General features: G+C 46.2%; 1 protein-coding gene across 1 annotated transcript; it reads right to left on the bottom strand.

The window, feature by feature from the left end:
• Positions 1–5,264: 5,264 nt before the first annotated feature.
• On the bottom strand, positions 5,265–83,225 carry SLC25A53 (solute carrier family 25 member 53). The gene is made up of 2 exons (XM_069206266.1): positions 83,014–83,225; positions 5,265–6,307 (listed from the first exon to the last, which is right to left on the bottom strand). Exon 2 carries the CDS (start codon positions 6,287–6,289, stop codon positions 5,399–5,401), a length of 891 nt encoding a protein of 296 aa, XP_069062367.1. The 5' UTR covers positions 6,290–6,307; positions 83,014–83,225; the 3' UTR covers positions 5,265–5,398.
• Between the last annotated feature and the right edge of the window lie 60,954 nt (positions 83,226–144,179).

A 144,179-nucleotide genomic window follows, 5' to 3' on the forward strand; every position in this document is an offset into this window, starting at 1 on the left:
TTCTACTGAGGGGCATATGATACTGACAGCATCCTCTTTACCTCTTTAGGAACTCCCTTTGCACTTTCATTGTTTAATTTGGTAGGGCTAGTTTCTTTATGGAAACTCGGTTTGGGCAATTTGCATTCTTTACTTCATAATACTTAATTTCAGCATGCATGAGCACCTCAACATTTTTCGTGTAATGATATATGTCATTAATCATTTTCAACTTTGTGACTGTGATGAACAAATAATTTGAAAATTAACCTTTTATGGTTGTACATTATCCTCTCTGTCGTCATTGTGGATTTGTATTGGTTCCACTGAACCGTAAACAAATTCTAAATACTATCTCTCCCTTAGGCTGACTACCAAAGGTCCATATGACCAGTAGGCCATTCTGTTTGATGACTGTTGAGATTGAGGTTCAAGACCCTACTCCATCAACCTCTTTCTGATCATGCCATTTCCCCTATGCTAAACATTTTTTCACTGAATGCAGGTGTAAAAACAAAAACGATAAACATTTAGGCATTTTCATATAGCCAGAAGTTTTTTTTATATTCTGCATACTCTTAGTGGCAGTTATTGATATTTTGTTAATCATTACCCATTTGATCAGTCTATCTTTACATTGATTGTTCATGTGATTTTAGCTTACTAGCACTCTCTATTACCATGACATCATTTTTCTACAAGGCTAGAAGGAGAATATGACTAAAACAATCTGTGAAAAGGAGCACATACAAGGCATATAATAGTTATTTCATGAAAATCTATATAACAAGGAATGCATGCTAAAATGCAAATAACATTTGTTATAAAGTCTTAGACATGTATTATTATTTTGTAATAAAAAATAAGTTCAAAATGAGAAGCCAAAAATCCTTATTGTGCTTCAGGTATCCTTAGTATATTACCCTGAGTTTTATTAGTGCATTTAAAACTTGTCAGTGTCTCTAAAATAAATAGGAATGCAAATATTACTTGTACACAAAACTCAAACATTTAAGAACACTTATATTGGAAGATTTCGGAAGTTCTCGGCATTGACCATAAAGCTGAATCAATCATTTTGGACTAGCTGTCAGCATAATGGTTGCTATTTGTAGTCCTTATGGATTTCTTTCTTTGATTCTTGTGCGAAGAGCCACTTGTTACCATTGCACCCACTGTGGGGCACAAGGGCGGTATACATAGATGAGAATAGGTAGAAAATGATGACAGCACATGTAGGACACAGAGAAAACATTGCTGAATTGATTGCGAAGCATTTTCATTAACTGGATATAAGTTACATGATTTCTCTTCAAGACAAATTTAAACCTATTGCCAAAGGAATTTTGGAGTATATAAAGTAGTACTCCACTATCACTCTTTTAGGTACTCTTATAGGTCCCCAACACATGTAAAATGGGAATGAAATTGAAATATTCAGGGAAGATTCATACACAATGACTTTGATACGTTTGCATTTATACTAATAGGGAGTTGAACATTTTGGGCCCGCTTCGCTAAGGCATGTGAGAGTACGTAAGAGTGCTACGGCAGTACTACTTACCATACTCATAAATGCTTTTAAGATTTGGCCTCATTGCCTTATGTGAAATCTTTAGCAATTGTATTTGGGTAATGTACTCAATCTCCAAAGTTGTTCTAATTAGAAACCTGAGCCTTGTGTGAAATATGTCAAAATCTTTCTTCCTAAGTTTTCAGATTTTGGAATTTATCTGGCAGTTTTAATGAGAGTGACCATTAAAGAATGAATGTTGCTACTTGGGGCCTGATTTATGAAAAGGTAACACCGAATTACATTATTTTTATTGATGCAAAAGTGGCCCAAACTTACAAAATATTATTATATTTTGTAAGTTTGTGTCGTTTTTGCGTCAAAAAATTACGTAAAGGCAGCGTTAACTTTCCACAAATCATGCCCTTAATAAGTTGGGCTGATTCACAAGATTTTGCTTTGATTTACTATTGTAGTAATCCTGGCATTCAGAAGTAAGCCAAGTGTTGATCAGACCAATATCTTTAGATAGTAAAATGATGCTTAGCAGCAAATTTCATGTTGCTTAGTGTGACAGTGCAGTCTTGTACTTGTCTGCAAACTATTATATTGTTATCTAATTGTAATTTTATTTCTCCATGAGAAACATTTCAATCTCTTTTGGTTTTCTGACAGTATTTTGCTAACATAGGCCCAGATTTATACTCTGTTTGTGCTGAAATAGGGTCATTTTTTTACGCTAATTCAGCACAAACTTAACTCCATATTTATATTTTGACGTTAGACTAGTCTAGCTCCAAAATATTGGAGTTAAAGTCATGTTTTGGATGCGTGAAACCACGTTGCGTCAATGAGATTCAAGGTGGCTGTTCCCATCCAAAAAATTACACTAAAGCCCTAGCGCCTTATTGATCCTCCCATGCAAAAATGGTGCATGGGAGGGAGGCGGGCCTAAATAATGGCACTAAGGGGGTTATTCCAACTTTGGAGGAGGTGGTAATCCGTCCCAAAAGTGACGGTAAAGTGACGGATTTACCACCAGCCGTATTACGAGTCCATTATATCCTTTAGAACTTGTAATACGGCTGGTGGTATAACCGTCACTTTACCGCCACTTTTGGGACAGATTACCACATCCTCCAAAGTTGGAATAACCCCCTAAGCCTGCTTAGTGCCATTATTTAACGCCTGGGTCTGGGCACGCGTTAGGGGACCTGTGGACCCATTTCCATGGTCAAACACCATGGAAAGAGCTCACAGGTGCCCTCCCCAAGCTCCAGGAACACCACCACCCACACCAGAGGGACACCACAGTCAAGTGTAAGTATAGGTAAATATTTTGAAAACATTTTAAAGTGCCATTGGGTGCCCTGAAATGGGCCCCCCTGCATGGCACTGGGTGCCATGGCCATGCCCAGGGGAACCTTGTCCCCTGTGCTGGCCACTTGGGTGACAGGTATGACTGCTGTCTTTTATAAGACAGGTGTCATGTGGTATGGACGGTTTTGCATCAAGTAATGATGCTAGGCTGGTTAGAGTCATCTTTTTTTACTCTAACCAGCCTAACGTCACTTTTTGGTGCAAAACCCCCTTCTCCCATACCGCCACCCCCAAACAGCTAATGCCATTTTGTTTACGCTAGCGCACCCTTTGCGCTGGACTGTGCCATTCCATAAATTTGGTGCCAAGCTGGCGCTAAACTTTTTGATGCAAAACTGAGCAAACTGCGGCAAAAAGTATAAATATGGGCTAAGTCTCCTATATGCAAGTGCTTTATGGGAGAAACATGTTGTCACCAATAGTAAAGCTAGCTGACATTGAGTGCAAAATGTCTCAATGGTGTCTCAATGCCAACCATGATGTAACAGATAGGGAACTGTCAGTTGGCATTGGATTCTGCCTGGCAGGTTCTTCTCACCCTCAAAAAGTCATATCTTTGGTTAATGCAAGGGGTTTGCTGCTTGTTGGATGCAGCTGCATTGGACCCCTGAGCTGTAATGTGGGACCTGTCTGGCCTACGCCACTTCTCAATTCAGTCTTGACACCAGTATGCACCACCTCACTGGTTGCCTGTCCATCTCAGTTGCATTAGGTGGTTGGCATGTCTTAAACGCAGCCTGCAACAGTCTCAGTCCCGATGGTAAATTTGATGTTAGGCCCCAAATGCAAAAGCTTGTGATAGGGCTGAGGTGCAGGAGACCAAGTGCTAATACGCAGAATTCATTAAAGCCACCTGAGAAACATACAAAGATCCAGGTCAGAATTGGCAATGGCATCAGGATATATTTTTGCTGGACCTCCTACAGTGTAGGGAATGTAGGGGCCCACACTGAAGCGAAACAAACAGTCCATATTTTTGTAAGCATACTTTGGGATTGTGTTCTATTGTGCGTTTTTTTTTCTCTAAGTATTCTTTCCAAAAACATAAATTGGCCTCAAAGTTTTCTCAGTACTGCTACTTAGTTTTGAGATATGTTTCAAGAGATTCTCCCTCTCTTGTCCACCTGACTTTCAGAGTTTCTTAAAAAGGAAGCCGACTTTATGAAAGTAAATGTACTTTACAGTCCCTTATGGCATGCATCATATATATATGGAATACAGTTTTCAAACACCATTGTATTTATATTTGATGGATTTTTTTTTTATTTCACAAAACACCCCATTTATGATCATTTTTGTGAATTTAATTAGTTAAGAATGCAAAACTGCTCCTTTTAACATAAATGTGTCCTGTCTTTCATATTTAATAAATTACCATGTTTTAAAATGCACCTTTTTGTATGATTTTGTATATTTTACTTTAAAATCAACTTTCTGCTGTGACCTATCTCCCACCTCCTCAAGTCTTGCTTTGTGAGGCTGCCCACGCTGATGGTCCTACAGTGTGAGCTCTCCACAACCAGTCGTGGCTCGCTGCATGGTAAAGAGGCGGGCAGTGCGTGACGGCGGCATTGTGGAAATCCTGACCCTGATTAACATCAAAGGCACTCACAGATTGGGAGGGGGGGCAAAAACATGTGCCGCTCCTCTTTCCTGGTCACTGCAGGAAGGCACATGCTCCCAGCCTTCCCTGTGGCCAACCCTGAGACTGCTCAGCGCAGCGTTATGAATGGCTGGAGTGCCCATCCAGGGTGCTACCAGGTAGACTGGGAGCCTGTGCCTGCTCTCTTCGGAGGGAGCACAGTGCGCATGTGTGTTTGGCCAGCCCGAGATGGCTGGCCAAACACACATGAGCACTGAGGGGAGTGCACAGTGCACTCCCCGTCATCTCCCTTGGTCCCACCCCTTTAACAATTAAACAATAATAAACAGTTTATCATTGTTTTGTTGTTAAAGGATTGCAGCTGTTGCTGCTCGCTAGTGGGGTTGACGCTCCTCTGCGTAGCGAAGGGGCCACCACTGTCCACAACCATACTGTAAAATATGAAAAATAAGACCACAGGTTGAGAATGCAATGTTGAGTTTTAAATAAAATATAATTTAGATGTTACAATTTGGTTTCTCAGTTGACAAATAAGATTTCATATGTGTTTGAATTGCATCATTGCTCATCCACTGACCTTCATAATCAATACTGTGGTCAGGAATGGGAAACAGTCTGAAGCAGTAGGTCAAACTATGCAGAGTAACTGCTAAAAACAATATTGTTGTCCCACATGGGATGAAATGCAAAGTTTGTTGGTTAAAGTGTAAATTAATGTCAGCTTTAGTCTATTATTTACCACATATCAGTTTGAGAAGTGTAATTATGAATTAAATATCTGCAACTGTGGGCATGTGAAATCCCAAAAGATTTATTGAAGTGATATTTCAAAAGTCGATACGCCTGATGTTTGACCACTGACCACAAATTCGATTCAACATAGGATCATAATAGTTCATGAAACACTGAAGTGACAATATCCCTCACTGTTTCGTATTCTTTTGATCTTTGTTTGCTATAAGAACGTCATGAATAGCTGTTGTAAGACCCCATGTCACACATGATCTCAGGATTATGAGAGAACCACCCTGGTAAACAAGCGATATCCTCCTTCCTCTTGACTCCCAAATGGTTTTCATACATTGGAGCAGGCTGACGGAATGAGGCCCAGTCTGTGATTGCATGTTGGCAATGAGGACACTGAGAGGATATAGCATCAAACATGTCACCATACCATTAATGCTGCCAGACACAAATGCAGGCAGCCAGATAGGTAAGCCCGTCTCTGTCAGGCTATCACGCAATGGGTCCTTGAATGAGAAATACAGGGCACTTCCCAGACTATTTCTTATAAGAATCGGAAATAACCCACGGTAGTAGCCCATGGTCAGACTTTCTTTCAGACCATAGGAATTGAATTCTCGTAATATGCTGTAGATATTTGGAAAACTGGTAACCTTCCTTCCATCCTGCATAATATTCTGGACTCGTTCAAATGGACTGAGGACAAATGCCTCAACAGATCCAGAAAAGAAGCCTGCGGTCCAGTGGTCCTTTAGTCTGTAAGGCCCAGAGAGATTTCCTGAGAACAAGTGAAGAAAGCTGTCATGTGTGCCAAACAGCAATGTCCCTTGGATTGTTTTTGCCACTAGTGGTGGGTATACACCCCTGTAGAAATTGCGAAGGCCTTCCTGACGGAGCTGTCGCATGGCCGCTCTCATGGAAAATGCATGAATCTGCTGTCGAAAGATGGTTTTGTAGATGGGAAAGGTCACAATAGTTGAGAGGAAGCTGGAGGCAGCTCCAATAGTGTAGCTCGTTTTGTTCCATATCAAATTCGTCCTGTTGCCGTTATCATTTACATCTGCCTTCATTGTTTAAACACCCCGAGTCTGAAATTAAAAAAAATACGAATGTATAAAATACACAGTTTCTAACTTTAAAAAAATATATTTTAACTAATTAGGCACACAATTTTAGACTATCGAAAAATTTTCACTTTCACATTTATAGATATTTCAGTTATGGAAACAGTCCACTGTTCAAACAGAAAAACAACTTAAAAATAAATGATAGTAACAGTTTGGGCCTGCGGTCGTTCACTCTTAAGAAGGTCTGGAGTCAGTAGATTTCTTTTCACTTACTTCTTTAAAACAAATGTGAAGACGACAGGGTTCCTAAAATCTCATCAAGCAACCGATGTGGAATAATCATTTAGAGCTCTAGTCCAAAAGCCATTTCCTCTGTAAATCTTACTTACATGGGCAAAAGGCGTGATTAAGTTGCAATAAAGACACACTTGTAAAGCCTTTAACTCACAAGTAAGTAACATTACTCCACTATAGTGTATTATGAATGTAAGAAACTGAGTTACTGGTTGAATTATTGGATCAGGGAGTCGAAGCCCCACACAGGCAACAGGATGAACCACAGACGTCACTAAATTAACCTGTGCTTAACCCTCTGGTCCCTTCCCACAAAGCAGTCAGGCTTAAAATAGAGGCAATTTTTAAAGTATTCACGTAGCACACACAGAATGTCTGTGAAAACACACTCAAGATAAATCCCAAGTAAACTTTAATATATTAAATGCTACCAGAATGTCAAAATCCAACGAGAAGAAGCGGAGATATTCAGTTTCAAAGCTTTTAGTAAAAATAGTGACTGAAAGCACAATGTACTCTTACATTTATCTGGTCGTGCTAGAGCTGGGATAAGCCACAAGTTCAGGCCACCCTCACCAGAACGTGGTTTGGATACAAGGGCCAGGATAGTCCTGCTGAACAGTTACCTTCAAAGTCTGGCTGGAAGAGTTCTGTTCACGTTGGAGGAGACTCTAGGCAGGCTGAGCGCCATGGACAGTGGTCGCTGTAGCGAGAAAAGTAGGTAGGGTGTTGCATATGGTTGTCACTGTAGTGCGTAGAGCCGGTCTGACGTTGTGGACAAGTCTGTCACCGCAGAAGTCATCAGTCATCAGTGGACCTTCGCTTTGGCAGTCATTGTAAGCAGCAGATTCTTGGCCCAAACTGGCCTGTTTGGTTTGCAAGGAACCCAAACTTCAGGTTTTTCACCTTTTCTTTAGGACGAGTACACTCTGATGCCAGCTATGGGTCCAGGATCTAGGGAAGAACCTCTTGGGGATCTGGGACTCACTCCAGCAGAGGCCAGCACAGGTAAGGCAGGTCCAGTTGCAGGTTCAGACAGGTCTGTTGCAGCAGGTCAGCTGGGCAGTTACAAGGAGGCCCATGAAACTTGTGTCTATGTAACTTACACAGAAGGTCAGCCAACTGACCCTTGTAGTCACGCTGGTTAGCATGGGATGAGGGCAAAAAGGTCCAGTCCTCCATCTCAGAAAGTAAGGCAGTCCTTCAAACGGTAGGGCAGTCCTTAGACTCCAGAACACTCCTTCGTCTATAACATACGTTCAGGAGTGTTCTCATGAGTGGCTCTGGAGCTCCAATATTTGTACCTGGTGCCAGCCTTTGTGTGTAAGGGGGCTCCATGTCCTACCCCAACATCTCGTTCTGCAAAGATCTTCCCCTTACCCCCGAAAGACTCCAGACTGTCTGGGGTGACAAAATGTATGGCAGGTTAGGTGTCAGATTCCTTTTCGTGTGCAGGAGGCAAAGCTCCTTAAAGTACAAGTGGGGGAGGCAAAGACCCTTGAAGTACAAGTGAGGCTGGGTATATCGCTTTGAGAATTATCCTACCAGAATGGGCCATTGTGTCCACACCTCAGCCCACTTTGCATTACTGCCTGGAAGCAATACGCAAACCTCACCAGCAGAGTCATTTACAGTCATGTGTCCTATGACACTGGCAAAAGGCACAACTGGTTGAGAAAAGAAAATGCCAACTTTCTGAAAGTTTTTAGAAATCTAACTTAATATCTAATTTTACCATTAAAAAGGATTTTAAATTACAATTTATTTAAGTAAACAGCATATCTCTCCCTGCTCCCAATCCCAAATTCAAGAGCAATACAGTAATTTAGTGTAAGTCAAGAGGAGAGATAGGCCTTTCAAAAGTGAAAAGTCACTTTGATAGTTTGTTACTGCCAGGATATGTAAGACATATGTAAACATATCCTACTTTTTAAATACAATGTACTCTGCCCCATGAGCCTTTAGAGTGTAGCTTAGGAGTGACTTATAAGTATTACAAAGGAACATTAAGGCCTGGAAAAAGGTTTAGTTTGGCTGCTCAAAATGACAGTTTAAAACTGCACTACAGGCTGCAGTGTAAGGCCTGAGACTTGTTTTAATAGGCTATTTTAGAGGGAGGCACAATAGGTGCTGCAGGCCTGGACCACTGACACCATACCATGGTAAACAATATTGTTGATATACATATTGTGTCAAAAATATTGTTTACCACAATATCGTTAACCCATACTTTTAATGGTAAGCACAAAAATATTGTAAAAAATAGCACTGACACTAACATCTTTAAAAAATATTAATATACAACAAAATATTGATTTGTTAATATAAATGCAATTTAAAGTAGTAGATGTTAAATATTGTAATATATACATTTGATATAAACTAAAATAAGTAAATTCCACTAATATTTAGTACTATAAAAAATATATAGGCAAATTTAAACACACAAATACATATCTACATATGTGTCTCTGTTTATATGAAAATGGCACTTTTTGTGGAATTATCCACAAACATTTTGCCTCTGACCTCCTGTTTTTGACTCTGTGTTGTATTTTCTTTTTGCTGGCTTTAGGACTCTGGGAACTTTAGCACTGCTGACCAGTGCTAAAGTGCAATTTCTGTCTGTCTAAATTGTATTGGTGATTGGGATATTCATGATTGGCATATTTGATTTACTATTAAGTCCCTAGTATAGGGCAAAACCCGTGTGCCTAGGTCCTGTAAATCAAATGGTACTAGTGGGACTGCAGCACTGATTGTGCAACCCAAACAAGTAGCCGTGTACACCTGTCCCAGACCTGCCACTGCAGTGTCCCTGTGTGCAATTTTAATCTGCGATTTCGACCTGGGAAGTGCACCCACTTGCCAGGACCAAACCTTCTCTTTACTACATGTAAGTCACCCCTAAGATAGGCCCAAGGCAGCCCCATGGGCAGCATGCAGTGTATTTAAAAGGTAGGACATGTACTGGTGTGTTGCACATGTCCCCAAAGTGAGATACAGCTAAATTTGTTTTTCGCTATTCCAAGGATGATCTCTCAGAGGGTAACACGGGGATTGCCTTGAAATATCTTTTAAGTGTAATTTTCCATTGGGTGCAGATATAGGTCTGGAGTTTGGGTTCTCTGAACTCACAAATTCAAAATACATCTTTTGGTGAAGTTCTTTTTTAAGTAGTAAGTTTTAAAATGCCACTTTTAGAAAATGGCCGTGTTCTTGCTTAACCATAATGTGCCTTTCCCTGCCTGTGGAATACACGTCTGGGTCAGGATGACAGTTGGGAGTTTTGTGAATTCACTATAGACAGTCACACAAAGGGAGCTGAGATGTGCCCTGCATATCCTGGTGGGTCTTCCTGAGCTAGAGTGGTGGAAGGAGCTGACACTTGCACCTGAATAGGGCTATGCCTGTCCTTACACAAAGCAGTCTCCAACCGCCTGGAGTGTGTCCGGTGCAAGGGCAGGAAAGACAGGTTCTTGTATGCTTCAAAGACTTTTCTTTGAAGTTTGATTACTTCAAAGGCAGATATGTACTGGAACTCTGACCCCACATAGTTAGAACACTTCTGGAATGAGGACATTCTGCCACAAGAAGAGCTGGATGCTGTAGGAGGTACGGCCACTCTGCCTGTTGATTTGTTGTGCTGACGTGCTGCTTGCTGCTTCTATCCTGGGAGTAAAAGGACTGGACTTTGCTTTCTACATCCTGCTTTCCGAGGTTCTTCAAGGGCTTCAACTGAGCTTATCGCCTCTTGAGAAGTCGCAGGAACATCAAACACTTTGAGGAACCAGGAAAGATAGAATCCCCACCCGGGGTCTCCTTCCCAGCGGTGGAGGGACACCCTAGTCCTCAGGGTCCGTTTAGCAGAGAGTACAAAAATCAAGCGGAGTCACCAACTGGAGGAATAAAGAGAAGTTTATTACATGGATTATAGCTCGAGCTAATAGAGTCCCAGGACAGTCAAGTGACTATCCTACGGAGGCTGCCCCTTCACTCTGGGGCACCCAACCTTATATACACAAAAAACTGCTTAGTCAGAGGACAACTCCACCCCTAGCGTATTCAAGGTCCTCTGCGGCCTTCAGAATATTTCAGGGATACATGTGTGGTGGGAGAAAGTACAGATGCAGCTGGCAGGAGGTGGCACCGACCCGTACGAAACTGTTCTGGCAGTTACTGATTAAGCACAAAAATTCTCGGAACTACGGTTAGAACAAGTAAATTACAGCGATAAGCAGATTGCAGCCCAAAGCTGCGAACACAAGGTCAATTATCAAAGTTCAGGAGGTTTGTCGAGCACATGGCAACATAATAAAGATAAACAGATGCCTAGCAGCTATGGTGTATGATTAAGTTTATGTACATTTTCTCAACTTCATCTGCCAATACCTGGGCTATTCTGCTGAGAGTCCTGACTTGCCAAGTGGTGCCAACTCCAGTAGCTGGGCCCTTGGAAGTGTAAGCTGGTGACTTGAAGGAGGAAATGAAACGCACCGATGCACAGTAGCTAAAAAAGTGATGCAGCGCCTGTCCCACAGCTGGAGATTCAACGCAGTGCCTGTCTTGTGGCTGCAGACTCGATGCAGTGCCTGTTTCACAGCAGTTCCAACATCATAGCGTGTCTGAATTTTCCACACATTGTCCCTGGGCATCAATTTCTCATCCATCCCCCATCGCAATAAGGATCAGAGGCTGTGTGTCCAGAACTCAATGCATTGACTTTCCTGCCAGGAAAGAATCAATGCATTACTTTCCCTGCCAGTTTGGAATCAATGCATCACCTCACCTGCTAGGAAAGAATCAACACATCACCTCCCCTGCACAGTAAGGAACTGATGCATCATTTTGCTTATTGAGAAACCTCACCTCCCCTGCGGCCCATATCTCTTTGTTTTTGACACATCCCAGATACTTTGTACTAAAAAGATACAGCCATTGTTTTCTGTGGACTAAGACTCACATAAACCTTTGAAAAGTGAAATCTTTACTTGTGTATGCTGGATTTTTGTTGTTTTGCTCTGGTTCTAGTCAGATAAATATTGACTATTTTCTGAACTGATATGGAGTACTTTTGTGGTGTTTTCACTGTGTTACTGTGTGTGTGTGTGTGTGTGTGTGTGTGTACCAATTATTTACGCATTGCCTCTGAGATAAGCCAGACTGCTCGTGCCAAGCTACCAAGGGAGTGAGCAAGAGTTATCTTAGCTGTGTGAGTCCTTTACCCCGACTAGAGTGAGGGTCCCTACTTGGACAGGGAGCAAACAACTGCCAACTAGAGACCCCATTTCTATCTAACTATACATATATATATATATATATATATATATATATATATATATATGTGTAGATATAAATATATAGATAGATAGATAGATAGATAGATAGATAGATAGATAGATAGATAGATAGATAGATATATTGAAACAAATGTTCATAAATCAGACGCGATGCACTCAAGCTGTCAGTGCTAGTGGTTGAAGGTAGACCAATCCTTCTGAAATTATGATTCCAAAACAAGAAAAACTACTGCACTCCGTTTCTGCTGTTAACCGCCAACAAATACCTACGTGTTTCAACTCCGAAGAGTCTTGTTCACGGTTGGGGAGTCCTTCTTCAATATGCAGTAAATACTAGTTCACAGTCAGCTCAAAATGTAGCATTCTGGGACACGTAGTTCGATTTAAGAAAAGTAAAAATGGAGATTCAAAAAAGTTAAAATTAAATACCACAGTGAACCAAACTGAGATATCTTTATCACTCAACAGGATATGCCAGTGTCTTCAGAAAATCTGTTTAATGTAATTGCTTTCCTTACTGTAAGTAGTTACCATCCTTAATACGTCTGAGTTATCCTACGTCAATGGTAATTTATCCATCAAAATATCTGTATGTGATAAACTGTTGGCTCTGGTTGCTCCCTGCTCAACAAATCTTGCTGGATATCCTCACCTATAGAATCTTTGTTTAACCTCTTCAAACTGAAGATCCACATCAGTTGCCAAGGAGCAATTCCTTTTGCTACAAATTAATTCACCATATGGAATATTCTTAATTAGAGCTCTAGGGTGTAAGCTTGAGCCATGTAAGACACTATGGCCCTCATTACAACGCTGGTGGTCGGTGTTAAGGCGGCGGTAATACCGCCAACAGGCCGGCAGTACCAAAAATGGAATCACGACCACGGCGGAAACCGCCAACACAGACAGCCACTTTAACACTCCAACCGCCATGGCGGTAGCAAAAAACACCGCGCCGGTAACCGCCAACAGCCAGGTGGAAGACAATGTACTGCCCACAGAATTACAACCCGCCCATCCGCCAGCTTTTCCGGGGCGGTACCAACGCCATCAAAAGCACGGCAGAAACAGTACTTTGAAGGGAAACCACTCACGTCTCAGCCCTCAAGGAAGAACCAGGATGCCATGGATCCTGAGCTGCAGGTCCTCCCCATGCTGGTGTATCTGCTCATATACCAGGAGCACCAACGCCAGCGACGACGACCACGTGAGTACTGCACCTAGCACACAAGGGAGAGGGGAGGAAAAAGAGAGTGAGACACACATGCAACACGCAACACCCCCACCCTCACCCCCAACACCATACACACAAACACATGCAAAAACATTACATATATTCCCTGTAACCCTCAGGAATAACACAAGGACAAAAGGAATGGAGTCAAATTTGTGTAATATTAGAAATCCTCAGATATACGTACATAAATAAATTAACAGTATGTACAATATATACAATATATACAAAATGAGGCACAATGTCCACACAAAAATAGTCCGTGGCCCACTGGGCTATAACACATAGGCCAAGCCCACACTTGACTCCTGCCTCAAAATGTGCAGATGGTGTGTTTGGCAGACCAGTACATCTCCCATGTGAATGCCAGGTATCCTGGCTCTGTGCATGATGCCTTCATCTTGAGGAATAGCAGCATTCCATATGTGATGTCTCAACTCCAGAGGCATTGGGTGTGGCTAATAGGTGAGCCCATGGTCTCCACCCATTTGATGTAGGAATATGGGTGTGGTGTTGTCCGTAAGGGTGAGTGTATGTCTAACAGGTATCCCTAGAATATTTGCAGGTGACTCTGGTTACCCTAACCTCTCATGGCTACTGACCCCAGTGAGGAATGCCAGGACAAGGGCAGAGGAACGTTACAATGAGACACATGGGAGAACAAGGAGGATAATTAAAAGAAGCTTTGGCCTCCTGAAGGCCAGGTTCCAGTGCCTCCATCTGACAGGTGGATCCCTGTACTACTCACCCAAGAAGGTATGCCAGATCATCGTTGCATGTTGCATGTGGCACAACCTGGCCTTGAGACGACAGGTACCTTTTCTGCAGGAAGATGAGCCTGGAGATGGTCTTGTGGCAGCGGTGGAACCTGTGGACAGTGAGGAAGAGGAGGCAGAGGAAGAAGATGTGGAAAACAGAAGATCACTCATACAACAGTACTTCCAGTGACACACGGGTAAGACACTGTAACTTCACTTTCCATTGCAGTTTTGTGTTGGACATTGTACATGGCAGCCTGATTTTCCATATTGTATGGCCACTTACTGTACCCTTTGGCATATCTATTTTCAGATCTATGTGCCCCACTCTGGCTCCTGGCGTGTTCCCTGCTACAGTTCATACCTATGTATATATAACTGTACATATGAATTGCAATATTTACAGCGTGTTAAATACATATTTGAATCAATTGACAGACTCCATACTTTTATTAGTTCCAAGGGTGTTTATTTTGTGCAAATAAGTGGAGGGGGTATTGCAATGGGCTGGGTTGCTGATCGAGGTACGTCCAGGGTAGAGTCCAGTCTATTGGTATCACAGGTGCATTGTTCAAAGGGGCATAGGAAGGGGAGCAATAGCAGTTCAAGGTGGACAGGGGTATAGAGTGGGACAGAAGGGTGAGGAGAGTCTTATTTCCTGACAGGGGTCTTGGCAATGTTCTCTGGCTTCTGCCTGGATCGCAGGGACTGTTTGTGGGCTGGTTCTCCTTCAGCAGGTGGTGGGGTGCTGGTGGCTGGTTGGTCCTGTGGTCGTTCCTCCTGTCTACTAGCGCCGGCGGAGGTGGATGGCTGTTCATCGGTGTGGCTAGTGTCAGGGGCCCCTTGGTGTGCCAATGCCTCTCTCATGGTGTTGGCCATGTCAGCCAGCACCCCTTCAATGGTGACCAGGATGGTGTGGATGCGTTTGAGGTCCTCCCTGATCCGCAGGTCCTGTCCCTCCTGCATCGGCTGGGTCTCCTGCAACTTGTACACTATCTAGCCCAAGGTCTCCTGGGAATGTTAGTATGCTCCCAGGATCCCTGCAAGTGCCTCATGGAGAGTAGGTTCCCTGGGCCTGTCCCCCCCTCGTTGCCCAGCAGTGTCAGGAATAAGGCCATGTGTGGTCCAGGTCCCGCCCGAAACTCCGCTGCACGGCTGTGCAGCGCTTTCGGCACACCACTTGTCATCTCCTCTTGCTCCAAAGGTGGCCATCAGCGTCGTCTGTTATGTGGCAAAGCTCATAGATTTGCAGGTTCAGAACATTGGTGGACAAGAAGCACTTAGTGCTATTCCATGAAGGGACTACAAATCCCATGTGTTTAGAGGCAGCAGCCATCTTGGGGTGAGGCAGGCCTATAAAGTCCAGCCACACCCAAGCACGTTGCTCACTATTTTGAAGACTTGTTTCCATGGTGAATTAAAAAACGAGTAGGTCGTACTCGTAGCGGTAAGACCTTGATGACTTCAATTTAGGAGGAAGTCATTACTTCCAGAAGTAAAGTGCCCCTTAGCACAACGAGCAAAGCGTTTTCAGTTTCCAAAGTACAGCAGCCTTGGCATGAAGATCAAAGGCGTTTCAGAGCACCGGTGTAAAGTGCTCTTTGCACGAGAATTCAAGTGCTTCAGTTCACAGATGTGAAGCGCTCTAGGCATGGCAATTCAAGCGTTTCAGTCCACAGGTGTAAAGCGTTCTTGGCACGGCAATTCAAGCGCTTCAGTCCACAGGTGTAAAGCGCTCTTGGCATGACAATTCAAGCGCTTCAGTCCACAGGTGTAAAGTGCTCCTGGCACGGCAAATCAAGCGCTCCAATCCACAGGAGTAAATGGCTCTTGGCACAACAATCAAAGTGATTCACGCCACATGAGTAAAGCGCCCCCTTAGCATATCGAGCGTCACGCTTCAGGCAAGACAAGTAAAAGCGCTTCCTGGTATTATAAGTAAAACGCTTCAAGTTCAATGAGTAAAAACTTTTCGGCCTTTATAGTTGTGAATGTGAAAGTATTTTTGGAGATAAGCAAGTCATAGTTTTCATTGTTTTTTGGAAAGCATAATGTGTGGAAAGCATATTTAATTTGTTGAGATTTTCTAGGTCATGATCAAATGTTTATGTTATGAATGCATAGATGGTACAGGATTGATATTCTGAGTATAATCATAGTCCAAAGCTCTTGCCATCTCTTGGTTTTGAGGTTGTAGTTTATTCTTGTTCCATGATGATCATAGTCCAAAGCTCTTGCCATCTCTTGGTTCTGAGGTCGTAGTTCATTCTTGTTCCATGGCTTAAAGAAGGGGCTTTGCCCTCATTTCAAAAGGGGTCTCCATCTGATATCGGAGACGCATTTAGTCAAGAGTCTATTGATGCGTTATATTTCTATGAATGAGTAAATGCATATTTGTTCTAACCTTTTCTTTTCAGATCTCTCTCCCTGCTGTTCCCTACGTTAATTCCCTTCCAGACGACTGGCTTCATCATAACTCTGTGCTATAATAGCTTTCTGAGTTGGTGACGCCGGAAGGTGAGCCTTTTGTTCAGCAACGTGCAGATCCCAAGGAAAGGACACTGTGACAAGCAGTCCTCCCAGTGTCCCCGTAGTCCTGTGCCTCTGTCCTCTGAATCGTGTGCCCACTGCCACTGACCCCAGGTCACTGATTGTGCTGTGTTTGTGGGGTTGCCTGGGGTCCCTGTAGTGGTGGACACACTGCTGACTGACGAGTCCTGGGGATAGGGGTATGGGCCCGCAGAGTGGGTGCTGTGCTGGTGTTTTCTGAGGGGGGAGGCTCTGTGGTGGTATGGGACTGTGGCAGGGTAACCGACTGTCCAGAGGTCCCTGATGGGCCAGGTTGGTCATCATGATCCAGGCGTGCATAGCTTCTGTCATCACTGTGGGCCTCTTCTGGGGGGGACTGGATGTTGGTGGCACCTCCTCTCCGGTGACGTTGAGTGGGGGGTCCTGTGGGGATGTAAATGCAGTGTTATTGTATCTGCATGTGCCATCTTGTGCATGGGTGTGTTTCCCTGTATGGCTGTGATTGCCCTGTCAGCTTTGCCTTGTGTGAGTGGTGATTTGGTGGGCCAGGTGATTCTCTCTAATGTGCATGCTTTAGTGATGGGTGTCCATGCAGGTCTGTGATGGGTGTCCATGCATTGGTGTAGCATGCAGGGCTTGGTTTTGGGATGAGTGGGTTGTGATAATGGGGTATATGTGAGGTGGTGGAGTGATGGGGGTGAGGGAAGGGGTAGGAGTTTGTGATGGCATGCAGGTAGGGTGAGGGATATGATAGTCAGGTTTTGACTTACCAGAGTCCAGTTCTCCTGCTACTCCTGTGAGGCCCTTAGAATGCATTATTGCCAAGACTTGCTCCTCCCATGTTGTTAGTTGTGGGGGAGGAGGTGGGGGTCCACTCCCAGTCTATGGCTACCTGGTGACTTGCAACCACGGAACGCACCTTCCCCAGTAGGTCATTCCACCACTTCCTGATGTCATCCCTTGTTCTGGGGTGCTTTCCCACAGCATTGACCCTGTCCACGACTCTCCGCCATAGCTCCATCTTCCTAGCAATGGACGTCTGCTGCAGCTGTGATCCGAATAGCTGTGGCTATACCCGGATGATGTCCTCCACCAAGACCCTTAGCTCCTCCTCTGAAAACCTGGGGTGTCTTTGGGGTGCCATGGATCTGGTGTGAGTGGTATGTGTGAGGGTGTGTGGGGTGATGTGTTGTGGTGTGTGCTGTGAGGTGTGTGGATGGTGTATGGGTGGTGGTGTTCTGTGGCTCAGATTGAGTGGGTCTTCCTGGCTTGTCTCTCTCTCAGTTAACGATCTTTTTTTTTGTTGAAAGGGTTGTTGGTAATGTGGGTGTGTGTTTTATAGTGGTCTAAGTGTGAGGGTGTGGTGTGTGTATGTGTGTGTGTCAGGGGTGTGTATTTTGCATTGTCCAATTTAGTGTTGTTTTGTTAGTGTGTGTGTATTTTGAGTGCGGCTGTGTGTACCGCCAATGGTTTACCGCGGTTGAAAGACCACTGCGGTGATTCCTGTGTAGTGATACTGTGGGCATATTTCTGTTGGCGTAACGGTGTTTATCACTGACCTTTGGGCTGGCGGACTTGTGTGGGTGTCTGTATAGTGGCGGATTTCTCTGTGTTGGTCATAATACCTGTAGCGGTATACTGCCACGGTCATGGTATGTTGGCGGCCATCAGCAAGGGGGTAAGCAGCATTTACCGCCAGGGTTGTAATGAGGGCCTGTTTGTAGCTGTTGGCTTTCTATATAGTGTTGTTTCAAGTTTGTTGTTATGTACAGACACACGAGTGCCCAAAAAGTCAGTTTGTTGCTTGTTAATATTATATGTGAATTTCAAACCACAATCATTCACGTTGATGTCTTCTTCAAAATATGCCACAAAAATATCTTGTGTACCCTTCCAAATTAGGAATAAGTCGTCAATGTACCTCAACCAAAGGATGATGTTGGACAAATACCCATTGTATTTTTCTTGCCAAGTTACTTCCCTCTCCCACCAACCCATTATCGGATTAGCGTAGCTGGGGGAAAAGGAAATCGCGATTGCAGTCCCACACATCTGCTGATATACTTTGCAGTTGAACAAAAAGACATTACTACACAGACATATCTCAGTCATCTCCAATAACATGTCTGAATGTTTGGACTCTTAATTTTCTCTGTCTCAAAAAAGTAATTGATAGCATTAAGACCAATGTCATGTCTGATAGATGAATACAAAGACACCACATCAATCGTAACCAACATGAAATCGTCTTGCCATTCAATATCAGAAATGCTTCTTAGAAAATCACCAGAATCTTGAATATAAGATGATAGCATTCGAACCATTGGAGAAATATAGTGATCAACATATTTAGACAGATTTTCAAAGACTGAACTACACCCTGACACAATAGGTCGATCCGGAGGCTTGTATAATGTTTTATGGATTTTGGCAGGAAATAAATGGTTGGCATCACTGGTTGTGTGACAGTAAGGAATTGTAATTCATCCTCATTCAGTAATTGTTGATCATGCTAGTCTCTAAATTTCTTACTGAGATTCTCCGTGATTAACTTCATGGGATTATACAGTAGGGTCTTATAATGTTTCCTGTCCTTAAGTTGTCTATAAGCTTCATCTAGATAGTCTGATTTTTTTGAATAACAATATTGCCACCCTTATCGGCTGGTTTGAATATGAGTTATTAGACATAAGATTATTGAGAGCCTCTCTTTCCAGTTTCATCAGATTTTCATTGGTTTCCCCATTGTATTTGTTAGGCATCCTGTCCAAGTCCCTTATAACAGCCTCATAAAAGACTTCCACTTTGTTACCTGGTGGTAAAACGGAACAAAATCTGGACTTTGGCTTGAATGTACTATATTCATGATCATTGGTATCAAAACCTAGATGTTGTATTATTTGTGACTCTGACAGTTCATCATCATCTACTTTATGCATGAGGTCAAACATTGTTTTGAGATCTTTCTTCTGTTCTATATTTAACTGGCGTACCATGTCAGTGCTGGCCGTAGTTCTGCTGAAAGTTTTTGCTGTTGTACTGGCAAAGCTTTACTTTTCTTATAAACTTGTAGATGTAAATTTTTGTTTTCACCATGTTATGATGTTGTTGAGGACAAAAAGATAATCCTTTTTTCAGTGCCGTTAATTCCATGTTTGTCAATGGTTGATCAGATAGATTAACCTCCAAATTGTTCTTCAAACATGATGCTTCTACTTCATCACCAGTCTGTTGCCTAGAGGATTGTGCTCTTTTCCCACGCCCTCTCCTACATCTCCCTCTATTCCTCCGGAGCCTTATGGTGTTGCATGGCCTCTGCCCATATTGCGTCCTCGGCCCCTGGTTTTTGATGTTTGCTGGTCCAAATACATTAGTTGCATTTCTTCCATCTCGTGATTTGTTGATTCATCTCTGATATTTTCCCCTTCGCTTACATCCGTATCCGATTTGCTGATATGTTCTGACACTATGGGGAACTTGATCCTAGATTCTGTAGTGTATTGTTTTTTCAAAGCGTCAAAACGTCTTGAAAAAGTGTTTACTGTGCCATTTTGATAGTCCTATGCATCTCTAATGAATTTACGCTGTTTCCTGCTTTCAATATCTGATTCATGGTTCTCTAACTTTAATTCAATTTTTTTCCTCAATTTGTTCACACTCATCCTTATGGGAATGTGTTTCTAATTTTTCTTCAATTTCTTGAATATTTGTTATAGCTTCTTCACACTTTGTTTTGCGTAATTGATCAAAATCAACATCATGTTTTTAGAACACATCATATAATTTTCGCTCCATTCTATGAGCATTTGTGATGGTGCATCAGGATGATTTGGCATGCCGAGGATACGTAATCCACGAGGTACCCTTCCTACCTTAATGTATTTTTCCAAGGTGATTAATTCCCAACTCTTTGTGATTTCCCTATGATAGAGTTTCTCAACTTGAAAAAATAATTGTTGTAAGTTAGAGGTTGCACTAGATGTCTGTGAATTACTTCTGTTGCTACCATTACCATATTCAGATGAAAAAAGTGTTTTCGCTTTCAAAACTCTCTTAGCAATTCTTGCCTCCATTTTTAGCAATAGGAACACTAACAATTTGTTGCCAATATAGTGGGATCTCAGCTGTACGAAGGAGAAACGGCCAGCCAATCCTTAAATTGCGGGCTGCATTGACCAATACCAATTATCAGGGAATCATTTTATTAGATTCAACATCCTGATTTATATGGTTACCATATATTTTGTGCTACCCAAAACACAACATTAATTACGACATCAATAATGTGAAAGGGTCATGTTCAAAATTAATTCATAGAATGTATTTCAAATCTGCCTGCAAGTGAGAAAAAGACATAGGCAACTATTTGTGAAGCTGGCATTCATTTCATCCACTCCACACATTGGAAATGCCAAACAGATTGAAATTTCATACAGGCCACTTTGAATTTGTATTCTGAGTGACTTTAAAAATCCACACATTAATGAGTTGCAGGAAGTGTTTTGAATTACTGGAGCATAATAATAATCCCAAGACCAATTACACAGTGCTCTTCTGTTCATAGGTCAATGGTAATAGCAGTTCAAATAATATTGCTTCGTTGCTAGGAGAGATATAATCATTTAATTTCAAGTCAAGTGTATTTGGATTTAAGTTGCTCTTATCAACGCTAACAACAGAAAAGGATGCTTAGATGATGTGAATGATATATATTAAACACATATAAATGGCTTATTCATGTTTTGATGGATAATGCAAACCTTCCTTCTTTTGATCCGAGAATGTATTGCGCTTTTGTTCAATTAGATTGCATAGTACAAAAGATTCTGCCATCAAAAGTGTACATGTTTTCATTTACAACATATGGATAATTCACTGTGGTATTTAATTTTAACTTTCTTGAGTCTCCATTTTTTCTATTCTTAAATTGAACTATGTGTCCCAGAATGCTTCCTTATGAGCTGACTGTGAACTAGTATCTAATGCATATTCAATAAGGACTCACCAACCGTCAACAAGACTCTTCAAAGCTGAAACATGTAGGTGTGGATTAAACACTGTTAATTTTCAAGAGAAAAGAGTGCAGTGTTTTTTCTTATTTTTGAATTATATATATATATATATATATATATATATATATATATATATATATATATATAATTTCAATATATAAACAAAATTGTCCCGTAAGGGCGTGTTCCGGCGCACTTTGTTTTACGGTGGTGCGGTTTTAACGGCAGGACACCTGTTTATTTCAATTGAATAGTTTGTTTTTCTTTAGATAGGTATATAAACACTGAAAAGGGCCAAAAACTGCAACACCTGTGATCAAGGTCATGCTGACCGAAACGCGTCGGGTGCTTTTGTTTGCTTTTGTCTGCAAACGATCTGAAAAGCCCAGCATTAAAGCTTTTGGAAATTTTACACCTTTATAGTGCGGTTCTTTCCTTGTGAAGAGAAGGAATTTGTTCTCATATATACATATATATATATATATATATATAAATATAAAACAGGTGCTCTTATCGTGAAGGATGGCTGTCACTTAATAAATCCAACAACAATGCTCCCAAAGGAACTTCTAGCACTCAATGGGTTTCCAAATTACAATTTATTCATTCCCAGGCAGACTCGTTTTGGCAGGAACTGCCTTTCTCAATGCCGGTTTTCAAATAAAAAGAATCTTCCTTGATGATCTCTTTTGAATGGCTTTCATTTCCTCCCGTGATGCACAGATCGCTATCAGTGAAAAAGGACGGTTTGTTTTTCTTAAGTCCCTTATCAACTTGCCACCATCTTATCATGATTAAAAGATGTAAGTCATTCTCTGCACCTGTGGGCATTATTATAGCTACAGTAGATATTTTTCTGAAAGTTAGTACAAGCCACGCTGTGCATATCATCCAAAACATGCGGCTTATAAATTCAACTCAGTAAACATCACAGGAGCAATTTAGTTATAGACTGACCTTGCAAGAAGGGACACCTAACTGCACAAAAACAATCAAAGGTTGCAGAATGCAGCACACATAGAAAGTTATTTCTCCTCATTATGCCTCTCCTGGGGAGGGGCACAGTTTTGATGCATTCCCAGGTTTACAGATTCCTGTAAATCAGGGCAGGTGTCAAACCCCATAGGTGTTGCGTAGGAAAACCCACTGAAACGCCCATGGAACATCTCCTTGATGTAGAGTAAGGCAACACAGGGATTTGCGCTGCCTTGCCTTACTCCATAGCTATGAGGTCAAAGCCCGGCAGAGTGGCTTTGCATCATCTCACTGATATGATTGAAAGGCCTGTGCCACTGGAGCCTCATAAAAAGTGGTGCTCCCACAGTGAAGACCTCCTGTAAATGAGGGCCAAGGTCTATTCCTGCAACGCATGTCTGCTGTCACAGTTACTATTTACAGTCTAAACAGCGCAACAGTAGGAAAAGTGTTGGACTTCGGAGGGGTAAAATGTACTATTTGCACTCCAGTCTACGCAATGGCAGGAAGGCATTGGATTTCGGATGGGATAAATTTACTGTTTCCGTTCCATTGTGTACAACAGTAAGGAAAGTGTTGGACTTCAGAGGGGTTAAGATTACTATTCCCACTCCAGTCCATGCAACAGTAGGGAAAGAATTAGACTTCAGAGGGATAAACTTATTCTCATCCACTCTTTGCAACAATAGGGAAAGCTTTGGATTTCAGAGGGGTGAAATTTACTATTTCCACAACAGCGCAACAGTAGGGAAAGTATTGAACTATGAAGAGGTTAATTTCTCTATTCTTACTGCAGTCTAAACAACAGTAGGGAAAGTACTTCGCTTCAAACACATTACATACAGAAGCAACACCATGAAAGTAGAAAAGCATTAAACTCTTAATATGAAAGTGATTACAAAATGATTAGTTAACATGAACTATATATATATATATATCTATGTATGTATATATATATATATATATTTAAGAAGCTAAACACAGTTACACAACGTACATAATTACTATTCAATATAATAATTATCAATGAATAAGTAATTGATGCTTAATTAATAATGACTTGACATCCCACCCTTTATCTGTACAAACCTAGCAACCGTCACCAAAAATAACTAAAAAATAAGTATTCTATAATTTATATATTTAAATCAATTAATAATTGTTTATTAATTCTTATTTCATTAAGTTCTCAGCCTGGACCCCTACAAAGGTAGCAGACCGCAACTAAAATATAAACAAAAAGAAATAAGTATTTCATAATTTTCATATTTAAAATTCAATGTATTATTTTATACATGATGGTTAATATCTAAATATTACATAATTAACTTTCCACTGATTGCTTCTACAAATCTAGCATTCAGCAACTAAAATATAAGTAAAATTCAGTTTTACATATTTTACATAATTAAATATCAACTAAACAACTAATTAGCAATTATTAATAAATTGGTAGTTAATTATTACTTAATTACCTTCCCACACTACACCTCTACAAATGAAGTAGTCTGCAACTATAATATAATAAAAAAATAAGTATTCCATAAACTACATAATTAAAAAACAATTAAATATTTAACAAATAATAATAAATTATTACATAATTAACTTCCCATCCTATACCCCTACAAACCTAACAGCTCCCAAATAACATATAACAGAAATAAATCAGTATTACTTAATTTACATAATAAATTAAAATAATATTTATTAAATAATTCAGAATTACTTATTATTTACCCCATCCCCACCCAACCCAACAACCCCTCTATTACTGTTAAATCTTTATTTAAAAACAAGCTCAAAACTTAAAATTACAAACTATATATTTTTTTTAATTAATAACATTCATATAACAATAGTAAGACATATATCAACTATAACACATTCACATTTAAAAAAACATATTTTAACCATTATAATAATAAAAACAAGATTAAAAACATTGATATTATATAAAACAAGTTTACCTACATCAAAAAACAATATTATTGCCAACGATATTTGTGCATCATGATGTTTGTGTGCCACCATACTTAATTTCCAATGTTTCTGTCTCCTGATATTCTATTTACTAGGGACTTAAAAGTAAAACAAATGTGTCATTTGTGTGCAAGTCAATGTGACTGTGTTTTAAGGGGAGAGCACACGCACTGTAGCACTGGTTAGCAAAGGAAAATGACAGTGAGTCCTAAGGCAAACAAAAACAAATTCAGCAAAACAGGAGAGGTGAAGGGAAAAGGTTTGGAGGTACACCATCCCAAGGATGCCTAACACTCCCCCCACCCCCCGGCTGAAAGCAGAGGGAACTACTCACTCTCATGGAGTTTGCTATGGCAGAAGAACCTGGAACGACCATCATCATTGGCATGGTCAATTCTAGGCAATTCTACCATAAAGTCCATTCCCTTTAGGAAAATGGACAACCTCAACAGTTTGGGATTCTCACTTCTCATCTGCATTAGCCATTTGAGATGTCTGTTGTCTATATGAACCTGGACATGAGTCCCAAACAGATATGGTCTCAACTTCTTTAGTGCCCAGACCAGTGCAAAGACTTCTCATTCTATAGCACTTAACCTCTGTTCCCATGGAAGTAACCTCTGGATGATGAAGGCTACAAGTTAGTCTAGGCTCTCTTCATTCAGCTGTAAAATCATAGCCTGTTTGCCATCCTCTGATGTGTCCATCTTGACAAAGAATTCCTTAGAGAAGTCAGTGGCCTTGACTATTAGTGCAGTACACATGGCCTCCTTCAAAGAGGATTCAGAATTAACCACAGCACCGAAATAGCACTCATCACGGCCACCAACGACATTCAAAACATCCTGGACGAAGGAGAAAGAGTCGCCCTCATCTTGCTCAACCTCTCCGCGGCCTTCAAAACTACTCCCACAACACCCTCATCAGAAGGGTCCATGAGATTGGCACACAAGGATCAGCTCTCAAATTGAACTGTTCCTTCCTCATGGGAAGAAATCAAAGAGTCAGGCTGCCACCCTTCACATCAGAGGTGAAGAAATGGTGTCCCACAGGAATCTTCCCTCAGCCCCACCCTTTTCAACATATACATGACACTGCTTGCCAACATCATCCGACCACTAAACATCACCATTATCTCCTATGAAAATGACACCCAACTCATCCTTGCCCTGATGGACAAGACAAACACCATCAGAACCAACTTCACCAACTGCATGACCTTGGTAGCTGAATGGATGCAAACCAAGTGCCTGAAGCTTAACTCTGACAAGAGGGAAGTACTGGTCTTCGGTAACAAGACCTCCCCATGGGATTCTACCTTGTGGCTGTCAGAGCTAGGACCAACACCCACAGACCATGCAAGAAATTTAGGGATCATCCTAGATTACAAGCTCAACATGATGGCTCAAGTCATAGCAGTGTGCATCTCCAGAATTCACATCCTACGCATGCTACAAAAGATCTTAAAATGGTTGCCTCAGAACACCAGACATACAATCACACAATCACTTATCTCCAGCAGGCTGGACTATGGAAACTCCTACACAAACTCCAGACCATTCAGAACACTGCTGCAAACTTCATAGTCAATCTCCCATGCTGCACCCATATCACACCCCACCTCAGGAAGCTTCACTAGCTCTCCATTCAAAAGCACCACCTCAGGAAGCTTCACTAGCTCTCCATTCAAAAGCACAGCCTATTCAAACTTCGCACACACATACAAAGTCCTGCACAACACAGGACCAGAATACCTGAACAACCGCAGACACTTTCACCAACCACCCAGACACCTATGCTCTGCCTCACTCACACACACTCCCCACAGCTACAAAAGCAAAACTAGAGGTCACTCATTCTCCTACATCATATCCAAGACATGGAATGACCTCCCTCAACAAATCAGAGCCTCCTCTTAACTTCTTGAATGCCACAAGAAGTTGAAGACTTGATTCTTCATATAAGCACCTTGAGACCATACACCTATACACTTTGTTTTAGTGCCTGGATAGCCTTTCCGGTGGTTAGTGCACTATGCAATTCAACATAACATAAGATAAGACCTCAGTTTGGGTCTTGGGGGGGTTCTTAAGCCATGATCGTCTGAATTTTGGCCTAGCTGCACCTTGCCTCCACTGACCTGACAGCCCAAGTAGACCACAGATCCTTGTCCTACAGGACCTGAAGGACTTCCTGGAGGTGGAACAGGTATTCTCTGCTGCCAGAGCTGAAGACTCAATTGTCATCTAGACAGGCAGCACTGAAAACCTTCATCCAGGCCCCAATTGACCAAGCTCCGGAAGGTGGCAGGAGCATTTCTTCAAACTGGAAGTGGCCCTATAGGTACGGAATGCAGACCTCTCCTTAGCCCTCTTAGTTAAGGTGATCTGCCAGTACCCAGATGTTAGGTCAAATGTGTTCAGGAACTTGGCAGCTCCTAACTGGTCAATGAGCTCACCCGATCTGAGGGTAGAGTGAGCATGAATCCTTGTGACTGATTTGTGGCCTGTATAGTCCATACAGAACCGGAGTTCTGGTGTGGAACCAGGTGGGGTAGTCTTCAGTTCAGACCCACTGAATGGGATTAAGAGCTGTTGGCGGGCACAATACCACTAACTCAGGCATCTTGGAGACCTTGTCTTTGATGCTGGTTCTTACTTTGTCAGACAGTCAGTAAATCTTGTTTTGAGAAGCATGCTGCCCCTTCTGTCAATAACATGATTGCACCAAGTGGTGAGCCCTGGGGTAAGTGAGAATAGTGAGGAACACTGCCCCAGCAATGGTGAGAGTCCCTATGTTCTTCAGGGGTCAAGTACGGGAGAAAACAACTATTTCCACAGACCTATTGTGAGAAGAGGCCTCTTTTTGACATGGTTAGCCCCCACTTTTTGCCTAATATATGATGTCGCGTATAAGTTGTAGTGCCAAGGGCCCCTGCTAACAAGGTTCCCTGGGTCAGAGCTCTTTACCTAAACTGTTGTGACGCATTGGCACAATTGGCAATACCTTTAGCTGCCACTATTAGCCCCTAGTAAATGGTACCTGGGAACTCAGGGCATGAGGTACTAAAGGTAGGCCCCTGAGGGCAGCAGCACTGATTGTGCCACCCTCTAGGGTCATGCTTTCAGTTGTACCCACTCATACCATTGTAGACTGAGTACTCTGGTGCAACTAAAAACACAAACTCAACATGGCACACTGCCTGTGTGCCCTGTCTACCACACACTGCATGCACTATAGGTAAGGCATCCCTCTGGCAGTCCTTCCAGCCCTAAGGCAGGGTGTAACATACTGCATGTGAGGCCATAGCTGCATGAGCAATGCACCCACTGTATCCTTGCCAAACTTGGGACATAGTGAGTGAACAGAGCAGCCAGTTTAATACATGTGCTGGGCGCTGGTTACTACAAGTTTCACAGCTACATGGGTTGTTTGGTATCAAACAACTCAGAATGATAAATCCAAACTGGTACCAGTGTTGGATTTATGGCAAAATGTAGGATCACCTTAGAGGTGCCCCCTGCTGACTGGTCCTAACCCACCTACCACTTCCAGACATAAGCCTGTACCCCTGGGGTGAGAGCTTTAGCCCTCTGGGATACAAGACAAAGCCCTTCCTGGGTGTAGGTGTTAACACCCCCTCCCTAAGGAATGTGCACTGCCCTGCAGGCAAGCTTCAAAGGGCCCAGGGCCTTTGAAACTCAACCTCCAGCCCTGCTGCTAGCAGCAGAGGGTTGCCCTGTTGCTAACCCCCACGTTTGGCAGGAGCAACAGCAGGAAATTCAAACCTAGGACAGGATGAGTGGCCCTACCTAGCATGCACATGCACCACCCCCAAGGTGTTGCATGCAAAGTGGACTCTCCATTTCATTTTTCCTCCAACTTAGATGGAAGACAAATAGCCAATCAGATGTAGGGATGTGACCTCTGCCCACCAGAAGTGGTCACTTAGTGGGTGTAGCCACCCTAAAATAGATGACCCATTGGTCCTTCCAGGTTCCCCCTAAAATCCCCACTAAATACAGTATTTAGTGGGCAGTCCTAGACCAAGAACGCAGTTTCAATGGACAAAAGAAAGCAGCACCAAGAAGATCTGAGGCATGAGAACTGTGGACCTGCTTTAACAAAGAAAAGGTGTTAACCAGTGCCTGCTGCACACAGGGCCCGGCAATCGCCGGTGAGGAAGCGCTGGACAACTGGACAACACTACAAAAACCCCAAAAGACCTCCAGGCTTTACAAAGCACCAGAGACCTCACTCCAGAGTGGAGGCACCACTTTTAAAGTCTCAAGAAACCATAAAGCCAGTGAGGTTCACTTCACTGACCATCAGCTATCTCCAGAACCAGACACCACAGCTGGACCAAACTGCACACCAATGACCACTAGGGAAACCCCTGTCAGTGTGCCAAGTTTGGTGGCACTACAACCTCCAGCGGCCAAACCATGCCAATACCCGTAGTAATGGTCAGCCCACATCAGACATCAGGAAGGACAGCCCGTCCAGGGCTGAAAAAGCACCAGGGGGTAGCCCTAGTCAAAGGATTTTAGAAACAATCTGGACCACCCTCCAGAGTGCCCTAATGTCCTGCAAACGAGCCTTGAACCAACTTACCTCCTGCTCCTAAGGGCATCCTTGTGCACAGCTCCGGGATCACCAACTTACTATGCACCAGGTCGCCCTGTGCCCTGAACTGAAGAACCTGCTATGCCCTAAGGGTTCCCCACCCCTTGCAACCTCAACACTCCAAGGGGACTCCCAGGATTCACCTTTAAACTTACCTGTGCCGTGCTTTTCTAAATGGTCCCTCACAGTGGCCCTGCACTAGCTCCAGAGACCTTTTCCCACTGCTCCACCAGAACCAGGAGCCGTCTGAACTTCTCCAGCTGGCACAACCAACCTGCAAAACAAAAACTTGGTAAACCCACTGTGCGATTTTATATGTATTTTTAAATGTTATCCACCATTGATTCCTATTGTGCCTAATTATGCACAGAGACTATTTTTATTAAACTTCAAAAATTAATATCTTGAAAAGTACTTTCCCAATTCTGATGAACTCGGTCTTAAAATTTATATAAAAATCTAAAGTATGTTTATAAATTAGTTATTCTTTTGAGCGTGTGAGTTGCAAGATTGATGTTGTGAGTTTTGCAAATGTTTTGCACTTCCCCAGGATTGGCGTAACTGCTCGACCAAGCTACCATAAAAATTAGACCATTAGGTGGTCTACTTTTTACCACTATAAACTAACGTGTGGTTGACTGGACTCCCTGCACAGTGTGCCTAGCTTTGCACAAAACATAGAGAGCCAGCCTCCTACACCCATCCCTATTCCTTGGGCAATAGATGGTTGGTGAAAGGTTCACTCTCCTCTTCCACTCCATCATCCATCACCAGAAGCATGGGGGTATGTATCTCAGGCCTCATGAAGTGGGGTTTGAGGTGGTTGACATGCAGGATCCTCAAGGGGTTCCTAGGGGTTTTAGGATCTACGAAGTAGATGACCTCCTCCTTGTGCTCCTTTACCTCATAGTGCCTAGTCCAACAGTTTTGCAAGGCCTAGGACTCCACTGGCTACATCATCCATACTTTCTGACCAGGCTTAAACTCTATCAAAGTGGCCCTCTGATCATACCTGAGATTTATAACTTCCTGGATAGTTTCCATGTTCTCAATGGTGGTTTTCCAGAACCACTTCATCTGAGTCCCGAGAGTCAACATGCAGCAGACTACATCCTGCTGAAGTTTCTTGGGAGCTTGCTCCTACCCTTCCTTCACAAGGCTGAGATGCCCTCTGACAGGGTGGTCATACAAAAGTTAAAAAGGACTGAACCCTACTCAATTCGAAGGCACCTCCTTTTAAACAAAAAACAGGCTAAGCAAGAGGGTTTCCCACTTCTGCCTCAAGGGCTCTGACAAGCCCATGATCATATCTATTGAACTTTTCAACATGCCGATTAGTCTAGGGATGATAGGGTGTGGAGAACTTGTAAGTTTCTCCACACTCATCCCACATAGACTTCATGTATACTGACATGAAACTGGTGCTTAGATCAGACCCACCTCCTTGGGGAAACCCACTTGGGAAAAGATCCCAATCAGTGTCCTGACCACAACGGGTACGTCACTGTCCTTATTTGACTCTGAGTACTGGGTGGCATGGTCCACCAAGACCAGAGTAAATCTGCTGCTCTGAGGTGTTCTGGGCATGGGGCCCCACAATGTCAATGCACTCCCACTCAAAGGGGAGGGGCCTATGACAGGATGCAGTACCAGGGGAGCCTTTAACTTCCCCCCTGCCTTCCCACTGGCCTGGACGGTAGAACATAATCTGCAGAATGCATCTGAGGTTAATCTCATCCAGGGCTAATAAAAGTGGATGACAAGCTCAGCAGGGTCCCCCTAGGCTTGCCAGTTGACCAGCTTGGGTAGCTCTTCCATGGCAGGAATGACCCTCTCTCTAAGTTCTGGGGCATCACCCTCAGGTTCAGTCTACCCTTGACAGTGGGATTTTCAGGGGCGGGTTTCCCACACACCCTTCTCCTCTTCCTCTTTTTGGCAGGTACCTCAACCAGGTTCTTTTAACTCCCCTCTCCGGTTGCTAAGGACAGAGTTCTCAAGCACTCACACTCAGGGAACCCTAACATTTCCAGGTGGAACTGGATCTCCGCCTTCTTCCAGATGTTCTGCTCTATGTATTTGCCAATCAGGCAATCCACAGACATGGCTGGACTCACAGCTACCCTTCAGAAACCTGAAACCCCTTACCCATTGAAAGGGGTGATGAATGACTCTTGTGGTTGTCAGCTGCTAGAATCTTGTGGAATATGTTGGTAATTATCCGCTCTGAAGACACCAAAAAACACTTCACAGTAGTCATTCTATCTGCTGCCCATTGATGATGAACCACTGCCTATATTTTTAGTAGTGTTAGACATGTGAGCCGTTGGTACCATTTCCCCATCACCCAGGGACACTAGGATAACCTCTGCACTTCCCTCTTTGCTTTGCCTGTACCTGTAGTACATGTAGCATTTAGGGGAACAAATGTCCTGAGGATTTCTTATCGGGATAACCACTTTTCTTCTGGTCACATTAGGACTGGGAATCCTTCCCCTGTGAACTGCTGTGGGGGCCTTTTGAGAACTTTTTTCATTTTTGTCTCCCCACCTGTTTCTTCTGGTGGGGACACTATACAACCGTTTGGTGATTCCCCCAGGTGCCTTTGTGGACACTCTGGTGCTGATCTACAGGTCCTTTGCAAGCTCTCTGGGTGAAGTGAAGTGAACTTGCTATCAATGAGGTGTTGGTGCAGCTCTGTAAAGATAGTACTAAACATGTGCTCTCTCAAAATTAGAACATACAGCCCATCACAATCATTCACTTTACTGCCCTTTACGTAACCACTAAGGGCCTCATTTACAAGCCCCTTGCACCACCCCTGCATTTCTTTTTACATTGCACTGGCTCTGGCAGCGCACTAAACTGCTCCATATTTACAAACTGATGCATTGGACTCAATGTGTCAATTTCTAAAGCCCTGCTTCACATTATACTTTCTCCAGGTATAATGTATGCAGGGTAGGCATCCACAGGCAAAAAGCCTACCAGAACTGACACAGTGAAATTTACAATATTTCCCTCTGTCATTCTGCGACTTCACTGCATCTAAATTTTACTGCCTGCTCAGACCAGGCGTAAAATTGACAGAGGACCTTTTCCAATGGGTCTCTCCTCGCATTGCTGGAGGTGCATCCGTTTAACAATGCAACTCCAGCAATGTGTCACTTTAGCGCCAACAGATGTGCCAGAATTTCTGATGCATCTGTCAAAATGCAGGCCATGGAGTTCTCTACTGTAAATATAGTGCATCCATGGCGTCCTTAGGGGTTGTGCGGCAGGTGCAAGAAATCTGATGCACCAATGAAGATGTGTCACTTTCTTGTAAATGAGGCCCTAAGTGCCTTACCAAAGTTGTAGCAGGTCAGATTTGTTTGCCAATGATCGCCCCAAGAGTCCAAACTCCAAATGAAGTTGAACTTTTCTAACTGAGCATGGTGATCCATTGCCAAGAGACGCATTGAGACTGCATGTTAGTGATGGCAGATATTTAACATTTAGCACTCTAAAGAGAGTGATGTTAAGAAGGGGCCTGTAATATGGTGTTTTTTTTTTAGCAGAAATCTAATCCCTGCTGCTCTGGTGGCGAGTGATAGCATTTTTTTTTTTGTGGTGGCCTGAAACCAAACCCCAATTCCATCTTGTACTTGTATGGATTTTTGCTAATAATGGTCTATGGCCTCATTTTCAATGTTTTTCTAGGACTGTTTTGATTCCTTGAGAAAATTATAACATTTGTTTTGTTGTCTAAACATTGACTTCCAGGTTATTATAATTACAATAGCATTCAATATTGTCCATTGTGTGTTGTAGGCCCATGACGGAGTGATCAAGTAAGACAATATCATTGGTAAAGTGTGGGACAAACAGTGGCTGTCTATTTAGTTTTGGTGGACATGCTCTGTAATTTTTAATTGTTGCTTCTATATCAGCAACAAACAGGTTAAACGAAGTGGAGGCCAACATCCATCCCTGCTTCAAACCTTTATTAATAAACACCTTTTTTGGACAGGGTTCTGAATGCTTCTAACTTGACTTGTTAACAATTGTTTGAAAAGAGGGCTATAATTCCATTTAGTGGTTTGAGGTGGACCCCCCATTTGCTCAGTTTGGACCATAGGTGCTTCCTGCTAATGCTGTCAAGTGCTTTCTTGAAATCAATGAAGTATGCGAGGAGGGGACATTTCAGTGGGGACAGGCAGAGCAAGAGCCACAATGTTTTCATTGGTTATGCAAAATTTAACTTTTCCACCCATTCTCTCACATCTTCCAAAATTAGGGGGGCAAGTTGCTTGGCCTCAACACCCAGGAGGACAAAGAGCCTATGGTTTGATTGATTATTCCTTTCCCTTTTTTGTGTAGGAATAAATATAGGATCCCTTCTAGAAAGAAGGTATTATACAAGAAAGCTAGCAGTTTCCAAAGACATTAATTAGCAGATTTAACAAGAAGGTCGGATGTGTCTTGAGGAAGATTGCTGGAATTCCCTTTAGCTCTCGTACACCGTTATTCTGACTTTTCTCAATTAACCATGCAGGATCTTCTTACAGGCCCAATTTGGGGATTTTATTTATGGCTTAGCTGGCAGATTTGTTGCACATTGTTCCTTATTGCCATTCTTTTCAGTTGTTATTGCTGTCAAACTGTGGGGTCCCTGATATGTTTTTTTTAAAGAGAGACAAATTTGATGACAGTATTCCCTTTGTGGTTGTAGGAAAGTACCCTCCTTTTGGGATGTTACCCCCCAATTTCTGCCTGATGTTAGTGTGTTTGACTGTGTCACTGGGATCCTGCTAACACCATTTTACGCATGAACTAAACATAGGTCAATACCTATGTCCAGCTTCACAATGGTAACTCCGAATATGGCCATTTAAGGTGTCTAACATCTTTGAATTATACCCCAATGCTGATTCTAGCTTTGGTTGTATAACTCCATGCACTTTGGGGGCTCCACAGTGGACCCCCAGTACTGCCATACCAGCCTTCTGAGGTTTTCCAGGCAACCCCAGCTCCTGCCACCTCACAGACAGGTTTCTGCCCTCCTGTTTCTCAAGCAGTTCGAGCCCAGGAAGGCAGAACATAGCATTTCCTTTGGAAGAGGGATGTCACACCCTCTCCATTTGGAAATAGGTGTTACAGCCATGGAAAGGGAAGCCTCCCAGAGTCTCTGGAAATGCTCTGAAGGGCACAGATGGTGCCCTCCTTGCATAATCCAGTCTACACTGGTTCAGGGACCCCCAGTCCAGGCTCTGGCATGAAACTGGACAAAGGAAAGGGGAGTGACAACTCCCTTGTCCATCACCACCCCAGGGGTGGTGCCCAGAGCTCCTCCAGAGTGTCCCTGTGTTTTGCCATGTTGGATTCCAAGGTGGTGGGGCACTCTGGGAGCATCTGAGTGACGTTAGAGCCCTCCCTTGATAGGTGCTTAACTGTGTAGCTGACCAATGCCCCTTTCAGGGCTATTTAGGGGCTCTCCTCTGGGTGTTTCCTCAGATCCAGATTGCAAGGCTTCAGTAGGAATCCTCTGCATCCTTTACTTCACCTTCTACCGACAAAACTGCATCTGGACCCTCCACTAACTCTACAAACTGCAACAAAGAAGCAAAGACGACTTCTGCAAAATTGTATCTTCAGCTCCTGCCAGCAACTGCATCTGTTTTCAGGTTGTGCATCCTCCGAGGACTGCCTGTCTTCAGCCTGCACCAGAAGAACGAAGGAATCTCCCTTGAAGTGAAGGAGTCACTTCCCTGCTTCAGCAGGCACCCCTCTGCAGCAACAACCAGTGGCTTGGGTCCCCTTTCCTAAAGAAGTGCGTGTATCCAGCAACATGGGTGCTGGACTGAAGTGGTTCGGACGGTCCTGAAGTCCTACTGTCCAACTTTGGTGGAGGTAAGAGCTTGCCTCCCCACGCAAGACAGTACCCCCATGCACTGCATGTTTTGCATTTGCCAGGGCTTGTTGGCATCCTTCCATGAAGTTCTTCATGCACTGTGCATCCTGGCCCCCAGCACTCTATCCTGCGACGCACAGCTTCCTGAGTAGTTCTCCAGGGGCGTGGGATCCCTTTGTGTAGTGATGCATGGGCCTCTTTTTGCACCATCTTTGTCCCTATGCTGTGGGACTCCTGTGTGTGCTGCCTGGTCTTCTGAGGCCTCTGAGTTGCTGAGAGCCCCCTCTGTCTTCCCATCCTAGGTAGAGGCCACCAGGTTCCTCCTGGGCCCAGGCATTGCCAATTTCCTCTAACCGCATGCTTTGCATGTGCTAAGGCTTGTTGGCGGAATCCAGTAATGCAAACCAGACTTCAATCATCCATTCGGTGTGGGACATCATCTGCACCAACCAGGAACCCGCATCCATCTTCTTGGGTGCAGTACTGACTGTCCTTCACCAGTGGTTCTTCTATTGCACCTTCCTCCGGGTTAGCAGGGGCTCCTGTTCTCCCTGGACTCTTCAGTGCTTCTTGGACGTGTTCCCCTTCTTCCACAGATCTTCAGGTCCAGGAATCCATCATTGGTGCCTTGCAGTCTCTTCTGGTTCTTGCAAAATCTTCTATCACGTGTTCTTGTGCGTTCTAGGAAACTTACTGTGATATACTCCTGCTTTCCTGGGCTCTGGGGTGGATTCTATTACTTACCTTTAGTGTTTTCTTACACTCCCAGCACCCCTCTACACACTACAAATGCTGAGGTGGGGAACTGACGTTTGCATTCCACTATTTTAGTATATGGTTTGTGTTCCCCCAGGCCCATTTCTAACTATTGTTATTTTCACTATTTGCACTGTTTTCCAACAGTTTTTTTTACAGCTAATTCTGCATTCTAGTGTATAAACTGTGTATATTATTTACCTTCTAAGGGAGTAAAGTCTCTAAGGTATTTTTGGCATTTGTGTCACCAAAATAAAGTACCTTTATTTTTGCAACACTGAGTACTTTCTTTTGTGTGTGACTACTGTGTGACTACAGTGGTATTGCATGAGCTTTGCATGTCTCCTAGTTAGGCCTTGGCTGCTCATCCACACTACCCCTACAGAGCCTGGCTTCTAGACACTGTCTACATTTCACTATTAAGGGATAACTGGATCTGGTATAAGGTGTAAGTACCTTTGGTACCCACTACAAACCAGGCCAGCCTCTTACAGTGGTTTTGTTTGTTGTATACAAGGTGTTACAGCTCCATATTTCCCTCAGGCACGGCAATAACTGCGTACAGGAGAACAGTTGGTTGGTGGCTACATTTTTTAATTGGTTGGAGTGGATTTATTTATTTCATGCCTTGGGTTATCCTTGGATAATAGGATGCCTAATTGCCTCATTGCTTCCTCCAATATGATGTAGCTGTAGAGGTAGCAGTCTGAGGAGACTGTGGTTAAAGAAAGTGTACTTGATAAAGTGCCCTGGGAACATGCACTTCTATTATTCTTCCACCTTTGATGACAATTCAACTTGCTTTGCCTTGGGGGCCAACGTTCCCTTCCCTATAACTCTCTATCTCAGTAGATTGAATCAGTTGACGGCAAGAACTGCCTTCTGTGGAAAGTGATCACTTTCCAGGCAATGTGCAATTTTAAAATCCTTTAGATGGCTTTTGAGATGAAGGGAGATTATAGTGTAGCCCAGCACAGCATTGCGTTTGGGGGGTGAAGGTTGCTAGTTAGATTTATTGCACCTAGCCCCCTGGAATGGAGGACTTCAATGTCTGCCTGTCAAAAGAGGCTAGTCTCTGTGGGTAGTAGCAAGGTGTACAATTTGCCAGACTTTGGAACTCATTATGACCCTGGGGAATTGACAGAAAATAATTCAGACCACATTTAAGGTTATCGATAATGGCTTCCAAACACTATCAAAAACAGTGTACACCATTTACACTAAAATTTCATCAGCTTTCAATCTAGTTAAAGAAGACAGAGGTGTTTGACAACAAGGACAGGTTCATATGAGAGCTATAGCACAATACAATTAGGCATTATGCAATTCGAAAGCTAATAAAGAGCCATGACAACTTATAATTGAAAGTGCCTTGTTCGACCCTTACAGATTAACCTCGAAGAGAAAAAAACAATGGCTAGAAAAGAGGCATTGTGAACCATCTTAAGTGTATGTGAAATGGAAAGCATCCCCTTTTCTGTGTCAGAAGATGGAAGATGGACTCCTAGATAGAGTAATCTTCTTGCCGATGACTGCCTTTTATTTGTGTGACTGACAGAAACATACATTCTTAGGTTGGTAGGAAAACATCTACTGTGCTTTCCTTTATCTTGAATAGAAGATTCCATTTGAATTCCATTGTTGGACAAAAGATAAGCCAGCATTCAGAATCTTCAGTTGGTTGAATCTGTCTGCTGTGGAACCAGTATCAATAGAAGCTGTGCACAAGCTGTGCAGGGTCACGTGTGATGCTTTGGAGAGGCAGCATGACTCCTCAGTGACAGCCTGAAGAAACCATGGCAAAGGTGAACTAAGTCAAGAATTACCAGGGCTCAGGCCTCTTGACATTGCTACTGCTGTGCTATATTCATTGCCAGAGTGTGAGACTGCTGCTTCCAACACCCACAGCCTACCAGGCAGATGGACCAAGGGCCTTCAGCAGCTGGAGCTGTGTTACAAAAACAGGCGAGTGCACCTGGAGCTCCCTCTTCAACTGCACCTGGAGCCCCTCCTTCGCCTGCATCTCAAGCCCTCCCTTCACCTGCCAGCCTGCTAGTTCACGAGTCGACAGCCTCAGAAAGCAAATCTGAGTGCACCTAAGCACACCCCATTGCACACCATTCAATAAGGCAAAGGAGACCTGGCAGTGTGAGGGGAGCTTGGGGTGAGAACACGAACAACAACAGTAGCTAATGGCTAGGGAGTGTATCCCACTCCACAAAGCTACTGCATCCTACAGCCACCTACGTGGAGCACTGAGGCATGGAAAAGCTGGAAGCTGGAGCGCAGACCTTCCAGTGTGCCATAGGTGCTGACAGCGCTGCACACCACCATCTGCAACCATGAAACAGGTAAGCCTTGGAAGTGGAAGGGTTTGTGTGTGCCCCTGTGTGGTTAGCCATGGTCCCACCCCCACACTGACCCTTGCACTTTGGCTACCCACTACCCCACATGCCCCTAGAGGAAGGAATTGTGTACCTGGCGCCTAGGAGTCAGGGGCGTGCAGGGGTTTGTGGGTGTGTGGTGCTCATGTGTGCCTATAAGTAAAGGAAGCCATGGTGTGGCTTGCGGCTTGGTCATTTCAGCCCCAAAATCCTGATAATTGCTGCTTCTTGTCTCCACAGGATTAGCCACAATGACCGCAATGAGTCAGGAAAGTCTGCTTCAACTCCAAACATGCCAGTTCATTTTTTTTAACCACTTCAGCTCTTAGGCAGGAGAGTAAAATTCTCAAAACCACAAGGAATCCCAGGTGAGACCAAGCTCCATTGGGCTGATATGTAGACATAAAACCCACTATAATTGCTTTATGATCCTCAAGCCCCCAACCTTCGCTGTAATTTGCAGAAAGAAACAGAGCTACTAAACAAATGCTGCTTTCCTCAAAGGGGTAGCCAAGATAATTCATATAAGCAGAAAATGCCTGCCAGAACAATAAATCATATAATCAGTGGAATCCTATTCCAACCCTGTCCTTTGCACAAGGAATTTACTGACTGCTAAGGCTAGCTGCAGAGGTCCAAGAGCATGACTGAGCAGCCAAAACCGATGAGCAACCATCCCACACAAAAAAAAAATTCAAGAAGAAAACCAACTGGTGTGAAGCAGAAGACACACTAAACATTCCATCTATAACTGAGTGCATGCACCAAAGTTTCAGATTCTCTATAAGCCAAGGTGCCATGCACTCGATCGCGCAACAGATTTAAACCCACCAAATAAGAACCTGAGAATTCCACCTCATTCACCATTAGATTCAACAATAATTGTCTACATTATCTGAACTCGATCAGCCCCAATCCCAATCTGAACATATTGCGCACTACAAAAACAATTTGTGATGAGGAAACAACCTAAAATAAGGAGCAAGAGGAGCAGTTTAACTTGCAGGGGTTCACTCAGGATGATGATCAGAGTGGCTACCAGACACCTGACAAGGATCTTTTAGAATCCAGTATCCTTTGTATCTGGCAAACACTAGGTGAGAGGATTCCTTGCAAAATGAAAAAAAAAAGTTTTTAAAAAAATCACCTAACCCCAGTTTTAAAAATGGAAGGATCAATAGGATCAATGGAAATGAGCCTCGAAAACCTGAACCCACTCATCTCTTGAGCATAAAAAGACAATGCTATGTTGTCTGCTACCTCTCCATGCTCAATAATATCTAAACGTATGTTCCAGTCACTTTCCTGTCCTTATTACACAACTTTAGAGGCAGCACTCCAATCAATGAAAATAATTTGCCCTGTCTCATTGATAAACTGATGAGTAACTCAACATAGACAAGGGTAATATTGTTTACGCCGGACATCCACGGTAAACCACTGAAAACATCACCATCAGTAGCTAGCAAGGCAGTCATAGCTGAGAACCAACTTCTACTAACTTTAGATCAGTCAGAGGGACAGCAAACAACAATACCTCACAGCTGGAAGAGTTGAAGAAATAAGCACACCAAGCTGTCATGACCCCCTAACTTTTCATTTCTCCAGTACACCAGACCTAGAGGCCACGATGCAAGTTTCATCAATACTGTTCTTTTTTCAAACTCAAAGCAAGACACACACCTCGGAAGATCCAGTACCCAGAAGCATCACAGAAAGAGCATTGCCAAAGGACAAAAACATAAATTCAGAGAGCAGACATTTCCCAGGTAATAGCAACAGTAAGGATAAGTTTGTTCCCTTCATTTCCAGGAAAAAAACACAACAGGCTAAAAAAATTGAATAAACAAAACAGAGCGGCCGGCCTCACAAATGAACAGCACACAGGGCCAAATGAACTGCTCAAGCCCAAATCATAACCCTGTTCTTTTCAAAAGCCACCAAAATTCTTTAAATTTCTTATCAACCATCCACAAACCCTCCATAATGAAGGAAGGCAAAATCCGATTTTCACTTCCAAATTTTCTCAGCCATCAATTTCAATGAACACCACCTCATATGAGAATAGAATAACTACTCTAGTTGTCTCTCCAAACATGTCTTAAATATCCTCATTGGAGCAAGACACAACATCGGATGCCCCCATAGTCAACTTCCAAGTAAAACATTTTAAAAATTAAAGAACAGTAATCCAGAGTAACTTGGCTGCAGCAACAAACAGTTCATATTCATCTGATCAAAGTGGCATATTTTTTATGGTAAGCTCTCTCTACAGTGCCTAACCAACCCATCATGGGGAAAGCTCACTGATAAAAATAATTACAATATAATCAACTTGACCAATACATTGGGACAACTCTCCACTCTTGGTAGAGACTACACTAAACAACTTTTATCAATCCCAATTGAGGAAAAGGGTGACTGTGAAGCACACAACAAATCGTAAATCCTAGCTTAATCTCTCCAAGCGAGTTTTGTGAAATCCAGGGAAAACTATCTGAAACACCAATAGACCGGCATGCTACCAAAGCACAAAGAGATATCAACAAAACAACATGATTCATCCTAAGGGCCAATAACAAACTTGAATCTATCATCTCCTAGAAACAAAATTTCAATCATTGGGGAAAACAAATTTCCATGCTAGAGCCTGAACACTTTCCAACTATTTTCAAGACCTTGTCCCAATAATTAAATACAGAGTTCCAGATTTAATGGAAATGTGGCAACTCCACCGATCCACAAGTCCTGGTGTGGCTGCAACTAATCCACATAGATTTAACTGCAACTAATTCACATGGATTTAGCGCCTTGCAGGGAGGATCTGTCATAACCAATACTCCCATAAACCCACCAGAATATTTCTCCTATTTCCAGGAGGCTAATCCAAGTACAACAGTGGAACAGGATTTTCAGGCTAAAAAAGGTGGGTCAATTGCTCCAGAAGTGATCTTGTGTACTATAAGCATTATCCAAGAACAGCGTCCCTCATATAAGTAACAGGTTTGCAAACTAACATTCCTAACCACAACTCCATACAAGGGAACGGGGTTTCACAACCATCAAATCAAGGAGATGTAAATATGCTTGTGGAACATAACAGGATTGAATAAACTTACTATTTTAGAGGAAGCAGTCAAGTAACTGACTCTATTTGACATCGTATGCCTTCACGTATTATAGATAAAATAAGCACCACCTCTTACAAGCAACAACGTCCATCATAATTATTCCCTAGAAGTATTAAAAAAAGGAAAGCCATCCTCAACTTTCAAACACAAAGGGCCTGATTTAGATATTGGCGTATCAATTTCTCTGTCACAACGGTGACAGATATCCTGTCCACCAATATCTCAATTCCATGGGATATAATGGGATTTAGAAATTGGTGGACTGGATATCCGTGACCTTTGTGACGGAGTATTTAATCTGCCAATATCTAAATCAGACCCAAAATCTCCACACTGGAAAACCATGGCACTTAGCTGTCAAATTAGGACTTAAATCCCTCAGCCCAAAGGTGGATCACCTGTAGAAAAACTGGATTTGTGCAAAGCAAACTCAAACTCAGCAAACTCAAACTTACAATACATAATAAACATTAATCTGTTATATTCCAACTCTGATGCCGAAGCAACTCGACAGCAAGACATAGGTCCTCATTACGAGATTGGCAGGCGGCAGATGCTGCACGCCAAACTTGTATACCATCATGCCACCTGTGCGGCCAGAATACCGCTGGCCCTATTAGGAGTTCACCGCAGGGCTGGTGGGCAGAACAGAGTTCCACCCACTGGCCCTGCGGTGAAAAGGGCCTTAACATTGACACCGGCTCGTAATAAAGCCGGCACCAATGTGGCGGTGCGGCGGGTGCTCTTCTTTAATAATGGCATATATTAAAATGGACACAAATTGTTTACTATTTATAGGATGTGGGCCCAGGTGCTAAGGGATCAGCAGTTTTAGAAAGAAATCTGTTCATACGCATACCAGTATCTTTTGTCAATAACCCAATTCCATTGCAAATTAATTGTAGTCAATTTTTAGGTACAGTTTTGAATCATATCATCAAGTTCTGCATCTGTAATACTTTCTTTCCATTTGCAATTTAGGAATTTATGTCAAATTTTCTTTGGCTATGGATAGAGTCTTTGGATCTCTAGTAGATGCAAACCTCATACAAGTAGTCTGCTAAGCCAAGTTGTTCAAAAGTATAATTCCCCTACGAATCATGCATGCACTACATATGGCTTCTGTGCCTCTCGTTTGCCAAAAACGGTTACCCAAATACTCTTTTTATTTATACTTTCTTTCCAATATTAATAACCTTGTACACCAAGCAATTCAATAAATTGTGCAGAGGGTAAGATCTATGAGTAGAGGTCAGAATCTTTTTGTTTTTTTGGGCATAATTAAAGGCAGATGGTTTTCAGGGACAATTTTCTATGAATGTAATGATGTCCAAAGTGATGAAAACAAAACAGCTCTTGATGATTTTTAGCATTCAATTAGGGACGTTCATTATTTAGTGTAGCATACAAAGACAAAACATATATAAATATTTTAACAACTTTTTTGTCCCATGATTTTGCAGTGAGAAGTTTCTCAGGTGATACTGAAACATTCTCCATCAGAGTACTACAGAAATGATCTGTCCATTCTGGGAGTAGTCAGCCCCTCATTATAAACTACATGTGTGTAGCTTGAGGTGCTCAGAACAACCCTAATTACTAGGTTTGTTTTAATATCTCAGGTCGGCAAATATGTAGGGCCTGATTTAGAGTTTGGCGTAGGAGTTACTCCATAACAAATGTGACGCATATCCCGTCCACCGTATTAAAAGTTCCATAGGTGATAATTAAATTGTAATATGGATGGATTGGCTATCCATCATGTTTGTAATGGAGTAACCCCTCCACCAAACTCTAAATCAGGCCCATGTTCTCTAACATGTTGGTATGTGTTTTTGTCCAATGTTTTTCAGAAAATTTGGGAGTGGTAAAATTGTAAAACGGCTTTACATGGTCAGCATAATGTGGCAAATAAGCCCTGAAGTTCAGAAATCTTATCAGGGTTTCAACTTTCTCAATGTGTTTGGAGGTTTTAAAGTAGCACGCTTCTATATAAAGTCAAGTGCCAATTCTTTACTCTCATTGGATAGCACATACCCAAGAAAAATCACATTCAAATATGGCATTTTAGAGTTCTAAAATTGATTCTATACCCATGTCGGGTCAATAGACTCACCATTTTGTTCACCCTAACCAGGTGTTCAGTCAGATTATCGTCTGTAACATATATATCATCAAAATATGATAGCGTCTCAGGATATTCTTGTGAAATATCCATAATTCTTGCAGAAAAGAGCCCTGAACTATTCTTATACCCAATAGGCAATCATGTATAAGCATAATGACAACTGAAGTAAAATGTGGTTATTTACTGAGATTCGGCTCTCTATTTTGTCCAAAGAATCCACTGGATATGTCTGAAGTTGTTTCATATTGTTTATTACAAGGTTCATCATTAGTCCAGAAATGCTACCATCCAAGTCCCATTCAACAGACGTATCCAGTGTTTGCAGGGCATTATTTTTTGTGTAGACCAGTCACTTTATTTTTCCTAAAGGGAGTCTTTGGGTCTGAACCTTTCTCTTCCTTCTTTACACTAGCCTCAGTTTCATGTCCTGGTCCACCTTTCTGTTTGATATACTCATTGTTTCTATGATAAAGATAGACCAATTTCTCAAGGTTTCATGCAACACAGCAAGACACCTTGCTATTCTAGGCTGCTTGAAAGGGAAAAGTCATTAATGTGCCATTTTTAACATTATATGCACAATATGCTGCCTTGCACCAACGCAGGCACCCTTATGCTACGATAGAAGGGTTCCTGGATTGTAGGCAGGGGTGTATTCCTGCACAAAAACATTTTTTAAAGATATTTCTCCTTGCTGCACCTCCCCTGGGAAGATGGAGGATTAGGGTGCATTCCCATGTTTATCAATCCAGGAAAAACCTGGGAAAGTGCCAAAATCCATTGGTGAATTCTAGTAACACCCACGCTCCATGCATGGAACACCTTCCTAGGGAAAAGCAGCACAAGACAGTGACTTGCTCTGCCTTGCTTTACTCCTAGCCATGCAGGGCCATGCAAGGTGCCCTTGGATGGGTTGGAAAATCTTATTATAGGATTTGCATCACCGCCTTACGTGGTGCAAGGGTGATGTAAAACATTGATAAATACGGGCCTAATTCTGTCCACTTTTTTCTGCCCTTTTACTGTCCACAGAGTCTTAAAAATAAATGAAGGAATGGCTATCAGGGTACTGCAACCAAAGGGCTTTTTCACTTTTCATCACCTCTCAAATGATATTCACCCCTACTAGCCTCCTGCACTGAGGGAGAGCCAGTTCTTGTTTTTTTTTGCTTTCTGCTTCTTTTTAGTCTCTTGTATGACTTTCTCCTTCCTGGGAACCCTCATTCTCTTTTTTTACTTTGAGATTCTGGCTAATAGCCCCTGAACCTAACGTATAAAAGCCTACAGTGGTGTAAACTTCTGAAATAGTTCTTGAAAGTTCCTGTTCATGATCCTGAAGAGCAAATGGTTGCCTATCACTGGTGTTCTTCTTTCAGAACTGTAGCTGCCCAGCAAACATTTCTCAGAACTATGAAGGAGAATGTCTCAAAATTGCCAATCAATTTAATTCCTAAATCAAGAGCAGGTGCAGCTCCATGCTCATTTGGTACCTGTTTCAACAGCTCTGGTAGCACCTCCAGTGAGCTTGTGCCATGCATAGCAATATAAATATGCAAAAATCCACTGGCACCTGTGTTGCAATCTTCTACCCAAGGGGAAGAAACATGGGTAGGATTCTATGCTGATCCTAGGTTGTCATATGAATGTATTTCTATTCTGATTGATTGGTTTTGGGAGCAATCCAGAATGGAATTTCATCTTGCTTTGTGGGCGCTTTACCCATGATAGTTCTAATAGTCTTTGGACTGACTGCCTGTAATGTGTCATGCACGTATTGTGTGGGTCAAGGAGCAACTGCTCCCATAGCAGTCGTTTGTAAGAGATATGCTGAAGTTGTCTACAAAGAGCCATCACCTGTGTTAGTAACTTACTTCTGCAAGTGGCAAGTTCATTTTATCATGGTATGGTGTATACCGAGCCAATACAGGTCAGGTGAACCCTTCATCACTTATGGGACCCATTCTAATGTCCTGCGCTACATGGGGTACTTTACCACCAAAATGCTTGGTGTTCTTGGTATTCTATTGGGACTTCTAAGGCATGATATGATTTATAATTAACTGTTATTGTGCAGGTCTGTATGTATGAAAATTCCCAACATTGGGATCTACAGCATCAAACTTCACCAATTAATAAAATATTTCAAAGGGGTAGGCAGCATGTGAATTTACAACACATGTTACCCCACCTCAGTTTTAGGGACACCCCTATCAAGGAGATGTTGTGTGACTGGTGCCCTGGCGTTTTTACCCTTATCAGAACAAGAGGAATATTTTTTTTTATAAGTCAAGCACCTGACAAACCTACAGCATATGTGTGCACTGCATCCAGGCACCAATTTGTATGGTTTCTAGATCACCCTAGAACACAGAATTTGGTCTTCTAGACTCGCTGGCACTAAGGACAAAAAATATTTGAGTGAGTTGTCTTTCAGGTAACTGTCAATCTCATGAGATAGTACAAGGATAGTTGAATATTATACTCTAGAACACTAGAAAATGTGGAATACATTTTAAAGTTGTATTTTCAAAACCCTATTTTAGTGCACACAATATCAATTACAACCACAACTAAGACAAAATGGCAGCAGCAATGTAACTAAAACATGAATAAACTGAAAACCCCAATATAATTGCAGGATAATTTAGTAGCAGTTTTACCCTCATCCTGCTACTCCTATGCACTAAACTAATTCTAGTACAGCAGAAAATACAAAGAAAAAAAAGCTAATTCGAGTTTCAGAGACAGTTCACACCCAGTGAGTGGTGCTCACTTTAATAGTACAACCTGATGTTCTTTTTGCACACAAGCAGATGAGCTTGATAAGCACAGCAATCAAAAGCCAGCTGCCCTCTTCCCCGGCAGTCTTCAATTAAATTGGGTGATATATTTCTGCACGGCCAGTCACATGGCACCCAGTGAGGAAGATTTGTCTCTAACACCTCACTCTTTCTGCTCAGCTTTTATAACATTATTTCACTGTTGTTGAATCTTCCAGAATAAACAATTAGCAGAGAGTGGCCTGATGCTCTTTTACTTATTTTCATTCTCTGAGACTGTGTTCTGTTGAACTATAATGATAAATGATACACATAATTATCAACCTTCAAAAATGTGTCTAAAATCAAATGACTCATTGGGGTCATTACGACCCTGGCTATCTTCAAACCGCCAGGGTCGCAGTGGCAGTCTAACTGCAGCGATTGTCGGACCGCCAGCGCTGACAGTTTTCCTCCACAGAAGGGACTGGCAGTCCTAATCTGCCAGGGGATTACGACCCCCCTTTCCACCAGCTTTTACATGGGGGTAGCACCGCCATGTAAAGGCTGGTGGAGACAGGGTTCAGGGGGCCCTAGGGGGGCCAATGCACTTGGCATGTGCAGTGCAGGGGCCCCCAGGGCCAGCCCCGTCGCGCTGCGTTGCAGACAGTGAACTGGCATCAATGTTGTAGGCTGTTCCCCGCTGGCCCAGCGGGTGGGAATACTGTTTCTGCCTGCTGACCCAGCTGGAAACTCCTAATGGGGCCCGTGGGACGGTGGGCACAGGGGCGGCAACCTGACCGCGGGAGTTTGGCAGATAGCCTTTTCCGTCTGCCAAACTCATAAGGATCCCCATAATTTGGATCATAACAGTCAGCTTTTAGATTAAGTATTGTGACTATATTCAAACAAACCTAATTATCATGTCGCACAAAGAAATAACATAAACTAAATATACATTCTGTACTAACCATACATATTCACGTTTGATTGACTAACACTTTCACTCAAAAACAGGAATACCCAGAAGACAAAAGTCACAATACTCATGACAGCTGGAATGCCAGAGGTGATGGGAGTTGTGGGGGGAACTCTAGTTTTCCTCTTGGGCCACAAAATATGTATGCTGTCCTTTAATCCACATACCCTCACACTCTAGGCCATAAGCCCAGCATTCTATGCGAGCCCTAAAGTAGGGAGATGCCATGAGATCTGTTGCTAATGCAGGTGCACACGCCTGAATGACACAGCAAGTGCTGAAGCTTACTTGTGAGTATTTGGTCCAGGTCAGCTGGACTGACTCTTCTTTCAGTCAATTCTCCTTCCAGCTTAAAGTCCCAGCCAAGACACTGCTGTTCTCTTCAGGTTGTGGGTAATACTATAGCAGCAGGTTCACTTCTATTCTTCCTGCATAGCACTGCAGTTCACCTTCTTCAGGTACTGGTCCCAACCTTGAGAAGAACAGCAATAGAGGTCCAGCAGACCTGCACCTATTCATCTTTCAGGGCACTACAGGCAAAGTTCCTCAGGCCAGTGCTGACCTTGAGTGTGGGAACTGTGCGGTCACACAAGTCCCAAAAACTTAGGAGGTCCGAAAATGTCTCAGAAAAGTTCACAGAAATGTAGCATCGAGGTCAGAGTGCCTACCTCTCAATGCCGATGCTCTCATCGACCAGCACTCTCAGCTGAAGAAGAGCAGGGCACAGTCAGCTTTGGAGGCAACAAAAGAACAATGGGGTGAGGAGGCGGAAGGGAGTGTGAGAGCCTCATAAGCCCTATAAACTGACACATTCCACAGAAAGTGGGAGGCTTTTTATGGTGTCTGTAAACACTGGCTATGCCACTGCTTGCTCCTAGATGGCAGAACAGTAGCAGGTAATGTAAGAGCTGAGTGCCTCCTTGGATTACTATCCGAATGTGCACTGCTTATAACATAATTGTCATAATCTGCTGCACCGCAAGAATGTCTCCCCTACATCGCCCTGTGTGGGTTTTCAAATGTGCACAGCAGAAAAAAAATCCGCTGTTTGTGCGATACATTGTGTCTGGTGCCCTACCACGGGGCAGAGAGATTTATGAATGCATTTCTCAATTCATTCATATCCCTTACATACATTTTGCCATTATCTGCAATGTGAGAAGTTCAACTAACTTGTTTTAACATGCATTAATGATGACACAGATCTTGTTGTTTTAGCTTGTAGTCCAGGGTGTCACTCATTTGTAAGCGCAGGCCACCATAAATTAAGAGCTCAAGCTGTTGAATGTGGTGTAGGATTTACCAGTCCTCTTCTGCAGAGCACTGTAGATTATGCCCTGCCACCTTTCCAAGGGTAACATTTAATGAAAGATATGAGTTTGTGCACCAAGGTATATCCGATAAACTCTTATAAGCAGGAGAGATAAAGAAAAAGTGCCAAGATGCAGCTACATGTTTTGAAGACGACATTGCAGGGGGCGACCTCATCACAGAAATTAAATGCTTTAGGAGTCTGTACAAGAAAAAGACATCATGATACAGATGCAGCATGTACCACGTCTGCTCTCTCCGTTCTCAAATACATGTATGACAACCCCTTGAACTTTATCCCAACTTAAAAATCATTTTTAGAATGTTTTTGACAGTTCCTGTCACAATAGCACCTGGGGAATGATCCTTCTCAAAGTTGAGAATTATTAAGAATTACTCATGCTCTTCAGTGGCCCTGGACCGACTGATTGGCTTGGCACTGATATTAGTTGATCCTGAAGTTGAACGAACTCTCGACTACAGTGAATTAACAAATTAATTTGCAGGACAGAAAGCAAGGAAAGGTCCCTTTTTGAAAGGAGGAAGCATTTTATACTATTCTATTACAGGTGTACATGTATAGTTACATTTTAATTGTACTTGTTAACAATCTACAAAAATAAAATTATTAGGAATGAAAAAAAATGTGACTGGTGTCATGGGTGGCCCGTACGGTATACTCTGCACAGTGCCGTAAATGTCCTAAGGGTGGCACTGCTCAGGCTTGTGCGGAATGTGCTAGAATCCAGGTTCTTCAGGTTTTTTGCAGACTTTAGAATTCAGGTTATGACAAGACCTCTCAGCTGAAAAGCAAATTCTGTTCTAAATGAGTACAAATATTGTTTTTGGCGGGTCAATGCTGGTCCAATACTGGTCACAACAAATACAAAATCTGATTCTTAAATATCTGTACTTATCTACTACTGGCAGAAAGCAGAGAAAAACAATTACTAATACTGGGTTTGGAGGGTCAGCAGGAAGCCATGTCCCAACAAGTACTTGTCCCACATTTAAACTTAAAAGAGGCAGTGAATCAGAGCAGGGTTACCTTTGCAGTCTTCTTCTGGCTCTTTCCATTTTGGCAGGAGTGAGGGACACCCTATGTATCTGCAAAACAAGTGAGAAGGTCTCTGTGCTGGGCTGGTCCGGGCTTAGTTACACCTCCCATGCTGGGGCCCACTACACAGACATTGTCCATTATAACCATGTGCTAGAAATCTGATAAGGTGAACTAACCAATACCCAATAGGCATTTTATAAACCATATCCACTCTCAAAAAAGTAATGTTATCATTAGCACACAGGAACTGCACTCCTCTCTCTATCCTGCAGATGTGATGACAGCAGGAGCCACAGCACACTACTGTGTTTTGTCCTAAAGCCGGCAGCTAGCACTATCAAAGGTCAGGGTGCCAAATACCAAGGCCTGATAGCCTTGATTCCACCTCATGCTTTGTTAATCCACCTCCAGCCACTACCTTTTTCGTTATCTAAGTGTTGCAGGTTCTTTTTCATCCGTGCTTTCTCAGTCACTCTTTTAATCATCTTTGTCTTCCTCCTTCTTTCCCTCTTCTGTATTTTTCGTTCTCTTGCACTGAATGAAAGTATGCTGATGCCCATACGAGTGTCGATGGGCCCCACCTTCCACAACCAGGTCAAATCAAGAACTGATACTACCAATGTAAGGGGAATGTATTAACATATATATCACGCCAGATTAATGATGTGAGAAGAATCCAATGCAATTAAATCAAAAACGGACCCTCAGATAACAAAGATCTTGGAAAGTAGAGGAAGGCGATGTCAAATGAAATAAAGATTATCCATATTCCTTGGATAAGGGACACAGGTGAATCAAAAACATACATTTATCATCGGAAAGACCAACAGGTCTGATTTAAATTAAAAGTGCCTCTGCACATATTGGCAAGGTGTGTGCACTTTGTGAGTAGGCAGGTCCATCAATGGAAGAGTGGCCCAATAGGTAGATGAGTTAATACATGAGTGCAAGACTGAGTGACCGACTACATTGAGGTATGGATGACTAAGAACAATGAAGAGGTACTTTCAGTTAGAAGGCCAACCTATTGCCTTTGCTAGTGAGTCAGTGGGAAATCCATGTTTGTTCATTAAGATGAGGGTCCCGGAGGAGTGTGCACCGTTTTACAAAAGTACGGGTAGCATGTGACAAGCAAAAATTGTATCAAGCATAAGCAAATGCTAAAAAATATGCATTACGTGTCTTTATTTTTATTCTAGATTTTGAGCATAGTTATTAAATAGCAGGGATTGTTTGGAATCATAAAACATATGTGTACAGAACATATGCTGCTAAAGATGTGAAACCACTCTGCCCCCGAAAGCACAATGTCTACTGACACAGCCTTTGTAAATGACCCACCATGACATCCCACTGCTAGCAGAGTTATTGAATTGGCTTTTCCAGTTTGGTAAGAACATACTGTACAGTTCTGTTTTACATTCATATCTATTAAAGCACAGACCAAGTTTATCTCAGATCAGAATTAAAGCTTTACACTTTGGCAGGAACGGAGAGAAGGGGGAACACCACAGTGTAGTTAACCTCACTTATAATTTTAGGTCCTGCCAAACCATACCCCTACATAGACAAATATCTTGCACAGTGGACCATTCTAAACAAAACCTGGATGTTTACCAGGTAAACTGTCCTCAGATTTCAATCACAAAAGAGTTTTAATTAGAACATTCAGTTTTAATAAAAACGTGTTTAGAGAATGTATTTTTCCTATTCCACAAACAGAGGCAGAGAATATAAGTTTACCCATTCACTTGGAGTTTTTACATAAAAGGAAATGCTGTTTTTATAAAGGTTTCAGTGTCTTCCTCTGGTTTCATTATTACTGCACGCAGCGTATACTATGCTGAACACTTTATTAAATAGTACCTGTTCAAGCAAAGGCACTGGGGACATCCGTCACAGAACGTGCGTATTCGCTCCTGTTCTTTGTAAACAAATATTAGTTTGATGAATTCGCAGTCTTTTACAATACTGTCCAGCAAACCATCGATTACGATTAAAGTGAGAATAAAAACTCTAGATAAGACTTAAAACGATAATAGTTCCGTCTTGCAAGTCCACAGAGACCCCCTTCACAGAGGTATCAACAACAGCCTCAAGAATCACTGCTCCCAAGTTTCTCACCACAAGAAATGTGTGGAGGTCAAATCCTCTTTACAAATACTTCTGCTGGAGCTCCAAGACATGCTTCTTTCTTGGTACCATATATTTCTATGCACAAGCTGTGCTTCTACAGCTCCCCATCCCATGGCTGCCATGTGCCTAGGCCACAATAAACAGTGGGGCTGAAGGCCCAAGCGACAAGTTGTCATTGACAGTGGTGCACTCATACACTCTCTCTCTGTCTATCTTTCTCTCTCTTACTTTCTCTCTCACACACATGCACACACACACAACACACACACACAGAGGTGCAGACACTTCAGGGCTGGGTTCTTCAGTGGTATAGGAGCACCTTACAACAAAATGAAGCCACTAGCTCAGCCCCTGCTCACCCCAGTCCAAGGTTTTGCCTTTGGATATAGACAAGGGAAGCCTCAACCCCTTGCCTGCTCCTGTGGTTGTAGAAAAAATGACTAAGTCCCACTTTTCTCCAGCTAGTAGGAACATTTGTGCTGGCAAGTACTGGTGCCCTCAGGTCAGGGTTCTAGGCAACAGTTATCTATATAGGCAGGGAGCCTTCAGGTTTCAGTCATCTGCAGTAAGCTTGGCTCCTTGTTATGCGTACATCTGCTTTTAGTGTCGTTGAAGCAGGCAATCAGGATGTCAACCAGGTGGCGTCCAGTGCGACAATGTTTGTAGGTACCACCTCAATGACCACCTCCACCATGGATTCTCACACTACTACCCTTTAAAAGAGCCACTCCGGTCTCCATAACCACTCTCTCTCAGATACATTTAATTTGTTTAGGAAATGTTACATAAGACAGAGGACTACAAGGTGTAGGAGTCACGGTCATCCATACTGGTAGGCAGTATAGTTTATGAGTGCTTGTCCTGGAGAAGCACAAACTCAGAATTTAAAATGTAACACTATGGTTGCGGGTTCTCTTTAATAATAATTGATTTCTACCCAAATGAACCCGTTTTGCAACATTAGGATAAAGAAGGATTGGGGGGAAAAATCATATTGCTTTAATCTATACCTTCATATCTCCATGCAGCTCTTTGATGAGTTAATAGCTTACTGTTCTATATTAGATTTATAACTTGCAAGTGACATAAGGATCTCTTTGACAAAAGCAGTAACAGTCTGAATTTTTTTACTTTATTAGGTTTCACCTGCACAGCGCTTGTGAAATCTATTGTACTTAATATAACTCTTAACAGGGGCTCACATCCCGTCCCTTTGCTTTCCTTGCTTTTAATTGGTTCCTGTGCTTGCCACTTACTTTTCCTCCGTTTCTATTGGCTGTTGCACTATTTCCTGCATCTTCCAATGCTTGTTCCTCATGTGTTTATTCTTATCAGTTTCCCATCGCTCAAGAACTGTTTTCATTCGCTTTGGTGGGTGGAACTTCATTGCTTGCCCCGCGTTTTTTGTTTAAATTTACCTAATCACTCTCTGCCAGCATGGATTTGAAGCCTGCTTGTCATCGCCATGGTTTTCTATTTCTCCTTTTAACTTAAACTTTTAGTGTTAGCACGCTTTTCAAGCGTGCTTGCGAGCCGACACAGAGACTCAAACCCAGCCCACTGGCCAAATCAGTCCTATGTTGCCTCTCTGTACGCAGATATACCACTTCATTGGGAGTTATCATAATAACCTTTTTCCCCGTGACCAATCCCGCCTATTGACATCCTATTTCTTTGGCCTGGATTAGGTCGCCCCACATCCTCTTGAGTTGGCATTCTAGGTGTGTACAAATGATCTCAGCTTCAGGTTAAGCGTGATCCATGCCAACCTGATTGATGCAGGTGCCGGGTGGTAGAAGCTTTGCTCCCCGGTAGTTCTCACTGCAACTCTCCCACTTGCCTCTTTGATTTCATAATAGCATTGGCCTCATTCTTAACCACTTCTCCATTTGTTACCACCTAGTGCCAAGGGCTTAAGTCAGTGCCAGGTACATCAGGGGGGCCATGATTGCTGTGTGTTATTCTTGTTTATTATTATTACTTGCCTCTTCAAAGAAGTAAATGTAATTTGTATGTTAATCTGGCCTCGCCCTAAAAATATAGTGCAGCTAACAAAGTTCACTTATTGAAATTACAAGCAGCCTCTTAAGACTGCATTTCAATGTTTTTAATGCTGGAGAGACAGGCGTAGATACATCTCAGTTACAGGCAAACAGGAGTTTCACATAATGACACACGGAACCATGCAGGAAGCCCTGTTAAGCAAAACATTTTATGTTACACTATGCTACTTGTGAAGGCATGCTGTGGTCCTGAGGGAGTGTGAGTCAATCTAGCTCTTCTCTTATGTTGTTAATCTCCAGGTATGTCGTTTTTCACACAAAATGGCATCTCAAGGAACTGAGGTAAGGCATGTCACACAGAAACACATATATTTAATCAATTCAATTATATCATACATAGTTATACCTAAAATTTAATATGATGTTGTGAAATTTGTGAGGGGATGTGTCATGCTAACTGAGCAACACCACAGATCATATACAGCACATATTTGTGAACAGGTGTCTGGGGTTGCATTTACAGGTGTAGCTTGTCCTGTGGCTTAGCAAAGGTGTCATGATCCCTATTGCAAGCATGGAAACTACAGCACCAGCTGCTGTTTGGTTGGTAAACTACATCAATACCCTGCGTTCAGTGGTCCCCTCAATCTACTTGGCCTTGGCACCACTGCACTTGCTGCCCATCGATTGCTACGCCTCTGGCTCTAAGATAACTGTAATGGACATCAGAACTAATCCTGCCTTCTGTGTTTGTGTATGGATGGCTAGCCAAAACATTTTAAGAAGTGCACAGAAAAAAAGAAACTCACCTGTACAATGCTATGTGAACCCCCACAGTCGATGTACCCTTCATGTCCTAAGAAAGTTGCATGGACCTAGAGAGCCGGTCAATTTTTACTATCAATATTTTTGTCACGCTTCTATTTATTAATGCCTTGCCTTTGTTAGCAGCATCATTCGTTTGATTATACATCTCTGGTGGCTGACTGTGGTAATGGACACAAAACCTGCTGGAGTCAGAACTCCATTGCAGAAAATGTTGTGAGTGACTTAGGTTATTGAAACTCAAAGCATGAATATAATTTTATATTTTTCCTCAAATGCTGTATGGGTAGTATGCCATTTGTTTGTGATCCATGTTTTTTTAGCTGAATTAACATTTCAAATCATAATTGCTCTCTTAGAATGCAAGCCATGCTAACCCTGGAGTCGAAATATTCAATTATGAATATTGCAGTTTTTTGTTCACTGCTTCAAGGTGGCGGGTGCCTGTCTGGAAGCTGTAGTTTTCTATTTTTGTTTTGTTCTCTAGTCCATTCTGACATTAGTTGGTGACATCATGTGGTTTCACCCAACCTCCTACCCATTAACTCGACCCGCAGGTATTGGATAGCATAACTTACATAACACAAAGACACATTTGTTTGTTCTCTTTTTTAAAGCACTGGGGAGATTATGTGATTTTCCCAGGATCACAGGGTGATGAGCCGATTCAGAGACTTGAACCTGGTTCCCCAAGTCGGCAGCTATTTCCGTTACACCACATCTTTGCATCTTTATAGTCCCAACACTTGTAATGTGCTTACTTTGTACCAGTGCATATATCCACAGTCCTCTCCATGGGTCCACAGTCCTCTTATGCACTCCTGCCTGCTCCTGTGGTTTCAACCATATCCATCGTTTTTGCTCTCCTCGACTCAAAGGTATTGGAGCTCTTTATATGTGCACCGGTTGCATTGCACAAAGACACATTTGTTTGTTTGTTTGTTTCATTTTTTAAGGCACTGGGGAGATTATGTGATTTGCCAAGCATCACAGGATGTTGACCGAATGACGAGAGTAACTTTGCGCTTTGCTTTACTATTCTGCCATAGCCAGCACAGAAGCAGACTTCCCACCCAGACTCAGAACACCCTGACAGCAGCACTACAGGGAGTGAACATGCAATTTAATTCTCAACAAGCCTTTGAAAAGACAATACGTTTTGCTTCTGCCCTATGCAATATCTAGCACCTTTGTCAATGTTGTTTCTTAACTGTTACACAGCAACATGAGCTGCTGTCCAACATGGCTTTAAGTAATGAAAGCAAAAGCTTACTGCATCATAGCATCTTTTTTTTTTAACTTTAAGCTGTTTTGAAATGCAACTCGTGCTGCCGTGCAAAGTGCAAAAAAAAAACAAAAAAAAACACATTGACAAAGCCAATAGACACAGACGAAACCTATTGGCTTTGCCGAAGCTTGCATGCACTTTGTGATCTGCCTGGCACATGTTCTTTGGAAGAGACATAGTAACCTTCTTCAGTACCTTACGACAGAGTCGAACCTTCCACTAGAGAGAACTCCAATAGCTCTCCAGAAAGAATCTTAATCACAATGTTATCTTGACATTTTTATTGTTGCCTGAAAATACCTGGCGGCAAGGAACGCCAGCAGCAGGTGCTTTTAAAACTCTAGTATACATGCAAACACAGCGACTCAGGTTGAAATCAGCACCCAGTTCAGTGGCACTGGTCGCACCGCCCTAGAGCCGGCCCTGGCTCATCAACTAGAGTTTCGGTCCTTGGGTGCCAGGAAGAGTCAGGAGTCCTTCAGTCCTTTGCTTCAGGTAGTGCCACCTGCTTTAGTCCGTCAAAAAACACTCTTGCAGTGCTCCCAAGACATCTCCCTTCTTTTCTTCCTGACGTCTGTGTTTGCCACTTTTTAACCTTAAAGCACAGACATCTTACAGGAAGAGTTTGATTAGATTGGGCCTGAAGTGGTTGCCCATACAGAAATGTGAAACATCCACGAAAAGGGTAGAGTGTGTTGGTGTACACATTCCTGGGTGTAAGGCAAGGGTCGCATCTATAGAGGACACAGAGATTTGAGGACGGTCTAATCTGTGCATTAAAACGACACATACACACATTAGACTCTGCGGTACCTACACACCCGCAAACACATTAACTTTGTGTGTAAAACTGTGTATTGGGGAAATATGATCCGTGACTTACATATGGAGAATAACCCCATCCATATACAGCCAGACATATGACAAGGGTGTATCTGTCTTTGCGGTTAGTTACTTCTTTGAACCTATTCCAGTGTGTCTGTTATAAACTGATGGATGTGTCTTTCAGTCATGCACAAATACAGATCTCTGCTCCACACACAAAAAGACAGAGACATCAGAGCACCCTCCACTGACAAATTGCAAGCATGCACAGGAGACTGGTGTGACATTTCCAAAGAAACAATGGCAAAGCCAATAGTACTGGTCTTTGCAGGCATGCAATGTGATTCTTCTTGGCAAACACAAGCAATATATATAAAGGGAAATATATAAAACATATAAAACTAGATGAGTGGCCCAGCAGCCTAGGCAAACCATAGAAGCACACTCCTTTTTAAGTGGCAGGTAAAATGCTGTCAATTACAATGCAAGGCACACTAAGGATAGACTGGGCTGACAAATTACCCCAGGCTGTATGATATAGTAGTTGGAATGTGAATAATCCCGAAAGAGACTAATGCAGTGGTTCCCAAACTGGGAGCCGGGGCTCCCTGGTGCGCCATCAAAACTAGCCAGGGGCGCTACACACAGTTTGGAAACCACAGAGCTATTTCCAGTTTGGACACAATAAAACTACAGCCAGTGGTTCCCAAACTGTGTGTGGCACCCCTAGCTAGTTTTGATGGCGCACCAAGAGATCTGATCTGAAACCCTGGAATGTCTATACATATGTATGTATTTTTACTATGTGCTTTTTTAAACGAGGCCAGACCTAAAAATAGATGCATTTGCTCATCAATGTTATGTCATTAATATGTGTTTCACATGAAAACAAGCATGCCCCTGAGCTACAGCTCCATCAATATAGTGTATGTATGAATGTGTGTGTGTTTGTGTCCACTACCAATGGTGGTAATTACATTGCATGCATTTTACATGCATTTTGGGTGATCTCAATTCTAAGAACATCGTAATAATGTAGAGCAACAAAAAACATGAAAGGGCCTGGAACATACCAAACCTGATTTCCAGTAAAAGAATAAAATGTTTCATATTAAACAGGAAAATCAAAGAAGACATCCTGGTAGTGGTTCCACAATCAACTCTGTTTACTTCTTATATGCTATTCAGCAATGTAACACATATACAGCTAGTGACAAATCTATTAAGCAGCCATTCAGTATAACTGTCTCAGCAATCCTGACCGATGGTGTGACCTCCACCCTCCATGTGGCACCTCAGAGATGGTAACATGCAAGTAGCCCACAATACGGCAAAGCTGCACTAGTTTCCTAAATCACAGCTCGTCTACAACCCAGCAGCGGCCCGTCCATACGGGCTGATGGGCCATGCCTCCCTACCTTTTCCTGACCTGAAGAGTATCTATCAGGCTGAAAGAAAGTCAGTCTGACAGATACTCTTTATGGTTCAGGTCAGGCAGCCAGGATTTGGGCATGTGCTAAATGGGCAGACTGAGCTGAACTTTGCTGGGCTGAAGAAGGCACTGCCCTGTAGGCGTGACCTCTTCAGCTTAGCAAAGGTGCGACAAGGCCCTCCCCCACATGACGAGGGGGAGTGTCATTGATTGCCTCCGTCCTGGGCGCTTCAGTTTTAAGCCCATGAAGCTCCCAGGGCAGAGTGTCAAATCAGTAACACCTTGTCACAGAGTGGGGTAGAGTCAGCAGCCTCACTGACCCTATCCCACTCTTGACGAGTTGGGACTGCTGCCTTCCCTCATTGGCTGACCTTAGGCCACCCCATGAGGGAAGACAGCAGTTCCAACTCTCCTGGGATCTCTGACTTCCCTGTTGTAGCTGCTGAGGTGCTTTTTGTTTTTAAATGTTTGGTGCGTGCATGCTTGTATGAATGTATGTGTATGTGTTAGTGAGTGTTGTGAATGGGTGTGTGAGTGCATTTGTGAATGAATGGGTGTGAGTGAGGTGTATGTGTGCATGTGTAACCTACCCCCTCCACCGCTGTCCTCCCTCTTAAAATTACTGGCCACTGCTGCTACAACCACTAGGCTCATGTCTTCGCAGAACATACAGAAGACATCCGACCGACTAGTCTACACAAATGGTTTGAGCACCTCATGTGCAAACCAGCCTGCATAGAAAATAAGAACACTTGTTCCTTGTTTAAGCCTGCCTCAACTTTCCCATGCAAAGACAGGGCCTTAAGGGTTAAAATAAACAAGCTCACCTGTTTGCACTTTAGAAATCCAACCTAACACAAAAAGGCTATACTTTTGATGAAAAGCCTAATAATTAGAGGTCAAAAGGATGGACCGCTTCACTCTAAAAGAAGTATCTCTAAATAAAAACCCTCTCAAAGAAGTGTTAAGGCATGAGAAAGTGGGCAATAGCCCACAGCCCCCATCTTCCAAGGGGCCCCTGTGAAAGTGAACTATCTCTCTCTTTGACCTCTATCTATTCTATGTCTGTCTCTCTCCAAACCTCTCACCTCATGCTGACCTCTATCTCTGACTCAGTCTCTCTAACCAGTGTCATCTTTAGAATTGTTGTGGTCCCAGGCAACCATTAGTTCAACGTTTGTGTGGTCCTGTAAATTTTTATCATATAATTCAGTATTGTTTGGCATCACAGAGGGCATGAATTAGCAGAAAATGGATAATAAAATTAAAATTTGTTCCATACATCAGTCCCGAAAACATTCCTTGACCTCAAGATGATACTGACCCACTTACATACTGGCACATTTTTAGAAAACTCGCAGTCTCTCACGTTATTAGATATAAAGCCTCTATCACTGAGAAAACCTGGCAGAATTATGATCCTTAACTGTATGCCGCTAATGCCTGCATATACAATGGACTTTATCAACTTTACCCAAGTTGATAAGGTATCGACCACCCAAACCAATCATATATGGAAAAACACACACTCCTCATTTTGCCTTTCCACAGCACAGGGCCAGGATGAAACCGCAATATCCATTTTGGAAAGGAATCCGAATGTATGAGACATGTTCCTCTTCGTGCTATTTAGGGAATGCTTTCACTCCGGTGTGATTCTCTCTTGAAAAGGCAACAACGTCCCCCCAGTCTATAAGAAAAGAGCATGCTCACAGTGTTGTCAGGGATGTCACAGCCTTTGTTCTCAGATGTGCTGACCAGAGTGTTGCCTGCCCTTATGAAACACATGGTCAGCTACATCGTTTTCCACCAGGTGGAGGATCTGGCCACAGTTAAGGCTGACTTCTATGCACTGGGACATATCCCCAACATCATTGGTGCCATTGATGGTACACATATTGCATTTGTCCCCACCAGAAAAATGAACAGGTGTTCAGAAATAGAAAAAACTTTCACTCTCTGAATGTGCAGATGGTGTGTTTGGCGGACCAGTACATCTCCCATGTCAATGCAAAGTATCCTGCCTCTGTGCATGATGCCTTTATCTTGAGGAATAGCAGCATCCCATATGTGATGTCTCAACTCCAGAGGCACAGGGTGTGGCTAATAAGTGAGCCCATGGTCCACACCCAGTTGATGTAGGGATATGGGTGGGGATGGCCCTAAGGGTGAGTGTGTGGCTAACAGGTACACCTCAATATTTACAGGTGACTCTGGTTACCCCAACCTCTCATGGCTACTGACCCCAGTGAGGAATGCCAGGTCAAGGGCAGAGGAACGTTACAATGAGGCACATTGTCGAACAAGGAGGATCATTAAGTGAACCTTTGGCCTCCTGAAGGCCGTATTCCAGTGCCTCCATCTGACAGGGGGATCCCTGTACTACTCACCCAAGAAGGTGTGCCAGATCATCATTGCATGTTGCATGTTGCACAACCTGGCCTTGAGACGCCAGGTGCCTTTTCTGCAGGAGGATGAGCCTGGAGATGGTCGTGTGACAGCAGTGGAGCCTGTGGACATTGACGAACAGGAGGCAGAGGAAGAGGATGTGGTCAACAGAACTACACTAATTCAACAGTACTTCCAGTGACACACAGGTTAGACATTGTAACTTCACCTTCCATTGCAGTTTTGTGTTGGACATTGAACATGGCTGCCTATGGCCACTTACTGTACCCTTTGGCATCTCTATTTTCAGATCTCTGTGCCCCACTCTGGCTCCTGATGTGTTTACTGATGCCCACTACAGGTCATACCTATGTAAATATTATGGTACATTTGAATTACACTGTTTACAGTTTGTTGGAATAATACATATTTCAAATAATTGACAGACTCCATACTTGTAATAGTCCCAAGGGTGTTTATTTCAGTGCTGAAAAGTAAATGGGGATGTTCAATGGGCTGGGTTGATGATGGAGGAAAGGCCAGGATAGAGTTCAGTCTATTTGCATCACAGGTGCACTGTCCAAGGGGCCATAGGAAGTGGAGCAATGGCAGTTCAAGCTGGACAGGGTGACAGAGTGGGACACAAGGGTGACAATCAGGAGAGTCTTATTTCCTGGCGGCGGTCTTGGCAATGTTCTCTGGCTTCTGCCTGGATCGCAGGGACCGTTTGCGGGATGGTTCTCCATCTGCAGAGGGTGGGGTGCTGGTGGCATGTTGTTCCTGTGGCGGGGCCTCCTGTCCACTAGCATCAGTGGAGGTGGAGGGCTGTTCTTCCGTGTGGCTAGTGTCAGGGGCCCGTTGGTGTGCCACTGCCTCCCTCATGGTGTTGGCCATGTCTGCCAGCACCCCTGCAATGGTGACCAGGGTGGTGTGGATGTCCCTCAGGTCCTCCCTGATCCCCAGATATTGTCCCTCCTGCAGCCGCTGGGTCTCCTGCAACTTGGCCAGTATCTGGCCCATGATCTCCTGGGAATGGTGGAATGCTCCCAGGATGTTGGTGAGTGCCTCGTGGAGAGCTGGTTCCCTGGGCTTGTCCTCCCCCTGTCGCACAGCAGTCCTCCCAGCTTCCCTGTTGTCCTGTGCCTCTGTCCCCTGAACCGTGTGCCCACTGCCTCTGACCCCAGGTCGCTCATCGTCCTGTGTTTGTGGGGTTGCCTGGGGTCCCTGTAATGGTGGACACACTGCTGATTGACGTGTCCTGGGGACAGAGGGATGGGCACACTGGGTGGGTGCTGTGGTGGTGTTTCCTGAGGGGGGAGGCTCTGTGGTGGGTTGGGAATGTGCCTGGGTATCCGACTGTCCAGAGGACCCTGATGGGCCAGGTTTGTCATCCTGATCTAGGCGTGCAGAGGTGCTGTCATCACTGTGGGCCTCTTCTGTAGGGGGACTGGATGTGGCTGGCCCCTCCTCTCCGGTGACGCTGAGTGGGGGTCCTGTGGGGATGTAAATGCAGTGTTATTTTTCTGCTTGTGCCATCTTGTGCATGGGTATGTTTCCCTCTATGGTTGTTATTACCAAGGCTGCTTTGGCTTGTGTGAGTTGAGATTCGGTTGGCTAAGTGACTGTCACTGGCAGCGTACACCACAGGGCCATATTTACAAGGCCCCATAAAGCCACCTGGCATGGCTTTTCATGGCCTTGTAAATATGGACTGAGTCAATGAAGCACAAGTCGCTGCGTTGACTCACCCTGCGACAGGGAGGCCTTCCATGGGTGTTACGGTGGGTGTTCCCATGCAACACCCATGGATTTTGATGCATTTCCAGAGTTACAAGTCTGCAAAAGTTGCAACATATACACAAACCCAAACATGAAAAGAGTAAGAGAAATACTCAGTTCTCTTCCAAATATGCTAAGTGCACTGAGAGTAGAGTATTCCCACAGTTTGTGGATTCTGAATTGTGATTTGAATGCAAATCTGTCCTCAAAAGAACCAACCAAATGAGAACAGAAGAAAATGATTGCTTTTGGAGCTTTCCTCCCTTCGTGCCTCCTGAGCAGGGGCTAGACAAAAATAACTCAACATTAACAACAACCCCGCATAGCTTGGGTTTTCAGACATTAAACGGATGTTTCCACACGATCAACCGGCAAGCTATACCCATCTCTTGCCACAGAGCCAGGCGGTATAAGATTATACCATGACTATGGTAGAACTTTTTGGAACTGTAGAGGGTTTTAAAATAGCATCTCTTCTAGGGGGTGATCACTCCCACAGCACATAGCTGTTAGAAGTGAATTGATCAGAAATTAAGCCCTTGTAATGCTGGGAAGCTCCATTGATATTGAAACGGTTAGAAGAGTTAAATTAGACATAAAGTTGTCCCTCTGAATGCCCTTCTAAGAGGCATAATAGAGGAGAGTATGAACTATGAGGGGAGAGGACTGCTTGCTCCTTTTCATTGTAGGCACTGCCAATAATAATACTGACATAGAAGGAAAAGAGACCTTGTTCAATAGCAACAAGATCGTTGAAAAAGTAACTAAATCAACTGGCACAGAAAAGCATGAATGAAAGAACTGAGGAAACAATAATTAAATAATTAAGACTAGCTTGATACATTTATAAAAACTGTATCTGGCAAGAAAAGCAGAATTCAATAGAGCTGGATTCATCTACATGAAATGTGCGAGTTAAGTGATTTGGGGATGAGTTAAACAGTTGTTTAGGCAAGAAGGGAGTATAGACCTTAACAGCGTACCTTTAGCAAAAGGGACACCTTACATAAGCTCATGGCAGAAGAGTTGTTCTGAGAAGTTACTTTCTGTCTCTATATGACTACATGAACCCCCAAAACCTATGTTTTGGCACCAAAATTAAGTATATAGGTCTCATGGTTCCTGAAATATTACATCATCATTGCAACACATCCACCATTTTTAACAAGCATTTGCAATGCAACGGGTCTCTGATTTCTCAGAGTTAGAGCTATTAGCAGCTGTAAACTCCCAACCGGACTTTTCTTGCCTCATTAAATGGAAAAAAAAGAGCAGGATCGCGCTGGTAAAAAAGCGAGATCGCGCTGCGAAAAAAGAGAAAAAGTAGTCCACAAACTGGACAGAAAACAGCGAACCTTGTATGTTTTCAGTACTTGCCCACTGCGCTCGAGGAGGGCTAACCAACAGAAAAGGCATGACGTATGCATGCCTTCCACTAATGAAAGCAAGCAGATTTTAAAAGGCAATCACACGAACCAATGAAAGACACTGACGTGACATGGGCGGGACTCTGAGCCCTTTTCTAACTGCTACAGCGTCTCACAAACGATAAGCATGCGCAAGCGCATGCCACTCTGGCTCGACCCTAAAAATGATGTCACTATCCCTGGCAATTGGTGAATTTACATCCATGAACTTCAATGAATACATATTAAGTATTACTCCACACTCATCTCCACAAGGATACATTTTAAATATTTGTTAACCCTTGTTAACTCTTGAATGCATCATTGAACAGATATTCTTGGCCAAGTTGTGGCACTCATGCTAAGGATATCCAGGAAAATGAATGGCTGAGCCAGCCTTGGCAGGACTCATGATCAAGTAACTAATATTCAAATTACTGTGCCATATCCAGATGCCAACAAAAGACAATAGTGCCCTATTTCACTTCCTTTAAATTAACGGGTAAAGGGAATGGTAAGACGTAGGAGGCAAAGAGATCACTTGAGCAACTGCTGCATACTTAGAGACCATTGTTCATCTCACTGAGACGTCCTACCAGTCTCAGAATTGTAAAGGTGCAGAGAATAGAACTAGGCCAAACAAACATGACCCATCCCCCAGCCTCTGCCTCAACCGCCTGCATTGTTTCAAGCGGAAGACTCACTGAACGGTTCTGTTTTCTAGAAACTTACATCGGCAAGCATAGGTAAGGCGACTGAATCATGGGAGCAGGCATGGAGAGAGGTTGAGTATTGAGTGCTGGGCGATGGTCAGAGCTAAAGTGAAGAGAGGAGATGTGAACAGGGAGGTGGGGATAGAGAATGGCAAAAAAAGGAGGGGGTAAGAAGACACATGAAGAGTAAATGAAGAACAATGAAAAGAGGCAAGACGATGCACTGTCATGGAGTGCAAAAATTAAATTAAACAGCAAAAAAGCTTAAGCAAGTAGTTCCATTTCATCAGCAGTGGAAGGAGACAAATCCCCAAACAGACGTCAAGGTACTGCGGCTGAGCAAGGGCTAACTCCGTGGAGTATTGCTTAGAATGATGTCTGAGAGAGAGCTGGAGCTGCCCATTGAGACCACAGCAATGAGGAAAATACAATACTTAGCAGACAGCAGAGAGTAGAAAAAATAACAGACAGAGGAATTTGATGCAGAATAAGACGATGAAAGTGAGAGAAAAATGAGAGGAGGAATAAGACAGAACAGTGTAAAAGGGACACAAAGAGGGAAAAGGAAAAAGGAAAACGAGGTAAGGAATAAGAAGAAAGGAGAGCAGAGAAACATGGAGTGAGATGGCAAGGAAAGTAGAGAGGAGGAAAATAGAGTGAGAGAATGGTGACAGCAAGTGAAAAAGGCAGAAGTGGGCTGGAGTATGTGATGAGGAAGAAGGTGGGAGGAAACGATGGAGAGTGTAAAAGAATGAAGATGGCAAGACAGGCGAAAGGTGAAACGATGAGAAGAGTGAGAAAGAATAGAATGCATGGGTAAGTGCAGGAGAAAGTAGGATGGAACTTGAAAAGATGCAGGAGAGAGTACATGGGAGAGAGGAGATGTTATAAATGAGAATGAGGGAAAAAAAGAGACAGAAAAATAGAAAAGATGGCACTCGTAGACACTGTTTGCTTATCCTGAAGCCGGCAGTCTGCATAGCCTGAGAGTATATACACTGTCAGAAATTAACAGGTTACACTTTGTGAACTGTTACCAACCAGCCTGTCTTAGCAGTTTAGTGCCCATGTCATGCTTTGCTACCAGATGAGGGCCGCAAACCATTTGTACACTTCCTTACAAGCCCAGACATGGTGAGGTCACTTGGTTGCCCATGCAACATTCAAAAATTCAAAATGTGTGCTTTTCAGTCCATGACTGTAATGTGCAATGCACATTTCCGAGGCCTCCTGGCGCATAATAACAAATTAATGATTGCGTTCAGTAACAATATCATAATAGTTTTTTTTGTTTGTAAAGTTGCAAGAGACTTCGTTAACAGCTACCTAATTAAAAGAATGGGCTTAGTTAATTTAAATTGACTGAAATTATCTTTAAAATTTGGTAATTTGTTGAAAAAGACAAGAAAGATTCAGAGTAATTCCAATATTAACGAATCTAAATAAATTCTTAAAGAAGTGGTTCTTCACAATTAGGCACACTCTGCACTTCATCTTTTTGCTTAGCTTCTGCTAGGTAGGATGTGCACATTGATAAAACGTTGGTCGAGATGTTTATGAAAATGTCCTCGTCAGCAACGTATACACGAGCTTCACAGAGTCACGTATGTCGTGCAGTCTGTATTTTTTAATGCTGGGAACTTTGTGATTTGAGAGACATGTTCTCACGCTTTAGTTCTGCTTTTTGTATGAGTAATCGCTGTCGTTCAGCATTTTTCAAAATGGATGATATCTTAAAAATGCAAAGCGCTCGACTTCTCCCAAGCGACATCGCGTTGCGAAAATAGAAAAAAAGTAGTCCACGAACCGGACGGAAAACAGGGAGCCTCGCATGTTTTCAGTACTTGGTTGATGAGCTCGAGGAGGGCTAACCACCAGAAAAGGTATGACGTATGCATGCCTTCCACTAATGAAATCAAGCAGATTCTAACAGGCAAGCCCGCGAACCAATGAAAGACACTGACGTGACGTGGACGGGGTTCCGAGCCTTTTTTAATTCCTAAAGCGTCTCACTAGCGAAATGCATGCGCAAGAGCATGCGAAGCAGGCTCGATCCTAAAAATGGTGTCAAGAAAAAATCGGCCCGATTAGTAATGTCCAACCAAGCTAAGTTACTTCTCTAATGATATAAAAACACAAATCAAAAAAGAAAATCTCTGGACACAATTTTTAAACAGAAGTATATCAAGGGGCTAGGAATATAGGCCCTCATTTTGACCCTACCAGTCTTTTGACCGCCAGGGTTAATGTGGCAGTAACATTGCCACATTATGAGTGTGGTGGGTTGGCCGCATCCAACCCGCCACATCACCACTCATACCGCCATTGCAGTATGAATCTCAGGGCGGGAGATGTGCATCTCTGACCCGGTGGTCCACACATGACCGCCAGCAGTATAATAAGTCTGCATACTGCCATGGTTTTCGCTGCGGTACCACCGCCACGATACCATGGCAGTAGCACTACTGGTGACAGGGAATTCTGGTAGAAGGCTTCCCCACCCCCAGCAATCACCTAACCCCCACCAACCCCCGTTGAATCACAACGCCCCTCCAACCCCCACCTCCCCAGAATCACAGCACCCGCCTGGCCCCCACCCCCCCTAAAATCACAGCACCCACCAAACCCCCTCCCCGCAACCATGCACTCACACACGCACCATGCATGCACCCATGCACCACCACTTCCATACACACATTCACTCACACATAGTCACACGCATTCAGACACATGCATACCACCACGCATACACCACAACACTCACAGACGCATACACACACGCACACACACATGCAGACACCACACACTAACACACAACACCCCCTCCCCTGATGGACGCCTGACTTACCTTGTCCATCGAGGAGGTAATCCAGCAGTGAACGGAAAGTGGCACTGCTACCGGCAGCAGTGCCCCGCCAGCAGGACACCGCCAGGCCATCTGTTTGGTCAAAATAAGGCTGGCAGTGTCCTACTGCCAGGCGGTGCAGGTGCAAGCACCACCCAAGCGTCTCGTCCGCCAGCATGGCTGCTGCCAGATTTGCACCCTAAATGTGGCAGAAATCTGGCAGTATCCATGTTTTGGAAGGCAGAAGACTCCCAGCACTGGCGGTCTTCTGGCGCCCATGGCTTTGACGGTCTCGGTTTAAGACTGCCAAAGTCATCATGAGGGCCTTAGTGTCTATTCATAAAAAGGGGTTTTACTCCTTGCAGGCAAACTACTGCATGACTCTATTGCTAGACACAGAGGAAAATTATTCACTAAAATTCTCTATGGGGAACTGACGCATTGGGTAACCACAGATGGCTTACTTCTTATTATCTAACAGGCTTTCAGAAAGAATGTGGAATGGAAGACAATTTATTGAGAAATTTCTCTCAGTTAGAAAACAATTAACTGTTCCAAAAAGCAAGCCCCTGCATGTTGCCTTCATTGACTTGGGAACAGCTTTTGATAGCATAGAACGAGGGAGATTAATAAAATGGGAAAGCCCATTGGCTCTGTTGACCACATCGGGGGTCATTCTGACCTCGGCGGTAAAAGGCCCTTACCGCCGGTCAGAAGACCGCCATAACACCGCCGCGGCCGCGGTTAACCGCCACAGTCATTCTGACCCACAACGGCCAAACCTCCAAAAATCCGTCCTCCACTGCAGCCCGCCACATCAGCGGGCAGCGAGAAACTGGAGATGACCAAACCTCCACCGTCACGCCAACAGAAATACGCCCATGCCATTACGACCCACGAATCCACACGGCGTTCATTCAAACGCGGTATTCCATTGGCGCTACACACCGCCGCGGTCAGAATACACACACAGCACCAAAACACAGCCACATTGGACAATTTGAAATACACACACCTGATACACATACACACACCACTCCCACACAATCAACCAACTATAAAACACACACCCACATCACCCACAAACCCCTGCGACCATAATTACTGAGAGAAGGAGAGAGAGACACAGCAGACAATCCCTAGCAAGACACACTGAGGCACACTACACCATCACACACACCACATAGTAGCACAAAGCACCACTCACCAACATACTTATCATCACATACACCACCCCACACCTCACCCACACCACCCCATGGCACCCCAAAGGCACCCACGCTTTTCGGACCAAGAACTCCGGGTCATGGTGGAGGAAATCCTAAGAGTGGAACCCCAGCTCTTCGGCTCGCAGGTGCAGCACACCAGTATAGCTAGGAAGGCGGAGCTATGGCAGCGGATCGTGGACAGGGTCAACGCGGTGGGACAGCATCCCAGGAATAGGGAGGACATCCGCAAAAGATGGAACGACCTACGGGGGAAGGTCCGATCGATGGTCTCCAGGCACAACATCGCGGTCCAGAAGACTGGCGGCGGACCCCCACCCACCCCTCCCGAATTCACATCGTGGGAGCAAGACGTCTTGAACATCCTGCATCCTCAGGGCCTCGCAGGAGTAGCCGGAGGAATGGACTCTGGTAAGTCCAATCTCAACTACTATATCCCCCCACCCCACCAGCATGCCAACCCACACCCCCACCCTCACCCCCAACCCCCCAGCACACATCCTCCCTGACAATGTCTCACCAGCACAACCCACCCATCCCAACACCAACTCCTGCATGCCAACACAAATCATGGGCACCCATCACCTAAGCATGACCACTGCACTAACCCCCCCCCCCACTAACTACCCTCACAACACCTCCCTCAAGGGAATGCCTGCACTGGGGGACAAGGGCACCCATAACACGCACGCTATTGCACACACAGAAACAATAACCAAACTCTCTTACCCCATGCAGGACCCGAACGACAACACACCAGCCAGGAGGGTCCAGAAGTGTCCATCCCACCACCGGAACAGGCCCACACTGAGGATAGCAGCTCTGTCGACAGTGAACCTGATGACCAGCCCGGACCATCGGGGACCTCTGGGCAGTCGGTTCCCCTCAGGCAGCCACAGGCCACACCAGACCCGACCCCCTCTGCCAACACCAGCACAGCTCCCACCCAGCGGGCCCATGCCTCTGTCTCTAGGACAGCTCAATCAGCGGTGTGTCTGCCACTACAGGGCACCCAGGCTAACCCAACACCCCAACAACAACAGGGACCTGGGGGAAGTGGTAGCGGGCACACCGTCCAGGGGACAGAGGCCGGGGGAAACCGGGCAGCTCGGAGGGCTGCTGTGCGACAGGGGGGGGAGGAGAGGCCCAGGGAACCCACTCTCCAAGAGGCCCTCACCACCCTCATGGGGGCATACCACCACTCCCAAGAAACCATGGCGACGGTACTGGCCAGGTTCACTGAGATCCAGGCACAGCAGGAGGAACGCTACATGGGGTTCAGGGAGGAGCTGAGAATCATCGGGACCGCAATGGGGACCATCGTCCTGGCCCTCCACAGGATAGAGGACGCGTTGCGGGACCATGGTGCACCACACAGGGCCCCTGTCACTAGCCCGGACCAGGAACAGCCTACCACCTCCGCCGGCGCTAGTGGACAGGAGGTCCCAACACCTCGACAGCCCCCCAGAACCCCACCTCCTGCTGAAGAACAACCACCCCGTAAGAGGAGCCTGAGACCAAAAAAAAAGACAGAGTAGGATGTCAAGACCCCCGCCAGCAGGACATACCCCCTCAAGTCTTCCCACTGTCCCACATTGCCACCCTGTCCAACCATGAACTGCCTATGCTCCATCCTTCCACAGGCAAAAGGACAATGCACCTGTGAGACTGAGAACTGGACTCTGCCATGGATATTCCTCCACCCCCACCCATCACCCTTAGAATCACATGTACCGATATCTAGCACTGTAAATAAATCACATTTTGCACACAAATCTGTTTTGAGTCATGCTGTATTATTAACAAATGTATTACATATTACTGTTCAATTTCTGTTCTGTCAATTAGTCATGACAACATACCAATGTCAATACGCTGTATTTCATGGGCGAACCAAGCAGAAGTCAGGTACTGAGTCAGACAGCACTGAGAAGGGAAGGGAAAGGCAAAAATTTATGAAAAACATCTGTGGGGAACTACAGAAAGTACAGATGCAGGAGGCTATAAGCAATTGTGAAATGGCGTGGGTGATTCTTACCTGTGTGTTACTGGAAATACTGTTGTATCACTCTGTCCCTATTGTCTGTGTCGTCCTCAGAGTCTTCCTCCTCTTCACTCTCCACAGGCTCCACGGCTTCTACAACACCACCATCTGGACCATCCTCCTGCAGGAAAGGCACCTGGCGTCGCAAAGCCAGGTTGTGGAGCATACAGCATGCCACGATGATATGGCACACCTTCTTTGGTGAGTACATTAGGGATCCACCTGTCATATGCAGGCACCTAAACCTGGCCTTCAGGAGCCCAAAGGTTCGCTCAATCACCCTCCTAGTACGCCCATGGGCCTCATTGTACCGTTCCTCTGACCTGGTCCTGGGATTCCTCACTGGGGTCAATAGCCACGGCAGGTTGGGGTAACCAGAGTCACCTATTAGCCACACACGCTGTCTCTGTAGCTGTTCCATCACATAGGGAATGCTGCTATTTCGCATAACATACGCGTCATGCACTGACCGTGGGAACTTGGCATTTACATGGGAGATGTACTGGTCAGCCAAACAGACCACCTGGATATTCATTGAATGGTAATTCTTCCTGTTCCTGTACACCTGTTCATCGTCATTTGGGGGGACTAAAGCCACATGGGTCCCATCAATTGCACCAATGATGTTGGGGATGTGTCCAAGGGCATAGAAATCAGCTTTCACTGTAGGCAAATCACCCTCCTCTGGGAAAATGATGTAGCTCCGCATGAGTTTCATCAGGGCAGACAACACTCTGGATAAGATCTTGGAAAACATAGGCTGAGACATCCCAGATGACATGGCCACTGTTGTCTGGAATGAGCCAGTTGCAAAGAAATGGAGGACAGACAGAACCTGCACTAGAGGGGGAATTCCTGTGGGTTGGCGGATGGGGGACATCAGGGCTGGCTCCAGCTGGGCACACAGTTCATGGATGGAGGCTCGGTCAAGTCGGTATCGTAGTATTATGTTGCGTTCTTCCATTGTGGACAGGTCCACCAGCGGCCGGTACACGCGAGGATTCCTCCTTCTCATCGCTAGTCCCAGCGGACGGTGCCTAGGAAGGAGAATATGGAGTACAGAGTCAATCCACTCACAGGTACGTACAACACAGCTTGCACAGTACAGGTAAATGTATGGTTTGATATGTTTGTATGTGTGCCATTGCAAGGCCTAGGCCTGTGTGACGCATTAGAAATTAAGCCATGTGGGCCCTTGAAATGGCCGATGCCTGACCTGTGAAGTGGGACAATGGGATGTGAGGTCACTGCGCTGGCGGGGCACACCGTGGCGGTAGGCGGTCGAAGACCGCTGTGCGAAGACGCATTGGTTAACATTGAAGCCTATGGGTTTCAGGAGCCAATGACGATGTGCGCCGGCGGTCGCGGGACGCACCGTCGCGGGACGCACCACCGCGGGCGTCACTGCCATTTTCTATCTGCTCAATCATTCAAGACCTGATCATCCACAGGAGAGGACCTATACTGCAAGTGCTGCTGTGAACTCGGTCTGGAAGTGACAATGGCTGCTGCTACTGGTGAAAGGGCCCCCGCCTTCAGTTCAGAAGAGTTGGAGAAGCTCGTGGACGGGGTCCTCCCCCAGTATGCGCTACTCTACGGTCCTCCAGACCAACAGGTGAGTACACTCAGTGCACATTGAATGGGTTATGCCTGTGTGGAGGGGGGGGGATGTAAGTTGGTGGGGTGTGGAGGGAATGAGGAGTGCAACGCACGACAGATGAGAGAATGGGAACCATGACAGGGTTGGGGAGGGGGGGGCATGTACTCCAAACATGCAGATATGTGACGGTTTCTCTTTCCCACCCTGTACATGTCAAACAGGTGAGCGCCCACCAGAAAATCGATATTTGGCGTGCCATCGCCAATGAAGTCCGGAACTTGGGGGTCTACAACAGACGAGGCACCCACTGCCGCAAGAGGTGGGAGGACATCCGCCGCGGAACGAGGAAGACCGCAGAAACACTGCTGGGGATGGCCTCCCGACCTAGGAGGGGTGCCAGTCGCAACATGACCCCCCTGATGTCCCGGATCCTGGCGGTGGCCTACCCTAATTTGGATGGGCGCTTGAGGACAGCACAGCAGACACAAGGGGGTGAGTATCCACACATTCTCCTATCTGTATGCGCATTGGAGGCGTCTGGGTGGGGGAGGAGGGCTGTGGGTGACATTAGGCCAGGGCGCTCTCTGTAGTGTAGTCCGCTCCCTTAGGCATGGCCCTGTGTCCCCGCCCCCCACCTCTGTAGGGTGCCAAGTGCAGCTACCCATGCTCCAGCATCACACATGTGCGCGTGTGTTGTCCCTAGACCTGTTTGCCTAGTCAGAAGTACTGAGTAGTGTACCCCAAGTTCGCGACTTAGTGCACGAGGCACCTGTGTCTGTCCTCTCCGCAAAGGGTATTGCTAAGGCATGCACTCAACTTTGTTTCATTTCTCCCCCCACCCTAAATCTTTGTCTTCTTGTGTTTTAGCATCATCAGGCGGAGGAGATTTGGCGTCGGAGCAGGAGGGAGCTGCAGGTCACCAGGCCCCGGTGGGCACTGACACAGACACCGAGGGCACCAGTGATCTGGAGGGCGAGGGGAGCACCACAACGGGGGCCGGTGGAGACACCAGCGACACGGACACGTCCTCGTTTGGGAGCTCTCTAGCGGTGGCGGCACCATCTGTGCCCCCCGCAACAACAGGTACAGCCGCCACCCAGCGCACCAGCACCGCCCTCCCAGCAGCCCCTCAGTCTTCGCTCCGTGGCCGCTCGGCCAGGAAGGCGCGCGTCTCCTTCACCCCAGGCACCTCAGCCCCTGCCTCTGTTACCCCTGCTGCCCTCAGTGCGGAGCTCATTGACCTGGTGAGGACGGTCATTGTTGGGCAGACTACCCTTCTGAATGCCATCCAGGGGGTGGAAAGGGAGGTGCATCGGAGCAATGCCTACCTGGAGGGCATTCATTCGGGTCAGGCTGCCCATCAACGAGCGTTCACTGCTCTGGCCTCAGCACTGACGGCAGCCATTGTCCCTGTCTCCAGTCTCCCTCTTCTATCTGCCTCCACCCTTTCTCTGTCTCCTGTACCTCAACCTATCCCATCCACACCATCAGACCAGCCTGCACACACCTCAACACCCAAGGCCAGCTCATCCAAACATAAGCACCACAGAAAACACAAGCATTCACCCAAGCAACACACAGATGCAGACATATCAACAGTCACTACCACCTCTGTGTCCCCGTCCTCCTAGTCTCCCTCCTCCCTCCCTGTGACGTCTACACTCACACCTGCATGCACCCCAACATCAGCCAGTTCTTCCACCACCAGCAAACCCTCCACTACAGTCCGCACACCTGCAGTCACCACCCCCACTGGCATTTACACGTCCCCTGTGTCCTCTCCCACTGTGTCTGTCACCCCCTCTTCCAAGACACATAAACGCAGGCAGACACCCAAACAACAGCCAACCACCTCACCACAGCCTACGTCCCAGTCACCTGCACCCAAGGACAGCACACCTGGCTCTCATACAACCACATCCTCTTCCTCCACTTCTCTCACCACTACTCCTACCCCTTACCTTGGTCCCAAGAAAAATTACCTCTCCAGTTTTGACCTCTCTCCCTCCCCCGACCCCCCCCCTCCAACTGGGAAAAGTGCCAAGGGCACCTCAGCCACCACCAGCCCAACTTCTACAGTGCAAGTGGTGCATGGCATGTGGAGTCCACCCCTTGGCGGCAGTAACACTTCGGTGAGCAGCAAGGGGACAGCCAGCCCCCCCCCCAGGCAAGAGGACCCGGAAATTGAAGGGCCGCCGTGAGCGGACAGAGACGGCTGCCCCCAAGGAGGTGACTCCGGCCACTTCACCGGCCACAGCAGCCAGGGGAGGCAAGGGCCCGAGAGCCCCATCTAAGGAGCGGAAGGACAGCAGGGCGGAGAGGACAACCACCAGGAGCGCGGAGCAGGAGGGCCCCACAAGCCCCATCCCGGCTGCAAGGGACGACACCAAAGGGCCCAGGACTCACTCCCCGAAGGGGCCTGACACAGCACGGTCGGAGGGCGAGTGAGCAGGGTGTCCAGGCCAGGTATGACTCCCTTGACATACTGCAAGAGCACCGCTGAACAAGGCCCCGCCGTGAAGACAGGTACCGCTGAACAGGGCCCCGCCGTGAAGACAGGTACCGCTGAACAGGGCCCCGCCGTGAAGACAGGTACCGCTGAACAGGGCCCCGCCGTGCAGAAGAGCACCGCTGAACAGGGCCCCGCCGTGCAGAAGAGCACCGCTGAACAGGGCCCCGCCGTGAAGACAGGTACCGCTGAACAGGGCCCCGCCGTGAAGACAGGTACCGCTGAACAGGGCCCCGCCGTCTCAAGCACCGCTCCGCTGGGCCCTTCCTGTCAAGCACCGCTCCGCTGGGCCCTTCCTGTCAAGCACCGCTCCGCTGGGCCCTTCCTGTCAAGCACCGCTCCGCTGGACCCTTCCTGTCAAGCACCGCTCCGCTGGACATCGCCATGTCATGCACCGCTGCGCTGGGTCCCGCCGTCTCAGGCACTGTTTATGGTTCACTGTGCCCACCATGCCTCCTCCTTGACCAGTGGACTCTGTAATCCACCTGAGAGACTGTGGCTTTGCACTCCCCAGGATGGCACTGTGGGCAATCCACCCACTGTAGAGACTTGAGAGACTGTGGCTTTGCACTCCCCAGGATGGTCCAGTGGGCAATCCACCCACTGTAGAGACATTGAGAGACTGTGGCTTTGCACTCCCCAGGATGGTACAGTGGGCATGGTGGCTCCTCGTGGATCTGGCGTCGTGGACTCATGTGGCTGTGGTGGCCCCCCCTTCCCTTCCCCCTGAGGTGCCTGTAGTTTTGACATCAGATGCCCCTGCAGTGTTCTCTCCAAAGGACTCAGGTCTCGTGTGTGGGCTTTGCCCTTGTTTCGCAGAACCTTGGCCCACGGACATGTTAGATTCGTAGGATGTGCAGGACTTGTTACTTCAGTGATACACTGATGTGTATATCTTTTTGGTTTTTGTAAATATTTTTCACGGTTGCTCAATTATTTCCAGGTGCTTTTTTTGTACATGAAAATTTATTCCAAATTTGGTTGTGTCATTGTATTTTTAAAGGGTCTTTGTGTGGTGTCACTGTGACTTCCTGCTCTGCATTGGTGTGTACATATTGGGGGGGTGGGGGGGTCGCATATGTGTATGCCCATAACCTTTCTTCCTCCCCCCTCCCGTGTGTCGTAGGTGCAGTACTCACCGTTGACGTCTGCGCCGGAGTTCGTACTCGTGGTAGATGAGCAGGTAGACGAGAGCAGGTATAATGTTCAATTCGGGTTCCATGCTGTCCGGATTCCGCGTGGAGTGTCTCGAGGTGAGCGTTTTCCATTGGAAATGTCTGTTTCCGCCGTGTTTTTATCGGCGGGGCTCCCGCCCCGGAAAAGGTGGCGGATTGGTGGGTCGTGATAGGGTGGACGGTACATTGTCTGCCGCCTGGCTGTTGGCGGTGACCGCCGCGCTGTTTGTTTGTTCCGCCGTGGCGGTCGGAGTGTTAATGCGGCGGGCTGTGTTGGCGGTTCCCGCCAGGGTCAGAATTGCATTTTTTTGTCCGCCGGCCTGTTGGCGGGTTGGCCGCCGCTTTATCACCGACCGCCAGGGTCAGAATGACCCCCATCGTTTCACTATATACACAAACCTTGGTAAGACTGCGACTAATCCTCGAAATGGTAGTGTGAGAGAAGATCTTAACTGATAAGGGACTTATGCATGGCTGCATAGTTGCACCTCTGCTCTTTAACTTGTATTTGGCAGATGTGGGGAATGTATTAAGTACAGTAACTACATATCCCCCAAAATTAGGTCAGCAAGGCACAGGCATACTACATTACGCAGATGACACAGTCCTCTAAGATTCCTGAAGGTCTCCAAAATGCATTGACCTCTTTACATAGTTACTGCCTCGAAACAAGTCTCACAATTAACACAGAAAAAACGAAAGTATACATTTTTGGAAGTAATTAAAAAAGGCTATTGGGAGGTACGAGACAACTTCCTTGAACAAGTTAAATGCTATCTGTAATAAATATGGTTATTAGTTGAGAAGGAAGGTACCCATCTGAGTAAATAACCATAATCATTGTTAGGGTGAATTACTAAAGTCACTAAATGACGTGACTGAGCTCAACGCCCTGCTAGCTACGGGACAGAGCAGACAGGCTTAAATTAGAGGCAATGTGTAAAGTATTTATGCAGTACTAGAACAGTAATAACATTGAAACGCAACACCATAAAAATTACAAAATGTATTAGAAAAGTAGAGTAAAATGTAAAACAACATTCATTAAGGGGAACTAGAGATACGATTTTTTAAAGTTTAGATATAACATATACAGAACACATCACAACTATTAGGTAGGTGACCAAGACTATCTGGCTTAAGTTATTTAGACATGCTGCAGCAGTGATAAAGATCAGAAAGAGGGGGAAAGGAAGGTTATTATCACTGAAAGTATGACGTGAAGACCTTTTGGCAAAGGTTGCACCATTAGTTGAGCGTTCAGGATCTCAAAGCTCTAGCTGAGGTGACAATGTATGTTAAACCAAGATATGGAAAGGAAGAACGCCAGTGCTGTAATTGTGGATCTGGACCAGAAGAATGAAGTAGGAGATTTTAATTTCAAAGAGAGAAGCTATCCACTCTTCAGGGATGTCCAGGAATACCGCTGAATGTAAATTACAGTTGTGAGGTGAAAGCCTCAGGCATTGTAAGTGATTCACATATTGTTGAATAGGAACGTTCGGGTTGAGCGGGGGAGATTATAGTGCCTCTATACCACTTTTAAAGAACACGGGATATAAACGACAGCCCAGGGGAAACCACTGGAGAGGTGGGAAGATTTTAAACTTTACATTGTCACAGACTGTGACATATTACTCAGTAAGGATATAAAACACCCCAGAACATCCAGTTCTATCTTGCCTCAAGAGTACAAGCAAGGCCATGCTGTCTACTGTATCGTAGGCTGCTGAAAGACTGTACAATTTAGCAGAAGGTTAGAATTCCAAGTAAATGTTTGAATTGTGTTTTTACCTTCATTATGAGATCAGATTATTCATCGAGTTGAAGGCATGGAATTAGAGATGTTATTTCAGTAAATGTGGCAGTCTATACTGAGGTTATTAGAGGAGTAATGGAGGACCCAGACGATGTCAGTTCTGAAGATAGAAGGGATTGGTGAAGGAAGCATCATGACAGGAGGCTTGTAGAAGATGCAGAACATGCTGATTTTTCAGAAGTATTTTGCTGACAAACAGCATTAAATCTGAAGGTGTGGATAATATACTATAGTTTTCTAAAATGAGTACAATTCCAAAGCCTTCTGGTTCCGCTTTTCTTTGAGAAGAAGAGTATAAATGAGTGGAAATAATTGAAAATTGGCATAAATAAGGGTGAGCACCACTATTTCGCAAAGATAAGGAGGTACGGGCTATGCTATCTATTGTGAGTTGCAACTAGACAAAGTTCATATATGTAAGGATGCATTTTACAGAAGTTGATATTTTAGGTTTCACAGTAATCTCATGCTGTATTGTGTTCTACCCGCCCCATATCTCACTACCACATCATTTAATATGTATGTTGAGGTAATTTTCTATAATAAAATGAAAAATAATGACACTAACTCTATAAAGGAATTTATTTGGAAATAAGGTATTTTGTAGAACAACAGATACTTTCAGTGAGCAGGTAACCCACAACAGTGAGTCAGTTGAGTAATGATATTGTAGGTGATAGTGCAAATCTGAACATGCATTGGCCATCCTTGGTAATAAACATGCACTACAGATTACTAAGTAATGGGGCACATTTAAACAAATTTAAATATGGATAGAATTATTGATGGTGCTTCCTTCAGATTAATGCTTGCACTGCCACAGTTGGAAATTCTTATCCATTGTGGTCACTTTTGGCATGATGGTACCCAATCTTGCTGTGATGTGTAGGCACATTTATAATGTTCTCAATATCATTGTCTGAGGCCACAGCCCGTAAAATTTCTGTAACTTGCGTGCAGACATCCACGAAATCACCCTCTCAGTGCACTCCCTTATTCAACATTCATCCATCCACTGCTTATTCACCCATAAATTACCTATGCACATGGCTATTTATTCATTCATCTATCCCTACAGTCTGTAATCCATCCAACCATTTATGATTTGCCACATTTATCTACCCATCTATTTACATAACCACACACAGAAACTCAACAAACAAAAAAGAAACAATTCACTGATAAAATACAAAAGTCAACCCTACTGGCTTTGCCAATGGTTATTTACATATGTGGGTGGGTTTTATTCCATATATCTATTTCAACAGGTTTTCTAAAGAAACTTCGGAATTAAGGGCCAGATGTACTAAGAGATTTAGCAGTTGCAAACCCACTTGATTAAATAAATTAAAGAGTATGCTACCTCCAAATCAATCATGCACAAAACTCTTTTTGTGAGTTGGAAACCTTTTCTAGCTTGTAAAATGCATTTTGTAACTCATACCAAATTGCAGTTTGGCTGGGGAGTGTAGTGAGTGTTCCTTCTATCTTGCACGTAGTGTGTATTAATGATTTGTGACAGTAATTCTAGACGCAAACCATCAATCTGCTACCAACTCCCAAGTTGGTATGATAACAGGTTTGCAGAAGGGAAGGGGCCCCCATTTGCAGCCCTTCCCCTTTGGAAACCAAGGTGACAGTTTTGAGGGGAGTAGAGAGTAGTCCAGGGGAATACAGTCTGCTCTTATTTAAGGTTTCAAACCTTTTTCTCAAAGCAACCCCAGTTTTTTTTTAGTAACCTAGGCTGCTTTACAAAAAAGAGTTTTCAGTCTTCAAATGTAATCACAGGGTGGTCTGCTGTCCCTTGCAGGCCTCTACCCCTGTGATTGTAGATATTTGACATTCAAAACTGGTTGATAATTGTAACCTGCCTAGTGAGTATTAATTAGGCTGGCCGTTCTGTATTCCCCAGTCATTCCTTATTTTGTGGACTGTTCTATTAGTACATAGGCTGGTTCGAAAAAACAAAATACTGGTTGCAAAAAGTTGTTGAACAATTTGTGACTGCCTTTTTAAAGCACTTTGTATGTATATCTGGCCCAGAGTTATTTAATTGCATGGGCTGAAGAGACTGGATTGTGCTGTTTTTAATTACCCTACTAACTGGAAAAAGGTTCATTGACCAGGTTTCCCATCCAGCTCTCCCACTTATCCCGCAAAAATTCTGAAATACATTCAGGAGTACAAACAGCCTTGTAATTGTCTTGTGAATTGATGATATGATGTGCTGTGCAGTGGAATTATGTGTGTTGTATTGGAATTGTCAGTTGTTTCTTGTGTGGTGTGGAATTGCGTGTAGTGTAGTGTATTTGTGTAGTAGAATTATGTTGCATGTTGAATAGATAGTGGTGAGAGCTGCAGAGAATAGATAGAACGGAGGAATAAGAGGGATGGGTAGTTTGTGCAGGTAGTGGTTTTTGACATTGAGACAGAGGAGCAGAAATAGTGTGTGAGAAAGAGAAAGAAGGGGAGAGCAGGCCACAGACGCCTAAAGACGGAGCTTATGTGTATGCAGAAGATACCGTAACAGGAGGAGGAAAGTGTGTGTTTGAGGGATGGAAACTTTGAAAAGTCCCTGGAAAAAAACTGTAAATGAAGATTTGAAACTAACTATACCAGTGAGGTGGGAATAGTGCATGAAATAGATGGGTATGGCATTGGAAAATGCAATAGGTTTCGCCTATGTGATTAATAATAAGTCATTTTTTGTTGTAAGTTGTAGCTTGGTGAGCAGCTGTGCAATTTAAGCAAAAACTTTAAAAAAGCATTGGCAAAGACAATAGGTCTTTACTATGTGAGACTTATTGGCTGCGCTAATGGTTTAGCTATGTTGCCAATGGTGGAAAGAAATGTTAAAAGGCTGTATGACGCAGCCAGCATTGTCTGTGTAAAGGTGCTTTTTTTAGCTAGCGCTGTTGTATTAAAAGGCTAACAAAATATTTACAAAGTTGACAGATCTTTCATAGGCGAGACCTATGGCTTTGCCAATGCTTGGTATAGAATGCCACATGGTAAGTTATAAGTATTTATATAGTGTCTACAATGACTGAAATGCTTTTGTTATAGAACGGAGAATACCCCTACCTAGGTGTTACTGTATCCAGATTCAGATGCATTTTAGGACCATACAAAAACTGTGAAAATGTAAAATATAAATGCGCTGAATGTAACATAAGATGTAGACAGAAAAGTCCACTAGGTTACAGCTTTTATTACAGTGATCTTTTAAGCTATGTGTTACTTTTTGTGCAATAATTACTAAAGAACCAAAAAAGCATTCGTGAAGGCTTGCTAGTAGTAAAATAAAGCAATAATCAGTGTTCAGTTGGTTTCCTAGAGCATTTGGCCCCTGTGTCACTGCACTACCACCATTCAAATCATGGCCCTGGTGCCTTCAAGGTAACTGCACTTATGACTGCTTGTTTAGTAGCAACATACAGCAATAATCTGTGTTCATTGGATTTCCTGGAGCTTTTGGCCGCCATGCCACTGCACCTGCTGCCCCATTCAAATCAAGGTGCTGGTGCCTGCAAGGTAGCTGCGCATGTGACTGCTTGTTTAGTAGCAATAATCGGTGTTCAGTGGGCTTCCTAGAACATTTGGCCTCTGTGCCACTGCACCTGCTGCAGTATTCAAATCACGGGCCTGGTCCCTGCAAGATAACTGAGCTTGTGACTGCTTGTTTAGTAGCACTATACAGCAATAATCGGTGTTCAGTGGGTTTCCTGGAGCTTTTGGACCATGTACCACTGCACCTGCTGCACCATTCAAATCACGGCCCTGGTGCCTGCAAGGTAACTGCGTTTGTGACTCCTTGTTTAGTAGCAACATTTTACTATAATAGGTGTTCAGTGGGTTTCCTGTAGCTTTTGGCCCCTGCGCCACTGCATCAGCTGCACCATACAACAGAGTCATCCAGGGGGCTGCCTCTGTGACTGTTCATGTTGATGAAACTGAAGTTGAACCACTTGCAATGACCAGTGGCCCGCAGCACAGCTCCGCGGTCCTGCTCCTCTTGCTGTCTGTACCTCCGACAAGAAGAATGAGACTCCTCCAGCAGCCGTAGACTGAGAGGGGGACACTTTGAGGGGGGGTTTGCAAGGAGTAGTGGTGAAGTGACCCAGTTGTGACTGTTGAAGGAAGGGGGCCACACTGAGGAAGGTTTCTGCAGTGCGGCTGGCTGTGCCTCCTCTGAGGAGAAAACACAGGATGAGCTTTAATATTTATTTGTGTACATCTTTATTTAACTATTTTGTGTTGCACAGAAGCACAAATTAAGGTATAAGAGAGCTTTAGATTGCAACAAAAGATACAGTTGGGCTTATCTGTAACAACAGCAGCAGATGGAGGGGGTAGTCAGACCTTGAGCCGCAGACTGCGAGGGGGTCATCGTTGAGGGGTGTTTGTGAGAAGCGGCTGTGAAGTGACCCAGGCGCAACTGCAGAAGGAAGGGAGTGCCACGGAACGTGCAAAGTGAAAAGCCATGGTACTGCTTTGTGTGAACGTGATTGCTAAACAAGAGCACCGAAAATAGAAGAGAAGTGCCAGGACAGAGGATGTGGCATAGCAGCCAGAACTGCCAACCCTGGAGCTGGGGATCCAGGTGTGAGTCTCGGTTTGGTTAAGGTATGGCCTTTTGCAACAAAATGCATTGCAAGGCTGTTCATCAAACAAAGTTCATAACACTACCAATAAACAGCATTACCATTGCGGGATGAAAAATAAAACAACAAACAAAAGCAGTATAGGGCTATTCGTCAGACGGCATTCCAAACACAATCAGTAAAGAAGCAGTCAAGTAACCAACAAAAAAATAGTGCACAAAAACAACAGATAAGAATGCCAGTGGAACAATACAAGTAGTAAGTCCCTGCTCCAGGGGAGGAAACAATTGAGCACAAGGTGGGACTAAAAAGATAAATTACCCAATAGAAAAGAAGCCTTTTTCAAGGACATAACAAATAAAATGCTATGGGGCGGAATGAAAGCCCATGAACTGATTACAGCATGTCTTGAAGAGACAGCAGGTGTTAGTTACCTATTAAGGCACTACTGACTTTATCCAATAAAAGCTTTTTGACAAGATGTTCCAAAACAAAGCTGTCGAGCTGCATTTTTTTAAACTAACAAAGGGAACATTTTAAAGGGTACATAGGTCATAAGCAGGTGTAGCACAGTAGGGTGTAAAAGAAAGCGCTCCATCGTACGCCTTGGAAGCGTGTGCACAGATGCATTCTGATTCTAAGTGTGAAGCAATTTGAGCTATTTGTCCGCAACACAATCGACAGGAACCACCGGCATTGCAGGCAGATAGTTTAAAAATGACACATACAATTTTAGCCGTAATGTGAATCCAATAACTTAAATTATATTGCCGGTTAGACATAGTTCGAGATATCGGGAATCCCCTCCCCCGTCCCCTACTTCCGTGAATTAACCCAGAGCAAATCTATCTATCTACCTTGCATTGTGTACCTCAGCAGTAAGTGAGAAGGATGTCAATGAACTGTCTACGGCACATAAAACAATGCATTAAGTGAACAGTGCTTCAGTGCCGAACTGGCCCGTTGTTAATAGAGAGGACAGCACGGCAAGCCTTTGTTACCGTGTATTGTTGTGCGAGGTTTCCTTCTCTCTCTTCCTTTATGGTCCTCTCCACAGCGATGCTATAAAACGGAAGAACTCTGTGGAGAGGCTGCAGTCAGTCGCCTCTGTGATAACGTGAGGAGCATGGCGTGTTGCAGCCGGAAATAACGGGGTCCGTTGAACTCTTGGCCCCACACCCTGAATGTCGCATCAGCAGAGACAGGGAGAGGCCTCGCCCACCAACCGTGTCGGGATTGGCTGAATCAGCCCTCGCCGGTCCTCCGCAGACTGCTGGATGCTGGAAGACTGCTATGTGCACCTTGACTGCACGTTCCTACATCAGAGGAGCCTTATTTGCAGAAATGCTGCCCGCCCCATCTCAAGCCGAAGCAGAAGTGGCGACGGTATCACTTCCGAGCTCCGGCAACCACAGTGCTAAATTAAAACAACACAGTAGGGGTTTGTTTTTTCAGTGCTTAATTTGTGCTTGTTTCGGGTGCGGAGCACCGGCACATACTGTTGGGTCCGGCACTTATTTTTCTGCCGCAAGCATTCGCTGCGAGCAAAATGAACCCATGGGAAAGACGGAGGAATAGAAAAACGAAAAACAGTCATAATGTGAGAAATCAGAAATCTGCTGGAGTGAGCAGGAGGGACAGGGAGTGGCTTTAAATGGATTGAAGAGGCCGGAGATGGCTTTAGGATTACGCTGCCTCCGTATTCTGTGTTTGCACATTTAATTGCAGCAGCTGCGTGTTTAAGAGGAGGACTTTGGGCACCAGCACGTTTTTATTTACAAATTAAGCACTGATGTCTGTCATTTCTCAGTTCTAGTGTGAAGGCTAATAAAGTGAATGTGCGTGAGTGTGGGGTGTTAAGAGGGAGGGGGCGGTGGTGTTGGGAGATGCTTTGGTCGAGGAAGATCCTGCCCACCTATTCGTTATGTCATTGGCTCGCTTGCCTGCCTTGATGAATCTTGACGTCTCCACGCCCCGGGACCAAGCATATTCTAGCGGGTCAAGTGTCCTTCGGCTCAGCCAGCGCTGTCTGACTGTGATGTGAGTCCCCTCCGGCGCCAGCAGCAGAGGGACAGTCACCGTCATTGATTTACTTTCACGGAAGAAATAGGGGTTCTTTTAAAAAGTACTAAAATACAATGTATTACTAAAACTATTTCAGGTACAGATGTTCCTTCCATCTTTTATGACTATTTTCCGATTTGTTTGCAAATATTCTGAATGTCCAGTGCGCTCCACATTGATGGAGCATGGCAAACCCTCATACTCACTGCTGGACGTGGAATGTTCTCCCGATATTCAACAAATCCTCTGAGTACACGGTGGGATTGGGACCTAAAACAGGCCCGGTCACCAGGAAAATGAGCGGCCCACATTTGCGAATTGCAACCTTTTGTGAAGCATCACTTTTTTAGTATGAGGGGTACCATTTTAGGAGAACTTTATGTTAAAGAAAGCCTTGCATAGTTTGTACGGCCAGTAGCATTGGCCAGGACTGAAAACTCCATTATTCCATTGACTCTCATTGGTCTCCTGATGCTCGTCTTCCTCTACGTCGCTTTATAAACTGTATATCTGCTCTGTCTCCCACCCACCCCTGTCACTTTAGAAACACACTCCTAATTGTCTCCCTTCTGTCAGCTACCACTCTCTCCTGTCCATCTCCCTGCTTCTCATAGTTGTCTGTCTAACCTGTCTCTTCATTGTCTTCTTTATTACACTCGTCTTCCCTTCTCTCTGAGCTGTCTTTCCCAACATTGTCTCTATTACCCCTCTCAACTGTCTCCACACCCTCACCCTCTCCTTGTCTCTGAACAGACTCTTTATAATAGTCTCTCAACTCCATCCCCACTCTCTCTTAGCTGCCTCTTTATTGCTTGTGTTACCTGTCCATCTGAACATCTTTCTTACAAGTCTCTGCAACACCCATCTACTTCTCAGTTGTCAATCACCAGCTATTTCCTTATTACTTGTTTCACACTTGCCTCTCCTTCTCTGTCTTTCTTCGATATTGTTTTCTTATCTGTATCTATCTACACCACATCTGTCTAAGACAGCTGGGTTGGAGAACAGGCACATGCCTCTAGTGCCTTTCGGAGCACTGCGCCAGCCTGCTCCAGCCAATACAGATACTTCACTCATGCTGGTTAGTGGATACGGTAGTTGGCAGTGGGACCTCACGTGCAAAGGAGATGTGGAGAACATCTAGGATGTGCTGCAAGCTAAGGTTAGTGAACCTTTTTTTTATTTGTTAAATGTTTATTGTGATGTATTTTATGTGTGTATTTTTAAGTGTAGTGCCCCACCATTCTGCAAGTCACCAAGCACCACTATCTATCTATCCTTTTCAACTGCCTCACTCTTTTTCACATCTGTCTGTAACTCTGTCACACCTGTCACCACTCTTTGACGTCTTTTTAACCTCCCTTCTCTCTTTCTCTCTCTCTCTCCCTATCTCTCTCTCTCTCTCACACACACACACACGCGCACACACACACACACCTGCATTTGACTCAGTTTCTCACGTCTCTTTGTAGTGTCCTCTTCCCTCTCTTTGTTTTTTTTCACTCATTTCCCATGAAAGTCTTTCCCCTGTACCAACTCTGTCTCCCCTAATGTCTCATGCCTTTCTTGATCCCTGCACATGCTCTGGGGCAGCAGGCGACACAGTCCATTTTACCGGTGTCTACGAGAAACAGTCAATAATTGTTTCCCACGTTTATTACTTTAATGTGAGGCAGGGGTCACAGGTAATGTGTTGGGGGGCTTAGAAGGCACGCCAGGTGTCGTAGCTACTGTAGTGTCCTGCTGGACACGTTCTAGTGTTTGGCCAGCCTCTCTGCCGAGGGCTGGCCTCCCACATACACCCCACACCCACCCAACACAGGCGTCGCCGGTCAGGTGACCCTGGCAATAAAAGGAGCCGGGCGCACGTGCTCAGGGCCAGTTCAAGATACCACCAAACTGTGTCCGTGTCGTATCTTTTTAGTAGCATGGGGGCCTAGGTCCCCAACACCACAGCTACGGCCCCTGGCAACCCATAAATGACGTCATTGGACTCTTATGAAGAAAAGGATAGAAAAGACAACCTAAGTTCATGGGCTGTGGGATGCACGAGAAACGCTCCTCGTGAGTGCTGTGAGGACGAGACAGCAGGATCTCAGCATGGACAAAAGGCTGGGAGTGATATACTCTCACAAGTGGCTCTGTTGTGGAAATGGCAAACCACCAACACAAACAAAATGTGTTGATATATTCATTAAATTCTTTTGGCCACCATCCCGCTGTTCTTGTCTCTTTATTTCATTCTTTCAGATTCATTTTCCTCCCTCCTTTCTCTCTATGGCAGTGATTGTCAGTGATTTCCTATGACTTTGTTCCACCCCTTTTCTACTTTTATCTTGTTGCGCTGGTGAAAAGCTCATGATAAAAATTAGCCTCAGTGCTAAAAAATGAGTGCTGGTGCCAACCACGGTCAACGAGCTGCAAAAATTAAGCACTGTGTATTGATGTTGTGATAAAAGGACAGTGATGTGTTTGGTGAGAACAAATTAAATGGACTGCAGAGATTGGTGGGACAGTGTTAAAGGGCAGAGCATTGCTGAAAGAGACAAAAAAGAAAAGGTGCATGCAATTTGAGTTAAATGAATGAGTGCTTTATTGTTCAGTTACTTAAAACATACAATTAAAAACTTAAAAAACACGATCATCGCATTGTTACAGCCACATAAAAAAACCCAGCTTTCCCTCTGCCTTAATCCCTTCAGTGCCCAAAGTTTGGACAGGGAATAAACACCTATCAAAAAAATATTACACTCATAGTGTTGGCTGCTAGCTAGATAAGATTTGTATCTTATCTCTAAAGAAAAAGTGCAATCAATGTGTTAACAGTTAAGTGCTGATTGTTTTACAATATTAAAGAACAAAGTTAGGCAAAGTGCAATCAGAGGTTTAGCAATAAGAGTTATGCCCTGTCACTGTGGGTCTTGCTTAATCAATTTTCTTTCTGACAATGACATACAATTCAAGAATTTTCCACAAGCTGCAGTCAGTGCATTAACAGTAAAGTGCTAATTGTTTTATAGGTAGCAAGCTTAAAGGTGCAAACATAGGCAAAGTGCAATCAAAGCATTAGCAGTAAGATTATGTCCTACCACTGTGGGGCTCACATGCATTTTCTTTCTGTCAGTGACATAAACTTCAAGAATTTCCCACAGAGCGTCATGCCTTCTCCTTGTAAGCAAGCTTTTACTGCTGATAAACACGTGAATTCCGTTCCCCAGAAAGTGATGCTTCAGAAGTCTCTTTCACTCTGCCTTCAGTGCTGAACAGACACAGACAATGTGGCAGATGTCTTCCTTGAGTTTTGGAATAGGCGGCAAGCGTTTGCAGTAGGTTGTCTCAGCTAAGCAGAGGAGTTGCATAAAGTAGTAGAACAGCCCAGCCAGTAATTCAGCAAATTGAGTTTCTCCCTTAATCCAAACAGTTCACCTAAATATGGCTGCAGGTCGAGGAGGCCAGATGAGCCTATCTTCTTCCATGCAACCAGGGAGGACAACTTCTTAGCTGCTGAATTAATGGCTCTATTAAAAGAAGCTTGAGTTAGGGATACGGCCCAGAGCGAGTGGGCCCATAGTGTTGTTAGAGTCATGTATTCATGTTCCTGGGTGTTATCAGGATTGACTATGGCACTCCTCATAGTACGTTTTGTGTCCTACAAAGTTCATTTTTCAATTTGTAACACGTTTTTAGGTAAGAGCTAGGGCTGGTTAAATTCTGCATCCGTAGTCCAAGTTCCAGCCTTACTTGAGCTGGGGAAGTTTACCGTGGGAGGCTGAACACCTGCTGGTAGTTGCCAACTGTTGCCTTTTCAATTGCTTTACCCACTCTCCCTCAGAGAGCTTCCACTCCATATGCTATTGAGGGAACGTATTTTGCATGTATGACTTTTAGTAGTGGTTGCAGAGACAGGCCCTTTAAGGGGTTCCTCAAGGAGCAGAAAGCTGACATTAGGGAATTGCTTTTGCTTTGGATCAATTTGCAGTAGCTAGCAAATGTACCGCTTGAGTCAAAGATTACTCCCAAATACATATACTCTGACGCAACTTCAAAGGGTGAGTATTCTAAATGGAGCGTTGGTGGTGGGCGTCTTGTGGTGTGTTACAAGGATTTTGTTTTGTTATGGTTGACTAGGAGCCCATCATTTCCTGAGCCTGCTGCTGTAGCGTTTATTAGCATTTGCAGGCCAACCTTTGTGTAGCTGACCAGGACTACATCATCTCTGGCCAGCATGTGTCAGGCACTGAATCTGGACATTGTTGGGGTGTGGATGTTAATTTTGTGAAGAGCTGTTGTCAGCTCAGCCAGATACAGATTGAACAGGAATGGGGCAAGGACACATACTTTCTTCAGGCCACAGCACGTCTTCTTTCCTGGAAATGGTTGCCCCGGTGCCCAGTCTCACCCCCCTCAATGTGCTGGTATATAGCAATTGGAGGACTTAGAGGAGAGCTGGAGAAATGCCCCAGGCCGAGAGCTTCTGAAAGAGATATTGCGCTGTACAGTGTCGAAAGCAGAGCGGAAATCCACAAAACAGAGGTGAAGATTTTGAGAGCAGGCCCCACCTTTGTCATTTAGTAAGGAAAACATTGCAATGTTTGTGAGTGTTCCTGTGTTTTTGACAAAGCCAGTTTAATTCACTGAAAGCAGTTCTACGAGTTCAGACAGTAACATTTTAGTGAATTATTCCGCTTCTCCATCTAATAAAACTATTAGCCGGTAATAACTTATTTCCCGTTTTGTAGATCAGAGCAATAATCGAAACCGCCAGCTGTCAGCCACAGCCTGGCGAAGCAGGACGCAGTTGTAAAGGTGGCACAGGTGATCAGCCCAGTATTGAGAGTTTTCCATGAAAATGGTCTGTGGTAGGCCACTGGGGCCAGGAGCTCCATTGCGCTGCCCTGAAGTAATTACTTTTGAGACGTCCTCTGACAGGATGGAATCATGTGGTTTGTTGGCCATCAAATATGTAGGGGCTCTTTCAAAGATGGACAGTGCAGACATGCTTCCCCAAACATTTCCTGAAGAAGAGCAACCCATACTTCTTCCGAGATGCTAGAAGATGCAGGGGGTGCTAGCACCTGTGGCTTAATTCACCAGTCTCCAGAATTCCCTGGCATCGTTTCTTCTTGATGCTACGAGGAGCTTATGCTAAAACTGATCTGTCTCCAACTTACCAACATCCCATGTTGCTTTTTTGTAGAGGGGTCTCAGCGTGGATAAAGCTAACCTCAGAGATGTGGAACTTGGGACATTACGCAGGAGCCTGAGAATGTGATTTCATTTCTTTTTTACTGTCATAAATAGATATTTGGGCCTTTGAGAGTGGTCCCCTGAAAAAGCACTTGTTTTTCTCAAGGGGCAAACTTGGTGAGCCAAAAACGGAGACCATTGCTCAATGAGATCAGTTGATGTGTTGAATGTGGACTTCCATTAGTTCTTAGCTTGGGTTTCCTGACGGGCAATAGTTCTGGTTGACCAATTTAGACTCCTATACTTGGTGGCGGAGACTGTACCCAAGTGGGGTTGCGCTTTGTTATGGGTCTTGCAATGTAGGTTTAATAGGATCATTTGGGGTTGATGGTCACTTTCCAGGCAAACTCCAATCTCATACAGGCAAACCATGTTAAATAGATGGAGAGACACTAGTGTGTAGTCTAAAATCGAGGTCTCTCTTGCTGAGTGGAAGGTCGACTGAGTGGGGACGTTTGGATTTATTCACCTGTTTAATCCTAGATGCTTGAGGTTGTCGACAAAGGCAAGGCTCCTGTGCTCCCTTCTTTGCAACCATGGGTGAAACGAGAGAATCTGCCAGATTTAGTTTTGGGTGTCCATTATTTGATCATGCACAGATACCTGCAGCAATGTCAAGTTTGGGTCGCCTGTCATTAGGACAGGGTTCTGCAAAGTCGGTCCTGGAGAGCCGCGTCCATGTCAGATTTTTAGCATATCCACATTTAGAAAAATGAAGATTTCTGAAACATCTTTTTTCTAAATGTAGCTATGCTAAAAACCTGGCATGGACCCAGCTCTCCAGGACCGACTTTGCAGAACCCTGCATTAGGACATGAGGCATTGGATTGGAAGCCATTTGATCAGCAATGAGTGATAGTTTACATTCTGTTGTTGCCGTCTTCATAGCTGATTTAGGATGGATATAGGCATTAATTATCAGTAGCAGTTAATCAAAGATGTGGATACATTCTGTAAATTTTACAGCTTGCAGGTTGGGATGATCCATATGAAGTGCTTCTATTTTGGCATTGAGATTTGCAGTTCCATAAATTGCTAGGCCCCCACCTGGGCACCCAAGCATGTGTGTTTTCACTTATTCTTGGGGTTTCACAGCATCACTGAATGGCTCATTACCCCTCTAAGGACTGATGTTGTCTGGACCTGGCCACACAATGGGGCCAGAGTTTCTTTGTTTCTCAGTGTTTTGAGTGCAGGCGCTGGGGACGTTGTAGATGGACTTTGATCAGGGCAGCTTGATACTAAATGTTGAGGGTGTGCTGCGTTCACTTTGCATGAAGGTGTGATGGCCCATTTTCTACTATTATTGACCTGGGGACTTGATGGCGAGATGGAGTGACGCCTTACTCCTCTGAGAACTGACATGGGCTGGCCTCATTTGTTCATTGTTCTTGGCAAGATCGTTGAACGGGGCTTTTGGGTAGAGCTGCTCGTATTAAAAACTGGGGATATGCTGTGTCCTTGGGGCTGGAGATCTCAATCCCCCATTTTCCAAAAGAAAGTCTCTCCTTCCACACCTGCTCTGCAAGTGATGGATTTGCCCAGGCGATTACAGTGGATTCTCCTGAGTTAGGTGTCAGGCTGCAACAAAAGGTGACTGATTGAATATCACTTGACTTGATGTGCGGCAAAGACTTGATTTCCTGGGCCATTTGAAGCATAGTGTCACTGTTGATAATTTCGTAGTACCCACAGGATTTTTATTTTGGAGTGAAGAATAATTTACAAGCCTTCCCAGGGTTAGTACAGTCCCTTATCCCTGTTTTCTTATCTAAAAGTGTACTGGATTCAGAGGAGTATGAAAACTGTATAATTAGTAATGGATTAATACTGATTGAACGCACTGCCCACCTCGTTGGAGAGATGCAAGGGCTCCGTGGATGTGAATTGATCGTCTAATTTGTCCTTTTGCTTGTTTAACATGGAACGTTAATCTGACTTGCATCGGTTTGTAAAGACCATAGAATTACCAGTGGAGGTTTATGACTCTGAGATTACCTGCTTGTGTCAAAGGGTGTGGGGCTTCTTATGTGGCCATTGCTCTAATAGGATTTGACAAGGCCTCCTGATGTACTTGCTTTGCCAGTTGGTCGTTTCTTATATGTTATTAGTTAATTTGCACAGATGGTGCGCTACAAGCATTAGGGCTCTCATTGTTACCATTGTCAAGATTGTCAGAGGTTCTCCTGCTAGACAGATTTGAATTCACAAGAGTTGCACTGGGCGACTTCATAGCGCTATTTTCTTCTGCAGTGGAGGAAGGCCAGATAGGCAGGGAGCATTCAGGGCAGGATTCAGCTTCCTCCTGCTGTGGTTTGTGTGCTGTGACAGTGGACCTAACAGCTGGTCTGAAGATCGAATATGTTTGCCCCTGCTGCATAGAAAAGGCTCCTTTAATAAGCTGGTTGCTGTGAGTCTTTCTGTGCCTCTTACGCTGCTTTCTTGATGATTGCTCTTCACCAGTAAGCTGGGAGATGCCTGGCACAGGGCTGTGTTCACCTGCTCCAGAACCGGGCTGAATGCACTTGATTGGGTGGAGAGATTCGAGTCCACCACTTCTTGATTCTTGTTTACAGTGCTATCCGTGATGATCTGGACAGTTGATTCATGTGTTGTTGCAGGTTTTGTGTTTATTTGGGACTTTAGTTCTGAAAGGACTGTAGATAAAGTTGCAGAAAGACATACATGTTTGTCTAACACCGGACCACATGAGCAGGCTAAGCACAGTTGGTCTGTTTCATACTGTGCTCGTTGGATCAGCAAATTCAGGACACCAATTTTGGAGTCAATTGCTGTAACGTAAATTGGCATGGTGTTAAGAAGGTCCATCTGTAAGTCAAGTTTATTTGACTGATATGTTAGTGCATTGACTACTAATTGAAGTGAGTGTAGCAATGTGTCCCAAGTATCCAGAGGCCCTGCTTTACGTCATGGTATTCTCAGGAAGTCATCTAAATTAGGTCTAAACTGCTCCTGACCATGGACAGGAGAACTGGAAGAGTAAGCCAGGAGCTTGTTTGGGCCAGAAGTTTCTGAACTCAATCCATGAAGTTGAGGAGTGGCTTCTAGAGACAAGATGGATGGTCTTTGGGTTGAGGAGACCAATATCCTTGCTGGCTGAAGGCAGTTTCTGATTTGATCAGGGACTAATTGATGAGCCAGGGCAGCTTTGCAGGGGGCCACCCTTTGTCACTCTCTGAGCTGAGTGGAGAGTTCAGGGTTTTCATAACTGATGTTGTTTGTGTAAGGACAGTGTGTAAGCCAACATGGGGACATCAGTAGTCACCGATTGTGTCAGATAGTGGGAGTGGGGCGCTATTGATGACCCCCATTAAGATGTACATGATGCACCTCAGCCGTGGCTAGCTCACCCTTCCGATCTACCGGATGATTGGTGATGGCAGGCATTGTGCTGCATCTTTTGTTGACAGTACTGACAAGTGTGAATATCTCTATTGAATTTGTCATAGTTGCCTGCATCTGGTCCAACCCTGGTGTTGCCTCGATGACTCAGGTGTGATGCAGTTACCTGTTGTTGGGGTTAGACACTCGTCTCAGGCTCACATGATATTTTTTGCCCACTTCACCCTTTTGACAGGTGCCTTTTTCTTTTCTCTGTTACTGCCTGTAGTTGAAGAGCCTTTTGGGCACCTGTCATTTGTTGGCCAGAAGAAGGAGAGGGGTGTGGCAGTAGAGGGGATTGTAGGCCTCTTACTTCCTTATTGTGAGAAAACAAAACGTCTACTGGATGTTTTAGGAAATCAGATTTATTCTAAGAGCCTGGCTGCTGACCTGAGGGTAGAAGAAGAAGTCTGTTCCCCTGCTGAAACTGCTGCATCATTTGCATGGGAGACTCATAAATGTTGTCCTAGGGTGCACATATGCGCCTCTGTTTGCGCCTCACAGTTGTCGGAGCTGCCCTTTCCTCAATGCATGCTCTCCACTTCACAGGCCTTAGATTCCACCAACCTCAGAGGAAGGCCAACTTACAGATGACTGTTGCACTGTGCACAACCAGCGCGCTATCCATTAGCATAGGTGAGTTATGCGTTGTGCTGGTCCTCAAGCGCTTTATTGGAAAATACAAATACAATTTTAGTTGTTACATAGTGCATTTCACATTTGTTAGCACTGTACCTAACAGGTGTTTTTATTTCAATGATCCATTTGTCTACCTCATAAACAGAAAATGTTGGGTTGGTCCTGTTCAAAATGAAGTCTGTAGGTTATATCAGAACACCCCAGCAGAAAGCACACTAATCACTGTGCTGTGTTAACGATTAATGACAGAGTGTAGGCACTTTCAGTTTCACTGTTTTTTTTTAGGGGCTTTTTTCTTTTTCAAGAAAGGAATACATGATCAAACAGTTGAGCTCTTTGACAAACAGTAATCATTTCTGCGCAGCCCTCCTTTGACTAAGGTGATAAAAAGGCTGCTTTGTGACACCAAGGCCCAGCAAAAACGTATTCTGGGGCATCCACTGACAAAGCCTCTTCATTCAGTGGCAAACCTGCAAGACACAGGTAAAGCAAAGGTTTGCTTTCTAGTTTAATTCTGGTATTTTGATGGAGAATGGTAGAGCCACAACGATGCTTTGCCTGGCCACCAAGAATACGAGTGTGGCCATCCACTGCGGGGAGATAATCTAAATTCTGTTTATAGCCCCCACCACGTCCACTTACAAGGGGAGTGTGAACTCTGCTATTAAGAAACACAATTGTCCATGTCAAGGCTTCCCTGTCATACCTTAAGGCTAGGATGCAAAGATTGGCGCACACTACATGCTGTGCCTTCTGGGCCTGGCACATTGTCATTCTATATGTGACAATGGACTGGCCGACAGTCTGTGCTAGGCTGGAGAGGGGCTGCTGCAGCCTTTCAAGTTGAGAGGAGTAGCAGAGCAAGCCCGAAGATTGTTGGAAACAAATGGGCCATATCAAGCTTTAGACTGTGGGCCTCGGGCACTGACCGAATGCCCGCCTTCCCAATCCAACCCTGCTATAAACCTAGAGTTGCTGATTTCAAATTCATAGCAAAGTATTGTCATAGAGGTGGACGGGCAATCAACTTAGCCAGAGCTGAGCCAATCCAAGGGTCGGCTCTAGATCTAAGTGTCCATGCACGAGTCAAGCCCCAAAAATATCTGCATGGGACTCATGCAACAAATGTTAGAATAAGATAAGTGCCTTCAAACAAGTTTACTTCTGTAACATGCAGAAGCGTTTCACCTTAGCACATTAGAGTATATTACTGCACTAAGCAATAATTAAATGGGAGTTTTTAAATATAAACCAAGAAACATTCCTGCCCCTGCCCTGATGACAGTGCTATTAGTGACCTAAGAGAAAATTTAGGGGTCATTTATAGCCTGGACTTGGGCTAGATTCTTACTATGCATATAGCAAAATTATAGCACATCACATGAAACAAAAGATAGGCTTTTGTACAGCACAAACCCTGAACTTGTGTATTTAAAGGCACTCTCCTATGTGATTATGAAAGAAAGGAGGCTCGTTGAAAAACACTTTTTTGGTCTCGTTGGGAAGCTGCAGTTCTGCCCTGATTTTCCAGTTTTACATTGTGAAAAACAGCTACTAGATGGGTATCTCTTTATGACATCATAAGTTATTGCATTCTCCTTAATTCAAGGAGAATCAGATTAGAAAGAGGATGGCAGATAAAATCCACATTTTATATTTGTCAATTTTAGACAAGAACATAAGAATGCTTCTCAACTGACATGGTGTTAGACCTGGCATCCTTGGCTTGGTCTCTCCTGTCATTTTTGCCTCTGCTTCCCATGTTTTGACTTTGTGCTGGACTCTGTTTTTGCTGTTTTTAGTACTCTGGCCATTTTACCACTGCTGACCAATGGTAAAATACAAGTCCTTCTGTGTAAAATGTATGTATAATTGGCTTTTCCATGAGTGGCACATTCTATTTACTAGTAACACCCTAGTAAAGTGCACAAGAGGTGTCCAGGGCCTGTAAGTCAAATGCTACTAGTGGTACTGCAGCACTGCATGTGCCACCCACATTAGAAGCCCTGTAAACATGACTCAGACCTGCCACTGCAGTGTCTGTGTGTGCAGTTTTAAACTGCCAATTCGACTTGGCAAATGTACCCACTTGCCAGGCATAAACCTTCCCTTTTTATACATGTAAGGCACCCCTAAGGTAGGCCCTAGGTAGCCCAATGAGCAGGGCGCAGTGTATGTTAAAGTTGGAACATGTACTGATGTGTTTTACATGTCCTATCAGTGAACTACTGCCATATTCGGTTTTCACTGTTGCAAGGCTTGTCGCTTTCATAGGTTAACATGGGGGCTGCCTTTAAATATCTTTTAATCATAGTTTCCCTTTGAGAGCAGATACAGATTTGGAGTTTGGGGTCTCTGAACTCAAAATTTAAAAATACATATCTTAGTAAAGTTGGTTTTTAGATTGTTAGCTTGAAAATACCACTTTTAGAAAGTGGACATTTTCTTGCTTAAGCCATTCTGTGACTCTGCCCGTTTGTGAATTCTCTGTCTGGGTCAGACTGACAGTTGGAATGTTTGTGCATCTCCTCTAAACAGTGACACAAAGGGAGCTGGGGTGTGGCCTCCATATCCTGATGAGCCATCTGAGCTAGAGTGGAGGGAAGAGTGGTCACTTACACCTGAATGGGCTGTGCCTGCCCTCACACAATGCAGTCTCCAACCCCCTGGTGTGTGCCTGGCCTGGGCAAGGTAGGATCTTGTGAACAACAGAGACTTTCCTTTGAAGTTTGCCTACTTCAAAGGCAAAAAGAGGTATAAGTAGTGGACCCAAAACCTCAGACTTTAGATCACTTCTAGAACCAAGAGGAATGCCTGCCATGGAGAAGAGCTGAAGACCTGAGGAGAAGTGCTGTCTCTGCCTGTGACTGTGCTTTGTTGGGCTATCCTGCAGTAGCTGCTTCTGCCTGTGAAAGGGAACAAAGACTGGAATTTGTTGTCCATTCCTGCTTAAGAAGAATCTCCAAGTGCTTGGAGTGGCCTTGCCTCCTGTTTTGAAGTCTCAGGGCCATCAAAGACCTTGAAAGGTGAAGTTGGCAGAACAAGGACTGAAATCAATGCACAGAACACCGTTCAGGGAAATTTCAACTCACCATCTGCGACGCGGCTGAAAATAGATGCTCCCCCTGCATCGCGGCTGGGAGATCGATACATCGCGGCTGGAGAAATGACACAACACTTGCTTGCGGCTGCTGATAACGACGCAAACCCACGCAGCGTGTTTTTTTAAAACCGTGCAACTGGATTTCCTACGCATCAGACCTGGGCATCAAAGTCATCGTGAATCGATGTGAACCCAAGGTGCCCTGTCCAGAAATCGATGCATCGCTCTCTTGAGAGGAAGAAAAATTACCCATCACCTACATGACCAGAGAAGAAATGACACAATGCCTCACTTGCAAGTACAGATTCGGCGCATCGCTGACTTTTCCAATGCACATTCGCCCGTGTGGCTTTATTCTTGGCACAAACCAGGTACTTTGTGCAAAATCAATGTTTCCATTGTTTTCTATGGAGTAAGACTCTTTAGCCCTCATTACAACCCTGGCAGTCGGTGTTAAAGCGGTGGTAATACCTCCAACAGGCCTACGGTAACAAAAATGAAATCATGACCACGGTGGAAATCGCCAGCACATACAGCCACTTTAACACTCCGACCGCCACGGCGGTAGCAACAAACACCGCAGCGGTAACCGACAACAGACAGGCGGAAGACAATGTACTGCCCACCCATCCGCCAGCTTTTCCGGGGCGGTACCAATGCCATCAAAAACACGGCAGAAACAGTACTTTGAAGGGGAACCACTCACCTCTTGACACTCAAGGAAGAACCAGGACGCCATGGAGCCCGAGCTGCGGGTCTTCCCCATGCTGGTGTTTCTTCTCATATACCAGGAGTGCCAACGGCGGCGACGATGACCACGGTGAGTACTGCTCCTAGCACATAGGGGGAGGAGGGTAAAGAGAGTGACACACACACGGAACACACAACACCCTCTCCCCCAACACCATACACACAAACACATGCAACAACATTACATAATCACCCGTAACCCTCTGGAATAATGCAAGGACAAAAGTAATTGAGTCAAATGAATGTTATATTAGAAATACTTAAAAATATGTTAATAATTCAAAAACAGTATTTAAAAAATTTACAATATGTACAAAAGGCGGCACAATGTCGACTCAAAATGTCCGTGGCCAACTGGGCAAAAACACATAAGCCAAGTCCACACTTGACTCGTGCCTCAATACGGAGAGAACACTGCAGGGGCATCAGGTCAAAAACACACAGGCACCTCAGGGGGATGGGAAAGGGGGGGCACCTCAGCCAGAAGATGGCACAGCGCCACTGCTGCTGGAGGGGGCTTCATGCTGGGAGTGCAAGGCCACAGTCTCTCAAGTGGGTGGTTCGCTCACTGCTTGGACCTGGGGAGTGCAAGGCAACAGTCTCTCAAGTGGGTGGTTTGCCCTCTGGTTGGTCCTGGGGAGTACAAAGCCATAGTCTCTCTAGTGGGTGCCGGTTTTCCACTGGTTCTGGAGGGGGCTTGGTGCCCAGTGTGCTTCATCCTGCCAAGGATAGGGTGAGTGGATGCCTTTTTCTACTGGTTCAGGAGGGGGCTTGGTGCCCAGTGTGCTTCATCCTGCCTTGGATATGGTGAGTTGATGCCTTCTTCCACTGGTTCTGGAGGGGGCTTGGTGCCCAGTGTGCTTCATCCTGCCAAGGATGGGCTGAGTGGATGCCTGCTTCCACTTGTTATGGAGGTGGCTTGGTGCCCAGTGTGCTTCATCCTGCCAAGGATAGGGAGAGTGGATGCCTTCTTCCACTGGTTCTGGAGGGGGCTTGGTGCCCAGTGATGCAGTACATGAGGTGTACAAGGTCACAGTCACTCACAAGGGTGTCAGATCCACACAATTGTCTGTGGGCAGGATGCATGACACACCATAGATGCATGACTACAGTCCATCCGCTGGCGGGGACAGCTGTACAGTGGTTGCAGTGCCGGTACAGGTGGCGGTGCTGCCAGTGGTGGGGGAGGCTTCAGCCCTTCCCCTGCATCCTTGGACGGCTGCCCACTGGGGCTGCTGCTGCTGGTGGCGATGCTGCTTGCGGGGGTGCAGGTGGCGGTGCTGGGCACGGTGAAGCTGGCTTTGGTGGCTGCGGTGCAGGTGGAGGTGCTGCCAGTGGAGGGGGGAGGCTCCAGCCCTTCCCCTGCAGCCTCAGATGGCTGCCCACTGGGGCTGCTGCTGCTGGTGGCAGTGCTGCTGGTGGCGGTGCTTGAGACGGTGCAGGTGGCGGTGCTGGCCGCGGTGCAGCTGGTTGTGGTGGCTGCGGTGCAGGTGGCGGTGCTGCCAGTGGAGAGGGGAGTCTCCAGCCCTTTCCCTGCAGCCTCAAACGCCTGTCCACTGGGGATGCTGCTGCTGGTGCTGCTGCCCGTGGTGCAGGTGGCAGTGCTGGCTGCGGGGCAGCTGGCAGTGGTGGCCACGGTGCAGGTGGCGGTGCTGCCAGTGGAGGGGGGGAGGCTCCAGTCTTGCCTCGGACGGCTGAAGTGCCCTGGCTGGTGTTCTGTGCCCCTTCCTGCCCTTGGCAGATGGTGGTGCCTCCTTGCTTCTGCCAGCTGGAGTCTTTGCCTTGGCCTTGCTGGCTGGTTGTGCCTCCTTCTCCTTGCTGGATGCTCTCCCCTTTTTGCCCTTTCCTGGTGGCAGAACCTTCTTGTCCTTGGCAGGTGTTAGTGGCACAATGGCTGGGCTGATTGGTGCCTCCTTAGAGCCTTTCAGAGCTCCAGAAACCACAGCAGATGTGGACTTGGTGACTGAGGTGCTGGGCTGGGTTCTTGACACCCTAGCCCGAGGTGAAGGACGTGGTGGGGGTAGGGCATAGGTCAATGCTGGTGATGAAAAGCTCCTTGGGGACACTGGGGCAGGAAGCGGGTGTAGGTTTGGGAGTGGAGGAAGAGGGAGTAGTTATAGGAGGTGCCAGTCTTCTGTGCTTGGGTGCAGGTGCATGAGTTGGTTGTTGTTGTGAGGTGGATGGCTGTTGGGTGGGTGTGTGTTTGCGTTTGTGTACTTTTGGAGGAGAGGTCACAGACACAGTGGGAGAGAACACAGGGGACGTGTGCATGGATGTGGGGGTGGTGACTGCCAGTGAGGGGCGTGTAGTGATAAGTGTGCTGGTGATGGAGGTAGTGGATGAGGATGTAGTACATGCAGGTGTAAGTGGAGACGCTTCTGGGAGGGAGGTGGATGACGAGGAGGAGGGGGACACAGTGGAGGCAGTGGATGTTGGAGTATCTGCTTCTGGATGGTGCTTGTGTGAGTGCCTGTGGGATGATGTGTGGTGCTTGTGTTTGCCTGAGCCACTTCTGTGTGTTGATTTGGGTGAATACTGGTCTGAAGGTGTGCTTGGGATAGGTTGGGGTTGAAGGGATTGGGACTGGGTAGAGGAAGTTAGAGGGGGGAGGCTGGAGACAGGGACAATGGCTACCATCAGTGCTGAGGCCATAGCCTGAAATGCTCTCTGTTGGGCCTCCACGCCAGAGTGAATGCCCTCCAGGTATACATTTGTTTGTTGCAAATGCCTCTCGACACCCTGGATGGCATTCAGAATGGTTGACTGCCCAACAGTGAGGTGATCTCAGGAGGTCATTAGCCTGAGGTGCCTGGGGCGAAGGAGATACCCACCCTCCCGGGTGAGCGGGCACAGGAAACACACTGAGGGGCTGCTGGGAGGGTGGTGCTGGCTGTACCTGTTGTTGGGGTGAGCACAGAGGTGTCTGCCACCGTCAGGGAGCTTCAATCGGAGGAGGAGTCGCTGTCTGTAGCGTCCCCTCCTGTCTCCGTTGTGGTGCTCCCCTCGCCCTCCATCCCCCTGGTGCCCTCACCGTCGGGGGATTCGGCCTCCAGGCCCATGTGGGATGCAGCTCCCTCCATCACCGGTGCCTCTGCTCCTCCGCCAGATGATGCTAATGCACACAAGGACAGGGTGACAAAACAAAAAAGCGGGGGAGAGACAGAGGGTCAATGCCAGCAACACCACTACCGTTGGCATACACAACACACAGGGAGCTGCCCTATGCACTAGGCCATGCACTACCAGTTACACAGCTAGTCACCAGCCCATGGGGTGCAATGCTTAACGCCATTAGCTGCACACCTGAAACCCTCGGGACCCTGCCCAGTAGTAGATGCCCACTAACATAATTGAGGTTGGAGTGCATCTGAGCTTGCCCATCATTGAACATACCCTGCAATGTTCGCCCTGGCCTAGGGGCACCCACAGTCCACATCCCCCCCAGGTAAAACCTTAAGGCAAGCAAAGTCATGATTCTGAATCTGTACTCACCCCCTTGTGGTTGCTGTGATGCCTTCAAGCGCCCATCCAACTCCGGATAGGCCACCGCCAGGATGCGGAACATCAGGGGGTCAGGGTACTACGGGCACCCCTTCCTCGTTGGGAGGCCAGCCCCAGCTGGGCCTCCGCCATCTTCCTTGCCCAGCGGCACAGCTCCTACCATCGTTTGCGGCAGTGGGTGCTCTGCCTGCCAAAGACCCCCAGGCTTCGCACCTCCTTGGTGCTGGCACGTCAAATACCCCTTTTCTGATGGGCACTGACCTGCAGGGAAATATGCATAGGAAAAAGCGATTAGTAATACCATCTGGACTGTTATACTCAAGTACCACAATATCCCTCCCATCCTCTTGCGCACAGACATTGACCACCAGACATGCAGCACTCTACACAGGACCCCTCAGCCCCACCCTACACGAGGCATACACACACAGCATTCCATGCATTCATGGTCCACGCATCATGCTCACAGTGTACTCACCCGTTTGTCTGGAGGACCATAGAGTGAAGTATACTGGGGTAGGACCCCATCCACCAGTCTCTCCAACTCCTCCGAAGTGTCATTGTCACTTCCAGACACAGGTCACAGCAGCACTTGCAGTATAGGTCCTCTCCTGTTGAAGGTCAGGTAGCAAGTGACTGAACAGATAGGAAATGGCAGTCACATCCGCAGCGGTGTGTACCATCACCGCCGGTGTACATCGCCATTGGAACCTGGAACCCATAGGGCTCAATGATAATCAATGCGAAGTTGCGCGGACCGCCGACCGCAACAGCACACAATGCCAGCGGATTTTCCTAATTTCCACTTGTCTCTCCTCAGAGGTCAGGCAGCCGCCATTTCAGGGGGGCACAGGCCATGGCACCTAACTGCGTCACAGGCACATCAACTTATTTTTGAATTCACATACTGTTTCTGTAAAGGAAGAAATGAATTTTTATTGCAACATATATGTGATTATGACCCTCTGCTCATCGTTTTCCACCCTAGAGTTAAACCGCTGAGGATGAATAGGAGATGGAGACATTCCCCCTTGTACAGAACCCTTGTGGACCTGGCGACTATGGGGGACAGGCACATAGGCCCTCATTACAACCCTGGCGGTCGGTGTTAAAGCTGCGGTAATACCACTAACAGGCCGGCGGGAAAAAAATGGGATTACGACCACGGCGGAAACTGCCAACATAGACAGCCACTTTAACACTCCGACCGCCACGGCGGTACAAACAAACAGCACGGCGGTAACCGCCAACAGACAGACGGAAGACAATGTACCGCCCACCCTATCACAAGATGCCAATCCGCCACCTTTTCTGGGTAGAACCAACGTGATCAAAAACACGGCAGAAACAGTACACAGAAGGGGAAATCACTCACCTCTCCACACCCCACGAGGAACCAGGACGCCATGGAGCCACAACTTCACATCCTGCCGGTGATCGTCTTCCTGCTCCTCTATCTGGAGCTCCAGAGACGGCGGCGACGACCAGGGTGAGTACTGCACCTATAGCACAGGAGGTGGGGAGGGAAAAGAGAGTGACACACACACGCAACATGCATCACCCCCACCCTCACCCACAACACCATACACACAAATACATGCTGCAACATTACATATACATCCCCTCACACCCCCTTCAATAACGCAAGGACAAAAGGAATTGATTTGAACGAATGCAATCAATAAAAATCCAGTACTGAAACCTCTAAATACAATATATACAATTATGTACACCAACTACACAAGTCAGGATAGTGCACTAATCATTGTCCGTGGAACACTGGCCCAAAAATGCATGGGCGAGGCGACACACGAATCCTGACTCCAAATGGAGGGAACACTGGAGGGGCATCAGGAAATAGGAAAATAAACAGGCACCTTGGGGGAGGAGGAGGGGGGCACCTCAGCCTGATGAACGCATGATGCCACTGCTCCACAAAGGGGATCCATGCCCACTGCTGTATCCTGGGGAGTGCAAAGCCACAGTCTCTCAAGTCTTTCCAGTGGGTGGTTTGCCCACTGCTTTATCCTGGGGAGTGCAAAGCCACAGTCTCTCAAGTCTTTCCAGTGGGTGGTTTGCCCACTGCTTTATCCTGGGGAGTGCAAAGCCACAGTCTCTCAAGTCTTTTCAGTGGGTGGTTTGCCCACTGCTCTATCCTGGGGAATGCAAAACCACAGTCTCTCAATTGGATGTATCTCTCCACTGGTTCTGGAGGGGGCTTTGTGTCCAGAGTGCTTCATCCTGCCAAGGACAGAGGTAGTGGATGTATCTCTCCACTGGTTCCGGATGGGGCTTTGTGCCAAGAGTGCTTCATCCTGCCCAGGACAGAGGTAGTGGCTGTATCTCTCCACCGAAAGTGATGGATCATTGAAGCTGCCCAGGCTCCTGGAACTCACCACCAGCCTCGGACGACTGACCACTGGGGATGGCAGCCATGTCTGTGGTGGTGCCACTGGCTCAGGATGTCGCAGGGCCACTGGCGGTGCTTGCGGCGATGTCAGTTGCAGCGGTGCTTGGGGCGGGCTCTATGGCAGCGGAGCTTGCGGCGGGCTCTGTGGCAGCGGTGCTGGTGGTGGGCTCAATGACAGAGCGGTGCTGGTGGCGGGCTCTGTGGCGGTGCAGATGCCGGTACAGGTGGCAGTCTTCTCTGCCATACAGGTTGGCGTCGACGTGGACAGAAGATGTGACACTGGTCCCTCAGTCGGTTCCACCATGCCCTCTCTCCTGACCTGCCCTTCAGTTTCTGGCCTTTCCCCACCTTGGATGGTGGCACTGCTGTCTTGCCACTATCCCCTTTCGGTTTCCCTGAGCTCTTGGTAGCAGGTGTTTTCTGCTTCTTCCTCCAGGATGTGTGCAACTTTTTAAGTTTTGCAGGTGGCAGAATGTCCTTGCCCTCGCTCCGAGGCGCACTGGCAGCCCTGATGGTTGGCGCACTCCGAAAGCCCGCAGTTGCTGGCACCACTGTGCCTGGTGATGTGGTGGCTGAGGTGCTGGGTTGGGACCTGGAAGGCCTGGCCCTAGGGGACGGGCGGGGGGGAGGTGTAGGGAAGAGGTCAATATTAGCCAGGAAAAGTTTTTTAGACACACTGCGATGGGTAGATGGAGGGGGTTTGGGAGTGGAGGAAGAGGTAGTAGTTGTAGGAGGTGTACGTCTGCTGAATTTGGGTGAAGGTGCATGGGCTGGAGGCTGTTGTGAGGTGGATGGCTGTTTGGTGGGTGTGTGCCTGCGTTTGTGTACTTTGGGAGGAGGGCTCACAGACACACTGGTAGAGGACACAGGGGATGTGTGAATGGTAGTGGGGTGGTGAGTGCACATGAGCAGTGTGTGGTGATGTGCGTGCTGGTGATGGAGGTAGTGGCATGCAGGTGTGAGTGGAGACGAGACTGGGAGAGAGGAGGGAGACATGGAGGAGGGGGACACAGTGGAGGCAGTGGATGTTGGTATGTCTGCATGGGTATGATGCTTGTGTGAGTGCCTGTGGGATGTGTGGTGCTTATGTTTGCCTGAGCCACTTTTGTGTGTTGAGGTGTGTGCAGGCTGGTCTGATGGTGTGCTTGGGATAGGCTGAGGTACAGGGGATTGGGTCTGGGTGGAGGAAGTTGGAGGGGGGAGGATGGACACAGGGACAATGGCTGCCATCAGTGCTGAGGCCAGAGCCTGAAATGCTCTCTGTTGGGCTTCCTGGCCAGAATGAATGCCCTCCAGGTATGCCTTTGTCTGTTGCAAATGCCTCTCAACACCCTGGATGGCTTTCACAATGGTAGACTGCCCAACAGTGAGGGATCTCAGGAGGTCAATATCTTCCTCACTGAGGGCAGCAGGGCTCACTGGGGCAGGGCCTGAAGTGCCTGGGGTGAAGGAGATGCCCACCCTTCTGGGTGAGGGGCATGGGACACACACTGAGGGGCTGCTGGGAGGGCGGTGCTGGTAGGGGGGGTGGCGGCTGTACCTGTGGATGCAGGGGGCACAGAGGGGCCAGCCACTGCAAGGGAGCTCCCAACAGAGGAGGAGTCGCTGCTGTCACCTCCTGTCCCCGCCGTGGAGCTCCCCTCGCCCTCCGTCCCACTGGTGGCTTCAGACTCCGTTGTTTCGCCCTCCAGGGCCAAGTGTGATGCAGCTCCCTCCTGCTCCGGGGCCACTGCTCCTCCGCCAGAAGATGCTATTGCACACAAGAACAGGAGACCACAAAAGGGGGGGAAAAGACAGAAGAAAGACGTGTTCAGTGCATGCAATACCACTACCGTTGGCAGACATTATAGACACAGCAGACCTCAGCACTACGCCATGCACTAACAGTTCCTAGATCATTCACAAGGCCATGGGGTACAAAGCCTATGCCTGATTGCTGCACACATGGAAGTCACAGGAGCCTGACTAGGTGTAGATGGCTCTTACCACTGGTGGGGTTGGGGTGCCACATAGGTTGCCTCACAAGGGACCTTGCCTACAAACTTCGCTCTGGCCTAGGGGAACCCACTGCCCATCTCCCCCACCCAGACACCTTGTAGTGCGCGCAGAGTCAGATGAATGTGTCTGTTCTCACCCCCTTGTGGCTGCTGTGATGCCCTCAAGCGCCCATCCAACTCTGGATACGCCACCGCCAGGATCTGGAACATCAGAGGGGTCATGGTGCGACGGGCACCCCTCCCACGTTGGGAGGTCATCCCCAGCTGGGCCTCCGCCATCTTCTTGCTCCAGCTGCGAATGTCCTCCCATCTTTTCTGGCAGTGGGTGCTCCGTCTGTGGTGGAACCTCAGGGTCCGGACTTCCTTGGCGATGGCATGCCAAATATCCTTCTTCTGGGGCGCTGACCTAGATGAATAGTACAGGGGAAAAGGTAAATCTTTCACCGTCCAGACCTTCATAGTCATTGGCCCACGTTCCCACGGTTGCCCTGACGCACAGACACTCACCGTCCGCTCATGCAGGGCTCAGTCCTCCCCATGTATCTTCCATCCACACCACTCCAAACAGCCATTGCCCATGCAGAATGCTCACAGTGTACTCACCTGTTTGTCTGTAGGACCATAGAGTAGCGTGTACTGGGGGAGGATCCCATCCACTAACTTCTCCAACTCCTCGGAAGTGAAGGCAGGGGCTCTTTCTCCAGACACATGAGCCATCGGCGATTCCAGACTGAGGCCACAGCAGCACTTGCAGTGTAGGTCCTCTCCTGTTGAAGGTCAGGTATCAAGTGAGTGAACAGACAGAAAATGGCGGTCACATCCGCAGCGGTGCGTACCGTCACCGCCAGCGTATATCGTCATTGGCTCCTCGGACCCATAGGGTCCAATGTTAACCAATGCAGGATTGCGCCGCGGTCTTTGACCGCCTACCGCGACGGTGTAAAACGCCAGCGCAGTTACCTCATATCCCCTTGTCCCACCTTACAGGTCAGGCAGCCTCCATTTCAGGGGCCACATGGCAAGAATAATAACTGTGTCATACCTATGTAGGCCTTGCATACACACAGTAACAGGCACACTGCGGATTAATAAATGTGTGCTAATGACAATTTGTGATACCTCAGTGTTGGCTGACTCTCTGCTCGCTGTTCTTGTCTATAGGGGAAGTCCGCTGGGGTAGGTGATGAGATGGAGGCATCCTCCGGTGTACAGACCGCTGGTGGACCTTGCGACAATGGAAGAGAGACATGCAATAGTCACCTACAGACTTGATTGTGCAACAGTCCATGAACTGTGTGCCCAGTTGGAACCAGACCTGATATCAGCTATCCGCCATCCCACAGGGATCCCCCCTCTAGTGCAGGTCCTGTCAGTACTCCATTTCCTGGCAAGTGGGTCTTTTCAAACAACAGTGGCCATTGCATCAGGGATGTCCCAGCCAATGTTCTCTAACGTGTTGTCCAGAGTGTTGTCTGCCCTGCTGAAACACATGTGCAGCTACATAGTTTTCTCTCAGGTGGAGAATTTGCCTACAGTGAAAGGTGACTTCTATGCCCTGGGACATATCCCCAACATCATAGGTGCCATTGATGGGACACAACTGGCTTTGGTACCCCCCCACAGGAGTGAACTGGTGTACAGAAACCGGAAGAGCTACCATTCAATGAATGTGCAGATGGTGTGTTTGGCCGACCAGTACATCTCCCATGTGAATGCCAAGTTTCCTGGCTCAGTGCATGACGCTTATATTCTGAGGAATAGCAGCATCCCTTATGTGATGGGGCAACTCCAGAGGCACCGTGTGCGGCTAATAGGTGAGGACAAGGACCCTATACCCTGTGAATAGTTGTCTGGCGTTGTCCCTACTGGTTAGTGTGTGTCTAACAGTTGTCCCTCGACATTTGCAGGTGACCCTGGGTACCCCAGCCGGTCATGGCTACTGACCCTAGTGAGAAATCCCAGGACAAAGGCAGAGGAATGCTACAACGAGGCACATGGGGAACTAGGAGGATTATAGAAAGAACCTTCGGCCTCCTGAAGGCCAGGTTCCGGTGCCTCCATATGACAGGTGGTTCTCTCTACTGCTCACCAAAGAAGGTGTGCCAGATCATCGTGGCCTGCTGTATGCTGCACAACCTGGCTTTGCGACAACAGGTGCCTTTTCTGCAGGAGGATGGTCCAGCTAGAGGTCTTGTGGCAGCTGTGGAGCCTGTGGACAGTGAAGAAGAGGAGGCAGAAGAAGAGGATATCGACAACATAAACAACATTATCCAGCAATACTTCCAGTGAGACACAGGTAAGAAGATATCACTGCCTCACACATCTCATACTATTGTTTGAACTATCATAAATCTGTCACTTTCACCCAGTTTATGGACCCTGACTTGTCATTTTGCCTTTCCATTTCACAGATGTGGGTCCCACTGTGTGACCTCTGCTATATTTCCTCATGTACTAGAGCTGTGTTACATCGGTATGTTGACAATAAAATTGACATTGCTATATTCTATAGTTATTGTAAATACACATTTGTGAAAGCACAGACTGACTCCAGATTGTTTTGTGATTGATGTGTGTTTATTTTTGTGCAAATAATTGGAGGGGGTTGTAAAATGGTCAGGGGTAATGGTGGAGGGATGTCCATGGCAGAGTCCAGTCTTTTTGTTTCACAGGTGAATTGTCCAAAGGGGCATAGGAAGTGGAGCTAGGGCAGTTTAAGGATGGACAGGGTGACAAAGTGGGACAGAAGGATGACATTCAGGGGGTTCTCATTTCCTGGCAGGGGTCTTGGCAATGTTCTCTGTCTTGTTCCTGGATCTCAGGGACCGTTTGCGTGGTGGCTCTCCATCTGCAGGGGGTGGGGTGCTGTTGTCGTGGTCCTGTGGCGGTGCCTCCTTTCCACTAGCACCGGTGGAGGTAGTGGGCTGTTCATCATCCAGGCTAGTGTCAGGGGCTCCTTGTTGTGCCACAGTGTCCCTCCTGGTGTTGACAAGGTCCTGCAGCACCCCTACAATTGTGCCCAGGGTGGTGTTGATGGACTTGAGTTCCTCCCTGATCCCCAGATAGTGTTCCTCCTGCAGCCGCTGGGTCTCCTGAAAGTTGGCCAGTACTTTTCCATGATGTTGGAGAGGGCGTCATGGAGAGTGGGTTCCCTGGGCCAGTCCTCCTCCTGTCGCACAGCAGTCCTCCCAGTTCCCCTGTTTTCCTGTGCCTCTGTCCCCTGAACCGTGTGCCCACTGCCACTGCCCCCAGGTCCCTGATTTTCTTGGGGTAGTGGGTTTGCCTGGGTTCCCTGTAGTGGTAGACACACTGCTGCTTGACGTGTCCTGGGGACAGAGGGATGGGCCCGCTTGGTGGGTGCTGTGCTGATGTTTCCTGAGTGGGGAGGCTCTGTGGTGGCTTGTGCCAGTATCAGGGGAACCGACTGTCCCGAGGTCCCAGATGGGCCAAGCTGGTCATCTTGATCCAGTTGTACAGAGCTGCTGTCATCACTGTGGGCCTCTTCTGTGGAAAGAGTGGACATGTCTGGAACCTCCGGTCCGGTGACGTTTGATAGGGGACCTGCAGGGGTGTAAAGGCATGATTATTGCAGCTGTGTGTGCCATCGTGTGCAATGGGTGAGTGACCCTGTACTCCAGTGCTTGCATTAATGTCTAAGCCCTTGTGTGATATTTGGTTTGGGGTCTGTGTGGGTATCTGTAGTGGACATGCTTTGGTGATGGGTGTCCATGCTTTGGTGTTGGATGCAGGGCTTGGTGTTGAGATGGGTGGTTTGTGATAGTGGGACAAAATTGAGGTGTACGAGTGATGGGGTGAGCATGGGGGTATGTGATGGCATGCAGGTAGGGTGTGGGATATAATAGTTAAGAGTTGACTTACCAGAGTCCATTACTCCTGCTACTCCTACGAGGCCCTCAGGATGCAGTATTGCCAAGACTTGCTCCTCCCATGTTGTTAGTTGTGGAGGAGGAGGTGGGGGTCCACCGCCAGTCCTCTGTACTGCAATCTGGTGTCTTGAGACCACGGAACGCACCTTCCCCCGTAGGTCATTCCACCTCCTCCTGATGTCATACCGTGTCCTTGGATGTTGTCCCACTGCGTTGAGCCTGTCGATGATTCTGTGCCATAACTCCATCTTCCTAGCAATGGAGGTGTGCTGCACCTGTGATCCGAATATCTGTGGCTCTACCCAGACGATTTCCTCCACCATGAACCTGAGCTCCTCCTCTGAGAACCTGGGGTGTTGTTGTGGTGCCATGATGTGGTGTGGGCGATGTGTGGGGTTGTGTAAGTTATGATGTGTGAGGGGATGTGTTTGTGTGTGTTGTCTGAAGTAAGTGGATGTTGTGTGAGTAATGATGTTGTGTGACTGTGGATGCTAGCGTTGTTTCTGGTGGTGTCTCTCTGTGGCCTTCTTTCACAATTTTGGTAGTAAGGATTTGTGGGTGATGTGGGTGTGTGTTTTATATTGGATTGGGTGTGTGGGAGTGGTGTGTGTATGTGTTTCAGGTGTGTGCATTTCGAATAGTCCAATGTGGTTGTGTTTTGTAAATGTGTGTGTATTTTGAGCGTGGCGGTGTGTACCGCCACTGGAATATCGCGGTTGAAAGACCGCAACGTGGATTTGTGGGTCGTGATAGTGTGGGCGTATTCCTGTTGGCGTGACAGTGTCGGTTTTGTTATCGCCAGTTTATCACTGACCTTTCGTGTGGCGGACTTGTGTGGGTGTCTGGATTTTGGCAGATTCCGAGCTGTGGGTCGTAATAGCTGTAGCGGAATTCTGCCGCCGCAGCAGTGTGTTGGCGGTCTTCTGTACGGCGGTAAGCGGGATTTACCGCCAATGTTGTAATGAGGGCCATAATCTTTACCTACAGACTTGATTGGGCCACAATCCAAGAACTGTGGGGGTCAGTTACCCCGTCGAAAGACCGCGGGGGTCATTTCGACTTTCCCGCTGGGCCGGCGGGCGACCGCCAAAAGATCGCCCGCCGGCCCAGCGGGAAAGGCCCTGCAACAATGAAGCCGGCTCCGAATGGAGTCGGCGGAGTTGCAGGGGTGCGACGGGTGCAGTTGCACCCGTCGCGATTTTCATTGTCTGCAATGCAGACAGTGAAAATCCTTGTGGGGCCCTGTTAGGGGGCCCCTGCACTGCCCATGCCAGTGGCATGGGCAGTGCAGGGGCCCCCAGGGGCCCCACAACACCCGTTCCCGCCATCCTGCTCCTGGCGGTAAAAACCGCCAGGAACAGGATGGCGGGAAGGGGGTCGGAATCTCCATGGCGGCGCTGCAAGCAGCGCCGCCATGGAGATTCAGCCCAGCCAGGGGTATTCCGGCGGGAAACCGCCGGATCCCCTTTTCTGACCGCGGCTTTACCGCCGCGGTCAGAATGGGCTGGGAAGCACCGCCAGCCTGTTGGCGGTGCTTCCGCGTCCCTCCACCCTGGCGGTCATAGACCGCCAGGGTTGGAATGACCACCTGTGTGCCCAATTGGAGCCAGACCTGATTTCAGCTATCTGCCACCCCACAGGTATCCCCTCTCTTTCCAGGCAAGTGGTTTGTGGTTCCTTCTGAACAACAGTTGCCATGGCATCAGGGATGTCTCAGCCAATGTTCTCCAACGTGTTGACCAGAGTGCTGCCTGCCCTGCTGAAACACATGCGCATCTACATTGTATTCCCCCAGGTGGAGGATTTGGCCACAGTGAAAGCTGACTTTTATGCCCTGGGACATATACCCAACATCATTGGTGCCATTGATGGTACACATGTAGCATTTGTGCCCCCCGGAGAAATGAACAGGTGTTCAGGAATACAAAAAGCTATCACTCTCTGAATGTTCAGATGGTGTGTTTGGCGGACCAGTACATCTCCCATGTGAATGCCAAGTATCCTGGCTCTGTGCATGATGCCTTTATCTTGAGGAATAGCAGCATCCCACATGTGATGGCTCAACTCCAGAGGCACCGTGTGGGCTAATAGGTGAGCCCAAGGTCCCCACCCAGTATATGTTGGTGTATGGATATGGGGTTGTCCCTAAGGGTGAGTGTGTGGCTAACAGGTTTCCCTCAATATTTGCAGGTGACTCTCGTTACCCCAACCTCTCATGGCTACTGACCCCAGTGAGGAATGCCAGCACAAGGGAAGAGGAACGTTACAATGATGCACATAGGCGAAGAAGGAAGATAATTGAGAGAACCTTTGGCCTCCTGAAGGCCAGGTTCAGGTGCCTCCATCTAACTGGTGGATCCCTGTACTACTCAACCAAGAAGGTGCGCTAGATCATTGTTGCATGTTGCATGGTGCACAACCTGGCCTTGAGACGCCAGGTGCCTTTTCTGCAGGTGGATGAGCCTGGAGATGGTCTTGTGGCAGTGGTGGAGCCTGTGGACAGTGAGGAAGAGGAGGCAGAGGATGAAGATGTGGACAACAGAAGTTCTCTCATACAGCAGTACTTCTAGTAACACACAGGTAAGACACTGTAACTTCACTTTACATTGTAGTTTTGTGTTGGACATTGTACATGGCAGCATGATTTCCCTATGTCTATGGCCACTTACTGTACCCTTTGGCATCTCTATTTTCAGAGCTCCGTGCCCCACTCTGGCTCCTGGTGTGTTTACTGCTGCCCACTACAGGTCATAGCAATGTATATATAACTGTACATATGAATTGCAATGTTTGCAGATTGTTGAACTAATACATATTTCAATCAATTGACAGACTCCAGACTTGTATTTGTTCCAAGGGTGTTTATTTAAGTGCTAAGATGTTGAGGGGGATGTGCAATGGGATGGGGTGATGGCGGAGGAATGTCCAGTTAGAATCCAGTCTCTTTGTATCACAAGTGCATTGTCCAAGGGGCCACAGGAAGGGGAGCAATGGCATTTCAAGGTAGACAGGGTACCAGAGTGGGACACAAGGGTGACAATCAGGAGAGTCTTATTTCCCGGTGGGGGTCTTGGCAATGTTTTCTGGCTTCTGCCTGGATCGCAGGGACCGTTTGCGGGTGTTTCTCCTTCTGCAGGGGATGGGGTGCTGGTGGACTGTTGTTCCAGTGGAGGGCCTCCTGTCCACTAGCGCTGGCGAAGGTGGAGGGCTGTTCTTCGGTGTGGCTAGTGTCAGGGGTCCGTCCGTTGGTGTACCACTGCCTCCCTCATGGTGTTGGCCATGTCAGCCAGCACCCCTGCAAAGGTGACCAGGATGGTGTGGATGTGTTTGAGGTCCTCCCTGATCCACAGGTACTGTCCCTCCTGCAGCCGCTGGGTCTCCTGCAACTTGGCTAGTATCTGGCCCAAGGTCTCCTGGGAATTGTGGTATGCTCCCAGGATCACTCCAACTCCCTTGTGGAGAGTGGGTTCCCTGGGCATGTCCTGCCCCTGTCGCACAGCAGACCTCCCAGCTTCCCTGTTGTCTTGTGCCTCCGTCCCCCGAACCGTGTGCCCACTGCCACTGACCCCAGGTCCCTGATTGTCTTGGGTTTATGGCGTTGCCTGGGGTCCCTGTTTGGTGGACACACTGCTGACTGACGTGTCCTGGGGACAGTGGTATGGGCCCACTGAGTGGGTGCTGTGCTGGTGTTTCCTGAGGGGGGAGGGTCTGTGGTGGTATGGGACTGTGGCAGGGTAACTGACTGTCCAGAGGTCCCTCATGGGCCAGGTTGGTCATCGTGATCCAGGCGTGCAGAGCTGCTGTCATCACTGTGGGCCTCTTCTGTGGGGGGACTGGATGTTGGTGGCACCTCCACTCCAGTGACGTTGAGTGGGGGTCCTGTGGGAATGTAAATGCAGTGTTGTTGTATCTGTGTGTGCCATCTTGTGCATGGGTGTGTTTCCCTGTATGATTGTGGTAGCCCTGTCAGATTTGCATTGTGTGCGTGGTGATTTTGTGGGCTGGGTGATTCTCTCTAATGGGCATGCTTTAGTGATGAGTGTCAATGCAGGTCTGTGATGGGTGTCCATGCATTGGTGTTGCATGCAGGGCTTGGCATTGGGATGGGTGGGTTGTGATAGGGGGGTATATGTGAGGTGGTGGAGTGATGGGTGTGAGGGTAGGGTAGGAGTTTGTGATGGCATGCAGGTAGGGTTGGGGATATATTACTAAAGATTTGACTTAACAGAGTCCAGTCCTCCTGCTATTCCTGCGAGGCCCTCAGGATACATGATCACCAAGACTTGCTCCTCCCATGTTGATAGTTGTGGGGAAGGAGCTGGGGGTCCACCGCCAGTTCTCTGTATGGATACCTGGGCCCTTATTTATACTTTTTTAGCGCCACATTTGCTCCTCTTTTTGATGCAAAAACGGCACAAATGTACAAATTACAGTTGTATTTTGCACTTTGTGCCGGTTTTGCGTCACAAAATTACACAAATGCAGTGCTAAAAAAGTATAAATATGGGCCCTGGTGTCTTGCAACCACGGAACCCACCTTCCCCCTTAGGTTGTTCCACCTCTTCCTCATGTCATCCCTTGTTCTGGGATGCTGTCCCACGGCATTGACCCTGTCCACGACTCTCTGCCATAGCTCCATCTTCTTTGCAATGGACATCTGCTGCACCTGTGATCCGAATAGCTGTGGCTCTGTAGGAGGCTGGACTGGCTTGTAGTGAGTACCTAGGGGTACTTGCACCTTGCACCAGGCCCAGTTATCCCTTATTAGTGTATAGGGTGTCTAGCAGCATAGGCTGATAGATAATGGTAGCTTAGCAGAGTAGCTTAGGCTGAACTAGGAGACGAGTGAAGCTCCTACAGTACCACAAGTATCATATGCACAATATCATAAGAAAACACCATACACAGTTATACTAAAAATAAAGGTACTTTATTTTTATGACAATATGGCAAAAGTATCTCAGTGAGTACCCTCAGTATGAGGATAGCAAATATACACAAGATATATGTACACAATACCAAAATATGCAGTAATAGTATTAGAAAACAGTGCAAACAATGTATAGTTACAATAGGATGCAATGGGGACACATAGGGATAGGGGCAACACAAACCATATACTCCAAAAGTGGAATGCGAACCACAAATGGACCCCAAACCTATGTGACCTTGTAGAGGGTCGCTGGGACTATTAGAAAATAGTAAGGGTTAGAAAAATAGCCCACCCCAAGACCCTGAAAAGTGAGTGCAAAGTGCACTAAAGTTCCCCAAAGGACATAGAAGTCGTGGTAGGGGAATTCTGCAGGAAAGACACAAACCAGCAATGCAACAACGATGGATTTCCAGTCGAGGGTACCTGTGGAACAAGGGAACCAAGTCCAAAAGTCAACAGCAAGTCGGAGATGGGCAGATGCCCAGGAAATGCCAACTGTGGGTGCAAAAAAGCTGCTACTGGACAGTAGAAGCTTAGGTTTCTGCAGGAACGACAAGGGCTAGAGACTTCCCTTTTGGAGGATGGATCCCTCACGCCGTGGAAAGTTTTGCAGAAGTGTTTTTCCGCCGAAAGACCACCAACAAGCCTTGCTAGCTGCAAATCGTGCGGTTAGTGTTTTTGGATGCTGCTGTGGCCCAGGAGGGACCAGGATGTTGCAAATTGCGTCAGGAGACAGAGGGGACGTTGAGCAAGACAAGGAGCTCTCTCAGCAGCAGATAGCACCCAGAGAAGTGCCAGAAACAGGCACTACAAGGATGCGTGAAATGGTGCTCACCCGAAGTTGCACAAAGGAGTCCCACGTCGCCGGAGACCAACTTAGAAAGTCGTGCAATGCAGGTTAGAGTGCCGAGGACCCAAGCTTGGCTGTGCACCAAGGATTTCCGCCGGAAGTGCACAGAGGCCGGAGTAGCTGCAAAAGTCACGGTTTCCAGCAATGCAGTCTGGCGTGGGGAGGCAAGGACTTACCTCCACCAAACGTGGACTGAAGAGTCACTGGACTGTGGGAGTCACTTGGACAGAGTTGCTGGATTCAAGGGACCTCGCTCGTCGTGCTGAGAGGAGACCCAAGGGACCGGTAATGCAGTTCTTTGGTGTCTGCGGTTGCAGGGGGAAGATTCCGTCGACCCACAGGAGATTTCTTTGGAGCTTCTAGTGCAGAGAGGAGGCAGACTACCTCCACAGCATGCACCACCAGGAAAACAGTTGAGAAGGCGGCAGGATCAGCGTTACAGAGTTGCAGTAGTCGTCTTAGCTACTTTGTTGCAGTTTTGCAGGCTTCCAGCGCGGTCAGCAGTCGATTCCTTGGCAGAAGGTGAAGAGAGAGATGCAGAGGAACTCGGATGAGCTCTTGCATTCGTTATCTAAAGTTTCCCCAGAGACAGAGACCCTAAATAGCCAGAAAACAGGGTTTGGCTACCTAGGAGAGAGGATAGGCTAGCAACACCTGAAGGAGCCTATCAGAAGGAGTCTCTGACGTCACCTGGTGGCACTGGCCACTCAGAGCAGTCCAGTGTGCCAGCAGCACCTCTGTTTCCAAGATGGCAGAGGTCTGGAGCACAGTCCTTTGTCCAGTTTCGCGCCAGAGCAGGACTAAGGGGTCCCTGAACCGGTGTAGACTGGCTTATGCAGAAATGGGCACCAAATGTGCCCATGAAAGCATTTCCAGAGGCTGGGGGAGGCTACTCCTCCCCTGCCTTCACACCATTTTCCAAAGGGAGAGGGTGTAACACCCTCTCTCAGAGGAAGTCCTTTGTTCTGCCATCCTGGGACAAGCCTGGCTTGACCCCAGGAGGGCAGAAACCTGTCTGAGGGGTTGGCAGCAGCAGCAGCTGCAGTGAAACCCCAGGAAAGGCAGTTTGGCAGTACCAGGGTCTGTGCTACAGACCACTGGGATCATGGGATTGTGCCAACTATGCCAGGATGGCATAGAGGGGGCAATTCCATGATCATAGACATGTTACATGGCCATATTCGGAGTTACCAGTGTGAAGCTACATATAGGTAGTGACCTATATGTATTGCACGCGTGTAATGGTGTCCCCGCACTCACAAAGTCCGGGGAATTGGCCCTGAACAATGTGGGGGCACCTTGGCTAGTGCCAGGGTGCCCTCACACTAAGTAACTTTGCACCTAACCTTTACTAGGTAAAGGTTAGACATATAGGTGACTTATAAGTTACTTAAGTACAGTGTAAAATGGCTGTGAAATAACGTGGACGTTATTTCACTCAGGCTGCAGTGGCAGGCCTGTGTAAGAATTGTCAGAGCTCCCTATGGGTGGCAAAAGAAATGCTGCAGCCCATAGGGATCTCCTGGAACCCCAATACCCTGGGTACCTCAGTACCATATACTAGGGAATTATAAGGGTGTTCCAGTAAGCCAATGTAAATTGGTAAAATTGGTCACTAGCCTGTTAGTGACAATTTGAAAGAAATGAGAGAGCATAACCACTGAGGTTCTGATTAGCAGAGCCTCAGTGAGACAGTTAGTCACTACACAGGTAACACATTCAGGCACACTTATGAGCACTGGGGCCCTGGATACCAGGTTCCCAGTGACACATACAACTAAAACAACATATATACAGTGAAAAATGGGGGTAACATGCCAGGCAAGATGGTACTTTCCTACAGGCTCTACCCGGATGATTTCCTCCACCATGACCCTTAGCTCCTCCTCTGAAAACCTGGGGTGTCTTTGGGGTGTCATGGATGTGTTGTGAGTGGTATGTGTTAGGATGTGTGGGGTGATGTGTTGTGGTGTGAGCTGTGAGGTGCGTGGATGGTGTAGGGGTGATGGTGTTCTGTGGCTCAGATTGAGTGGGTGCTCCTGGCTTGTCTCTCACAATTTTTTTTTTTCTTTGAAAGGGTTGTGGGTTATGTGGGTGTGTGTTTTATAGTGGTGTGGGTGTGTGGGTGTGGTGTGTGTATTTGTGTCAGGTGTGTGTAGTTTAAATTGTCCAATGTGGTGTAGTTTTGTAAGTGTGTGTGTATTTTGAGCGCAGCAGTGTGTACTGCCAATGGTTTACCGTGGTTGAAAGAGCGCAGCGGTGATTCGTGGGTCCTGATACTGTGGCCGTATTTCTGTTGGCGTAACGGTGTGGGTTTTGGTACCACCAGTTTATCACTGACCTTTGGGCTAGCAGACTTGTGTGGGTGTCTGTATAGTGGCGCATTTCTCTGTGTGGGTCATAATACCCGTAGCGGTATACCGCCGCGGTCACGGTATGTTGGCAGCCGTCAGCACGGCGGTAGGCGGCATTTACTGCCAATGTTGTAATGAGAGCCATATTCTTTTAAAGATTAATATCTTGACTTGTGTATGTTGGATTTTTGTCGTTTTGGTCTTGTTTGATTTAGATAAATAGTGCCTATTTTTCTAAACTGGTGTGGTGTTCATTGTGTAGTATTTTCACTGTATTACTGTGTGTGTTGGTACAAACACTTTACACATTGCTTCTGAGATAAGCCTGACTGCCTGTGCCAAGCTACCAAGCGAGTAAGTAGGGGTTATCTAAGTGTGTTTCTCCATTGCCCTGACTACAGTGAGGGTCCCTGCTTGGACAGACTGCAAACTGTCTGCCAGCCAGAGACCCCATTACAAACACATAGACTATAATGCATATTTTTTTTCTTGGCACAGAGGGTTAACAGTCTGCATAATGCTGGTTAACAGTCTGCATAGCTGAGGCTAGGATTTAAGCCTGGTCCCCCATGTTACAGGGTTGACAGGTGTTGCCTCCTGTGAAAGCTCAGCTCATTTTGTACTTGAGGTTCCAAGAGAACCTCAAGTTGAACAAGAGCTAGGATTCTGGCTTGATCCTTCCTCAAGCTTTCAGCAGCTCACCGCCTCTATATTGCAGTATACAGCTGAAAGTTCTGTATAGCATACATCCTATGTGTTCTGCACATGCTTACTGGTTATATTGCATTTTAGCATGCATCTATTATGAAAAAATGTGATTAAGGCCAGACAGCCACCAGCTTTATGATGTTAGAAACAACTAATGTGAAGTTACATTTTGAGACTTGGCAGCAGGTCATACCTGATACTTTTGTGGAAAATGCTGCTTTATTGGCAGCTACCAGAGCTATATTACTCACTGGCAATTTTTTGACTTTGCTGCAAATACTAAATATCCCTAAACAACATAAAACTTGAATCCTTCCTCCCACCAGCGTGGAATAGGCCTTTTATTACACCTGGCATTTGCCTGGTGGGCTGGACCACTGGCCAGCCAGTTTTGAAGGCCCAAGGCCATTCCTAGTGCCTCTGGCACTTCTCCTGATCCCCAAGGTTATTTTCAGAAGGGACAATAGGCTTCAAGGGAAAGTTGGAGGGCGGGTGGAGGTAAAGAGAAAGGAATTAGAGAGAGGAGAGAAGGAGAAAACGATTGCACGAGGGGATAAAGGGAGCTGGGCAACTTTGAACATTTGTGCCAGGGCTGGTTTTGGTTCTCCAGGTCAACCCTGCTCCCATCCCTGATCAATACCTACCTGTTAGAGCTCTAAGGCTCCACCCCCACTTCCATTAATGTCCAACAGTTTCAGTGTGTTATCTATTTCTTTCTTGCTCCCTGTTCCTTAAATGTGAATCCCCAAATAGCTTAATTTCCATACTGATAGCACTAGACTTCCTCCCCATGCTTCTCTTTTCTTAACTTTACCAACTCTCACTTGCCTTACTCTGAACTTTCTGTTTCAGTTTGCGTCCAGTGACAGTATACATGCATAACACATACATTGTCCAACTTGCTTCAGAAAATGACCTGATGTCTTGTACCAGACAGAGTGGAACGCTTATTGTTGCACCAAGGTATTAAATAATCCTACTGGCACATGCATGGTACAGTGAAAATTTGGCTTCCAAATGGCTGCTGACATCTGCAGCTTCCACATACTCACAGCTCCTCCCAATCTCCCCATGAGAAGAGGGTGTTTTCTTCCACTCTGGTTAGGGCCCACATTGAGAGAAAGACTACTCTTGATACTTTGTGGAAAATGACACATTATTGGAAGCAAGCAAGGCTCACAATCACTGACAACACTTTGGCTTAGCCGCACACACTATATTCTATTAATGTTGTGAGAAATTGGACTGTTGGGTGAGGAGGGTGTGAACACTTCTCAAGCAACAGCCATCAGGCTGAACCACTAAATTAGTCTGTGCTTAACCCTCTGCTAGCATGGCACAAAAGCAAACAGGCTGAACTTAGAGGCAATATGTAAAGTATTTATGCAGCACACAAACAGTCATAAAGGGAAAACACAATACAAGAAAAATCCCATACCAATTTAGAAAAATAGAGCACGTTAATAAATTATTTGACACAAAAATGTCTGAGAAGATAAAGTTCTAGAGAGCAAGGCAGCTGGTGATGTCCAAGGGGGAGACATCATCACTGGGGAGCTACTGGATGAAGTTGCAGTGAAGATTTCTTCATTTATACTTAGGGCCTTATTACAAGGCTGAGAGGACTGCCAGCCTTGCGGTTGCGGTCAGACCCCTGCGGCTGTGGCGGTCTGACTCCCACATTACGAGGTTGCCGGGGAGACCCGCCAACCTACCTCAGTCCCCACCAAGAGCAGTGATCCCGATGGGCTGATGGCGGTCCTGGTTATAATCAGCCAGGGCAGCGTTGAACTCAGCATCGCCCGGCTGATTACAACCTTGTTCTCCGTCAACCTTTTCAAGGCGGTTCATTGCCACACCTTTCCCACTGGGCTGATAGATGGGAACCTTGGTTCCCACCCATCAGTCCACTGGGAAAGTTGCAATAGGGCCTGTGGGGAGACTGCTACTTCAATGGTAGTCTCCTCAACACAGGTCTGGCTGGTGGGGTTTTCTGACTGCCAAACTCATAATCAGGCCCTTAGTCTCTTTTTGGAAGTAAAAAATCTCCAGTAGGATGAAGCTGCAGGCTGTAGCTGATGATGGCTCCATGAAACCAGATACCCCTTCTGCTAGGGGTCACTCAACAGGATTTGCTCATATGAAGTAGAACATATTGGGAGCTTCCACTAATTCAGGCCGACTGGTTGTGCTCCTTGGTAGATTGGCAAGCAGGTAGATCCTAGTCTTCTCTTACTCAGCACTTTTTGGGCACAAATTTTACAAGTCCCACGTTTTGGACTTGGGATATTGAGGAACCACTTGCAAGGGTCCAAGAGTGGAAAGGAACCACTTGCAGGATCAGGACTAATTCAGGTAGGGTCCAAGTGTGGATTAAGGATAGTTGGAGCCTTTTATGTTGTGAGGCTTTGATCAGGAGGTCAGCCAACTAGCCCTTGGAGTCACTTCTGAAAGTCCTGAGTTCAAGGGAAAAAGCATAGCTCAAGCAGCAGGCAGGCCTCTGTGGCTCAGAGCGGACTTCAGGCAGCAGAACAGTCCTTCTTTGTGCAGCAAAGCAGTCCCTCTGAAGTAAATAGCAGGCCACAGTAGCGGACAGTCCTTTGTGAGTTCTTCCTCGGGTTCAGGAGTGAATTGAAGAGTTTGAGTTTTCTGAGGGTCCCCTTTTATCATTAGTGGCTTCTTTGAAGTGGAAGAAACGTCTGTAGGCTTCCCTCCACAGAATTGTTTGGAATTTCCAGTCTCCCTGCTCTGTCCGCCCATCCTGCCAGTGATGGCTCATTCAGGCACACCTAGTCCCTCTATTGTGTGGCTGTGAAGGAGGAACATACAAAGCCCAACTGCCATTCACACGTAGTCATATGACCCAGACGCATGCTGCAAGCATCAAATGGTTGGAATAAGACAATTCCAACTTTCTGAAAGTGGCATTTTCAGAACTGTGACTTAAAATTCGACTTTTCTATTAAAGAGAATTTCAAATTACAATTCATCAGATACCAAACATAAGTTCCCTATCTGCTCCCAATCAAGAGTTAGCACCAATGTTATCCTATGGGAGAGGTAGGCCTCACAACAGTGAAAATTGAATTTGTACATTTTTCACTGCCAAAACATGTCAAACTTATACATACGTTGATAGGGATTAATAGGGAGTGTTCTTAGTGTTCTGTTGTTGAATCAAGTGTGGTGAGGAAAATGTGCTTGCACAGCTTGAGCTAATTTTCAATTCATTGAGTAGTTTGTGAGTTTATAGGGAGTTGTTGTACTCCAAAAGAAGAAGTAGTGTTAAAAGATAGTTGGTGTACTCTGAAGAAGGTGAGTAGGGAAGTCGGCGAACTTCACATGTGTCCATCGCTTGGTGCTCGGGAACAATTGTCCACGTGGTTGTTGATAAGACGGACCAAATGAGAGAGGCCTAAGACTTCAGAGTATATTGACAAGTGTAGTGAGACACTTGGCATATGTTGTAATTTGTCTATTTAGTAGACAAATCAGGCGTGGTTGGTAAGTCGAGTTTGCGGGTTAATTTGAGTTTGAAATGTTTGACTGAGATTTGGCAAGATCTATGTGCACCAGGACAGTATCCATTGATCAGTTGAGAGTGAAATTTGACGGTCGAATTTTACTTTCAAATCTGGGGAACTGTGAAAAAGAATAGCTGCAAGAGCGTAAGCCGATAGTAAAATGTGGAAGGTTCCTGAAGCGATTGTGTTACCCTACCTATCATAAATAGACAAATTTGTTTTCTTATTGTTTTGAAGAAATGCTAACAAATTAATATTGCATTAGTTTGAGTGTGTTAGTTTACAGAAACAAGCAGCTGATGAAGTCTGACTAGGCTGGTTTTCTGTGTGTGTGGGTGTGATGTCATATTTTGTGCCGTGCTGAGATAGGTTGATTAGCAAAAAGGGTCACGAACGGATTGGTGGACAATCATGTAGTGCAATTGGATGAGGAGGGTGTCGAAAAGGATTGTGGAATTGTAGTCACTTCCTGATTAATTGTTTTTGAACAGATTTTGTTGAAAAATGAGTTTTTTCAGCACTTTAATAAAGTGCCTTTTGGGGAGATGAGGATATTGCGGCAATAGAGGGATAAATTTGTCCGCCACAAGGTACTCTGGCATATATTGTAATTGAGAAGAAAGATACCGGAACATTTCTTTGGTTGAAACACTGGATTAAGATCACAAAGAAAGAAAATTGTTTAGCATTTCCTGAAAATGGAACTTTTAATTTCATGATTTTAAATTTGACACAAAAGATGTATGGTCTGAAACCTCCTCTGAGACCAGCCCAGTTTGAAGCTTTAGAGATTCAGGGACTTGTAGCTTGACAGCAACAGTCTTTGAAATTTGAGAGGAGAATGAGAAGGGCAGGAAAGTCACTAGCAGAGGCTAGATGGGACAGTGACCAGAGACAGTGGAGACTTGATACTTCACAAGGTGTTCGATTATTTACAGCATTGACAAAAGATAATGAAAATGAGACAAACAAGGTTTCAAAGAAGACTAAAAAGAGTTCTTTAGCAGTAGAAGAGCAGACATCAAAATGGCTTAAAATGGTTTTGTTCAATGATGATGAGTTGGACGTTGATGAGGTCATTACACAGATTTTGAGAAATCGTCCACCGCCATACATGGCTCAAGAGGGTTCTGGAGCTAGTGATATAAGACCTACTGCACAGGTACCAACTGTAGTGTCACAAAGTTCAGTTCAGAGTGATCATATCACAACAGAAGGTTCTGTGCAGGTTAATTCCAACATGAACCAGAGTTCACTAGGACAGAGTTCACAGAGCTCATATCAGTCTATTTCTTTTGGTCAAGTACTGATACAGAGTAGTTATAATGAGACAATAGATGATGGACAACTACCAGAGATAAATATTCCTGAGATTTATCCAGGGGTTCTGATTGTAAAGACGACTACTAATTTAGTTTTATCTTCGAGTCAGAATTCACAGGGGATGAGATTGATTCAGAAAGAGCCTACTCCAATATTATTACCACAGATGCAGAATATGGGAATAATGCAGCCTCAGAATGTAGAAACCAGTAGTCCAGATGCGATTTGAGTACCAATTACATTTGGTCCACCTATGCCTTTATATGTCGAGGGCAACAGGGGTGTAGTGAACTCCTTAGTTCAAAGTCAGAATGGAAACATTGGGTTTATGTCACCTGTAGGACAGACCCTAAACAAATCAAGGTCTTTATTAGATCTGTCTCCTTTTAGAAATTCTGAAATAATTGGATCATGGAGTGGCCAGGAGAAGAGATTATTAGCTCCACAATATGTGAATCCAATACAGCAACAGTCATTGAGTGTTCAGCCTGATAAAGTTTCATTGAAGGGTCTGACTGAACAGGAAATAACAAAATGTACATTTGAATTCTGTGATGATGCAAGGAGAGCAGCAGGGAAAAAGAATGTTACGTTGTCATGTTTGTGGTGCAATTGGTCATTGGAAACGGCAGTGCCCAATGTTGAATCAAGGGGGTGTTGTTCAACAGACAAATGGTGTCAATACTTATCAGAGCATGAGAGGACTGAGAATAAGAGATCAAATTCAGAATTTCCAGAATGATGTAAATCCTAGGCAGGGTTTCCAACCCTTACAGCCAGTGCAGCAGATGCAAAATGTACAACCGGAGGTACAACAAGTACAAATGCCACAGGTACAGCAGATACAGTCACAAGTTCAGATGGTGCCTGCACAACAAATTCAAATACCTAGACAATTTCAGGTGCCACAGAATCCTATGGATTAGCAACAGGTGATGCTTTCTCAGGTGGTCACAAATCAGAAATAAAACCAGAATGTTAATACAGTGAATCAATCTCCTTTACATAGTGAGAATGAACTTGAACAATGTATGGCTGATGGATAGTTCAGATGAGGAGGAGTATGTGATGGCTACATCATTGGAAGTGGATCAGAAAGTCCCTTATGTAAAGTGAAAAGTGCATGGTCATGAAGTTTCTTTTCTGGTTGATACTGGAGCTACGCACACAACAGTGAGATCTGTAGAGGTTCCAGATTTACTTCTGTCAGGGAGGACAGTTCAAATTGTAGGAGTTGCAAACAAACATTTGACAAATCCAATTACGGAACCAGTTATTGTTAAAATTGGTAATTTTAAGGGTTTGCATAAATTCTTAGTTTGTGATTCCAATCCTATGTCACTCCTGGGTAGAGATCTGTTGTGAAAAACACGATTTTCAATTACTTGTTCAGATAAGGGAACTGAGATTCAGACAAACAGTGATGATGAAGACTCAACACTGTTCCTTTGATTAGTTCCAATGAGCCAGAAGTTGAAGAACTACTTTTGATTCATTTGTTTTCCAGTTTTTGAAATAAAAGATCTTCCGGTTGATTTGCAGAGGACTGTTAAGTCTGGAGTTTGGGATCTTTCAGGAAAATATATTGGTTTGATTAGAGGAGTAGAACCAGTCAGAGATGCAGTGAAGCCGAATGTGGTGTTTCCTCAGAGTCCACAGTATCTGATGTCACTTGAGGCAATTGAAGGTGTAAACTCTTTGATAGAATAGTTTGTGGAGAAGGGAATCTTTTTTTTTTTGTCCTCATTCACTTGTCCAGTCTCTTAATAAAAGGAGATCAATTGAAATAACGACTAAACTCCCCCTAGAGACTCTTGTCCAGGACAACCCGTATCTCTGATTGGTAGAGCCTCACCAGCACACCTTCAGAACCGCCGGGCACCTGCTTTAAAGTAATCACAGGACAATACCTAATTGTTAAGATTCTAACCAATTTCTCAATGGGTCCCAGAATTTGTGCTTCTTATCTAATTCTTTGTCTCTTGTATCCAAAATTAGATTATATATTAGCGAATCCTTCCATTCCATCACCGTCAGGGGAGAAGGACTAATCCATTTCTTACATATCTCTCGCCTTGCTAGCAGTATCATATAGAAAAGCAATTTGGCATCATTTTTGGTGTCCTTCCTGGAGCCCACTTGACAGCCAAATATAACTAAAGAGGGGCTTACCTGATTCTCTAGAGGTAAAAAATGTTTCACTACCTCACCAACCTCTATCCAGAACAGATTGAGCTGTGGACATTCCCAAAACATGTGAATGTCGCTTGCTCGATCCTTGCCGCACTTTTTACAGGTAACCGGGGTGCCTTCCGTCACTTTAGACAGTTTCTCGGGGGACCAAAAGGCTCTGTGGATGGAGAACAAATGATTTCGTCTTAAACAGGCAGATTTTACTGTAGCATACAAAAGAGTAATAGATACTTGCCATATATCTCTTATCTGTACTCCAGGCAAGCATCCTCCCCAGATCTGATCGGGCAAGTGGAATTCTCCATCTACAGTTTCCAGTAATGTCCAATACCACTTTGCTACTTCTCTCTCTCCCACCGAGTCTTGAGATAGTAGTTCTTCCAAATCATTGGAGCCGCCTACCTTTTCCTTGACGCCTTTCAACCAGCACCTTATTTGCAGATATTTAAATTTAGAGAGACGTCCATCTACTATTATATTGAGGTCCTCATAAGGTAGTAACACCCCATCCGTGCAAATCTGTCCCCATTTCACCAGCCCTGCCTCCTTCAGAGGTTTCGCCAGAGTATCTCTTATCCATTCTGGTGAACTCAGAGCATCCCAGAGAGGCGCGTGTTTACTATAGAACGGTAGCTTAGTAGCCCTCCTTAAATCATACCAGATATTGGCAGAGTCTTGCAGTACTTTAAACCTCACCTTCTTAAAGAATTTTGGATCTCCAAATTTATACAGGAACCCTGACTGTGTATCATAATCAGCTTCCATCATGACTTTCAAAACCTGCCCCAAATCTGAAATCTTCGACCCATTCAGTGCCCCTCTCATATTCTTAATGAAGACCGCCCAAGCATAATACTGAAGGTCCAGCAGCGCTAACCCGCCCTTCTCTTTTCTCCGTCTCAGTTTCTTCCATGCAATTCGCACTCCTTTGGAATCCCAAATAAACAAACTAATTCTACCTTGTAATTTGCCAAACCATTCTTTCTCATATTTCAGCGGAATCGCATTAAAAATAAATAAGACCTTTGGTAGTAACGTCATCTTTACTAAGTTAACCTTCCCATAAATCGTAAGAGGTAGAGTGCCCCAGCTCTTCATTAACTTAGTGACATCTGCCATAACTCTTAAAAAATTAACCTCTGCTAACTTATCCATGTCCTGTGTAATCACAACACCCAAATATTTCATTTGTTTTTTAATTAGCACACTCTCCTCTCGCATATTCCAAGTCATAATTTCAGTCTTTTCTTTATTAACCAAATATCCAGCAATTTCCCCAAATTCCCTTGTCAAATCTTCCAAGACCAGTAAAGTTTGTTGCAGATCCGCTGTATAAACCAACAGATCATCGGCATACAAGGCAATCTTTTTGCTCCAGGTCCCACCCCGAAAAGGGATTATCCTCTGTTCTGTTCTAATCTTACAAGCTAAGGGTTCAATATATATATTAAATAACAATGGAGATAATGGGCAACCCTGTCTCGTCCCTCTCCCAATTTTAAAGGGACGTGATAGAACCCCGTTTACCACGATTTTTGCCTCTGCATTCTGATATATTATCCGCAATGCCCTAGTAAATTTCTCTCCCAAATTAAAAACCTCGCATAGGACCTCCAAGTAGATCCAGTTCACCCTATCAAACGCTTTTGTAGCGTCAATCATAACAAGGGCCAAAGGTTCCTTATATGCTTCAGCCAGGTCTATGGAACCTATCGGGGACTGGGTCAGCTCTTGCATATATCTCCCCTTAATAAAACCTTTCTGATCTTCATGTATCAAATTTCCTAAGACTCCCCCCAATCTCCTTGCCAGGACTTTCGTAAATATTTTATAATCGCAATTTAATAAGGAGATCGGCCTATACGAGTCACAGATTTTTGGGTCCTTTCCAGGTTTTAGAATCAGAGTGATTGTGGCCTCCTTCCAGGTAGCGGGACACACACCCCCCTCCATCAAGATGTTATTACACAGCTCAGTTAGAAATTTTGCTATACTACTTCCTAAAACTTTATAGACCTCAAAAGGCAACCCATCTGGCCCGGGTGCTTTTGCCGTCTTCCCTGCCTGTATACAATGCTCCACTTCCCCTTGCCCAATAGAATCATTCAAAACTTTATTATCCTGCTCCTCCAGGGCCACTAAATCCAGGTCCTTCAACCATTCCTTAATTTTCTCTATAGGTGGTTCTAAATCTTCTGAATACAGCTCCTTAAAATGGTTTAGGAAAATCTCCTGAATCTCGTCGTCGCTATTAGAGACCAAACCTGACTCCTTATCCAAGATCCCGACTACCTTGTTCCTACCTAAATTTTTTCTTATTTTCCAGGCCAACAATTTCCCACAATTCTCTCCATACTCATAGTGGGCAGATCTATTCGCCTCCACCCTCGCCTTAATCCTTTTGTCCAGCACTGCTAGTAATTCATACCTTAACTTTTGGTGTAATTCCGCAAATTTCCTTGTTTTTTCCTCTTCTTCGGGAGTTAAATCTATTAGTTCCTGCTCCACTTGTTGTATACCCCCTTCCAACCGTCTGATTTCATCCTTATACTCTTTCCTTTTAATCCAGGCCACCCTTATCAATCTACCTCTTAGGAAAGATTTAAAAGCATCCCATACCATATCAAGTGACGATGACCCCACATTAAGCTCAAAAAACTCCTCTGCATCTGCTCTTAGCCCTGCTACTATGTCCTTATCTAGTAACAGAGTTCTATCTAACGTCCACCTGCCCTGGGCGACCCCGCCCTTTAACCGAATACTCAAACTAACTGCAGAATGATCCGATAGGTGAACACCAACATGAGCTATTTCCCTTATCCAATCTCTTATCCTCCCATCTACCAAAACGTAATCAATTCTTGATTGGTGCCTGTATTTTTTGTTATTGTATGTATATCCCCGTTTTGACCCCATCTTTTCTCTCCATACATCATGTAGGCCCAACTGGGACATCATAGATATTAACCGAGAGCACATCTTATGATTAAATGTCGATCTACTTCCACAAGATCTATCAAGTTGGTAATTCATCACGACATTAAAGTCGCCCATCCATATTACTTGGTCTGGAAAATGAATCAACTGTCGAAATAGCTCTTCCAGAGGTGCAGGGTCATCTTTATTAGGCCCATAATAAGCCACCAAAGTGAATGTTAAATCAAACGCTACCAATTTTCCAATTACCCACCTACCCGCCTTATCAACTGGTCCAGCCTGAAAGGAAATCCTTGGATGTTTTTTGACTACGATACCCACCCCTTTACTTCCACTGGCCTGGGTAGTACTCAAAATCTGCTGGACCCAACTACATGATCTAAACAGTTTGGTACATTCCTCATTAGACAAGTGAGTTTCCTGCAAGGCCAACACATTAACTTGTACGTCCCTTAAGTATTGCAGCAATCTTTTTTGCCTCTTTACAACCCGGAGACCATTGACATTCCAGGACAAAAGTCTCAGCTCATTATCTCCCATCTACCAACCCCCACAAAGAAGAAAAACTACAGAATGAGGAGATATTTTTAGATTTTTTCCCCCATGCTCCCCACCCTATGATTATCCCCTCCTTTCCCTCCCACCTCCTCCTATATCCCCTCCCCCTACACCCTCGGACAACCCCCCCGATTTCCTAGTCGAGACGAAAACGCCGCGGGAAGGCCCCCAGACCCATATACTTAATATGAATAAAAGGAAAAAAAGAAAAAAAAGAAAGGAAGACTGTCCTCCCCCGCCTTAGTGTATTTTCTCCAAGGTCTTCATCAACTCATCAACTTCTTTACTGTCTCTAAAGTTATACATTTTATTATTCGCCATTACCTTCAAAGTGACTGGGAATTTTAATTGAGCGGTAGCACCAAGCCCCCTTAAGACCTCAATTCTTCTCCCCAGTTCCCACTGCTTATTTAGGGTCGCACTTGATAGGTCTGACCTAATTTCGAACTTCGTACCTTCCACAGTCAGCATTCCCTTTCTTAATGCGGCAGACAAAATACGCTCCTTAATTGCATACGTCTGAAAGCAAACCAGGATTCTCCCGGGCTTATCCTTATTAGGCCATCTCCGAGGGGGGTCCCTATGTACCCTTTGAATATCTTTTGCGATAACATCTTCAGTATCTTCAACCTGTACTTCTTATTTAATCAAACGGACTATGAACCCTTTCATGTCCCCCCCTTCCATACCTTCTGTTACTTTTAAGACTCTCAAATTGTTCCTTCTCTGGTTATTCTCTAAAGATTCCAGTTTCAGTAAGACATTTTCTTCTCCTGCTCTTATACTCTGCAATTCCACCTTGTTTTTTTCCAGCGCCGACCTTAAATCTCCAACTTCTTCTTCCAAGGCAGCTGTCTATTTTTCCGCCAAGAGTCTCGCACAAACCTCTTATCTCCTTCTGATTAGCATTTGAAGTCTCAAAACCAGCTCTAACCTCCAAAGAGAGTGCTGTCAACATTCCTGCAGTAGATTGCTCCAATGGCTCCTCTGCTGACCCCGACTGGTGCCCATCTATACCCTGGGGAGGAAAACTCAGGTGGTGCCCCAAGGACGTACCAGGCTGTTGATTGACCCTTCTAAATCCTTGTTCATCATTTAAGTCAGATGTCTGTACTCCATCTTTAGGCATGCCCTTAGTGCATTGAACCACCGCTCCCTCTCCTACTGAGGGGCCCAAGGTATCCAACTCGTTCGCATGGAGCTCCTCCAACACTTGAAACCTATTCGGGTCGCACTGGATTCGCCCGATTTGGGCCACCCCCTCTCCCGAAACTACTCCCTGTCTAGGTTCACTCCCCTCCATCCTTAGGGTGCTAGGAAGGACTCTGAAGTAAGTTTTTAAAGAAGGGGTAATTCTACGTTCTTTATTCAACAGAGTCCCTCCTTTTAAATTCGAGGCAGCTTTCCCACTCCTTCTGTCGTTTTGCCTGAAATTAGTTCTTTGCTCCGGAAAGGCTCCCCCAGTATTCAGCTCTTCCCCCTTAGAGCCAAAAACCTTCTTACCGCTCCTGAGAGAATAAATTGTGCTCGATTTACTTACTCCTGTCACGCCTGTCGCCCTGCTATATCTCCTACCTTTTTACTCCCCCCCCTAGGGCCAAGCATACCGATATAATCAGAATTTAGACCCTCTATTCTTTCTTGTGTACTCCCCAGAGGGGCAGTTCTAGAATTAAAAGGAGGCACATTACCTTTCCTACGGAAGTAATTCTCCAGCCAGGGAGATGAATATCTTAGAAAGTGACCCTTATCTAGGGAAGCACCACGTCTTGTGCTGCCCCTGCCGCCTTTCCCCCGGAGGTGAATTCAAATTACTGCCTCCCTTCCTCGCTGGTGCTCCCAGGCAGCCCGGGACCACAGAGCCGGCGCTGCCCTGTCCAGGCTTCCTCTCTCCACGCTACTATCGTCCGGTAAGGAAAAAGCGGGCTGCGGGGGTTCCCTGAAGCTAGCGCCTTGTCATAGGCGTTGTCCCTCCTTTTTAAAAAAAAAGAAATTCGAATCGGGTCTGAATGTCCCCGCGGCCTGGGTTCTAGCCGGCTGCCATGTTCTCCGCTCAAAACGCCCGTGGAGAAGGGAATCTTGAAAGAGGTGTTGAGTAGCCTGTGCAACTCACCAATAATGTGTTTGAGAAAACCATGTGGGGAAATTCGTCTTGTACAGGATTTGAGGACAATTAATGATATTGTGATCAAGTGTTGTCCAGTAGTGCCAAATCCAGTTGTGATTATGTTTCAGATTCCATGTGATGTTGAGTGGTTTACTGTGTTAGACCTGTGTCAAGCATTTGTCTCTATCCCTCTTCACGAGGACAGTAGATATCAATTTTGTTTTAAATTCTTGGGCAGAGTCTACTGTTGGTGCAGAATTCTACAGGGGTTTTCAGAGTCACCATCGATTTTGAATCAGATTTTGAAAAATAATTGGAAGTCATTGGTGATGCCTTAATGATCTCCATTGGTGCAATACATAGATGATTTACTAATTGCATCAAAGACAAAAGACAGATGTAAATATGATACAATTGTATTGTTGAATTTCCTGGGAGACAATGGTCATCCAGTGTCCCCTACTAAATTGCAGTATTGTCAGAAAGAGGTGAAATATTTGGGTCATCTAGTTGAAAAAGAAACTAGGAGGATCTCAAGAGAAAGAGTTGCGACAATTTTGCAGATGAAAGTACCAAGTGCACAAAAGGACGCGAGGATGTTTCTTGGAATGGTTGGATATTGTCGTCAGTGGATTCCAAATTTCTCCGTTATTTCAAAGCCTTTACAGAGATTGACACATAAAGATGTTTTTGGTCCTCTAATGATGGTTGCAGAGCGTTTGAAAGCATTAATTGAACTGAAAGAGATTATGGGGGTCATTCCAACCTTGCCGTTAAAAGGCGGATACCGCTGTCAGAAGACCGCCAACATACCGCCGCGGCCGCGGTAAACCGCCACGGTCATTCTGACCCACAACATGCAAACTGCCAAAATACAGACATCCACAAAAGTCCGCCACACCAAAGGCCAGCGAGAAACTGGCGATAACCAAACCGACACCGTCACGCCAACAGAAATACGGCCACACTATCACGACGCACGAATCCACGCGGCGGTCTTTCAACTGCGGTATTCTATTGGCGGTACACACCGCCGCGCTCAAAATACACACACTTACAAACACAGCCACATTGGACAATTCGAAATATACACACCTGATACACATACAAACACCACTCCCACACACCCAATTAAATATAAAACACACACCCACATCACCCACAAACCTCCACTCCTAGAGAATCGGGACCACGCATAGAGAAATAGAGATCCGAGCACCCAGACGCGCATATTACCATCACCCAGCAATATTACCAGGCACTTCACACAACACACCAATACACATCACCACACTTAGCACCACACAATCCACCCCACACATCACCCACACCACCCCATGGCACCGCAAAGACACCCCAGGTTTTCTGAGGATGAACTCAGGGTCATGGTGGAGGAAATCGTACGGGTAGAGCCACAGCTCTTCGGAACACAGGTGCAGCACACCTCCATTGCCAGGAAGATGGAGCTATGGAGCAGAATAGTCGACAGGGTCAACGCGGTGGGACAGCACCCAAGAAATAGGGATGACATCAGGAAGCGGTGGAACGACCTACGGGGGAAGGTGCATTCAATGGTATCCAGGTACAACATCGCGGTTCAGCGGACTGGCGGCGTACCACCACCACCTCCCCCAGAATTTACAACATGGGAGGAGCAGGTCTTGGCGATCCTGCATCCTGAGGGCCTCGCAGGAGTATCTGGAGGAATGGACTCTGGTAAGTCTCATCTTCACTACTTCATCCCCCCACCCCACCAGCATGCCAACTTATACCCCCACCCTCACCCTCACCCCCATCACACCTACTCCTTGCAAATGTCTCACCATCACAACCCACCCATCCCAACCCCAAGCCCTGCATGCGACCATAAAGCATGGACACCCATCACCAAAGCATGCCCACTGCACATCCCCATTACCCCCCCAAACCACTGTCACAAAAGCCCCCACACAGGAATGCAAGCACTGGGGTACACGGGCACCCACCCATTGCACACTATGGCACACACAGATGCAATAATCATGGTTTTATACCCCTGCAGGACCCGAACGCCACGTCACCGCGCAGGAGGGTCCACAAATGTCCACTCCACCCCCAGAAGAGGCCCACAGTGATGACAGCACCTCTGTCGACCTGGATCTAGATGACCAGCCCGGCCCATCGGGGACCTCGGGACAGTCGGTTCCCCTCAGACAGCCACAGGCCACAGCAGACCTTCCCCCCTCTGGGAACACCAGCACAGCACCCACCCAGCAGGCCCATCCCTCTGTCCCCAGGACACGTCAATCAGCAGTGTGTCCACCACTACAGGGCACCCAGGTTAACCCACCACCCCAACAACAACAGGGACCTGGGGGCAGTGGTAGTGGGCACACGGTCCAGGGGACAGAGGCCCAGGGAAACAGGGGAACTGGGAGGGCTGCTGTGCGACGGGGGGGACAGGCCCAGGGAACCCACTCTCCACGAGGCCCTCTCATCCATCATGGGAGCCTACCATCATTCCCAGGAGACGATGGTGACGGTACTGGCCAGGTTTCAGGAGATCCAGCTTCTGCAGGGGGAACAGTATTTTGGGTTCATGGAGGAACTACGAACCATCAGTTCCGCCCCGGGCACCATTGTAGGGGCTCTGAATCTGGTAGTCACCACATTGCGGGACACTGTGGCACCACAAAGGGCCCCTGACACTAGCATGGACCAAGAACTGCCTACACCCTCTGCAGGCGCTAGTGGACAGGAGGCCCCACCACAGGACCAACAGGCCACCAGCACCCCACCCCCTGCAGAAGGAGAACCACCCCACAAGCGGTCCCTGAGATCCAGGAAGAAGACAGAGTAAGATGCCAAGACCCCCGCCAGGAAAGGATACCTCCCTCATTGTCATCCCACTGTCCCACATTGTCACCCTGTCCATCCTTAAACTGCCAATGCTCCACTTTCCACAGGCATTTGGACAATGCACCTGTGATACAAATAGTCTGGACTCTGCCATGGATATTCCAACCACCATCACCCCTCACCGATTTGCAACCACCCTCCAATATAGAGCACTGTAATAAACACAGTTATTGCACAAAACAATCAGGAGTCTGGCTGTGATTTTGAACAAATGTATTAGACATTACCGTGCCAAAATGCTTATTTACATTGTGATGCCAACATACCAATGTCACACAGCTGTAGTCCATGGGGAAACAAAGCAGATGTCACACAGTGGGGCCCACATCTCTGAAATCAGAAGGGAAAGTCACAACTCAGTTACCATACACTGGATGAAAAGGATAGACAGTAGAGAGGTAGTAGTGTTTAAGTATATGTAATATGCCGGTGTGTATTCTTATCTGTGTGTCATTGGAAATACTGCTGTATTACTGTGTTCCTGTTGTCTATGTCGTCTTCTTCGGCTTCCTCATCTTCACTCTCCACAGGCTCCACAGCTGCTACAACACCACCATCTGGACCATCCTCCTGCAGAAAAGGCACCTGTCGTCGCAAAGCCAGGTTGTGAAGCATACAGCAGGCCACGATGATCTGGCCCACCTTCTTTGGTGAGTAGAATAGGGATCTATCATATGGAGGCAGCGGAACCTGGCCTTCAGGAGGCCGAAGGTCCGCTCGATCACCCTCCTAGTTCGCCCATAGGCCTCATTGTACCGTTCCTCTGCCCTTGTCCTGGGATTCCTCACTGGGGTCAGTAGCCATGACAGGTTGGGGTAACCAGAGTCACCAATTAGCCACACACAGTGCCTCTGGAGTTGACCTATCACGTAAGGGATGCTGCTATTCCGCATGATGTACGCGTCATGCACTGAGCCAGGGAACTTGGCATTAACATGGGAGATGTACTGGTCTGCCAAACACAATCTGCACATTCATCGAATGATAACTCTTCCTGTTTCTGTACACCTGTTCACTCCTGTGGGGGGGAACCAAAGCCACATGGGTCCCATCAATGGCACCTATGATGTTGGGGATATGTCCAAGGGCATAGAAATCACCCTTCACTGTAGGCAAATCCCCCACCTCAGGGAAAATGATGTAGCTGCGCATGTGTTTCAGCAGGGCAGACAACACTCTGGACAACACCTTGGAAAACATAGGCTGGGACATCCCTGATGATATGGGCACTGTTGTTTGAAATGACCCACTTGCTAGGAAATGGAGCACTGACAGCACCTGCACTAGAGGGGGGATCCCTGTGGGTTGGCGGATTGGTGACATCAGGTCTGGCTCTAGCTGGGCACACAGTTCATGAATAGTGGCTCGGTCAAGCCTGTATGTCAGTATGACATGTCTTTCCTCCATTGTCGACAGGTCCACCAGCGGTCTGTACACCAGAGGATTCCTCCATCTCTTCGCATGTCCCAGCGGACGGTGCCTATGAAGGACAACAGCGAGCACAGAGTCAATCAACCCACAGGTACGTAACCACAGCTTGTACATAACACGTTTCTCAATCCATTGAATGGTTTCTATAAGTGTTGATGCAAGGCCTAGGTATGTGTGACGCAGTAAAAAGTAAGCCATGTGGGCCCCTGAAATGGCAGCTGCCTGACCTGTGAAGTGCGACAATGGGATGTGAGGTAAATGCGCTGGCGTGGCACACCGTGACGGTAGGCGGTCGAAGACCACGGCGCAAAGCAGCATTGGTTAACATTGAACCCTATGGGTCTCAGGAGCCAATGACGATGTGCGCCGGCGGTCACGGTACGCACCGCCGCGGTACGCACCGCCGCGGGCGTGACCACCATTTTCTATCTGCTTAATCACTCGATACCTGACCTTCGACAGGAGAGGACCTACACTGCAAGTGCTGCTGTGACCTCGGTCTGGAAGAGACAATGGCTCATGCGACTGGGGAAAGGGCCCCTGCCTTCACTGCTCAGGAGTTGGATAAACTTGTGGATGGTGTCCTCCCCCAGTACGCGCTACTCTACGGTCCTCCAGACAAACAGGTAAATACACTGGGAGCATGCTTTATGCGCTATGCCTGTGTTGAGTGGGGTGGATGAAAGATGGTGGGGAGGGGAGCGATTGAGGCATGCATCAAACGACGGTGAGGGCATGTGCCACATGGCAAGGGGAGGGATGGGGGGCTACTCACATTGAGGGTGCAGAAGGTGATGACTATTCTTCTCCCCCTGTACATTTCACATAGGTCAGCACCCACCATAAGATCGATATTTGGCGTGCCATCGCCAAGGACGTCCGGACCCTGGGGTCCACCACAGACGGGGCACCCACTGCCGGAAGAGATGGGAGGACATCCGCCGCTGGAGCAGGAGTGAGGGGTGCCAGTCGGACTTTGACCCCCCTGATGTCCCGGATCCTGGCGGTGGCATACCCCGATTTGGATGGGCGCGTGAGGATATCACAGCAGACACAAGGGGGTGAGTACACTCTCATTCTGTTGACTTTGCGTGCAGTGGAGGTGTCTGGGTGGGGGAGGAGGGCTGTGGGTATCCCTAGGCCAGGGCGATTTCTGTAGGCTAGGCCCCTCCGTAAGGCATGGCCCTGTGCCGCCGTTCCCCACCTCTGTAGGGTGCCAAGTACAGCTATTCATGGCCCTGTTTCATCTATGTGTGCAGATGTCGTCCATAGGCTTGTAGGCCATGTCCCACGGATTGAGTAGTCGACCCCAAGTGCGCGGCGTAGTGCAGGGGGCTTCTGTGTCTGTCCTGTCCGCCAACGGTGTCGCCAATGCATGCACTCAACATGTCTTTATTCTCCCCCCCCCCTTTTTTGTGGTCTTCCTGTTCATGTGTGCATTAGCATCAACAGGCGGAGGAGAAGTGGCATCGGAGCACGAGGGAGCTGCATCCCACATGGCCATGGAGGGCCACGCAACAGACTCCGAATTCACCAGTGGGACAGAGGGCGAGGGGAGCTCCACAGTGGGGACTCCGGCAGACATCAGTGACACCGACTCGTCCTCTGAAGGGAGCTCCCTTCTGGTGGCGGCAACATCTGTGCCCCCCGCAACAACAGGTACAGCCGCCACCCACCGCACCAGCACCACCCTCCCAGCAGCCCCTCAGCGTTTGGCCCGTGCCCGCTCACCCAGGAAGGTGGGCATCTCCTTCGCCCCAGGCACCTCAGGCCCTGCCCCAGTCACCCCTGCTGCCCTCAGTGAGGAGGTCATTGACCTCCTGAGGACGCTCACTGTTGGGCAGTCTACCATTTTGCCATCCAGGGTGTAGAAAGGGAGGTGCACCAGAGTAATGCATACCTGGAGGGCATTCATTCTGGTCAGGCTGCCCTTCAGCGATCGTTCCAGACTCTGGCCTCAGCACTGATGGCAGCCATTGTCCCTGTCTCTAGCCTCCCACCTCCAACTTCCTCCACCCATACCCTATCACCTGTACCTCTGCCTATCCCAGACACACCATCAGACCAGCCTGCACACACCTCAACACCCAAGGGAAGCTCAGCCAGACATAAGCACCACACATCACACAGGCATTCACACAAGCAACATCCACATACAGACATACCAACACCCACTGGCACCACTGTGTCCACCTCCTCCTCGTCTCCCTCCTCCCTCCTTGTCACGTCTCCACTCACACCTGCATGCACAACATCTTCAGCCACTACGTCCCTCAGCAGCACACACACCAGAACCCCCCGCACACGTGCAGTCACCACCCCCACTGCCATTTACATGTCCCCTGTGTCCTCTCCCAGTGTGTCTGTGACCCCCTCTTCCAAGATACACAAACGCAGGCAGCCACCCACCCAACAGCCATCTACCTCACGACAGCCTCCAGCCCAAGCACCTGCACACAAAGACACCAGACTTACAACTCCTACAACCACAACCTCTTCCTCCACTCCCATACCCACTACACCTACCCGTCCCACTGCTCTTAAAAAGCTTTTCCTGTCTAAGCTCAACCTCTTTCCACCAACTCCCCCACCCCGTCCATGTCATAGGACTACAGTCAGCACCTCAGCCACGACAAAACCGGCCCCTGTCATCACAGTCTGCCATGGACTGTGGAGTGGCCCACCCTCCAGGGCAGCCAGTTTGGTGCAAAGCCAAGGCACGGGCAGCCCACCCCCGGAGAAACATCCCAAGATAGGCAGTGGCCGGCGTGAGAGGGTGAAAACACCAGGGACTAAAACCTCTACCATGGCTCCGGCAGGAAGTGTGGAGACAGCTGGCACACCGCCCAAGGTGGGGAAGTGCCACAGGCGATCAGAGAAGGCTGAGAAGGGCAGCACACCCGAGAACACCGCCATCAGCCCAGCTGGCCAGGAGGGCCCCGCCAGCCCCATCCCAGGTGGGCAGGAGGCCACCAACAGGCCCGGCACAGCTGCCCAGGAGGGCCCCGCCAGCCCCATCCCAGGTGGGCAGGAGGGCCCGCCAGCCACAGGACAGGTGGCAAATGACCTCCCCGCCATGGCTGGAACCGCTGAACTGGGCCCTTCATCTCAAGCACCGCTGCACTGGGCCCTTCATCTCAAGCGCCGCTGCACTGGGCACCGCCGTCTCAAGCACCGCTGCACTAGACACTGCCGTCTCAAGTACCGCTGCACTGGGCCCTTCATCTCAAGCACCGCTGCACTGAGCCCTTCATCTCAAGCACCGCTGCACTGGGCACCGCCGTCTCAAGTACCGCTGAACTGGGCCCTTCATCTCAAGCACCGCTGCACTGGGCACCGCCGCCTCAAGCACTGCTGCACTGGGCACCACCGTCTCAAGTACCGCTGAACTGGGCCCTTCATCTCAAGCACCGCTGCACTGGGCCCTTCATCTCAAGCACCGCTGCACTGGGCACCGCTGTCTCAAGCACCGCTGCACTGGGCCCTTCATCTCAAGCACCGCTGCACTGGGCACCGCCGTCTCAAGCACCGCTGAACTGGGCCCTTCATCTCAAGCACCGCTGCACTGGGCACCGCCGTCTCAAGCACCGCTGCACTGGGCACCGCCGTCTCAAGTACCGCTGAACTGGGCCCTTCATCTCAAGCACCGCTGCACTGGGCCCTTCATCTCAAGCACCGCTGAACTGGGCCCTTCATCTCAAGCACCGCTGGCCTATGAGCGGTAGGGGCTGTCCCGCATCTGTGTCGGGCAGGGCTGCACGAGGCACTCTGGGCACCAGGCCCCCTCCAGAACAGTGGAGACTGTTATCCACTTGAGAGACTGTGGCTTTGCACTCCCCAGGATGTAACAGTGGGCAGCCCACCCACTGTCTGGACTTGTGAGACTGTGGCTTTGCACTCCCCAGGATGTAACAGTGGGCAGCCCACCCACTGTCTGGACTTGAGAGACTGTGGCTTTGCACTCCCCAGGATGTAACAGTGGGCAGCCCACCCACTGTATGGACTTGAGAGACTGTGGCTTTGCACTCCCCAGGATGTAACAGTGGGCAGCCCACCCACTGTCTGGACTTGAGAGACTGTGGCTTTGCACTCCCCAGGATTGAACAGTGGCCATGGAGGCCCCTCGTGGACCTGGCATCGTGCACTCATCTGGCTGAGGTGCCCCCCTTCCCTTCCCCCTGAGGTGCCTGTAGTTTTGGTATCTGATGCCCCTGCAGTGTTCTCTCTGTTGGAGTCAGGTATCCTGTGTGGTCTTTGCCCATGTGATTTGGGCCCAGTGGTCCACGAACAATGCCTGCTACAATGCTCGGACTTGTACATTTATGTATATAAGAGTTTTTGATGTGTATATATATTTTTTTGGCAGTAATACAATATATTCCAATGTTTAGAATCATTTCCTTTTGTATTTGCATTCTTCTGGGGGGTTTGGGGGGTGTCACTCTGATGTGTTGCTATGCATTGATGTGTGTGTTGTAGTGGGTGAGGGTGGGTGTGTCGCGTATGTGTGTACCGGTAATATTTTCCCCTCCACCCTCCCCTGTGTCGTAGGTGCAGTACTCACCGTTGTCTTCTGCGCCGGCGTTCGTGCTCCTGGTAGAGGAGCAGGAAGACTATCGCTGGGAGTATGTGGAGTTCGGGTTCCATGCTGTCCTGATTCCTCGTGGGGTGTATGGAGGTGAGCTTTTTCCCTTCGAAATGGCTGTTTCCGCCGTGTTTTTATCGGCGGGGCTACCGCCCCGGAAAAGGTGGCGGATTGGTAGGTTGTGATACAGTGGGCGGTACATTGTCTCCCGCCTGTCTGTTGGCGGTGACCTCTGCGCTGTTTGTTTGTACAGCCGTGGCGGGCGGTGGGTTGATGTGGCGATCTCTGTTGGCGGTTTCCGCCAGGGTCGGAATTCCATTTTTTTTCCCGCCAGCCTGTTGCCAGTTTTGCCACCGCTTTAACACCGACCGCCAGGGTTGGAATGACCCCCTATGTGTCAAGCTCCAGCTTTAGGTATGCCTGATTACATAAAGGGTTTTCTGTTGTTTTGTAATGAACATGATGCATGTTCCTTGTCTGTTTTGACATAGACACATGGAGCTGTCAATCGTCCACTAACATTTTTTCAGCTACTTTGGATCCAGTTGCAGCAGCCTTACCAGGATGTTTGTGATCTGTTGCAGCAGTAGAGAAGAGTATTGCTCAAAGTGTGGCTATTGTAATGGGATACCATAATTGGGGCAATTGATGGAACACATATTGCATTTGTCCCCCCCCCCCCAGCAAAATTAACAGGTGTTCAGAAATCAAAAGAGTTTTCCCTCCAGGAATGTCCAGATAGTGTGCTTGGCGGACCAGTACATCTCCCATGTCAATGCTAAGTATCCAGTGTCTGTGCATGATGCCTTTATCCTGAGGAATAGCAGCATCCCAAATGTGATGGCCCAACAACAGAGGCACCGGGTGTGGCTAATAGGTGAGCCATGGTTCTCACCCAGTAGATGTTTGTGTACGAGTATGGTGTGGGCCATATAGGATAGTGTGTGGCTAAATGTTGTCCCTTGATATTTGCAGGTGACTCTGGTTACCCCAGCCTATCATAGCTACTGACCCTGTGAGGAATGCCACGAGAAGGGCAGAAAAATGGTACAATGAGGCACATGGGTGAACAAGAAGGATTATCGAATGTACCTTTGGCCTCCTGAAGGCCAGGTTCCGGTGCCTCCATCTAACTGGGGGATCCCTGTTCTACTCACCCAAGAAGGTCTGCCAGATAGTCATGGCATGCTGCATATTGTACAACCTTGCCTTGAGACGCCATGTGCCTTTTCTGCAGGAGGAGGAGGCTGGAGATGCCCATGTGGCAGCAGTGGACCCTGTGGACAGCGAGGGTGAGGAGGCAGAGGATGAGGATGAGGACAACAGAACTGCAGTGATTCGACAATATTTCCAATGACACACAGGTAAGACAGTGGTACTTCACATTTCATTGTCATTTTTTGAATTATCTTTGGCACTGGCATGCTGTTAATTCCCACTTCTATGCCCACTCATTGTACCCTTTGGCAACTCATTTTGCAGATGTTGGTGCTCTACTATCACTCCTGGTGTGATCACTGCAGCCAACTACAGGTCTTTACTATGTCAACATTACTATACAGTTGTATTGCAATGTTTGAACCTCGTTAAACAAATACATACTTAAAACATTTGACATACTCCATACTTGTATTTTTTCAAAGTGTATTTATTGAAGTGCTAAGAAGAAGAGAGGCAAGTGCAATGGGATGGGGGTGATGGAGGAAAGTCCAGGGTATTGTTCCAGTTTATTTGTAGCACAGGTGCATTGTCGAAGGGGACATATGAAGGGGAGCAATGGCAGTTCAAGGTGGACAGGGTGACAGAGTGGGACACAAAGGGGACAATCAGGAGAGTCTAATTTCTTGGCGGGGGACTTGGCAATAGTCTATGGCTTCTGCCTGGATTGCAGGGAAGTTTTCAGGGTGGTTTTCCTTCTGCAGGGGGAGGGGTACTGGTGGCCTGTTGGTCCTGCGGAGGTGGAAGGCAGTTCAGATGTCTAGCTAGTGGCAGGGGCCCTCTGGTGTGAGACTGCCTCCTTAATAATGCTGGCCATGTCTGCCAGCACCCCTGCTATGAAGACCAGGGTGGTGTGAATGGCCTGCAAGTCCTCCCTGATCCCCTGGTACTGTCCCTTCTGCAGCCGCCTGTTCTCCTGCACGTTGTCCAGGATCTGGCCCAGCATATCCTGGGAATGTTGGTATGCTCCCATGATCTCAGAGAGTGCCTCCTGGAGAGTCGGTTCCCTGGGCCTGTCCGCCCACTGGTGCACAGCACTCCTCCCAGTTTCCCTGTTGTCATGTGCCTCAGTCCCCTGAACTGTGTGCCCACTGCCACTGACCCAAGGTCCCTGATTGTCTTGGGTATGAGGTGTGCCCTGGGGTCCCTATAAAGGTGGACACACTGCTGATTGACGTGTTCTGGGGATAGAGGTATGGGTACACTGGGTGGGTGCTGTGGTGGTGTTTCCAGGTGGGGGAGGCTCTGTGGTAGTGTGTGGCTGTGCCTGGGTAACCAGCTGTCCAGAGGTTCCTGATGGGCCAGGTTGGTCATCCAGATCCAGGTGACCAGAGTTGCTGTCATCACTGTGGGCCTCTTCTGTGGGGGTACTGGATAGTGCTGGCACCCCTTCACCACTGACATTGGCTGGGGTACCTGTAGGGATGTAAATGAAGTGTTATTGTTTCTGTGTGTGACATATTGTGCATCTGTGGGATGCCCTCTTTGTTTGTATTTGCCCTGGCAGCTTTCACTTGTGTACGTTGGTGTATTGTGGGATGGTTAGTTTGTGCATGCTTTAGTGATAAGTGTCCATGCAGGTCTGTGAGTGGTGTCCTTGCATTGGTATGGCATGCAGGGCTTGGCATTGGGATGAGTGAGATGTGATGGTGGGGTGTGTGGGAGGTGGTGGGAGTGATGGGAGTGAGGGTGGGGGTATCTGATGGCATGCAGGTAGGGGGGTAGTAGTAGGACAGAGTTGACTTACCAGATTCCAGTCCTCCTGCTACTCTGTCCAGGCCCTCAGCATGCATGAATTTTGACAAAGAGGATCCTGATTGATATGAATGAACTTTTGAAAGGAAAAACAAAAATTAGGCGGGATTGAAGGTTAAAAAAAATTGAAATTTTTGTCTTTAGTTTTTTTTGTTTTGTTTTGATTTTTGCTGCATAACCATATTTTGCTTACTTCTATTTTTTGGTCCTTATAGATCATGGGAAACTTTAGCAATCAAAACACTAAAAATAGTTGTTGTAAATGTCTAGGTATTGGTTTGGCAATTGTTTGTGTGATAATATGTTTGTTATTGATTGTGAGTGTGATTGTTTTTTTAGACGAATGGAGACAACCACACTGTAGGGACACTCACAACTGTTAGCTCTTTAGAAACGACTACTATTCTTTCAGCAATAGAGAGGTTTAAGATAGATGAGAAATATTTACACGAAGAGAAAGAGCTTTCTTCTAATGTCTACTATTGCTTATTGCATGAGTATGTTGATGTAATGGACACAAATGATTGTTATGTCTGTATGCAGATTCCAGCCTCTCTACAGGAGGGAATTTATTACTATAGTTTACCCCTTACTTATGCTATAAGTTGTAGTCTCTTACTAATACGTTTCTATAAGCAAGAGTATACACAATATCTATTTTCTAATTACAATGTCGTATTTTCTTTTGTGCCTATATTTGAGTATAGTAGCAACGGATAATGATATAGTTTTTGGAAGGGGTTTCTTTGAACAAACATTAACTTTTGGCACAGCATTTGCCCTTCAAAATAACCTTACCTGTTTGCTTACACCAGTAGAAAAGACGTTTTTAGATAACACAGAAGACAGGAGAAGAGCAATCAAAGATAAGATAGATAATGTCAACATCAGGGCAGTGCGCGCTCTATGGGCGACTAGAATGCAAAAATCCAGCACTCTCAAGATAACGTAATTTATGCATTGTGCTGATATGCTGTTGTCTAACCTTTTGCATTGCAGAGTTTAATCCTGAAGACTTATGTTCAAGGTGCATATAAATACTGTTCATTTGCAATGTACTGCTGCAGGCTTTCAGAGTGTGTCAGGGTATGGTCCCCTTTCCAGGGCCTTCTAAAAACTTTCCCTGCACCATGTCTGGGTGTGGTTTGTGGGCTGGGCCAAGACTCTATATAAGGGAGCCAGCCCACTCCACGTGCTCACTATTCAGAGGTCCCAGTGCAGAGTAGCAGCAACTTCCTGAGCTCCTGTTCCGGAGGCCTACTGTGATCTTACAGGCCTCGCCCTTTCACTTTGCTGGGTGATTCTTGATCAGGGAGGTAAGACGGAGGTCGGGCTGGGCCTCCAATCCTGTTCTCGAAGGATTTCGAGTTCTTGGGCCTAATTAGTATGATAAATCTATTTTGCTCTTGTGCGTATGAAAGTGCGCTTGATGTTTAATGACATTTACATGCTGGCACTTGAATCGGCTAGACGCGTGATTCTTTTTTCGAATACAAATCTTGATATTCATTGTACGCAACCATTTAATGGCATTTACAAGATTGCTTTCGAATCGGCAAGACATGCAATTCTTTACTCGAGTACAAATCTTGATATTCATTGTGCGCAACCATTTTATGTCATTTACAAGGTTGCATTCAAATCGGCAAGACACGCGATTCATTTCCTGTGCTTAATTCATGTTATTCATTGTACGCTACAATTTCTTGGCATTCACATGGTGGCTTTCGAATCAGCAAGACGCGCAATATATTTCTTGTGTTTTAGTTCATGATATTCAGTGCGAGCTACCA

The sequence above is a fragment of the Pleurodeles waltl genome, chromosome 2_1, assembly GCF_031143425.1.
Source record: "Pleurodeles waltl isolate 20211129_DDA chromosome 2_1, aPleWal1.hap1.20221129, whole genome shotgun sequence".
Taxonomy (NCBI): Eukaryota; Metazoa; Chordata; class Amphibia; order Caudata; family Salamandridae; genus Pleurodeles; species Pleurodeles waltl.

Bases quoted from the DNA above. Each gene is read 5' to 3' on its own strand.
- SLC25A53 (XM_069206266.1), bottom strand. From the start codon at position 6,289: ATGAAGGCAGATGTAAATGATAACGGCAACAGGACGAATTTGATATGG.